Source organism: Sycon ciliatum, chromosome 6 (genome assembly GCF_964019385.1).
Source record: "Sycon ciliatum chromosome 6, ocSycCili1.1, whole genome shotgun sequence".
NCBI lineage: Eukaryota > Metazoa > Porifera > Calcarea > Leucosolenida > Sycettidae > Sycon > Sycon ciliatum.
The window spans coordinates 20,224,409-20,368,587 of NC_088648.1; the positions used below are offsets into that span (position 1 = coordinate 20,224,409).

A 144,179-nucleotide genomic window follows, 5' to 3' on the forward strand; every position below is an offset into this window, starting at 1 on the left:
CGGCCATCCTGTAAACAAAAGAAACCCTCTGCTAACTTCTCACTGGCCGTCGGCCCAGGCACCTCTCCAACCCCTCCTGGACTCCAATCTTAAAATCTGTACGGTTATCTATCACTGAGGCCGTCCAAGGCCAGGAGCTACAACGTTAGTTAGGTGGTGGAAGTGAACACGCGGCTATGCCGGCACTGGTGCGTATCGCCATCGGCGTGTGTCAGTGTAGAATGTACAGTACAGTACAGTACTGTGTCTGTTGGTGATCATCGAATGCCGCATAACGCACCCCAGGTTTCACGTTCAGTGTACTGGCATGTACACAATCATTATACACAATGTACAGGCATGTTTTTTGTTGTTTTTTTGTTTTTGTTTTTTAATTAATACAAAAACACGCACCATTTGATGGCACAAAGCAGCAAGGCAGCGATGAGACATAATTATGGAATGGCAGGAGTGGTGGAGAGGCAGGATCAGCTTCATCGACCATAGGATATCCTACACTACTGTACGTTGTGGATGAAAATGTTGGACTAACTAATTGAAATAACTTTCGTCGTATTGTTCATGACGGCTCTTCAGGTGTGCATTAAGGGGGCACATCACCCAAAAATTCGCTGAAAAATCGAATTTGTAAATTCATATTGAGTGCTACGTCAGTTGAAAGAGCATGAATAGCTGCAAATTCTCTGAAAACTGTGTCCCTATCTGACCAGCCGTTCAAGAGTTATGGCCGAAAATGCGCCCTTGCAAGGAAAGATTTTTTTGTTGCATGCTGTCATTTGTTGGCGGCACTGTATTTGAATGTGAGCAGACCGTGCGCAACTTGTCGTATTATGGAAACACGCGAAAGTGTGCAGAATTTTGCCCCAAGTCCAAAAAAGTCCAAAAAATCACGTTAAAAAAACACGTATTGGGCTGCAAGGCGGCGGGCGAAGCCCGCCGCCGTGCAGCAGGACTTTTGCCAGCACCCTCGTGACGTTGCAGATATGTGGCTTGATTATTGTAGTTGACGTTGATTTAGTGACTTTGGCAAGTTTGAGTCGTGTCAAGAAGTCAGGTAGGATTCAGTACTAGGCAGTAGTGAAACGTGAGTGGCAGTCTTTGCCGGTTTCTGAGGGCATCCTGGATTTGGTGTGCAGCGCTGTGGAAATGGCTTGCTGTGGAGGTCCCAGCACTGGATGTTGTATCAAAGGTACGACCTCGTAGCACGTGCTAAACCTAAAAAAATTCAAAAATTGACTTGGGTCTGTGGGAGTCCGTGAAAGAACGCCCACTCGTTCCGTTGTGACAGATTCCAGGGCCACGTTGAGGGGCCCTACCCCACCACCCATGGCTGCTTCTGGAGTTGTTTTAGGTTTGGGTCCCGCGCACGGACAGAATGGGCACGAAAATGTGAAAAAAAATGTAAATGCATTTGTTTGGCTCCTGGGTGGCTCGCACACCGTAGCACTATGCCGGAAATTTGAGTTTTTCTGGCCTGGAAAGCCTGTCAGTGAGGCGCAAGAACTTGTAAATCATGTCCTGAGGGCCAGCATAGTGGCAGGAGTGTGTGGTCAAAATTTCACTCAAATCCACTGAGAAACACCAAAGTTACGGTCAATTGAATGCAATATGAAATTTTTGGGTGATGTGCCCCCTTAAGAACTCAGATGTTGCACCAAGGAAAAATTGTAACATAAAAAAGATGTGGGCACAATTTATGCGATCGAGTCCATCAACTAGATCAGATTTTGAACAGTCAAACGTGTACAATCTAGCACAAAACTGACAAGGAGTACTGAGACATTAAGTAAAAACGTACATTATCGTGTTCGTTCCCGAAGGGAACTCACGACGGCCGCTAACACCCGTTAAACCCTGATGAGACATTCCACGGCATAAAAGTCAGCTTGTCTGTTGCAGAAACGTCATTGCCTCCCAGGCTGCATTTGAATTCAAAGAACTGTCCAAAACGCTCTGCCTTTCCTGCATTGGATATGCACACGTGCCCAGACTGGTCAAGAAGAGTGGGGATGGCGGTATTGCGGCAACTGCCTCCTGCCTGCTTGATTGTGGACCACCAGCCCCGGTCAGATAGGTTGCCCGCAGACAGCTTGTTGCGCTGAGTGGTGAAATGCACATGCTTTGCTCCTTATTCAAATACTTCTCGCATATATTCAGGAATATAGTGGACTTTCGTATAAAAAATAGGGCTTTCAAATGCAAGATCATAACGTGAAGCAAATTGGAAGAATGTGTACAGTCATGTACCGGTATGTATGCGAAGTGTATCGTGGATATGCATGCTGGGCGATAGTGCTTGTTAGAATCCCATGTTTTGTCTTGAACGAAATTGGAGAAATGCAAAATACATAACGTCGCTATGCTTCTTTGCCTAGGTCATCAAGGTTACAGTGTCCCATTATCGCACTATCGTTCAAATGTGTTTGGATGTGCTGCTAATGGGCCGGGAATGTAAGGATCGGGTAGATTGCAGTGTTTCAACCCTAGAACAGCCAACGGTGTCATTGGACACCGCGCGAGTCAAACTTTTGGAATTACCGAAATATGGCTATTCAGAATATGCTCAAATCTTGTGACTATTCCTAGTTTTGCTTCCTCTTTCGTCCGCCATAAACCTTTGATTTGTAATTGATGAGGTACCATAATGGCGAGTACGTATACCTAGAACGGCCAGCCAGTGTCATTTGACACCTGCTCTAAAAAAACATTATTGCAGCTAGATGGAAAAATATGAACACATATCGAAACAATGATGCTCATAGTCAGTCTATGTTTGTACTTCTTACTGTGTGTCATTCATCGTGACGGTCGAGCAATCCGATTATGCCAAAGCACATATTCCCAAAAATCAGTTCCTCATGTGCCAAGTGCCAATGACACATTGCTTGTTATTGTAACTCTGTAATTATACGAAATTCCTTTGCAAGAAATTGAGGTTTTGCCAGTGATAGAGCACATCCTTCGCAATTGCCGTTACGAGTACATTGCACTTTAGACTAATGCCGCCGAAGTTGTTGTTGTTGTTGTTGTTGTTGTTGTTGTTGTTGTTGTTGTTGTTGTTGTTGTTGTTGTTTTCTTTATTTGAATTCGCTAAAACCAAACGGACAGAACTGTCCAGTAACAAGGGAGCGAATGATGCGCGTCATAATCACTATGCATCAGAACATCTCGGGGCAAAATGATACAGACTAGAAGGAGGGTTGGCACAACACTAGTACATAGAGGGGAATGCGAGAACAAAGGCGCGGCAGAAGTCAAAGCAAGAAAGCAATCAACGCCAGAGATGTTTTTGTGCACCAAAACCAGAGAGAGAGAGAGAGAGAGAGAGAGAGAGAGAGAGAGAGAGAGAGAGAGAGAGAGAGAGAGAGAGAGAGAGAGAGAGAGAGAGAGAGAGAGAGAGAGAGAGAGAGAGAGAGAGAGAGAGAGAGAGAGAGAGAGAGAGAGAGAGAGAGAGAGAGAGAGAGAGAGAGAGAGAGAGAGAGAGAGAGAGAGAGAGAGAGAGAGAGAGAGAGAGACAGAGAGAGAGAGAGAGAGAGAGAGAGAGAGAGAGAGAGAGAGAGAGAGAGAGAGAGAGAGAGAGAGAGAGAGAGAGAGAGAGAGAGAGAGAGAGAGAGAGAGAGAGAGAGAGAGGGAGAGAGAGAGAGAGAGAAAGAGAGAAGAGAGAGAGAGAGAGAGAGTTACACTTATAAAGTGTAACAAATGAGGGCTGAGACCTCTTGAACAGGGTTTTACGCCTGAAAACATGCGCACGAATAATAGCAACCAGGTTGTCACAGAAACAGGGAGAGAGACAGGCAGGCAGGCAGGCCAACAGACAGGCGTATAATGCAAATATGGCGATAGTGATCTTCTTAGATCTGAAACCGGGTTCGCGATAACGTTACTTCAAAATATTTAATAACGAAAACAATTGGTGGACTGGATGTTAGACTTTGTGACTCGTCAGACTTTCCGGTTTTACTATGATATTATCGGTCTCTTCAACAACTGAGAATTGACCAAGTTACGATAGTTTGAAAGTATTTGAAAAGTGTAGAATTTATCGATTACCGGTGATCGATAAAAGTATGTGCCTTCCGTAAAAAAAAGGGTTTGCTCCCCACGCCGGAGTTCGCGCTATTCCGCCGACTCCGATTCGGTAAAAAGATTTTTTTGAAAAGTCGGGTTTTGAGCCAATAATAAATGTAGAAAGGAAAAAGGGCATATGGAAACGAGTTAAGAGTAACTCTCCACCACTGTACTCAAAGCTTCCCCCTTCTGTACTTATCTTTGATATTTCTGAGCCACCCAAGTTGGGTGGTGTGCTGCTTTGCCGCTTCGAATTGTAGTTAGACCGCTGTGTCAAGTATCCTACTGGTCTCGTCATCTACCAGTAACAATCGGCATTCTTTGTTCCGTTGGGACTGTAGCTTGTGCTCATTTTCGTTGCGCTTACCTTCCCCTCTTTGGTCTCTCCATAGCCTTGAACCTTCCGAGTTGGAAGGCTGTCGGTTAGCGCTACGGAGATGTGTTGAAGGTAGGTGTCAGGACGTCGAATGTCAGTTTTGTGCCTAGTTGTTGCACTTTCTGACTGTACAATTGTAGCATCTAGCTACAATGGTGGAGAGCTACTCTTAACTCGTTTCCATGTGCCCTTTTTCCTTACTATATTTGAAAAGTGTAGCATTTATCGTTCACCGTTGATTGATAAAAGTATGTGTCGTCGGTAAAGGTAGTTGGCCGCAGCCAGATGTGAACCGGATAACGAGTGAGGTATGGAAGCAAGGACTGAGAACAGAGTGTTTCAGATAGAACAGGTGTGCCAGCGGATAGCAGAAGTAGGCCATAATGCAGAAACACTTGGGAGCGTCTGATCTTTTTCTGCACAGACGCAGTAGTGAGGGAAAAAACCCGGGTGCACATCCCGAATGGCGATTAGGCATCATGTAGGCATGGCAAACACATCACGGCAAGAAGTGATGAAAAGCAAAAATAAGATGCACAGAAATGAAGGGTCGGAGGGCGGTGACACTGATGAGACTAAACTGGAAGAAGTCAGGAAAAGAAACGACAATAAAGAGCACACCAGATGCCATATTTGCAACTGAAAATGTTTCGCGAGAAATCATTTCTCGCCTATATCGCTGCGCTCGACCGGCGAGAAATACAACTTCTTGCAGGTTTGCCGAGTGGGAGGTGCGACGTGCTCCTAGTGTGCTCCGGATGGCAGTCGTGAGTCACTCAAGTGTCAAGTTCCGCAAGAAGCGTGTGTTCCTCGTTGAAACAATCAACTTCATGCTGGTTTGAGATGTCTGTGTACAGATGCGCATACAGATGGGTGGCCAGGTAACTATCGTTACACTTTCTGCAGGTTACCATGCCAAAATTACAAAAACGTAAAACGTTTTGGTCGTTAGACCTTCTGGTTTTACAGTATGTAAGAAGGAGAGGAAACTTTCAGCTGTCGTCTCAAACAATCACCGAAGCGAAAGGATGCACGGTCAGTGAGTTACGACGCTAACGTTCGTCACGGTCAATTGGCGCTCAGGGCCCCGATGCATGACTGAACGGCGGGGATGTTCCCTGAACTCGTCCGCCGTTGGCAAGAATACACTCAATGAAATTCGAACAGAGGTTCTCGCGAGCGCCTACAACAAAATTCAGCTTCATATGAGCAAGGAACGTGAAATGGCGGATGGAGATCGATCTAGAGCTCGAGCCCCGCGCTCAAACGCCTTCGCCGGCTTGCAACGCTGGTCAAGCGCATCTCGTGGATTCGAGTTTGGGTTCATCATTTTCCTCTCGACAGGGGTTTTCCAGGATGCCACAGATGATGACAATTGTCCCAGGCACACTAAAGTTAAGTTTAATTCAAGGTAAAGAATTTTGGGAGTACAATTCTCCACATATACTGAGTTCGGTCCATAACGGGATTTACAACAGAGGAGTATGAGGAAGAGCGAAATGACAGGGGTGACAGTGTGGAAGCTCTGAGCAGATGGCGTCCGCAGGCGTGCCTACACAGAGAGTAGCAGATGTGAGAAGAGAGGTCCCACCGCCTATAGAGTTGCCGTGGTTGCAAAAGGCTACCTCCAACAAAAAGAAACTACGGACCAAATATCCCATCGTTTGGAGACTCGCCGACGTCATGAAAAGATGCGTGGGCAGCGAGAGACCGCTGAACAGGCATCCAGTAGGCAGGGGAAAAGGCGTGACCATTAGCCCTTTCCCAAAGGTGCTCGCCCTTTTTCGCCCTTTTTGACCCTTTTTGGAAAAGCCCGTTTCTTTCGCCCTTTATTGCGTTTTTTGGTGAATATCGCCATTTTTGAGCTTTTTTAGGGGGAAAGTGCTAAAATCTGTTTGCTCATGCATGCGATTACAGTTTCCGAGTGCTCGATGGGCCTTGGCACGCCGCTTTGTTGGTGAAGCTTGTACACAATGCTGTAAAAAAGTGGGGTTTTTGAACATTACTTCCTGTTTTGCCTTTCGTGGATCCATGCATGTACATGTACATGTAAATGGAAGAGTGCATATTCATTTCTCAGTTTCGGTTCTTATCTGAACATGTATCATGGCTATGCATCTCTGAAAAAAGAGCACTTTTTGCCTGTTTTCACTGAAAAAGCGCACTTTTTCAGCATATTTTGAGGGACGCGAAAAGCACTAAGTGCGAATTAAAAGAGCACCTTTGGGAAAGGGCTAGTGACCATGCCCGAACTTTTTTGGTATGCGGTGACTGCTGTCCGTAGTCATAGGGCCGTCATCTTTGCAATCTATGCCGCTATGCAAAATATGTTACTTTATCGGCTACATCATTGCATTGCAAACACGTCTCCATCAGTTCGAAAAACATTTATGATGAGCTAAGCAAAAAGGCATAGCGTAGGGCCAAGAGCTTTAAATCTCTCTCGTTCTATCGTAGTGTCGTCGGTATTTGCTTTGCTACAGATGGTCGTTTGGCGTGCCGATGTGGGAGATGGAGACCTGTGGCAAGTTGCAATGGCTATCATAAGTTTCCAGTGACACTGTCTTGTCGTGGGAAAGTGGATTTTGGTCACGCATTCTAGTGTTCCTGTTCCAATACCACAGTGGATTGCTAGGAAAGCCTACGATTGCTGTGCAGATTGGTTTCTAAATTTGCCGTGCTTTGCAGGTGACATCCCGTATCATCAGACACGGCAGACATTGCTTTCCTTCCATAGTTAATCGCAAGAGGACATCGTATAGAGCGTCCCACTGACTGTTCATAAAGTATGTAAGCTTCTTCTTTCAAGCCTCTTGATCATGATTAGGAGTAGCCATGATACCTCATACCACTGCAATAGCCTTTTACAAAGGTGTACCACTAGCAAAGGATATGCCTCTTTTTAGATTAATGGTAAGATTCAGAATCACTTTGAGCTCACAACTTGTCTTGGGAATAGCGGTCATGGTCAGTCCATTCTGGGCACACTAACACATTAAAATGGAGCTTCACCCAAACATCAAAACCTCATTGTCCGTAGAGTTTGAGGCGCTGAGTCGAATAATGAAGGTCCCAGACTAAGCCGGCGGAGGTACGATTGCTGACCACGTTGCAAGTGCAGTTTGCGCCTGGATGCTTTATATCAGCCAGTGATAAAAGGAACTCCAAGGCATACGCTCCGACCGGCACGCGAACAACGCAAAGCTTACGGCGTTGAGGCTTGACTAAAATGTCTGCAGCAAGATGTAATGTGGATACATCATAAGCGCCAAGTCCTCTTTTGTGTAATTGAACATTTGCACTGGTTTCGAGGGAATTGTGCGTTGTTCCCTACGTGGCCGCTTGCCCTATTCCTGTCGACTAGAATTCTCACTTTACAGACTCCTGTCTGCCATCCAGAGCACACGAGAAGTCCATCGAACCTTCCACTCGGCAAACCTGCAAGAAAGCACCACTCCCTGCTCAATACACAGTGTTTCGAGGAATTCACCCCTTATCAGTTGGGATTGAGTAGGCTGAGGAATATTGTGCCTGAGACGCACCACCGTTATCGTGTTCTTCAGATACAACCATCACCAGGGATACAAACTTACCGAGAAGCTCCGTTTCCAGCGTGACAAACACCTCGTGAGCACCAGATAGCAGCGTGAGTCAGTTTCGTTAATAGAGGTGCTGAACAAACGCTAAGGACAGTTGGGCATTCACAAAGGTAGTGCACCACCTATTATTAGAGTGATTTCTAGGTACAAACACCGCCAGAGATACTAACCTACAGAGACAATCCGTTTCCAGCGCGACAAATCCTTCGTGAAAACCATATAGCAGCGTGAGTCAGTGGCGAAGTCGAACCATCCTCTTCTTCACATTGTTGTCCCCGGCGCGGGCTTGCGAACTACATGTAGATGGTTTGGAGGCAACAACACGGCAATGTCAGTTTGCTGCTCAAATCACACCTGGATTACATACAGTTTGCTGTCCCATGCCAGCAATCTGCCCCTTTCCAACATTCGCAGTACTCCGGGATCTCACAGACCAGTATTTGCTGCTGCTAAGGCATAGCGTAGGGCCATGAGCTTTAAAACTCTCTCGTTCTATCGTAGTGTCGTTGGTATTTGCTTTGCTACAGATGGTCGTTTGGCGTGCTGATGTGGGAGATGGAGACCTGTGGCAAGTCGCAATGGCTATCATAAGTTTCCAGTGACACTGCCTTGTCGTGGGAAAGTGGATTTTGGTCACGCATTTTAGTGTTCCTAGTCCAATACCACAGTGGATTGCTAGGAAAGCCTACGATTGCTGTGCAGATTGGTTTCTAAATTTGCCGTGATTTGCAGGCGACATCCCGTGTCATCAGACACGGCAGACATTGCTTTCCTTCCACAATTGACATCGTATAGAGCGTATAGAGTATTGGCTTCCGACATTATTGATAAATATGGTGGTAAAGACACACCTGGCAATATGGCGGTAAACACACGCCTGCCCACACACGCTCTCTAAGCTGCAAAGTTCTAGCACAGAGCTCTCCTTCTCACCACCACCACCATCAGTTCGCGCCTGGCGCCTAGTCGATGCATGGTTAGCGGTATCCGACATAGCAGGCTGGTACATCAAGTAGCGCAAGGCACATAGAAGATGACAAAGCAACGACATAGCTCGATTGCGACGTACGTTTTGCCATATTTCCAGGTGTGTCTTTACCGCCATATTTATCAACCATAAGTACAGTTGCAGTGGTGTCTTCAACTTCAGGCTTCCGACATTGGACGGTGAAATAAAATAAAATAAAACAAATCCAGCCACAAGTCCACAGCGGTCACATTTCGGTGCATTGGACCCTTGAAGTGGTGCAATTGCTGCTGAACGCACACTTGCTGATGTACAGTACATGTATTGTAATCTGAACTGATCGCCGGTGTCGCATTTATACACCAGGTCGCATTTTACCTATCACACCTGCAACCTCTTTTACTGGCCAAAGATTTGCGGAAATCATCATCCAAACGCACACTATGGGACCAGTTCATCACCCAAAGTGTGTAGGGAACGAGAGAGCTTGGAAGCTCAGGGCCCTACGCTATGCTTTTTTGCCTTGATGACCTAGACAAAAAAAGATCATAGGGATGTTATAATTTTTTTTAAATCCTCTTTTTTTAAGACATAACCTGGGATTCGAACCCGCACTATCGCGCGCCCTGCATGCATCCCCCGATACACTTCGCATACATACTAATTCTTCCAAGTTGTTTCACAATGTGATCTGATGGCAAAAAAGCATAGGATGTTATACATTTTTCAATTCTCCTATTTTTTAAGGCATATCCTGGGATTCCAACCCGCACTATCGCCCTACATGCATTCCCCCATACACTTCGCATTCATACCCATTCTTCCAAGTTGTTTCACATTGTGATCTTGCATTTGAAAGCCCTATTTGAATATGCATTGTGGCTAGCCGTCTTTGATGGCACGGTACGGTAGGGGATAGGTACGGGACAGGTACGATCGAGGGTAATACGACACCGTCTAGCTGCCCGCAATATTCAAATAGGGCTTTCAAACGCAAGATAATAACGTGAAGCAACTTGGAAGAATGGGTATGAATGCGAAGTGTATGGGGGAATGCATGTAGGGCGATAGTGCGGGTTTGAATCCCAGGATATGCCTGAAAACAAATAGGAGAATTGAAAAATTTATAACATCCTATGCTTTTTTGCCGTCAGATACGGATAGCGCCAGGCGTGACACAAACAAACAAACAAACACACAAACAAACAAATACCAAACGAGAGAGCTTGAAAGCTCAGGGCCCTGCGCTATGCTTTGTTGCCTAGCTCATCGTGTATGTTGTCAGAACTGATGGAAATGCTTTTTCCTTTGATTGGCTGCATCATTGTATTGCAAAAACGTTTCAATGAGATACTGAAGTAACGTCTTCTGCATAGCTATGGAACCGGCGCTGACTCTGCCGATCACGGGCGTTCTGGAGTCGACGGGATGTCTGTCCTGACGTTTCCTGGGACCGGCGCTGACTCTGCCGATCACGGGCGTTCTTCTTCTTCTTATTATTATACTGACGGCAACTAACATCCATTCTGATTGCATTTACTCGTCTCCCTACAGCAGGGAGTCGTTTACATAATATGACAACCCTGCTATACATCTACATGACTGTATATACGTTATAACTATTATGCTATCGGCCTACATGCGATTCCCGGGCTGGTCGACAGGCGGCCCAGCCAGCCTGCTAGTGGGATCTCGGCCTCGCACACAAACCCACACAAAATGTTACTGCACTGAATGCATTCCCCCGATACACTTCGCATATATACTAGTACTCATTCTCTTAATGGTACCGTACTCTTGATGGTACGGGACAGGTACGGGATAGCGCCAGGCATGTCAATGGCACAAACAAACAAAAATATTGTGGCCAGCTGTCTTTGCTGGTACGGTACAGTACGGGATAGATACGGGATAGCGCCAGGCGTGACACAAACAAACAAACAAACAAACAAACAAACAAACACCAAATTAAAGCTGTGTGGACCCTGGCTAGCGCCAGACGTTACTGAAGTAACGTCTTCTGCATAGCTACGGGAATAATTCAAGTCTATCACTCGGGAGCACATGGAAGATATTATTTATTAAAGTAAAGGGCGGCAAGAGAAAAATCAGAAAAATCAGTGTACATGTAATACCAATGAACCGCCAAAACCTGCAGCGAAAGTGTAGGTACTCACCAGCTCATTATGTTTCAGAATTTTCCTTTCCAGAAAAATTGCAAGAAGCAGCGCTCCTCGACTAACCAGTTCGCATTCATTGCTTGAGCGACAATGTTTAGAACTTTATTATTACTCAATCTGCGGACAGCATGCTGTTTCGTTCTTTATGAACTCATCAGCGCATCACAGAGAAAATGAGGCCGAACCTGATAGCAATGAAAATAAATTTTCCAAAGCCAGATTTAAACCAGGCCCGAACATACCTTTGCCAGAGTGCTCAAACTGACAAGTCAGTGAGCTCTGCGTAATGTAAACAGCAAAGGCACTGACCCACATGAGAGTGCTCAACCACTACAACAGCAGGAGCGAAATACTCAATCTGCGGACAGCATGCTGTTTCGTTCTTTGTGAACTCAACTGTGAACTTGTGAACTTTATTATTATTATTATGTGCTTGTTCGGGTAGACATCAGCATGGCCTGCAGCTGCATTGATGGGTACGAAAATATTTTGCAAACCAACCAAAAGTGTTACCATAAGCCACGTCGAATAGATACAAAAGTCCTGAACAGGTACAGAAAAAAGAAGACATTATATCTAATATATTATGCGAAATGAAGACAAACTGGTGTGCCGATACCTCGCGGGCAGAGATGCCCGCCCAACCGCTTCCGTCAGCAGCAAGGGCACGGAAAGCCTCTAGATCGGCTTTGCTTGACAAGGAAAGTCCTATCCGCTTGGCATCATCTCGTGGTAGCGTATGTCTTGGTCGTCCGATCCAGCCCGCTGGGCGAGGCTCTGTGAAGTACGCTCCCATGGCCAGTGATGGTGGGGAGTCAGTCGGGAGCCGGAGGATGTGCTCCAAGAGCCTCCAGCTAGCTCTGAAGATGATCATACCTAGAGGAACCGCACCGGTACTCTCATAGAGTCTCTCGTTCCTTATCTGATTCGGAAACACAATGCCGATTAACGCCCTACGCTATTTTAGGTGGAAGGCCTCAATACGTCTCAGCTGCTGTTTCGTTGGTGCTCTTTTTGCACAATCGTAGCAGAGCACAGGTTTAGAACTCATTAACGATATTTGGTTTGGATGAGGCCTCAGTGCCCTGACGTTGAGTTCAACTTCGACAATGAACCTGTCGTTTTCTCATGCACCACCTGATATGCGTCGTTTTCTTTGACGCCACGGAATGGAAACTCGTTCATAATTCGCTCATCACATGAGGACTCCAAGACGCTTTTCGGCATAAAGGGCACTCGTTTGGCCAGCAGGACGACATTCCATGCAATGTTAGGATGGCAGACTGCGAAGGTTCGTGCTTCGTTAGCAATGTTCTCATTGCGGTCTTCGTGCATGGCGAACAGCTTGCCTTGAAACGACCCTCCACCCATGACGAATAGCCACTCACTGGAGACTAACAGTTCTGTATCGACAACAGCTCGCAAGCCAGGATTGGCCATTACCTGTTTGTCGTACGTAGACGAGTAGTCATCCACTACGTCATCGAGCAAACGAATCACTTTGAAAACCTTTTTCAGGTCTTTCAGTAGAATAGCGCGCAAGACTTCCATACTGGACCCTAGTCCCTTCTTCACCGACCCCGATTTGTTATCGAACGCCACGAGAACAGTGGAAGAGGCAGGCTTGACTTGTTGCAACATGACGGAAAGGCGTTCGAAGCAGGGCAAGCACAACTCGATGAATGCCGGGCCGCCGCGGGGCAGATGACCCGGATGATGGGGTAGAAGATTTCGGAACAAATGCTCAGTACGAACGTGTATGACCGTGTAGGTGTTCGCCAAGCCGGATGCATGAATAAGGCGCTGCGATATTTGCACCAGTTTTCTCGCAGGCGTGAATGATGCTGCTGCTAAGTAGGGGACGCTTGCCGGTGCAATGGGACGGATTCCATAGCGATCCCCACCTACCCACGTTGGAATCAGGAGACACTCGCTGGTTTCCAGACCTGCCAGATGAGATACGAGATCACTTATTGTCCACACACCCTCCAAATACTTTGGAACTGCAGCGCAAATAATCCGCTGGAATGGGCCCAATCGCTTCAACGATGTTTTGAGGCATCCTTCCAGCCACCCACAATTTGTATCGATTGCATCCTCAATTCGTGTGGCCAGACGAAGCCGCCCAATCATCGCCGTCTCCTTGTCCAGTAAGGTGCGATTGGTCTTGCAGACAGCCTCCTGAGCTATGTAATTTGAAACCATGTTCAGAACAGTCCACCGGCCGACGCATTTCTTCTCGGCCTGGGCCTCCTTAACAAACAGGTCAACTCCGGTAGGCTTCAGCACCGCACCGGGAGACTTTAGATCAAAGTATGCCGAGAGGCGTTCCATCTTCACGTCGGCCTTGTAGTAAGTGGGGCGAATATGGCATAGACCAGCCATGGAAACAAGGTAGCCACCGAAGACACTCGGAAGGACAACACTCCGATGCAAACCATGGCTGAGGTTGAGCAGATCAGCAAGCTGGAGAGTTCCTCTGGTCAGCTGCTCGCCGCTGAAACAACCCACGGCCAACACGGGCGCTACTACCTTACTGGATCTACTCCACTCCAGGACTCTGGAGGTAACACCAGGCGACGCTGCATTGTTTGTGGCGGTCCTGTACGTATGGTCGTGGTCAATTCCTTCCGTGGCCTTTTTGCCAGGTACATTGCTAGCTAGGCTGTGTTGTGGGCGGTAGAGCTGCCAACGAAAGATCGCATTAGTTTGCGACTGTGAGGTATACAGAATGACACTCACGGAAATGGCCAGCGACAGGAGCACTACGGGGCGCAGGAGAAGGAACAGCTGAGGACCCCTCCATGCCCGCATCATCTTCAGGCTCAAAGTGAGTTTTCGGCCTTCCTGTAAACAAAAGATCCCTCTGCTGACTTCGCACTGGAATTTGATGGCCCACAAACAATATACCTTGTAAGCTGTAGTGGATGTGCACCACAACACGCCGATCCCATTCTCTCTGATTTTAGCCGCACAATGCATTCATGAGGTGCCCAGTTTGGCTTGATTATGGCGTTCAGCATCTCCCGCAGTCTCCGATACGCGTCCTCCGTGCCCGTGGCCTGTGTCTCGCACATCGCATGAAGGCCGCCGGCCGTGAGAAAGAAGCCAACTGCTGAAATAAAAAAAAATGAGCCAGGGACTATAGAAACCGCCCTACGACGTTTGATATCAAAATCAAGTTATGACGTTTCAAAGTCACGTGACTCAAACGCGAAGCGAAGCGCAGAACTCGTCACTTTTGTTTTGACAAGACTCAAGAGTTGTCCTCTTCAGGCTCTTGTTTATTGCTCGGTGAAGACAGTAGGATTCCGAACGATTGTCGAGTAACTCAAGAGGCTCCACTGACTGTGATTAATTATGGCTACAACATCTAGTAGACGACACAGCTCGATTCTGTGCGGAGTCCCTGATGCGAAGGCGCTTGAATCGGACGACGAGAATTTTTACGGATTCAGCGCTGGCACCCGCGAGTCGTCCGCGAGCGATTCCGACACCGATGCTGACAGCGACGGCGATGATATGCCACCGAAGAAGAAGACTGTTGTGTCGAAAAGTTGAACGCCAAGCCCCGACATCTCGGAAATTTCAAACGCGGAGAGTGACACCGACTACTCGGAATCGGATGACGAACCAGATGCCCCCGCACTTGAGCCACCGACGACGGAGCAGGTGAAGCAAGGTCTCACCACCACCACCATCAGTTCGCGCCTGGCGCCTAGTCGATGTATGGTTGGCGGTATCCGACATAGCAGGCTGGTACATCAAGTAGCGCAAGGCACATAGAAGATGACACAGCAACGACATAGCTCGATTGCGACGTACGTTTTGCCATATTGCCAGGTGTGTCTTTACCGCCATATTTATCAACCATAAGTACAGCTGCAGTGGTGTCTTCAACTTCAGGCCTCCGACCTTGGACGGTGAAATAAAGTAAAATAAAATAAATCCAGCCACAAGTACACAGCGGTCACATTTAGGCTTGAAGTGGTGCTGAACGCACACTTGCTGAAGTGTACATGTATTGGAATCGGAACTGATCTACATTGACGGATTTACACTCCAGGTCGCATCTTATCTACTTGGTCCACCCAGTTGATTGATTGATTGATTGATTTTATTTTACTTCGCAAGTTCAAACGGGTTCCTGGCCCAGTTATATGAAAGCGAAGGATAGAATTTGCCAAAATCCTAATGAGCAACAGCATAGGCAATATTATCATAGAAGTGGAGTACTATGCGAGCGAGAATACTGAGACGAAAGAAACATGTCAAACCTGACGAAACACAACCTATTTCAGGCATACATAAGGAAGGCAGGCTAGCTTAAAATCTTGCAATCTGGATACAGTTAAAATAATTAATTGGCGCTTATCTTCTCACTTGGTTTTTTGGTGTTCTGCCTGTGCCACACGGCATGGAACCACCGATTCACCATCCGAACATGACCATTGACCATTGCAACCGACGACATTGCAGCACAAACCATCACAGAAGTTGCGATCGGTTCGTTTGAGTCTTTTTGACGGAGCTGCCGCCGACGAACACTTCCGTCAGCGCAAGAAAACACTGCAACCTCCGCTCGAGTCCGTAAAATAGGTCAGGATGTTCGCTTTTCAGAGCGATGGAGAATAGAGTTTCTGTCTACTTCCAGCTGTCTGATGGCAAGGATTGTTTACCCCGGGGAGGTATAGAAAAGCTGAAAAAGCGCTTCGCGAGCTTGAATTTCAGTGCTTGCCCAGTACAGCGCCTAGTGAAGGGCTATCACCAGCAAATCGCTGACGAAGAAACTGCAGCTCATGTCGATGTCTCCAGTAAGTGAGACCAATCCGGCGGACACACTTTGAAGCTCACAGAGGACAGGGCAAAGGAGTTAATCAAAGGAAACACCAAGTCCTGAGAGAAACACTGGTGCAAAGGACTTTCAGGAAACTAGCCGAAAAGCCTGGTGCACGGCGTTGTAGGTGCAGTACGCACAGGTGCTACATCAAGCGGAAGCTATCACTGCGCTGCATGTACAAGCACCAGCGGCTCGCGTGGGTACGGGTGCTGATCAGCAAGTACGACAAGCGCAAGAGGCGATTTGAAAAAAGGACACTGATATGGCGTTGCCTTTTTGTCTCAAACAAAGTCGCATTATTGCGACGAACGGGGATAACACTTACAGTCAACATGCGAGCAGTCTCACCAAGCTTCTGATGGGAAGGTGACAGGCACGCACTGCCTTTGAGCGTGATTCGAGACGAGGAGAAGTGGAACAAGCTATGAAACGACCCGTGCAGCAGCTGTCAGGATCGTACGTTTTGAGCTCTTCCTCCAGTGACGATAGTGGCGAGGAGGATGTGTAACTTGCTTGAATTTTCGACTGAGTTGCTTACTGACATGTAAATAATCATGTATATAGTGCTTTGTGATCGTGGCTTGCTTCAAATACTCGTATTTCTTTCCTGAGACAAGTGTGAAGATAAGCGCCAATTTTAACTGGGCGGACCAAGTATGAAAACTCCAGCCTCTTTTTCTAGCCAAAGGTTTGCGGAAATCATCATACAAACGCACAATATACGGGCCAGTACATCACCCAAAGTGTGTAGAGAATAATTCAAGTCTATCACTCGGGAACACTTGGAAGATATTATTTACTAAAGTAAAGGCGGCAAGAGAAAAATCAGTGTAATACCAATGAAAAATCAGTGTAATACCAATGAAAAATCAGTGTAATACCAATGAAAAATCAGTGTAATACCAATGAAAAATCAGTGTAATACCAATGAACCGCCAAAACCTGCAGCGAAAGTGTAGGTACTCACCAGCTCATTATGTTTCAGAATTTTCCTTTCCAGACAAATTGCAAGAAGCAGCGCTCCTCGACTAACCAGTTCGCATTCATTGCTTGAGCGACAATGTTTAGGACTTTATTTTTACTCAATCTGCGGACAGCATGCTGTTTCGTTCTTTGTGAACTCATCAGCGCATCACAGAGAAAATGAGGCCGAACCTGATAGCAATGAAAATAAAATTTCCAAAGCCAGATTTAAACCAGGCCCGAACATACCTTTGCCAGAGTGCTCAAACTGACAAGTCAGTGAGCTCTGCGTAATGTAAACAGCAAAGGCACTAACCCACATGAGAGTGCTCAACTACTACAAGAGCAGGAGCGAAGTACTCAATCTGCGGACAGCATGCTGTTTCGTTCTTCGTGAACTCAACTATGAACTTGTGAACTTTATTATTATTATACTCCCCGCGTGCTAGTTTGTACGTGAAGTGTGTGGGTTACAGTGAGGGCTGCGTCCCACCCGCCTGTGTGGATTCACAGGAAGTGAGAGTTACGAAGTCTGAGGAAAATGTTGAACGGCCTCTGCTGGGATGACGACTACACCATAGCTCAGTGGTTAGAGCATCGCTGGCTACAAGCGAGGGTCCCTGGTTCGAGTCCTGGTGGTGACAGTCAGTTTTTTCTTCAGACTTTTCCCGTTTGTCTCTTTCCCTCAAACCAGTTAATATTATTATTATTATTATTTAAAGAACTCTTGCTCTCCTCTCCTCCATGCGCTCTCACAGCCGACTCACTGCTACCCTCAGTAGCCAGTACACACACCAACCAAGGAAGGGTTGCAGGTAGATACTGAAATTCCTCCTGACAGCTGTTTCGCCTTCATAAGGCTCATCAGAGAAGGTGATATTGAATAGGATGATATCAGGTGGAGATGGTCAGATTTATACTACAAAACATGGGCGCAAGATTACAGGCAAAGTGTGAGAATGAAAAGTTACAATTCTCCAGCAACACAGTGCCAGGGGTTCCAAGAAAATGGCAGGTGAGTATCCAATCACAAGCTGCTAACCTCTCCAGCAACACAGTGCCAGGGGTTCCAAGAAAATGGCAGGTGAGAAATCCATTCACAAGCTGCTAACATTAATTTTTCTAACGGCTAGGTGATAGTTTAAGAATTTTGGCGAGCCACCAAACAAAGTGAAAGAAAGTAGAGTACTAAGCGTGCAGTGCAGCAAAAGTTACAAAGAGTGCACACACGCATGAATGGACTGTAGTTACATGTAGATCTACTTTTCACTTGGGCAGTTCTCCAGCCAACCGCGCAGGCATGCAGAGACGCACCACGTCGACTGTCCCCGCAGAGTCCCCTCCGGCGTTCTCACGAGCAACAGATCGCCGCTGGCCGTCACACCTTGCTGCGCACCGTACGTGTCCGGACCGACCGCTACCTCGCGCTGTCCCCATTTGCGCCTCAGTTGCTCGCTGCCGTTGAACGTCGAGACAACCCGGCCGATATTGGCGGAATAGTACCGTTCACCATTTGAAATAATGATAATAATCCTTATTACGATGTGCTTGTTCGGGTGGACATCAGCATGGCCTGCAGCTGCATTGATGGACACGAAAATACTTTGCAAACCAACCAAAAGTGTTACCATAAACCACTTCGAATAGATACAAAAGTCCTGAACAGGTATAGAAAAAAGAAGTAATTACATAATTATAATAATATTATGCGAAATAAAGACAAACTTGTGTGCCGATATCACGCGGGCACAGATGCCCACCCAACCGCTTCGGTCAGCAGCAAGGGCACGGAATGCCTCTAGATCGACTTTGCTTGACAAGGAAAGTCCTATCCGCTTGGCATCATCTCGTGGTAGCGTATGTCTTGGTCGTCCACTCCAGCCCGCTGGGCGAGGCTCTGCGAAGTACGCTCCCGTGTCCAGTGATGGTGGGGAGTCAGCCGGGAGCCGGAGGATGTGCTCCAAGAGCCTCCAGCTAGCTCTGAAGATGATCATACCTAGAGGAACCGCACCGGTACTCTCATAGAGTCTCTCGTTTCTGATCCGATTCGGGAACACAATGCCGATTAGCGCCCTACGCTGTTTTCGGTGGAAGGCCTCAATACGGCTCAGCTTCTGTTTCCTTGGTGCTCTTGTTGCACAATCGTAGCAGAGCACAGGTTTAGAACTCATAAACGATATTTGTTTCGGATGAGGCCTCAGTGCCCTGACGTTGAGTTCAACTTGAACAATGAACCTGTCCTTTTCTCATGCAACACCTGATACGTGTCCTTTTCTTTGACGCCGCGGAATGGAAACTCGTTCATAATTCGCTCATCATATGAGGTCTCCAAGATGCTTTTCGGCATAAAAGGCACTCGTTTGGCCAGCAGGACAACATTCCATGCAATGCTAGGATGACAGACGGCGAAGGTTCGTGCCTCGGTTGCAATGTTCTCATTGCGTTCTTCGTGCATGGCGAACAGCTTGCCTTGAAACGACCCTCCACCCATGACGAATAGCCACTCACTGGAGACCATCAGTTCTGTATCGACAACCGCTCGCAAGCCAGGATTAAGCATTACCTGTTTGTCGTACGTGGATGAGTAGTCATCCACTATGTCATCGAGCAAACGGATCACTTTGAAAACCTTTTTCAAGTCTTTAAGTAGGATATCGCGCAAGAAATCAATACTGGACCGTAGTCGCTTCCTTACCGACCCCGAATTGTTGTCGAACCCCAGCAGAACAGTGGACGAGGCAGGCTTGACTTGTTGCAGCATGACGGACAGGCGTTCGAAGCAGGGCAGACAGAACTCGGTAAATGCCGGGCCGCCGTGGTGGCGATGACCCGGATGAAGGCGTAGAAAACGTCGTAACAAATGCTCAGTACGAACGTGTATGACCGTGTAGGTGTTCGCCAAGCCGGATGCACGAATCACGCGCTGGGATATTTGCACCAGATTTCTCGCAGGTCCGAATGATGTTGCTGCTAGGTAAGGCACGCTTGCCGGTGCAATGGGACGGATTCCATAGCGCTCCCCACCTACCCACGTTGGCATCAGGAGACACTCGTCGCTGCTTTCCAGACCTGCCAGATGAGATACGAGATCACTTATTGTCCACACACCCTCCAAGTGCTTGGGAACTGCAGCGCAAATAACGCGCCGGAATGGGCCCAACCGCTTCAACGATTTTTTGAGACATCCTTCCAGCCACTCACAACTTGTATCGATTGCATCCTCAATCCGTGTCGCCAGGCGAAGCCGTCCAATCATTGCCGTCTCCTTGTCCATCAAGCTGTGATTGGTCTTGCAGACAGCCTCCTGAGCTATGTAATTTGAGACCAAGTTGAGAACTGTCCATCGGCCGACGCAGTTCTTCTCTGCCTGGGCCTTCTTAACAAACAGGTCAACTCCGGTAGGCTTCATTACGTCACTGGGTGACTTTAGATCAAAGTATGCCGACAGGCGTTCTATCTTCACGTCGGCTTTATAGTAAGTGGGACGAATATGGCACAGACCAGCCATGGACACAAGGTAGCCACCAAAGACACTTGGGAGGACAACACTCCGGCGCAAACCCTGGCTCAGGTTGAGCAGATCAGCAAGCTGGAGAGCTCCTCTGGTCAGCTGCTCGCCACTGAAACAACCCACAGCCAGCACGGGCGCTACTATATTACTGAATCTACTCCACTTTAGAGCTCTGGAGGCAACACCAGGCGACGCTGCAGTACTTATGGCGGACCTGTAGGTATGGTTGTTGCCAGTTCTTTCCATGGCGTTTTGGCCAGGTACATCGCTGGCTAGGCTGTGAGGACGAAAGATCGCATTAGTTTGCGACTGTGCGGCAAACAGAATGACACCCACGACGTAAAGGGCCAGCGAAAGGAGCACTATGGGGCGCAGGAGAAGGAACAGCTGAGGACCCCTCCATGCCCGCATCATCTTCAGGCTCAAAGTGAGTTTTCGGCCTTCCTGTAGACAAAAGATCCCTCTGCTGACTTCGCACTGGAATTTGATGGCCCACAAACAATATACCTTGTAAGCTGTAGTGGATGTGCACCACAACACGCCGATCCCATTCTCTCTGATTCTAGTCGCACAATTCATTCATGAGGTGTCCAGTTTGGCTTGATATGGCGTTCAGCATCTCCCGCAGTCTCCAATGCGCCTCCTCCGTGGCCTGTGTCTCGCATTATCGCATGATGGCTTCCCGAAGACCCGTGAGAAAGAAGTCAACTGCTAAAATATGTTAGTTACTCTACAGGGCTGCTGACAGGCTTGATTCGAGTAGGCTGGCAGACAGCATTTCGTCATGTTGTCCGCTGCTGACAGGATACCGGCAGTTCGCAGGTAACCGCAGTGCTGCTCAATGATTAATCTGATCGCTTAATCTGATCCAGTTTGCGCCCTGCGCCAGGTCACATGCCTGTGTTCGCAGGTCTAGCTAGGGCTGCACAGCGCCACACGTAGAATTGAGTGGCTGGATGGGATTTCATTGAGCAGTAATGTGGCTCGCAGAATACTAGTAAACAGATAGTAGAACGACATACCATCCATCAACGACTCAAATAATGTATCAACACAGAGCCAATTCGTAAAAAGCCTTACTCGCCGGAATTGAGTTCAAAAGTCGAACATCACACCGAAAGTCTGTTTTAAATGCATTTGACGCCATGCTGAATGGCCTTGTCATCGACAATGGCCAATATCGATCCATACATGGATCCTATTGGTCTGTGATTTTGTCTTTCTGTGCCTGTAACTTTGTGCAGATATGGTGTTTACGGATGCTCCTTTCCCTCAGACATACCTTTCTGTGAGACATCGCCCCGTAAATTGCCGATCAATGTCTCGTCGTTCGTGAGCTCTCTTTCTGGTGAACTGCTTGTCGTCAATTCATTGCAGACCGTACGTCTAAAAGGTAGACTGTTATGCAACCGACAACAACCAGCAGACTATCGGTCGTTCAGCTCGTACTACTGGTCAAATTCCTGCATCATTCACATAGTAGTGATAATACTTCAAGTATTTTGAAGCCATCAGCAAGTCTCACCTGGCACGTACTATACCCAGGAAGCAGACACTCCCGGTCCAAATTAAAGTAGCTTTATAATAAATTTAATGTTATGAAAGGCTGAGCAGCAGCTAGCTTCACAACGCTGAATATGTTACTGCCTACACTTCTCACAGAGTAGATCGCCGATCGTCGCATGACGTCTGGGCTCCAAAAGCCAATCTGCGAGTAAGCCATTCCTTGTGACAAACATGCACAGTCGTGCAATTCGGCAAGAACATTATCTGATTCTGTGCACCATGCTTTTCTGTACACCCAGCAACCCAATCCAAGACTGTCTGTCTAGTATCTCCGTTATCGTTTACTTGTACTTAGTTGTAGTTGGGTGGCGAAAGCTCTCTAGGTAATGCCATCTGTGCGTGCCGGTGCTGCATGAGTTTTTCCATGATATCAGCATACACGTACAATGTTTCTTAGTGATCTCGCCGCATCATCAGTTCATCACATCACATCATCGTAGGCAACTAACTACTCGTAGATTCTGTAGATAGCTGCGAACCGAGACCTCCCTGGTTCGAGCCTCACACGGGTGTGATTCTGACTACAAACTCCCTCCACCACGCAGTTCACCAGATTCAAGTGTGGCCCATCGTCAATGGAGCTGTACGCCCTGCACCAGGGCGAGAGACCGATGCACACCTCGCTATGGCACGTTCCGCATGTCTTACCGCATAGGGAACTCACCGCTACATTAGCGCTCTCATCGCAGAAACTATAATTATCTCTACTTTTCCACAATATCCTTTAAAAACAATTATTCACAGTGGGTCCAATGTTAGTAGGCATTATGCCCTGTTTTGATTTCCATTATAAATAAAGTATGCAACAGCAACAATCCTACTACGGCTCGGGAAATGCCTGCTGATACCGAAATCTAGTTCACAGTGGACCATCACGTACACAGTCAAGTCAAGGAATGATGTAAACTACAACGAAAGGGCTTCTCACCGAAATTTGCACTATCGTCTATGTATGCATGTCCATTGAATAGTATTTAGACGGCGTGGTTTGCCGAATTGGTTTCAGCAAGAGAGCACATCGCTGTGCTGGGACGTTGCATAGGGGGCTCAACTGATAATGCAATCGCAAACCTCCATTGTCGATCAAGATGGTGCCATCCGGCAATCTGTCATCCCTAGAGATAGAGTTAGCAAGGGCAAGCATTGCACAGACTGTCTTTAGACGTTTAGTAACTGTTGGAAAGTCACGGCCTTCTGTAAATGTTCATACAGCTTCTGTTTACTGGTCTATGTACAGTGCGAAGGAACAGCTGAGGAGTCTTCGATGTCCGCATCATCTTTAGGGTCAGAGTTAGTTCAAAGGTGTGGTAATCGGCCTACCTGTAAACAAAAGATCCATTTCCTGACTTCGCATTTTCCGTCGGCCCGGGCACCTCTCCATACCCCCCCCCCCCCCATCACTCCTATCTTAAAATCGCATTGGGTATCTTAAAATCCTTATGGCTATCTACCAGGCCGTTCAAGGCCAGGAGCTACAACAACGTCAGTCGTTAGTTAGGTGGAGGAAGCGAACACGCGGCTATGCCACTGGCGCGTATCACCATCGGCATGTGTCAGTGTAGGACGATTGTACAGTACAGCGTGTCAGTGCAATGTACCTGATGTACGGTCTTTGACTGTGTCTGCGTCGAAAGAGGTGCGCAATCGCACAGTCACATACATGTACATGTCAGGGCAACAAGCTAGGACCTTCTGCGTGTGATTCTCCGGCCCTCTTACTTATTTTTGTAGCCCCCCAGTGGCCTTGAACCGCCTGGTAGATAGCGGCCGCCACTGGTCTTCGCACTACATGTACATCATTTTATTCTTGTAGGTGCTATAGTTAGCTATGTAGGTGAGGCGAAGTGTGCTCCGACGACCAATGGCCACGGGAACAAGACACGCATCGCGCACCATGGGGTAAGAAGACAGATTGTGTAAGAGAGAAATAGAGAGAGAGTGAGTGAATGCCAGATTAGGTCAGAAAGCTGTACTGAAGGGCAAGCAACGTTGCTCGAAGTGGGGGTAGGACACTGGATAAGCGAGAACGGGGGCCCAACCGACAAGAACGAAAAAGGAAAAAGAAACAGGAACAAACACATTGTGCACTGAGGTGATTCGTCAGCAACATGTAGCACAAGTAGTAAAGGTGTATTGTCGGTATGATGGGTCCCCAAGTAAATAAAAATAATATCAACAATCAAGAGGAACAGGGCTATGGCCTGTGGAGAATCCGTAAATTTGAAGTAAAAGTACAATTATAGACATACATGATTCTTTAGGATCCCTCAACGAATACATGTTGTTTGTTTGTATTCTTTAGTTAGAGTGGAAAGTCCAAAACAGGCCTTAGCCTAATAACAATGGTCCCACTAGTGAGGGAATGCTGTATATCTGTACATGTAGTACATGAGCTACCACTCTCTAGGTTCAGTTAGGAGACGTGAAGACAAGATGAGCGTTACGGGGATGCACATTACAGGACCATGAAAATAAGCCATGGAAGGACGTCGCCCGCATCCAGTCCTGGCGCGTCAGGTGCTGACATGGACGCGATGTGAAGTTCTGCATTCCCTTCGTTGCAGGAAGCTCCCGGAGGAATTGACCGGGAATGTTCTTCCACGCCACAATGAGGTTGTAGGGGAACGACCTCAGCAGATAGTTCGGTGCTGCCCGAGCGAGTGGCCATTGCAACTGTAAAAGGTGGCGGGAAGAGGGCTATCAGTTGGGGCGAGCCCTCAATGTAGTGCTACGGTTACAACAGATAGCCGCACAGCCAAGAGAGAACAGGTCCAGTGATGCCTACCCGCTCTGCCTTGTTGAGGAAGCCGACGTGGAAGACGCGGTCAAATGCACGGGCAATATCAAAAAAAATATTATTGCTACAACCAAGACAGAGCCTCCCTCTGCTAAAACCTGAACTCATCCGCTCCGGGTGTTGTAAATCAGAAATTCAGCTGTATCCCAGTCACGTCTAAAATCGAACCTTCCTGTCAGGCAGCAGTGGTTTCGCTCCAGGAAGTTGGTGACTTTATGGTTGACAATACTCTCCATGAATTTGGTTCACGTCATGATACTGTTAATGGGAGGCTATCGGCAACCTGGGATGTCCTATTACGCTGGAACCTGGGATGTCCTATCACGCTGGAAGCCACCCTCCCCAATACTGCAACCCAAATATCTGCCCAACTATCTCCAAATGGTTTTAGTGAGGTGGCGGAAGTGCACTAGTTGTATATGTCAATCGTGCCTGTTGTCGCCCGGCTGTGGTCATTCCTGATATCATCGGAGAAAACAGAGTGTAGGAATTTTTTTTTAAATTTCATTGATTCATACTTAGTTTCACATGACTATTCACTAAACTAAAATAATAGTCATGCGCACAGGCAGGCACAGTGGGTGGGTCTAAGACCATGATTGAGAAACGAGAGGTACCAGGTTCAAATCCTGCTTGGAAGCGGAAGGATTTTTTCCAACCGTGCTGCGACCCACAGTTAATTGGGAACACGTGGCCTGGCATGAGTAATACATGGATGTGGCAAATGGGATCGAGGCCTTTGGCCTCTGGTTGGTGGATCTGATCTATCTTCCCCCACCGTTTAGGAGCCGCATCTGACGCCTGATCATGGGGTGGTGACGTCCCACGGAAGCGGAAAGGTGGTTCTTTACCAGTGAGTTGTACGACTCCTTGATTTTGACCTGCCCGGTACCTGAACCCCGTCGAATTTATCTATTCTATTTATTTATTCACTAAACCGCCATCCCTCAAGACCATCCACGATTTTAGAGGCAAATTCGCACCACTATCGTCGCCAAAGCCATTGGCTTTCGGCGACTGTTACTTCTAGGAACAGTTATGAGGATGCTTGCTCCCCTTCTAGCATTCATTTGCTCCTGCTCTCCCCCACCCCCATCCCTGACCAACCATACATGTACATCTTCTGCACTCCCAACCTCTTCCCCGCACATCCTCACCTTCTAGAAATGTCCGCTCTCCATTCTGTCTTCTCGCTTCTCACACTGCCCTCCCCTCCATTCTGTCTTCATCATCTCTTCATCATGTCTTCATCATCTCACCATACTCACATGTTGTGGACGAGAAGGCATCTAAAGACGAAGTCAGGACTAGTTTGTGTTTGGATTCTTGACACTACACACGGCACAGAGCACCAAGCATATTCGTTGTACCTAATAGTTTCATGCGCATAGGCAATCATCAGACAAAAAGTATTCTTTCTAGACCAAAGAGTGGTATATTTGATAACATTTAATAACGATAGAAATTTTTACGATACTTCTCCAGACGTTTCGTTGTTCTGAACAACATCGTCAGAGAATAAAGAATTCTTTATCCACTGACGATGTTGTTCAGAACAACGAAACGTCTGGAGAAGTATCGTAAACATTTCTATCGTTATTATATGTTATCAAATATACCACTCTTTGATCTAGAAAGAATACTTTTTGATATTACAATGAGAGTGAATAATCAACGGCTTGTCCACCAACTCTTTAATCATCAGACAACTGATTCTTGACACTATGTATTACTGTGGCGTATTCGCTTTGGCTAGAGAGTGCATCGCTGTGCTGCGACATTGCCAAACTATCTCAACTGATGATGCTCACAAAATAATAGCCTCCATTGTTGAACAAGAGGGTACCGCCCCACCGCGGGGTCCTCCGATGAGCTGTCATTCAATGGACGTGGAGTTGGCAAGGGCAGTAATTGTACAGCCTACATTTTACAGGACCTCTCTCGTGTAATGTAAATCTTAATTTTAATTTTAATCGCAGTGAAGAGACCGTTTTTGAAGTTGAGAAGTGAAGTTTCCTAAATGTCTTTGTATTTGGAAAATCACGACTTTCTGCAGGTGTTCGTATAGCTTCTACTTTTTTTCTTCTGTTTTTTACTAGAGCCACGTAAACCCGTCATGTGTGAGCCATGAATAAGGGGAGTGGTGGCGTGGTCTGGGACTACTAGTAGTCTAGGTATTATGTGGTTCACAATAACTGGAGGCAGTCGGCAAGCCCCTGGTACATTGTACATTGTATGTACAGACAGCTCCCTACTCTCACTAACACCCCAATCTAGCCTGTTTGGTTATCAACCAAGGCCACTGCAAGCTATACCTGTGCACGTGGTAAGCTGGCATAAGTGAACTCTCTCGGCAATGCCCCTGGTGCGTGTCGGTGTGTGCCAGCACAGTACAATACTGTGTCAGCTGTCGATGATGCATGCAGCACCCCAGTTTTCATGTTCATTGGTATGTATGTACACTGTACTAGTATTCTTCTTCTGCTCAAGTACCGTAACGTGGTACAGTGATGTACATCCCTGTTGAAAGCAGAGCTTAGGCAAAATCTTTTAGTAGTCGATACTCGTGGTAAGCTAAAGTCGATACATACTCAAAATAAGATTGGCTCTTTCAGCTACCCAAGTCTGTATCCCTGTGAACTACATGTAGCTCGACCTAATATTGCGTGATGGCTAGGTCGCGCTGTTGCCATCGTTGTTTGGACTCTAAACCTCAATCTATCTCCGCACGCCTCCTATCACTGGCAACTGCAGCAGTTTCTCGGTGAGCAGTTGGAACCTCACCTAGAAGTATCGGGTACTCAATCTGCGGCTAGCCAGCAAAGCTAACTATCAGCAGATTGAGTATAATGTGACTTCCATTATACGTATGTGACTGATGGCATCCACCATTTTAGCAGTTTTGCTCACTGTTGTCCCAGAAGAATTACACCATAATTTTATAACATTCAACGCTTCAGTATCAGCATCCAGTTGAGACTTGAGCGTGAGAGGTGCCAGAGTGCGAATGCAGGCATACTCTGTCTGGAAAGGGTTAGATGGGGCCCTAAGACTAAGTAGTTGTGCTCTTTTTCACAGTACTTAGTCTTTGCCTGCTAACTGATTGGTCGTGGGTTCCAGTCGCACACATCTGACTGCAAATTTCTGGCCATGAAACTCACCTGATCAAAGTTTGGGTCACCGTCACCCAGTAGAGGCGAGGCGAGAGAGCTGCAATTCGTTGACGAGAGGCTGGCTGGCTCAAATCCATTTATGCCCCCCCCCCCCCTCTGTTTCACCCCCAAGGCGATATTCAGGGGACAAAAAAGATGATCAGTAGCCACCTAGGAAATGAGTTTTCCTAGGTGGCTGCTGATCGTCTTCATCCAGGACGTTGAGGCCAAACACATCGAGCTGTGGATCGCATATTTAAGGTGACCTGCAAAAGGCACCGCCCGAAGGAGCAATGTAGAAAAGGAGATCGCCGCCAAATTGAATGTACATGTATTTGGTGAAGAGGTCGGGGAGGCGGATACCATGACACGGGCGCCATCGTGCGTTCTAAAATTGACACTATGCGAACCAAATCCAAAGCCCTCCACAAGACGTGCACGAAAAAAAACAGCTACCGGCATGTGTGTTTAGTGTAAGCGAGCCTGACGAAGACGAAACATATGACCTGGAATCGGCCTACACAGTGTGCGCGAATCCCTTCTTCTTCAAATCCAGTTTAAAAACCTGTAGGTGTGAATGCAGCTTCACTTTATAAGCTGCCTTTTGCCTTCAAGGCAAAGCCACTTTCGACGTGCTGTGGAAGGGGCCTAAAATTCTACTCAGCGCCTGTGCTGCTGACGGCGAGGGAAGTGTTCATCACTCTACGCTCACATCCATTTCGCATGATGGAACATATCGAGGTAAGCTGTCACATCCGTTATTCTATTCCTGATCTCAGGTGTAGGTTTCGCGCTTTTCGTCTCAAGTGCTTTAGTGAGTATGGTGTTATGTTTTGATTTCTCTGTCTAAGCATGAACGCCATAACAGTTACTTTGTTCACGACACTCCACTTTGGAATGATTCATCAAATTAATGAAGTCGCAATGGACTTTTCCTTGTCCACCTCGTTGCTGATCATTTCAGGATTACTTCTACCCGTGTTGGCAGGCGGAGAGCATAGAGTCATGTAAGAAGCCTTGTGTTAGTTTGCCCTCGCATGCATTTTGCTACAGCTTTGGCTTCAAGTCACTGCTACTACTGAGCTGAGTTGACCGTCTTTTTTTACCTTCCCATGCAGCTGTCCGTGTGCATCTCGGAAGACCTGCCACGCCATACCGAAACTGCTACGTAATGAAAATGCTACCATGTACACGGTAGAGTACGGATCATGCCAGCCACTCTTGAACACCACTGTCCTGAAGAAGGAGAGAACTGAGTGTACGGTACAGTTTGGCGAAACATGACGCTGTAAAGCTCTTGATCTACTGAATATGTATGCCTGCTGATGACCTCTCTCTCCCCTATCTCACTTCAATACTTGAAGTACAAAAGCAAGACCTTCACGAAGTTTGCTGTTCCCAAACCCTCATATCATCTTTCCTCCTTTATTACTACATGTAGGGCTAGGCATTCTGAATTATTATTATTGTTTGAAAGAGAATATGACCCATACGTTACTAGTTATGACTAACAGCCCACCAAGGTAACGAGATAGTATACAGTCAGATAGTGTGACAACAAGGCACAAAACTGGCAAGGGTATTGAGACATTCGTGGCGCATCCTTCCCTTCATTGGAACGTTCCGCACCTGAGCCTTCCAAGTTGGAAGGTTGTTGGTTCGTGCTTCGTAGATGTGTTGGAGCTAGGTTTCAGGTCGTCGAATGTCTCAATATCCTTGTCAGTTATCTGTACATATTACTCTTGGATAAAAATCCCAGTTTTTATTATTATTGTTACTTACATTTGAACTTAAACTGCTGCATATGGCGCTAGACTAGTCATTGCATTGTATATGCTGAAGTAGATCACTCGGACAGTCCGAATACAGACGATCTACCTAAAGGGCTGGCAACAGTGGGAAGGAGGAAATACTAATTTTCAAGTTATCTCTCTCTATCTCTCTCTCTGTGTCCCTATCTATCTCTCCCTGCACCTCTCTCTCTCTTTCTCTCTCTCTCTCTCTGTCTCTCCATGCACCTCTCTCTCTGTCTGTCTCCCTCTCTCTCTTTCTCTCTCTCTCTCTCTCTCTCCCTCTCTCTCTTTCTCTCTCTCTCTTTCTCTCTCTCTCTCTCTCTCTCTCTCTCTCTCTCTCTCTCTCTCTCTCTCTCTCTCTCTCTCTCTCTCTCTCTCTCTCTTTGTAGATCTGGACACCTTGCAGGCCTCTAATGGCACAGACCATCATGCGGCAGGCTGCTCTGGTGAACACTCCATTCCGAGCGGTCTACCTAGGACGGATTTCATCTTGATTGTTCAGGAGTACATGTCATATGAGCCCATTCGAAGTCTTCTCAGCAACGTTATGCATCAGACCACGCGTTTACTGCGAATATCCGGTATTAATCCATCCCATTTCGATATCTCGTGTTCCGTGTGGGGATTTATGGAATCCTTTGGATTCCTACCACTTCCTGATCCAATTTCCCCGCTCCTAGCCACCGGAAAATATGTTGAAGTTCTGTTTCAAAATGAGGAGATGAGCGCTGGACGCGGGAGCTCGTTCCTGTCAAGAGCTCTCACCAACATCAACACAGCCAAAACCAAGAGCAAGCGATACACGTACGAGTCTCTAGATGACGCGTACGATCGACTGCTTGGGTTCGAGGGCGTTATTGATATGGTTGTGGACAGAGCGCGCGCACAACCGGGTGGAAAGTGCGTCATCCTGCTGATCTTTCCCTTGCGAGTCGACATTCGTGTAACGGATCATGACATCCAGGTGCTTCGCGCCTGGAACTGCACTGTCCATGCCATCGCTCCTCTTACTCTGGAAACGGGTGTTATGCATCTGCTGGCGCTAACAAAAGATACCTTTCTCGATGTGAGCCTAGAAGACGCACCGCCGGCTCGTTCCAACTGGAAGCCCATGGGAGAAGGTGAAAAAGCGAGCCTACGGTCTATAACAACGACGGAATTTGTACGCCTAGCGTTCTCCACTGGCGGCGTGATCTTCAACAGGGAAAGAATGTTCCCAGTGCTCGGCGAGCCAGTGCCTGGGTATTCGTACGAGTCCTCTTCCCGTGCTCAACACGTGGTGGCTGAGAATATGGCAAGGCTTCTGATAGGTGGCACACCTGATGCTTGGCTGTCCAGAACGTGCGAATGTGATGACGTCAGGCCCGATCCTGCCATGTTGAACCCTCACTCAGCGGACACACGCGATGATCTACGGTGGATGTTTTCGAGGTCCATATTATCGCCTCTTCGTGATTATGGATGCTTCGGGCACTGCAAAGGTGAGGCCAGTTCCAATATTGACTGTTTAATGCAGGATTGTCCAATTTACATGCACATGGAAGATCTACATCAAGAGGTATATCAAGCGAATGGCCGAGGGCCCTCTTGAGTGGTGTGAGTTGCCAGTATGATGTAAGCCGGATATTGATGGATCGATGAAGGATAGATTTGCCATCACTGTGGATAAGAGTCATACTGTAGCTCAGTTGATTAGAGCATCGCTCGCGAATAGCAACGTCCCTGGTTCGACTCCCGGTGGATTGACTGATGATTTTTTCTTTCTTTCGTATCTGGCTTGCAAGTGTTGAGTTTCGGAGAGAACAGATCAGTACGAGGCATGTACCCTCTAATTTCCGAACAAAAGTTTGTCATCTTTTTTTCGAGATTCGATCTAAATCACCATAATCATTCCGGGCATTTCTATTTTGATCCTGTCGCATTAGAACCGGCAATGGTCGCTGAAGATGTCGATATATATGCTCCCTCCGATCCACGATATCGCGCTTGCATCCCATCACAGCTGAGAGCGGCACCAGATAATAGTAAGGGAATTGCTTGCTTACAGCCTCACGCCTTTTGTTGTTTTCCTTTGCCGGATCCTCAGCTACGTATGTCCATCTTTAAGTACTAGAACGGATTTATGGACAACAATACGTTCACCGACACGAGTTTCTTTCCTGTTGTTTGTGCACCTCATGTTTCTAAGGTATGATGGAGAGTGAACTTAGTTTCTCACACGGAAAGTTGGGTGTGGTCCTCGAAAGAGTGCTCAATGCACCGGGGTGCAGAGCTTCATACAAAAAGAATAGAATGGGATACGGATCTTGGGTTGGCTGTGACTCAGAGTTTCACGCCTGTGGCGATCATCAGACAGCACTGTCTGACGATCGCCACAGGCGTGAAACTCTGAGTCACAGCCAACCCAAGCTCCATATCCCATTCTATTCTTTTTGTAACTTAGTTTCTCGCATCTTTATTCGGCAAACTAGCATCAACTTGTGGATTGTTCCTTTTACTGTTTCTGTCTATGGGTGTGGCGGTGCGTGTGGAGCGAGAATTTTTGATCTTCTAGATGTAATTGAATTCCTGCTTGAAGGGCGAGTTTGTTGATATAATCAGTGTATTAATCACGGCCTACCGAGTTGCTGCAATGGATCTAGAAGGGGAAAGCCCCTTTCGAACTGGACTAGTTCCCAAGCAAGCTCTTCCGTTTTCGACTCATTGTGAAATCTCTTCCATGCAGTGAATTGTTTTCTTCCATTTTTGGGACTAATAGCAAAAGTTCTCTTTCGTGCTATTATCCTCTACAGCCATTACAACCATGTCCACAGCTGGTCCTGACACCACGCTCATGCCTTGCCAGGAACAGGAACTCAACTCTTCCACGACAAACTTAAGCTACACTCTACCTGCGAAGCAGGCTGACATCATCATCATCACGGAGGAAAGCGCCGCCCTGGCAGGCCTGCATCTGAAAACCAAAGGCTTTCTGCAGACCCTGGATCACAAGCTGAGAAAAGGCGGCTTCGGATCTGGAGAAGATGCTCCGTATACTATGCGCAACCTCTACGGCCTGGTTGGTTTCGGCTCGAATGAAGGTGTTTCTGGGAGATTCGTTCTATCCGACTGTTCACCGGCCTATTTGTTCAGCATTGATTGTATTTCCAGCGCCATACGACAGTTACTCTACCCAGAAGTAGACAATAGCACCGTCCTATGGGACATATATGCTCCCCTGGCGTTTGCTATTGCTAACACTCCTTGGCGGCTGCATGCAGTGCGCCATATCATTCTGATCGTGAACAGCATGGATTGGCTCTGGCTTGAGGCGCACGTTAGTGCTCTGGATGAGCTACTCAGCTGCTACGACATATAGTCCGCAGGCCAGGGTGCAAAATTCGTATTTTTCGCTCCGAGCAGAAGGGTACCAAGGTTTGACTATACGAAATGATAGAGTGGTGCTAGGGCTTTCTTATCATGTATCTCTTGTCCCGGGATTCTTGTCCTAAGTTGACCAAATCAAAGGAATACTATTATTTTGATGTTGCCATGGTAACGGAAGTCGAAATTCAAATTTTACCACCTTTCCTATGCTGTAAGCAGTTCCAGTTTTTTGCATTGCCAAAGAAAGACCAAGAACCACCGGTATCCAAGGTTTGATGATAATCGTGCAACTAGAACCCATGCTGGGGTCGCCCGCAGTACGACAATTGTGTGCATACAAAAGGTCAATACCATTGCACTGTAAGTACAGTAGTTGGGTAGAAGGGGGGTGCTCAGCCCCTCGATTAGGGATGCAGAATGGGGTGGAAGGGGAGGCTCCCCCCTCGTGATATACCTGGACATTTTACAGTCTTTATCACTTCTTGTGGGCCTTGTTTCACAATACAATTCAGAATGCCCTTTGGTATACAATAGCATTACAATCACTGATAAGATTATGTCCAATACATGGATAGTCTTTCGAAATGAGCTGTAGCCAAATCACATTGGGGATCGTATGTACATCAGAAGCAAAGAACAGAGTACTCATCACAAGTATTATAATGTACATGAAATACACATGTAGGTGGGCTTCTCCATGTGACTGGGCCATCATCTGAAACAAACTTCGGCTGTTATCAAATCAAAATGAAGGCGTAGAAAATATAAAAAAGACAAAAAGAAGAGTATGCCATCACATGGGCATTGGACAATGTACAATGTGGGAGGGCTATCCGCCAATCGCTGCCAACTCAGTAATGGACTTGAGCGGGGAACTGAAGATGCACAGTATATGCTGCTATGCACAGTAGATTCTGCTAAGCGGCCAACAAAATATGGACGCCGAGAGATGCACATAAATCTGACGTAACAAAGATGTTGGCTTTGCATTATTACCAACCACATACTCATACTACATTGTTATACACTATACACTATACACTACGTTGTTTCAGAAGCCAGCAAAAACACTCAGCACATACACGTGTATGCAACAAGTAGAGGTGCCTGACTTTTAACCGCATCGGTCCACTAGTTTTGAGCACATACTGGGTAAACCGACGTGATCCGCACTTGCCATTCATTCAATTACCTGCATTGACAGACCATAGAATCATAGAACTCACTGACTCACAGTACGACCTTACTATGTAGTCACCCATGAATCAGAATAGGGAAGCATGTCACAACGTGAACACAGTTCTGTATACCCAATGTTTAGAGTTGAACAGTTACATGTAACATAAAACGAAAGTGCATTATCCGTGTGTCCATAAATGGGTGACTCACTGCTGCTCAGTGTCAGACGGAAGATCTCCCTCATCGATGGCCTGTACTTCGTCATGTCCAGGAGCAGATTCCACCGGGCAGTTCTTGCATGGAACTGAAGCATGATGGTGACAGCTACAAGCATCTGTACACACGAGCATGTGACGCCTGCAGGAGCAATTGCCTCCTCCACAGCCAGTCTTACAGCCACAGCTGAGAAACTCGAGGACAGAGTGGGGAGCGGGTGGTATACTAAGCCAGTCCACAGCTAGATCACCGTTCTGGTCAAGACACCAACCTGTAATGGGGAGAACAAACAGATGGAGGAATGCAAATTATTTACTCCATATATCAGAAAAGCTTCTTACACTACAACAGTCAATTACTTCATGCATGATTGTGTTGATAACACAGCTGATTCACTCTATTGTATAAGTAGCAACATCAACGAACATGTCTTGTTCAGAGAATATCCATCATTTTCATACTGCAGTCCTCCTCTACAACTGCATTATATGCTACAGTCAGCTCACTCACCTTGGCCATTATCTTGTGGTGCTGGTATCGCAGGCTGGGCCACAATGCACTGGCGCCAAATGGCAGCTTGGTAGTTAGCTCTCGCGGCATGCTTCAGGAAGGCATCTTTGCATGGTGGAAGCTGGTTTGACTGCAAGGTCTTTGTGCAGAACAGCTCATACCTTGCATCGTTGACGCTGCTACAACCAGAGACTTTGTAATAGGAGCACACAAATGTCTCAAGGTTGAGGAGCACATCAGCTGTCAGTGGTTCGAAGCCTTTCCCCAGGGAGGTGAATGCTTGCCGAGATGTAGACCCAACAGGACCGGTGCTTTGCAGAATCTTCAATGCAGCCTTCTTCCCGCGGTATGCAAAAGCACTTGTGCTATCACACCCAGTGAAGGCGTGGAAGCCTGGCAGTGCTTGGCAGAGTTCTGGGCCAAGCTCGTCGCTGACAGTTGCCATGTCGATGCATCGAACCTTGTTCCCAGTCCCAGTGAGGAAGTACAATCTTCCAGAGATGCAATGGCGGGCGAAGGCAGCCAGAACTGCTACATCAGTGTCCGGGGACTTGACCGTGACGGTGGGATAGCCTGCGGAACCAGCATGAGATGCATGCAACAAGAGACGGGTATCCGCTTCCTCGTGGCTGCACTCCAAGTCAGGTACAGGGACGACACTTGTAGCACCTGCCTGACGTTTGATCATCACACAAGAGCTACCGCTGGTAACGACAAGTTCCCTCTGCTCAGGCACCTTCTCAACCATGGCAGGACGCTGCCACTGTACGGCGAGGAATGCAATCAATTCCTCTTTGTTGTCACCCACTGCCAGGAACTTGGCAAACTGCCTGGGAAGCCGTTGATCAGCGCCAGTGATATGCTGCCGTAGAGTCCCACTAGCGGCCCGTGATGAACGTTCCAGATTCTTGATCGACATATCCCGGTACGTATCAACAACAAAGTCCACTCGAGCATACCGTGCAAAGAACTTACACAGGCGATCTAGGATGCACTCAGCATATTCGGCAAACGTGGATGGCAAGCTGGAAGTCTTCATTGACCTCAACAGTGCCATGGCGTCGACTATTAGTGCACCATCGTGTGGGTGTGTACTGTCGTCGACAATCGCCTTGTCCGTGAGCAACGGCAGCAGGGCAGACTTGCTGGTCTTCACCAGAGATCCTGACGTTGTTGCTAAAGCCCAGGGCAGGGGGCCAAGTGGGTATGACAGGACATGACGCATATCCATCTGCCTGGTCTGAGCAATCAGGGCAATCCTGGAGAATGTTGACCGATCACTCCGGAGAATTTCGGCTTGACCACTTCCAGGAGTCTTCTTCTTCTGCTTCTTCAGAGTGAAGGTCTTCAGCTGCAGCTTCTTCATTGGATCGTGGAATTGTTTCTCGGATGCTCCAGACAACAGTCTCTCGCTAAGAAAAGCCGTGAAGGCCTTGTGTCCACGAGATTCGGCATGGAGCAGATCCTGGGCTACATCATGGGGTGCCTCAATGCCAGATGCGAACTGTGTCAAAGGCAGCGGTTCCTCGCCGTCAGATGCGAATGGGTTGAGAAATTTGCTGACAGTCTCGACCACACTCACGACATCGTTTTCATCACGAGCCATTCTTCCCGTCTGGCACTCTTTGTGCAGGGTATCTCGCTCCTCGGTACCACTGTCCATACCACAGTGCTCCGAACAGACATCTGCCACAGCGGCTCGGTCATGTGCAGTCAACACCCATCTCTGCACGGTTGCTGGATGGCGGCTGAACCCAATAATGCCTCCCACGGTCTTTGTGGCCCGGTTTATCGACTGTTCAATGGCCTGGTCAGATGGGACCTGAGCAAATGGGTTGTCGGAGCGCTGGACGGAGAAACCTCCTTCTTGCAGGAACCGATCCGCTTCGGGATGTGTTGTTGGCAACTGGGTCATTTGCAGCCAATAATAGGACATGTAGCGGGCATAGTTTTGCCTGTCGTACGCAAAGCACCAAGGGAGCATTTTCAAAACGCACTGCAGATGGAGCTTCCAATCTGCCATTCGACTTGCACGCAAGAACCGGAGCAGAAGGCTCACCATGGCAATGTAGGAAGACCAGAAGTTGAACATTTCTGATGAAGCGGCCTGCTTCCGGCAGTACTCCGTATACTGCTTGTGCAACTCCACAGCCTCCGGTGATGCCGTGATGCACGCCGAGTTGTCATCGGTGACACAAGACTGTAGCTCCTTGAATGAAGACGTTAGTGAAGATCGGAGGGCTGCTAGGTTGATGATCGTGGGATCCGCATCTTGCACGAACTGTTGCCACCGCATCCGATGCAAAGCCTCTGCAACAACCTTGTGCAAACGCACAGCTCGGTTGTATTGAGTCCCGTCTAACGCAGACGAGGCAGAAGATGGTCCAGCTATCCCGGACTCAACGAACAGATCAAGGAGACCTGCATCACGGAAACGCTTCCCGATGATGGCGAGGAACGTGCAGGCTGCGTGAAACGCTCCCAATCTCAGCACCACGGGTGAGAACTCGTCAGGCCGGTGGTTAATAATGTCCAATGCCTTTGCGTAAATGGCTTGGTCCACTACAATGATGCTAAATGGGAGGCCAGCATTGGCACATCGACCGAGGCACTTTCTGAGGATGGCGTAGACTGTTGACATGTCAGTTGGTGACGAGTTGACCACAGGGCAGTAACCTATGGCAGACCGTGGTGGGATGCATTGGCGTTGAAGCAGGGCATTAAATGCCGACCACGCTGGAACTGTCTGGTCTTGATCAGTGCGGGACAAAATGACGTTGCCGATGTCACCGTCCTTTGAAGCCCGTGCAAGCTGCCAGATGAAGTCATCCATGGCCACCGCGTCAGAACAGTGAGGCAGTGAGGTGTCCAGCGTCTCCACGTCAACTGCCTCACGGCGCTCTGGGTTGACTTTTGTCGGGCACACTAATTCGGGAAGAACCTCAGGTTCGAGGGCCAGCGTACGCTTGCGTTTTCGTGCTGGCTCAGCAGGAGAAACATCACTGTCAGGGCGGCTTACAGATGAAGCACGGGGCTGGACAACAACGGTGTTGGTGCAGTGTGTGGTCCCTTTCCCGTCCAGAGTCTCCTCGTTTAAGTCGTTATTATCTGCTACATGGTAGAATGGCCTGTGGGGGTCAATGCCACCCGGTAACGCATCCACTATGTGCCCGTCTCGCACTCGCCGCTCTGCCATAGCAGTCTCCCTTTCCAAAACCTGGGAGTAGGCAATGGTGTGCCCAAACCGGTTAAGCATTTTCAGCAGCTTCTCGCTCCGGTAGAGGTGATGTAGGGTCAGTCCCAGAACAACATGTTTGGGGCACGGCAGTCCTGATGTAATATACAGCAAATCCTGGCCAATGGAGGAGACGTGACGTTGCAGCTGCTCATCCAAATCAACTTTGTCCTGACCGATGTCATCATGATGCTGGTCAGTCACTACCCAAGCCAGAAAGTTGTGGAGTAGGCTGGGTAAGCATGCGTTTGCTTCAGCAACTGTTGGGATTTCCCCGCTTGACTCTTGGGCCTTTGTCTCCTGGCACGCAGTCCGTAAAAGACGTGCCGCGTGATATACAATACGCAGGCGATCTTGTGCTACAACACCTTCACCTCCTGAAGTGTTAGCTGCATTGTCCTCCTCCACCCAAATATCATCATCAACCCCATCCGAATCCCTCGCCTCTTCCACCTCGGCATACAAACTGGCTATTATCTCACTGGCATGGGCATTAGCGAAAACTAGCTCAGCCCTGTTCCGGGACGGACGGCGCACAAAAGTGACAGATTCACCAAACCGTTCTGTGATAGCAGCTTTGGTTCTGTCATTCCTAGCAGTTCCATGTACTGTCGCGTTGTAGTCTGCCGTAAGACGTGAAATGCTAACAGCAGTGCGTTCCACAAACAGCAACTGGTGTACTAGGTGGTAAAAGTCTTCGATGTTTCCCTCTTGTCTTGGTGTTGACAGGTCATGCTCAGCGCTACCTGCAGACGAGCTAGTGACTAGGGTCGATGTAGCTGGGGTCGATGTAGCTGGTGTGCTGTCACGGATTCGTGCAAGGGATGACTCTCTTGTAAAATCGTTGTAACACTGTTTGTGATAGTATGCCTCTCTTGCAATGAGGCTACTGACTGCTGAAATGGCAATCGAAATGCCCTCGTCCTTCCGTATGGCAGCAGCTTTTCTCAGCCTTTCCTCAGCTTCGAGTGTCAAAATCTGCGAAGTACTCTGCTTTTTGTTGGTACCTGGTATTCTTTTCTGGATGGATCCACAAAATATGCAATTCTTCCTTCCTGGCTCGATACGAGGAACTTCAACGGACTGGCGAGTACTGCGCTTGTTTAGGGACTCTGAAGAAGCAGGCGAGGACGCCATGAGCTGGACGACAAAGGCCTAACACAACGCGCAATCATTGCTTGACATAAGGAAAGGAAGAACAGGAAATGGCTGTACGTGCAATAAGAAATTTGACAATGTGTTCGCCGTCACCTGATCACTCAGTTCAAAATTTCCAAATTCTGCGTGGCGTGCATCACTTGATCCGTTTTGAGCAGTTTCCGTGCATGCTCAGAATCCCCGTACACGACAGCTGTGCATATTTGACAGCTGTCGAACCCCCTCAATTCCACGCGAAAGGACAAGTCCCCTGACACCAAACCTACATCATTGTGCTCGTAAAGGAACACTCTATCACGTAGAGTCAACAAACCTTGGTACCCCATCAGCGGGAACGAAATTTTTTTTGGAGCATTTTTTTCCGCTTTGGCCTGCGGACTAATAGTCTTGCACGTGTTCTTGCCAAGCCCATTCCCAGCCTCGTCTGTGATGGGAGCTGACTATCATAATCTTAACTACGTCTTTGGTCATAACTTGAGTGTGATTTCATCTGAGGCACTCGACATCAAACCAGGATTGCTTGCTAGCTCCGCATACAGTTCTAAAGGCTCGGCATGGGCAGTCCGCAGCTTCATGCACGACTACACTCGATTTACCGACTACGCCACATCAGTGTTTTTCCACCTTGCAGAGGAGACCTATCAACGTCTCATTGTTTGCCAGTGTGTGGTTCCACATGGTTTGAACATCACAGCGAAGTGTGTGAAATGCGATCAAGCTACATGCTTGGATGCGGTGAACGAGCAAGAAAGATTAGAAGTAAGTACCCCTTTTCGCCTTCTTTTTTCCCTTTGTTTTATTGATACCTGACCGTAAGCTTGTATAACTCCGAGACCTCTGATCACATGAGCATCTCCTACCCCAGCATCATCACATCGCACCAAATTTTCTTCGTTGTTTGATCGTTACACATATGCTGTCTGCTCTTTGGAAAAGAAAAGGCTTCGGACAATTATCGTTCCTGTATCTGTTCCACTGCCTTTTAGCAGCTGGATGTGGACCTAAATTCTAAGCTTCAAACCCACTTGAAATTGGAATGAAATCTGGGTTTCAGACTTGTTTTTACGTATACATGTCCTGCTAGCAACAGAGGGGAAAGGAATGATTATTCAGAAGATCTGTCTTGGTGGCTTTTCCCAACGGCCCAGTAAATGTTTTGCCTGGATTATTATTAGAACTAATTATCATAAATCATGGCTGGACAACCATTGTTATTTTTTGTTTTATGCTGGATTCCAGCTGGACATCAATCAGAATGCATCTAGAATGGCAGAGGAGCAGTACTTGGAAACTACAGGTATGGCTGTATACATTAAAAAATGCATAATTAGTGAGAGGAAAGGAACAGTATGGATACGAGTTCAGAGTAATTGTCCACCTCTGTATCTAGATGCTATACATGTACACAGTCAGAAAATGCAACAACTAGGCACAACACCGACAGAGTTCGGATACATTGTTGGGTGGTGTGCTGCTTTGCTGCTACGAACTGTAGTTAGACAGCTTTGTCAAATATCTTACCGGTCTCCACATTGTTCAATATCAATCAACATTCTTTGTTCCCGTGAGACTTTAGCTTGTACTCATTTTGTAGCGCTTACCTCCTTCCCCCCCCCCCCCCCCTCTCTTCGCGATCATATTATTGGGCAACGATCCCGCTTGACTTTGTGAAGTAAAATAAAGAATGCAATAGAAATACCTTCCCCTCTTGGGTCTCGCCTTAACCCTAGACCCTTCCGAGTTGGAAGGCTGCTGGTTAGCGCTTCGGAGATGTGTTCGAGCTACATGTAGGTGTCAGGTCGTCAAATGTCGAGTGAGGTTAAAGTTCTCCCAATCTTTAAAATATTAATCACGTTGTTGAGAGGCACTGTTTAACCGAGAGCATAGGACTGGAACAAGATGCCCAGGTCTTTGACAAGACAACTACTTTATATCAGGTGGAACGAGAAAAACGATATTTTTTCTCTTTAAGTTGTATGCAAGGCATATGAACGTTGTACTGAAATTTTGCCGCGCCATTCAAACTTTGCATGCTAAAAATGTTACCCACTAAATCATCCGTTCTACATTATGTTTTGTACATTTATGGTATAATTTTCCTTTTTTAAAGCACACACCTACTGCACTCACTCGTGAAAACAGGGCACTTGGACCTTTGGCATTCCTTTCTGATTCCCGTCCAGGTTGTTCTGATCTGCAAGACGAAAGGAAACGTCTGCCTGGTACCTGCACTATTGGCTCGGCCAGTGTTCTGTTACTCGTCAACATTGAAGACGGCAATAAGCCAGCCTTGCACTGGCTTCCCGAGTTTGCAGCTGCGCTTGATGATCACCTTATCCGGAATGGCGTTGGTCAGGCCGGTACATTAGCCTGGTCCAGAAGAAATCTCTACACTGTGGTCGGTTTTCACAACGAAGGATACTCTACTGTGACGGCTGAATCTGCTGGAGGGCAGTTGGCGGTGCCTGCTGAGTATGTGGCTGAGGCCGTAGGTTCACTGCCACTTTCAGGACAAAACATTACTCTAATTGACAGGGTTTCTTCCCTGTCCGGCAAGTTAAGGGATACCGGGTTTTCCGTGATTGTCGCCATTTGGCATCAAGAAGTACCAAAGATCGTTGCTCAAATCATGGCCCAACAACTCACAGCACCATGCGCGAGCCCTTCTCTTCATGTACTGTTCCCTATAGTCACTGAAGCGAAAACCAAATATGTACTGTACGAGGGGCCAAACTTTTACTACCAGGCTTTCCCCGACGATCTTTCTGCTTTTGCCCACCTTGCCTTACAAGTTGATCTATCAGTGAAAGATTCGTCGCAAGTGTTCAATGGGAGCATCTGGTCATCGGCAGATGCTCTATGTGTCGAGCAGAACATCGCTTGGCTTACCGAGAATCTTGCAAAGGCCATTGCCGAATCCAGTGTGGCATTTACAAGGGCCCGTTTGCTTTACCACGAGTGCATCTATCGTGATGGTCTACCTACCTGTCAAGACGTCCTGGTGGATGTTGACGTTCATACATGGGTATGTTGCGCCTCTGTGTTGTGATGTAACGCAGTCCACACTGGTTCCTCACATGTCCAATTTCCATGGGTGTCAGCAAGACCACATAACCCCAAGAGTGTGCAGCTCCGCTATGGGTCCAGTCCCGACAGAAATTTCAAGTCAACTCCATCAATATGTGTGTCGCACACGTAAGAACGTAACATCAGACGTATCCTAGACCTGCTGTGGACAGATCCTCATTTGATACTGTACAGGCAAGCATCAGGAAACACGTGTGTAGCGTTAAAACACCCACTAAAACGTCGTACATCACGCATTTGATGAGCATTGCATCTCAAACATGATATCAACTTTAGATTCTGTCTGGGCACCAGGGTATGTGTGAGCTACACACTCTTGGGGGTTACCTGCTCCTGATGTTAGGTTGCTATACATGAAGTATGTGCTGGGAAACTATTGAGCAAATTGGATGTCAAGGCCAAGTAGAATTGCTGAGCATTTGTGCTGAGCTTCCATCTAATAATAATAATAATAATAATAATAGAACAGTTCGCGTACAAGGCAGCAAATGCTAACCTTACCGCTTCTGTCTCTTTTGAGCTCTGCTACAAGTGATGGTTGTGAAAAAAGGAAAAGGAAAAACCCCTGAGGGAAATGAAAGTGCACAACCGGATAGAGGAGTGTATGGAGATGGGTGTATGTAAGTACGCGCATGCATGTGCTAGTGTGCGTGCGGGGAAGTGTGCGTGCGCGTGTGGAAAACGCTTCCATCTACACGTAGTATATAACCGCACGGTTTGTCAAACTGGCAGGAAAGTACTCATTTCACAGAAGGCCGATCGTGTTCACATAAGAAAGAGAGGTAGGGGTTGGAACAAGTCGTAACGCAAATGTCCATGCTCAGGTGATCAGCAAACAACCGATGTTAAACACCTGAGACTAATCGGCATGTTTCTGATGGAATATAGGTAGGTAGGTACCGTATTTTACCGGTTGTAAGTCGACCCCCTATCTGGAGGTCTCAATTCCGCGTTTTAAAGTTTTCACCCAAAGAAGCACTACTAACCACCTGCTGCTAATAACACATCAACAAATCATGTAAACATTCCTCATTGGAGGATATAACGTCCCAATCCTTGAAAAAGGCCAATAAACTGGCAAAAATGTGTAAATATGGTGCACTCGTGCATGCAGTGCAGGTCATTTTTTGTAAGATACTGATAGTTCCCGGTTATAAGTCGAATCCCGGTTGTAAGTCGACCCCCACCCTTTCTCCTTCTATTTTAAGCCGTAAAGGGTCGACTTACAACCGGAAAAATACGGTACATTTTTATTTGAATTCGCAGAACCAATATGAGTCTTTCACTGCTGTGAAACATGTAATTTTCGGTGTAACTTTAATTTCGGTGCTTTCAGTAGAGAAACCAGGCACCTAAATTTAAATTACACCTAAAAGACACTGGAGTATGCACTGTATGCGAAGGGAACGCTGGTCACCTAGTTCTACATTACACCTGAAACCTGGCAGGTCCCTGGCACCGAAATTTCAATGCGCCTAAAATTTCATGTTTTACATTATTCACGTTGCCATGCCCATTGGCAATATCAAGCGGGGGAGATCTAGCCAGCTTTGCCAAGACCAGGAGTATGTGTATTCGTATGACAAACAAGAGACAACTGGGAATATCGTGCATGATTCTTAAAGTTAGTATCAAATGGATAATTGTTGATGATGCCCTGACAGCACAATATTGACTGCATTTTGACCCAACCACACCCGGCAGCCCACGGAAAGGTGGTTCTTGACCAGGGAGATGTACGACTCCTTGTTCTTGACCCGCCCGGTACGCGAACCTGTCGAATTGTTTTTACACCCTGCAGCGACAATGCTCACTGTGTGTCACTGCCATGCGCGCCAATGTGTTTTGTCCCGTCCACTGCAGTGTGTAAAGCCTGATGTTGATGATATGTCAGAACAGATGGCGAATGCCACGTCAAATGCGACGCCTAATGCCACGTCTGATGGCACATCAAATACCACGTCAAATGCCACGCCTGATGCAATGCATGGTGCAATGCCTGTTGCTACACCGGGTGTCATTGCGGGCACAGCGAGAGAAGATAACGCCACTAGCCCAGGTGAATAGCAATGAGTATTTTAGAACATTTTACACTGGATAGTACTATATTTTCACCAATTGTGGACCATGCTCAAAGACTGGCAGTAGCTCCAAGACCAGAAAAGAAGCATGTGTGTGTGTATGTGTGCGTGTGCGTGCGTGCGTGTGTGTGTATGTGTGCGTGTGTGTGTTTATGTATGTTTACAAGTATATAAATGGCATTAGAAAACCTTGTATTGTAGACACTTACTTAATTTTAGTTTGACAGCATATCACAAGGTGGTGGAACACCGTATAATATTATGTACATGTGTGTGTGTGCTGCGGGCTACTTTGCTTTTTTCCTACAGGTGGCATGTCACAGGTTATGAAAGCCGTGCTGATCTTGCTTGGGTGTTCGGTCCTATTGGCCTTCTTCATAGGCCTGTTTATATGGCATAGGCGAGCTCACCGTGATTCAGCCACAGTAAGGTCACGGCTGAACATCGGGGATTAGAACTGCTAGTATGCAGTTTCAAGTTGGAATGCTGTTGGAGTGCGCATCCAAGATGTGCTAGAGCTGTTTGCTAGTTAGTTGTAGAACGTCAGTACCGTCGGTCAGTGTCGTGCAATGTTATCGCATGAGCATGATTGTTTAGCAACCGGTGGTGTTCGTGGACAATATACCGTAACTTGTAGTTCCTTGGTCCTTTTTCTTTCCTCGAAGATTGTTTTGTATATTTCAAACGGATGATGATTTTTTATAGGATACACATACATGTCGGACAAGTAACTTAGTTGCGTAATGTGTGCGGCCTTCCTTTTATTAATTTTATGAAAATTATTGTGCCCTCGAAAGATTGTTTGTAAACTTCAAATGGGGATGTTCATCTATCCTGGCCACCGAAAATAACACAGTCATGACGATGAACTATACAATCGTCCAACTGAATTATTCTGAATGGTTATGGTTGATTGGGATTACATATGTACATGTATGTGCCATACAAAATTTAATATCTGCAGGGTGTGCCGTTGTCGAAAGCTATGGCCGAACACACACGGGCTCCCAAAATTCAGGATATCATGCACCATGCCACGTCAATGCTGACTGCGCCAACAAGTTCCGATGTCAAGGTAAGCAGTAGGCTAAGTGGGTCTTAATTCCGTGACGCTTTCAATTAAGTTGAAATACTAAAACGACGCTTCTGTGAATATACAATGTTTTTGGTCCTTGAATTCCGCAATACCATGTACTGTATTTGTTTGAATAGAGTAAGTAGTCTATATAGTATAAATAATTGTTCTTGCATATGAATAAGGAATGGGTTTGCTCCCCGCACTGGAGCTTGCGCTATTCCGCCTACTTGACGTGACACATGACTGGCTCATGACTGCCATCCAGAGGACACGAAAAGTCCATCAAACCTTCAACGAAACCCATTCCTAACAAATCATCGCCGAAGTCGCAACCACTATTTCGTAGTGGTATATGAAAAATAAAATATGATGCTATGGATTTCTCTAAGCTATCCTAGTAGTTGGCTGTACTACGGTGGTCTGGTAGAGTTTTAAAAACCCTCACTGCTTCTCGTTCCACTGAACCCCTCGATCTCTGAGCACCAAAAAGGAGAACACTAGCACTGCAGTAGCACAGGACAGATGGTTCCCAGAGCAGCATATTGTTCACATCACATTGGCATGAACCCGCGGGCGGAATACAAGATCATGCAAAGCAAGCAAGTCGTAAACAGTTCATGTCTTCATGAACAATAATGAATAATAATATTATTTGAAACTCGGATGTTGAGCCATAAATAAATGTAGAAAGGAAAAAGACCTTATGGATACGAGTTAAGAGTAACTCTCCATCACTGTAACATGATACTTTATACAGTCAGAAAGTGCAATAACTAGGCACAAAACTGACAGAGTGCTGAGACATTCGACGTTCTGACAACTAGCTTCAACACATCTCCGTAGCGCTAACCAACAGCCTTCCAACTTGGAAGGTTCAAGGTTATGGATAGACCAAAGAGGGGAAGTTCAAATTGCACACCTGATGAGCCGTCACGAACCATACGGCGAAACGTACGTCGTGTGAAACAACTTGTTTTGTAGTCAACTGGTCCATCACAGTGTCATGCATGAGGAGTACTGTAGGAGTTTGGCTTTCGGCTTGTACAATTCGTTTTCGCAAAGCTTCCCATTTCTTTACTTTATCTGTGATATTTATGACCCACCCAAGTTGGGTGGTGTGCTGCTTTGCTGCTTCGAATTGTAGTTAGACCGCTTTGTCAAATATCGTACGTCATCGTCCAGTAACAATCGACATTCTTTGTTCCGTTGGGACTGTAGCTTTTGGTCGTTTTCGTTGCGCTTGCCTTCCCCTCTTTGGTCTAGCCATAACCTTGAACCTTCCAAGTTTGAAGGCTGTTGGTTAGCGCTACGGAGATGTGTTGAAGCTAGTTGTCGGGACGTCGAATGTCTCAGTACTCTGTCAGTTTTGTGCCTAGTTATTGCACTTTTCTGACTGTATAAAGTACCATGTTACAGTGATGGAGAGTTACTCTTAACTCGTATCCATAATGTCTTTTTCCTTTCTCCAATAATATTATTGTAGAGGCTTTCCGGGCAATGTTTTTGATTTGTTCTTCACAATTTGAACTGCTTTATGTAGGTTCTGCCAGTTTCGTTGCTCCGTTTTGTTAGTCCAATCGGCAAGGGTCAGTTCGGAGAAGTGTTTCTTGGCCAGATGATGGTGGTAGAGAAAGAGCAAGACAGACAGCAGACGGTAGCAATCAAGACACTCAGATGTATGTACACCCTGTAAACATGGGTTGTTAGAGGATCAACGTGTGTTCTTGTGGCTTGTGAAGGGCGCAGTATGCATGTTTGTAAGGGATGAGGTGGATGTGTGTCAGGGGAAGGATTTACGCATGTGTGTGTGTGTTGGGGGGGGGGGGTGCATGTACATTGCATGTGAGGGGTGGTGTATGTGGGTGAGGCAAAGGGACTCAACACAACTGATCACACAGCATGAGGGGGAGGGGGTGTTCCCTCAACTACACTGAGACATACAACGTACATGTACATGCACTGCTCTAGTTGGTTCGGCCAGTGTGATTTTTTTAAACAATGCAACACAATATTGTGGAAAGGTCACAACACTAAGAGACAAGATCACTGCTCTAGTTACACCAACAACAAAAACAGAAACGACATTGGGGGTTGGGGGTGGGAGTTCACACGTGTGAGTTGGAAGCATGTGCGTGATGGCGCTTTGCAGCTTTTCTCCTCCTTGACAGGTTAAGTTAGGGTGGCAGACTACCCAAAAATTCGCTGAAAAATCGAATTTGTAAATTCATATTGAGTGCTACGTCAGTTGAAAGAGCATGAATAGCTGCAAATTCTCGGAAAATTGTGTCCCGATCTGACCAGGCGTTCAAGAGTTGTGGCCGAAAATGTGCCCTTGCAAGGAAAGATTTTTTTGTTGCACGCTGTCATTTGTTGGCAGCACTGTATTTGAATGTGAGCAGACCGTGCGCAACTTGTCGTATCATGGAAACACGTGAAAATGTGCAGAATTTTGCTCCAAGTCCAAAAAATCAGGTTTTTGAGCCACGTATTGGGCTGCACGGCGGAGCAGGACTTTTGCCAACACCCTCGTGACGTTGCAGATATGTGGCTTGATTATTGTAGTTGACGTTGATTTAGTGACTTTGGCAAGTTTGAGTCGTGTCAAGAAGTCAGGTAGGATTCAGTACTAGGCAGTAGTGAAACGTGAGTGGTAGTCTTTGCCGGTTTCTGAGGGTATCCTGGATTTGGTGTGCAGCGCTGTGGAAATGGCTTGCTGTGGAGGTCCCAGCACTGGATGTTGTATCAAAGGTACGACCTCGTAGCACGTGCTAAACCTAAAAAAATTCAAAAATTGACTTGGGTCTGTGGGAGTGTGTGAGAGAACGCCCACTCGTTCCGTTGTGACAGATTCCAGGGCCTCGTTGAGGGGCCCTACCACATCACCCATGGCTGCTTCTGGACTTGTTCTAGGTTTGAGTCCCGCGCACGAACAGAATGAGCACGAAAATGTGAAAAAATTGTAAATGCCTCTGTTTGGCTCCTGGGTGGCTCGCACACCGTGGCACTATGCCGGAAATTTGAGTTTTTCCGGCCTCCAGGAAAGCCTGTCAGTGAAGCGCAAGAACTTGTAAATCATGTCCTGAGGGCCAACATAGTGGCAGGAGTGTGTGGTGAAAATTTCACTCAAATCCATTGAGAAACACCAAAGTTACGGTCAATTGAATGCCATATGAAATTTATGGGTAGGCTGCACCCTTTAGTGCCTGTGTGTGTGTGTTCTCTTTCTGGTTTAGCAAGTATTGCTGACGACACGGCCAACACTGCACTGATTGAAGAGTATCTACTGCAGTGCAGCATTGGCAAACATTCCAACGTTGTCGACATTATCACGGGAGGGCTTTACAATGGTATGGGCGCAGAAATCTCAGATAGCTTTCAAATTTATTGTATTTCTCCATTATAAAAAATCTCGTAATTCAGCCCAATAAAGTCAGTTCGGCTCATACTCCGATGGTCAAATGAACAGTGATATACATGTACATGTACAGCAAAACCTGTAACTAAAGACCACCGTGACTAGCGACCAGCCTGGTACTACAGTAAAACCTGTAACTAAAGACCACCGTGACTAGCGACCAGCCTGGTACTACAGACCACTTCGCCAAGCAACTAAAGACCGCCTTCTCTGGCACCAAGGGGTGGTCGTTAGTCGCAGGTTTTACTGTATAACGTTAGGCTAGATGTCTGCGCAATGTAGTGGTGTATTTCATGACCAAATATCTGGTGTGCGCAGTTGGACTCAGGTGGAGAGCCAAGCATAAAATTATAAGAAGAAAGAAGGACCAAGGTGCCACAAGTTACGCTAGAATTGTACTTTTGAGATACCGAATTCAAATAAATCAATACCAATAGAATGTCCACTAACACCGCCCGTTACTGTACAATCAGCTCGTGCGGTAACGTTACACGTCACTGATCAACCGTATTCTAGCGTATCTTTGTTGCTCCTTGGTCCTCTTTTCGTCTTAACAAAAATATGGGTGCATATATTACCGGTATACTCCACTGCGGATTATGCTCTGTAAAATACGGTTACAGTGTGATCATAATTTCCGATTCAAAAGTTTAACCATTCGTTAGATATCTCCTCCCATACCTTTTCTGGCTGGCCTGCATGCATGTAGTTGTAATTGTACACGTCGTATTCGTAGTATTCGTACTCACCTTCCGTTCCGTTGGCCTGGGTAGCTACTTGCGCGCCCATATTGCCATAGCTACCCAGGCCCTTCATAGTCTCTTGTGGTCTCAGTCTCTCTCTCTCTCTCTCTAGTAATAAGGTAGTTGTTGTAGTTCGTCTTTGCCTCCGTCTCATCGTCATAAATGTTTCCCCCTACTCGCTCCCGTTGTCCGTTGCGTTGTGTCTGGAGAACTGAGTGAAAGCTATACTGAACACATTGAATAGAAAGCAACAGTCATCGAATTCTGAACACCGACCGTGCGGTGCTGCTTATGCTCCTTGGGTGGTTACCATAGTCCAGGACCTTCCTGCATATGATTACTAGCTAACAAAGGCAGACGAGAGCAGAGACAACCCGTTCGGTCTTTGTTGTAACGCTGCGTTTCATGCACATAGCAAACTTGGACCAGATGATGAACAGGTTATCAGTTGTCTGAGGATTGCCTTAGATTTGCTATGTGCATGAAACGCAGCGTTACAACAATGACCGGTTGTCTCTGTTCTCTTCTGCTTTTGTGGTAATGCTCCATCCTTGTGGCACTCTAGGTAATCTAGGAACTCTGGCTATTGTGATTTCTAGCTAACGGACTTTATTCATACAAACGGACTTTATTCATACAAATGGTGGAATACTGAGTGTGTGCAATTATGTTTCTATTGTGCATGCACAGGTCGTGCATGCCTCGTGATGGAGTATATGCCTGAAGGTGATCTACATTCGTACCTGGTGAAACTCAGAAAACGCGTGCCAGAAGCTCGGAGCGTCAATAGCTTTCTCGTGCCCACGGATCGATTGGACATCTGTCGACAGGTGGCAGTGGGGATGGAATTCCTCTCTTCGAAACAGGTCAGTTATGAACACGTTCTATCAAAAATCCTTGCATAATGCATTTGCCTCTTGATAATAGTAACGAAGATTCCTGATGAGTGTTGCACGAAAACTTGTTTGAATCCATATTTTTCTCTACACCATTTCTTCACATTTTCATCGTTTAATTGCACATTGTCTCCACAGTTTTACATTGCATGAATAAAGTGTACACAAATGTCGATTCAGCTTGTATTATTGATTGCGGTTATCAGATAATAGTCATGTTTCACGAACCCTACGGCACACTATACAAGCCATTGCACATCTGACGTACAACACGGCTACAACAGCTAACTTGTTACATGCACGTTTTGGCTATAAAGTACAGATGTTACGACCCCTTTGGTGTACATTACACTGATCTTTCACTGTATTTTTGCGGAAGCCTGTGGAGAAGAGACATATTCTCTTCATGACGGGATACCTTTGCAAGGCTAGTTGTCCCGTGTATTGATACGCCGCCATTGCAAAGGTTCTGCAAAACAAAAATTTGAACAAAGTTTCTGGACGAGCCTTGCGAAATATTTGTACGATTTTTCGCATGAACTTTGTGTTCTGCACATTTTCGTGGGTTAATTGCACACCTCATACCATGACTCGATCTCACGAAACTTCCCACGAAAGTTCATTTCGCGTTCCCCACAAGTTTCACGTCCAAAGTTGCGAAAGTTCGACCAAAGTTTCTCACTTCATGACGTAGAGCGAAAGTTTGCACACATTTTCGTTTTGCAGAAACTCTCTTTTACCGTCTTTTCAGTCCGCGTTTTGCTCACTGTTTCAAGCAGAGGTATAGATTGTTTCTGGTAATATCCTTGCTAGGCATCCGTATTAGAGCAATACGGATGCCTAATATTTGGTGGACCACATGCGATTTGTTTTCCTTCTATCTCGCTCACCGTAAGGCGCTGCTGGTGTGCCGCAGTATTTACCGGGTGTTAGCGGGCGTCGAGTTCCCTCAGGAACGGACCGACACCATTATCAATTTTACTTTGCTGTGTCTTCGCAGCACATTAACCTGGCCCTGTGTGTTCTGAATCCAGATTGTTCATCGTGATCTGGCGGCAAGGAATGTTTTGGTACGTGAGCACGATTCCGGACTGAAGGGGCGAAGGCTGGAGCTCAAGATCAGTGACCTGGGTCTGTCTCGGCGTGCCGCACAAGGCGGAAAATACACAGCGCAAACGACCGTGAGCCACATGATGTCTTGCAGTCCATTTTTACCTGTGCTGAGTGTGATCAAATATCCTACTCAGTGCCTATTAAATTTTATCAATATTATTGTTTATCACTCTTCTATATCGACCTCCACTAATTCTCGTGATCCTTGACTGGTCCTATATTACCCATATCGCCGCAATATCGACCGCTTATATCGACCGCTTTTATCGACCACTTAGGCATTGTAATCTTTCGACTTTGGAGGGACTTAGAATTTTTCTCTCCACTTCAAAAAGAAAAATTGAAAGGAAGAAGACAAAGGAAGAGAACAAGCAGGATTTGAACTCACAACAGTATGAATCTCAAGCAACCCCTTATACCACCCAGCCACTGTGCTGCAGATGATGAACTCTGTTGTTCTTACAGCCTTGTACCCAAAATAAGCAACATCCTATGTACACTATAGTACAAATGCTATACTAAAAAGGTTAAAATAGCTCCTAAAGGTTCAAATTTTGCGGTTATGGGAAAGGAGTCGTGATAAATAGGATATTGACCTCGAATTCGGTCTATATGGGAAAATGTAGACCTCGTATCCTATACCTATGCCGTTTAGATATTGCCAGCCGTTTTCCCTTTTTTCACTGCCCGTCGAACCATCACCAAGTAGCCTTGAAGTACATGTGCATGGGTGTTGAGCTATGTTCAAGCTCTTTCTAAGGAAACCTCGTCCAGTAAATTCGACGGTTAGTACTAGTTGACTGGGCGAACTAGTCATGCATGGAGTTTCAGCTCATTTCACTGAGAACACAAAGTCTATATCATACCTGCAGCGCATGGCTTGTGACAAGGTGTGCGTCAGGATTAGTTTGGGAAACATTGATGTCTAGATTTCTGCTGTGGTCGTCTTCCACTTACTTTGGTATTCTTCAGAGAATGCTGCCAATGAAGTGGATGGCAATAGAGAGCATCAACGATGGCTGCTTTTCGTCGAAAAGTGATGTGTGAGTTTGCAATGTACAAATGTGTTGATAACATAACAAGGACGTCACCTGTTTCTTTTAAAATGCCAACCTTTCAAAATCAACAGATTCATTAGGGCAACGACAAACTGGAGAGATATGCTGGTTACATCGGGCATTTGATTGTATTGTAGTGTCTTCGGTATTTGCTTTGCTGCAGATGGTCGTTTGGTGTGCTCATGTGGGAGGTAGAGACCTGTGGTAAGTCGCAACGGCTATAATACGTTTCCAGTGGCACTGCTTTGTCATGGGAAGTACAATATGGTCACACGTTCTACAGGTTTCTGTTATACATGTTGTTGATTGACAGCTTGTAACAAGGTGGAGGACATCGTGTTCGGAAAAAGTTTTTCTCTGCAAAATCCACATATCTCCAGACACTGGGGTGAATATTGGAGTGTGGTGGTGGGGCGCATTAAGCTCCGCCGACCAGAGGTCTCGGCTTCATAGCTCCATGGACGTAACCTGGTTCCTGTCATGTACCACCGTTGATTGCTGGCAATGCCTACGATTGGTTTGCAGGTTGGTTTCTACCTGTGTCCTGGTTTTGCAGGTGATATCCCTTATCATCAGACACCGAATGCTCTCCTTCCGCAGTTGATCACAAGAGGACATCGTCTAGAGCGTCCCACTGACTGTCCAGAAAATATGTAAGCTGCTTCTTACAGGTGTCATCCTAATTGGGAGGAGCGGTGATACGGTATACCACCACTGCCATAACCCTATATTATTTTGCGTCACTGGGAAGTGGTTGGCCGCATTTAGAATGATGGAGAGTGTCAAATTCTCTGTGAACTCACACTTTCCCCGGAGAATTGTTGTCAGGCTTCGTCCAATCTGAGCATACAAGTACATGAACTCGTTTTTACATTTTAGTTTGAACGGTTTCCAAGGGTGCTCCTAAGAAGTATCTCCACTTAAGGGTGATGATTGTTGGGGTCCCAAATATACCAGAATCCATTTGGGAAGTTTCAAAGATCACAACAGGAGGATGGGTACTGGCAAGATAATACTGATTCAACTCCTGAAAATGTCTCGCATTCACCTGTATGCATCTACGCTGATCTTGCTCAATTCATAGCTACTCGCTGATGATGAAATGCTGGAGCACAGACCCTGAGCAGAGACCGAAGTTTTCACATATCAAGTACAGCCTGGGACGGGATCTAGAGACTTCACTGGTGAGCATTTGGATTGGATTGGTTTATTTTAAAATATCGAAGAACAAGCAGGCAGTGTTGCCTTATTACATAAAATCGACTGGAGGCACACAAAGGAAAAAAGCAGAACATTTTGAACAGTCTCTGCTGGGATGACGGCTACACCTTAGCTCGGTGGTTAGGGTATCGCTGGCCTCCGGTGAAGGTCCCTCGTTCGAACCTTGGTGGTGACAGTCAAAACATTCTCTTCAGACCTTTCCCCTTTGTGTCTTTCCCTCAAACCAGTGAAAAAGGAAAAGATTACACGAAAAAGAAAGAAAGAAAAGAGCATGACCAGAGGTCATTGCTGTTTGGTTTTCCTGCTGCACGTACTCATGTTACCTTTGCTCTCGCTTGCCGCCTTTTGATTTGTGCTGGTGATTCATAGTAATTAATAAAGTCTTCTCTATGGACAGGTCAGCGGTCGGTGAGACTTGGGTTTCATCCAGCTGGTTAAATTCTGTCGTAGTTACCTGTCGAGCTCGCCTTCCTCTGGAAACTTCATAGGAGCTCAGTACTTTACACCCACAGACTTACACTAGGGCATCGTGTTCAGCTGTTCCCACTGTGAACTAAATCGCTTACAATACAAGTTATTCTGCTGTGGACTTCGCCAAGATATGGGCCAAAGGACATTTATTCCGGTTGCTGGCATTGCCATAGAAATAGAGTTCATTCCGCTTTGATAATGTGTAGCCATCGGCTGGTCTTTCACGGCATTTGTACTTGAATGAATCTTCCATCTGTCTTATTATCTTGGCAACTAGAGAATTTTTTCCTAATGTCACCGTTCGCATGCTGGGAATTTTTTTAACTGCAGGTTACTCAATCTGCGGACAGAACTGTTTCGTCTTTTTGTGGACTCATCAGAGGAAATGAGGCCGAACCTGATAGCAATGAAAATATACTTGAATTTCCAAAGCCAGATTCAGCTTAAACCAGGCCCGAACGTACCTTGCAGAGTGCTCAAACTGACAAGTCAGTTAACTTTGCAGGTTATGGCATTGTTCAGATTATTATATTTTTAACACGGGCTAGTCTTCCCAAGAGAAAAAATTGTTAGACAGCGGGTGATGGATCTCTTCTTCCGTGTTATACCATACTATGCCCAGGATTATATGCAGGTGGAAGACATCAAGCCTGAAGAACACAGCAGCACGGCACTGCGGAGAACAGCCCTGCCCTTCAGTCCTCACCATCAAGCTGCGCTGCATACACCAAGAGATGCTGCTCAGATCTCCGTGACAACTGAGGTAATGTACATGTAGATGTCGAATTCTGAAATGCTCATGGAGAGAGGCAGTAAAACCTGTAACTAAAGACCACCTTGACTAGCGACCAGCCTGGTACTACAGTAAAACCTGTAACTAAAGACCACCGTGACTAGCGACCAGCCTGGTACTACAGTAAAACCTGTAACTAAAGACCACCGTGACTAGCGACCAGCCTGCTACTACAGACCACCGTGATTAGCGACCAGCCTGGTACTACAAACCACTTCGCCAGGCAACTACGGTCTCACATTATGGTTGTGTGGTGCAAACCTCTCAGTGAGGACCACCTGCCACTAAAGACCGCTTTCTCTGGCCCCAGGGGGAGGTCGTTAGTTACAGGTTTCACTGTAGATTGAATGGTGAGAGGAAGGGGGGGGGGGGGTCAGCGGTGTGTGCTTTTCCCGCTTCTCAACCCTCAGTCCTGCAATCCTTCGGTCAATTCAGTGGATTGAAAAGTGATAGAATTCATGTAACACATGTTCATCAAAACGTTGTTCTTGCTCCCTATTCATCTAGGCATACGACGTACCTCAGTCAGCTGGAGTGAATTCAGTGTTTTTTGGTCGCGATTCGCCTGCAAGACTGTCTCAAGGAAGCCTTGAATTGACCTGCTCACCTCGTCGAACCACTGCAGATTTGGCATCAGAGCGCTATGTTCTGCGGGCGGTGAGTCATTCAGAACATCCAAGTTCACCGCCGGCTAAGTCAGCCCAAAGCAATTTAGGCGATGACTTACAAAGGCAGAAGAGACCAGATACAACTGGCTAGGTCACGGTTGTAACGCTGAGTTTCAATGGCTTACGTTGCCATGTTTTGATGTAAATATCGAGCCTGCATTCTTGACCAGCCAAGCCAATCACATCAACCACCGTTTAAATAATATAATCAATATAAATATATAATCTCATGGCGTATAATTTCACACAAAAAAGAGAACAAAATGAAATGATTATCTTCTATGTCATAGGGGCGTTAGTTAGCACTATCGATCCATGCTCAAGCTCAGCATTCTGCAATTGAAAGCCAAGGTGCTCACTTTTCTTTTTTTGTGCTAACTTCTTCACGTCTGATGGTTCAAGATCTGCTATAATTGGTCGAGTCTAGCACATAACCTGTGTTTCACATGTTTGCTCGAGTGTACTAGATACATGTAAGTGTGTCACGCCGCAGGCTGGTGCTGCATAACACGATGCCTGCACTCGTATTCGACCCACTTCTGTGTCTTGCTTTTTAAAAGTTTTGAGCACCATGGATGGACTGCAATTTTTATAGCGTAAACCTTTTCAGAAGTCATCAAAATTTACATGAATCCCTTTGCAGCATTAGAGTCATCTTTCACTGTAAAACACTGTTTTGATGCCGGACCGAGATTTGTGAACAGCACTCCGGGATTCCCGTTAATTCTGGTTGCAACATCAGTTATTCTGTATAAGATCTAGTATTCAATGCATTATGATACATTTCCCAATGTTTTCTCTGATGTCCAAAATTGTCTTTGTCAGGCCTCTGCTCTTTGCGAAGAGTCCAAAGACTTCAAAATATCAGCTGATCATAGCGTAATAAATGCTCCCACGCGGCATGTTCAATGCTGGTGACTGCGGCGGGTTTTCCTCTGGCGTATTAGCATGTTCATATACAGAAAACCTATTGATTGGATAACGACTTCGGGTATAACCACACCTCTCAACAATGACACAATCTTCAGAACTATATCGACGATAGGCAGCTTGCTTATCAATGTATTGAAGCCAAACGACTAGGCATTGGCGGATAATGCTCGAAAAGGTGGCAGATTCTGCTCGAAAAGCAGTGAAATTGGCAGAACAATACAAACCTTATGGCGGGCAATTCCTCGAATTCTGCTCCATTTCTTTATCCACATACCAAACATGCATGAAACTTACCAGAAAAAGTACCGAATTCTGCCAATTTTTCTGCCGGCATTATCCGCATATGCCTACAAACGACAATTCCCAATCACTGGTAGTAGATTACAGGTAAGCATGGTGACAAGACACAGAGGTGGAAATGTTTGCGTTGCTGCCCTGCGCGGCCCTGCACAGGACTTCTTCTTCTTTTATTAATAGGTTTTCTGGAAGTTTCCACCGGCACCAAAATCACTTTTTTTACACCTGTGCTGCCTCGTCGAGGGCCTAGAGGAACCTTTCGTCTGATGGTCTCTGTAAGCTCGCATCCGATCTGTCGAGACCCTGTAACCGTGTATTTTAACTTGTTCCGCTGAACGCTGTAGAATGGTATCCGGTGACTTGTGTTGGTTGTTACCTATCTTCAGTCACATGCTTTGAATAGACTAACGTCCAGCTAATCTACATGTAATTAATCTTCTATGGTTGATGAAACTTATCATCTCATGAGGACGGTCATGGCATGTAATTGGTTATTTGATGTTTTGCACCGCAAATGAGTGATCTACAGGTAGTTCAGATGATCGTCTTGCTATTCACAAGTCAAAATATTTGTCGCTTTCTTCATCTCGATACTGTCCATCCCTCGCGAGTTCGATCCTACAACTTACGGCAACCGGACAGCATAATAGTCAAACCTCTCTAGGACGAACACCAAGGGACCGGTGGTATTTGTTTGCAATAACGGGAGTTCTTCTTATCCATATTTTATACCCAGTGAATACACAGTGTTTAATCCAATAAAGTTATGAACACTAGTTCTTCTAAAGCGAAAGTTTGTCTTATCAGTGTTCTTATTAACGAGGTTTTACTGTGTGTGCTTGAAGTATGTACATGTACGTGAGTAGTGTGATAAGGGACCAGTAATGACGTTTGTTGCCTACGCTACCACTGTAGAATTGTGTGTTGCTCCCCGCGTGGGAGATTGCGCTACTCCTGCCGACTTGACTTCTCACTTGACTGACTCACGACTGCCATCCAGAGCGCACGAGAAGTCAATCGAACCTTCCACTCGGCAAACCTGCAAAAAAGCACCACTCCGTGCTCAATACACATGGTTTCGGGGAATTCACCCCTCATCAGTGGAGAGTCAGTCAAGTGAGAATTCAAATCGGCAGGAATGGCGCAAGCTCCCCCGTAGCGAGCAACACACAATTCCCCAATTATCGCCGAAATCGCACCGACCTCTTCTTCACTACTACTATTATACCGGTAGTATAATTTCAAAGTGTCCTCTTTTGGCCTTTCCATCTAGCTGTCTGCTTTGACGTTTCATTGGACTTGCGCTTCAGGAGTTTCCTTTCCCCGTGAAAGATCCCTTTATGGTCGGCAGGGCTAGGCATGTCCCATGCACTCCACCGTCTTCCTTGGAGTTGGTAGCTGCTTGCTGTGCGCTTAAAGGCCATCGCCTTTCTCATGGCCATCCAAAAAGCTGTCACTTTTGCGACTGAGCGTGCAGTCAGCATAGTACATTTCCAGCCAGTGCACTGCGAATGCGATTGTGCCTTGCATGCACAGCTTATTCATGTATTTGAAGTCAATTTTTGTCTGATGCCTTGCCATTTTTCCATCAAACTGCGAGTAACAACAATAAAAAGTTTGCGGCCATTGTAAACTTGTGCATGTCATTCTTGTTTAAACACATGTGTTCGTAACTTTTCAAAAGGTTCAAAGAAGTTGAGAAGAGGAAGCATGGCGGGTCTGTAGGTGTTCAGCATGAAAGAAATCCTTTCAATAGACAATCAATGCACCAGAATGTAGGGTGTCAACAGAACTGTTACTTTAAAAAAAGTACATCATCTTCAACTGTCAGCAACATGCACGGTATCAAACAATCATTCTCACTTCCTTGCTCAGATATCATTCTGGCTGGATTTCAAAGACGGCCGGCGATGGCATCCGGTACTCTTCTCGAACGTCCTCACAAGACCCTTGGTGTGAATGAACTGGAGGCTGCATTACGTACCTTGCCGACTCGACATCGTCAACCAAGACCGGCAGTGCAGCAGCTTCCTCAGGAGACATTGTGCGCAGGGCTATGGACAATGCGGCAGATTCCTGCGATGAGGAGAAGCTCCGAGCTCTGCCCATACCTGGTGTTGCGCTGTTCCCATGGAGACCGTTCCGGCTCAGGCAACTCCCCCACATGACGGGGATGAAGCCAGCAGCGCTGTGCCTGTGGCCATGCGAGAAGCCGTCAGCATTGAGCGAAATACTCAAGCCCAAGGCACTCTGGGGTGTCACAAGGTTGTGACCTGAGCAACTCAGACCTGTCTCAGGGGCCTCGATCTGGTAGCACACACATAATACATGTACGTGCGTGCGCATGCACACACCCACACACAGACACACATACACACATGTACACACACACAAGCACACATACACACACACACGCACACATCGCAACAATGCAGTAAATAGCGAGGGATGAACACACATCACTAAGAGAGGATTTGAAGACTACCGAGTGGATTTATAATCATATCCTTCTGGACGCATCATGTCTTAAAGGGGAAGTCCGGTGAAAACTTTAAATTTCAGGGTGGGTAGACTTTCGGGCGCTGAGTCGAATGGTGTTGGTCCCATGTGTCTCCGACAAAGCGTTCTCGAGATATTTCCGTTTGAAGAACTGAGTTTCGGGGCTGCGCCATGACGTCATGCGGCCGCGCCACACCCTCCGCAACGTCATAGCGTCCAGCTAGGTCAAAAGGAGTGCGTGAAAGCAAGAGTGCCAGTGCTTTTTCAAAATGATTTAGCGACCGATATTAGGTGGTGCAAGCGACCCCGAAGACGTAACTCCTTGTGATAGTGATGATGCAGCCATAGCTGGCTGACCTTCATGAGTTCGGTCTGGGGCTGAGAATCTCGGTATTCAGCTGGAGAAACGGCCGCGCGGGCCGGTCAAGAGTGAGCGCTGCTGAGTTTCCGACTGATAAAGAAGCAGCAGCTATTGCAGACGAGGCTGATATAATTATCAGATCGCTGGAGAGCAGAGTCGCCAAAATGGAGAAGAGTGATGCGAGTGCTCAAATGTTGTTAAATACCGATTCGCTTAGACTCCAGTAGCCTGCCACATGGTGATGTTTTGGTGTGAACTTGGTATATTTCGGACTCCTCAATTGGAGAACAGTGCAGGCTCTTTGTAATTTGTAATTTTTATTGTTTTTAAAAGGATTCCTTAAAGGCTTTCGCCTATCGAGGGGGTTTCCAAACTTTCCATAACACCAAATCTGTAAAAGAAGTGATGAGCAATAGGAGCGGAAAACTAAAATTTTCGTTCTCAAAGCACAACCACCGGCACCGGCAAGGAGAAACGCACTTTCTCTGACTACATGACTGTACAATACGACAGATACGAGTGTAGTACATGACAAATCCGTGTGTTGACTAGATTTCTGAGTCTTGTAGCTACCCCAGCACGGCAGTGCAGTGCGGGAGTAGTTCCGTGTGTGATGAGTTTGTTGACTGCACTACAGCTAGCATGCACGCGCAGAGCATTGCTAGATAGAGGCTAGGCGTAGAGGCATGCTGACGGAAAAAGTCCAACTCGGAAATGGCTAAAATACGGTATAACCTCGAGGTTTACCGAGCTGAAAATCACAGGGTACGTAGTGTTTGTAACACTGAATCGAATGGTCTTGGCCGAAGAAGCTGCGACAAACGGTTCTCCAATCGAACGCGCTCCGAATATGGCCATTTTGTACACAACTAGATGGTGTGGCTACCTGGCTGCACGCTGTGACGTCATCACCTGGATCTGTTTGATGCGCGCTCAAATTCGCACATGTTCGATTGGGCGTATCTGACGAAGCGTAGGCCGCAGCATCCTCGGACAAAGACCATTCGACTCAGCGACCCGAACTCTACGGACTGTGAAATTTAAATTGTTCACCGGACTTCCCCTTTAATGTGAACTGAATGAGAGGACCACAAATTAGCAATTACAGTACCTTTTAAAAAATGGGTTCCACATTCCTTTTTCACATCGCCAGGACTTATCTGCCACACTCACCTCTAGATGTTCAGTGGACTGTCGTATCCTCTCAAGAAGTGTCTCCAGTGCGGACGGCCGACGACCTGCGTCGGGCAACGACGCCGGAGTAATGCACATGTTGACGCCGCCTTCCTCCACTTGAATATAGTTCTACAAAAGCACAGGCATTGAAACAAGCACTTTGGACCATGAAAAACAATTCACGCCTCAGTTTTCGCATCTGTAGGAACTCCACCACTCTGAAGGATCAAGGCGCATTTCGAGCATTGACCGAATATAATCCAAACATCTCGCTAATGCATGGTATCAGGTTTCAGAAATTTGTAAATAACAACTCGGATGCTGAGCCAATAGCAATAAGGTTACCTCGTTACCTTTTTTTTGTATTGTATTGTATTTTATTATTTTACTTGGGCATTCCCAACAGACCCTAAGGTCTTCTTACAGGGTGCCCAAGATGAATGAAACTTACCTTGGTGGACTGTTAGTCACAACTCATAACTTATTGGTTCTTTCTCTGTACAGGACTGGAGGAAGAAGTTTTTGATCGGTCCGGCCATACCTTAGCCTTCCATATTTGGTGTATGATATGGCGGGTACCCACATAACCGCCTCAGCAATAAACACACGCTGGTTGCCAAAAGGTTGGTCCGGTCATGGCCTGACCAACCGGACCGGTTCGGCCGGGACTGCTTTACTTGAATAAAGGAATTTGGAAGTTGCGACTTCGGTGGTATTAGTGATGAAGTTGGTTGCTCCAACGAGGAACACACCCTTCCTGCTGAGCTGCTCCTCGTGCGCGCTGGATGGCAGTCGTGAGTTACTCAAGTGTCAAGTTCGGCAGGGAGCATGCGTACCTCGTTGGAACAACCAACTTCAACCAATAAATCTATATTAGCAAAAATAACAATTAACCCACATGCATGCACGCATACACACAACAAAACTTAAAACAAACAAAACATCATTATGCACATTTATCCAGACACGCTCTCACATACACACGCACGCATGTGTGTGCCAAACGTACAAAACGTGGACACATGTACACCAAGCAGACAGAACACAAGGAAGTGGGGTTTGCCGTAGGGTTTTTTTTTTCTTTCGATTTTGTCTGATAAATATTTACGAGGCTTTGCATCGAGCGACACCGTGGATAACATTGAGCCAAGAATTATGCAATAAACCAGAAGAGATATCTCTTCACAAGTAGGCAAATAAATGGGTAGGTGCCCGGCAACAGCAATCGGGCGAGTCACAGCAATGTACGTATTGCAACTTCAATGATACACATACACGGTTGACCACCCATGCCTCAAATCGGCGGGTCAACCACATGGTGGCCTGGCAACTTCAAACGGGAACACACCGATACAACAGACACAGTTGACCAACCATGCCTCAAACCGGCGGGTCAACCACATGGTGGCCCGGCAACTTCAAACGGGAACACACCGATACAACAGACACAGTTGACCGCCCATGCCTCAAACCGGCGGGTCAACCACACAACAACATACAGGTGTCACAACACTGAGACAGTACAGCACAACACTGAGAGGCAAATGCATTTGACCCTCCCAAAAACCAGTGTTCACGACCAAGCATTTCTCACGGCATCGCTCATTAGCATAACTTCCTACAAGTAACCATGGCAAACCCCTAAGTGATACCCACAGAGCCACCCGGCACAAGGACTGCACAACAAGCGGACGGCACAACACTGTACAACACTACAAATGTACCTCAGTTCTGTTCTCAACACCACATGGGCGTGGGCTGTTCCAGTCTTTGCTGCTAGCCATTGCACAGAGGGTATACCGGCTGCACGCCTGACATAGTGATCGGATGCTGCACTTCGCCAGCAGCCTGCATGGCATATGGCTGCTTCACAGACACTTGTACTCCGGTGAGCCATGAGTGTGGCCCTGCCAATGCGCCCAGAATGGGAGCTCACTCGGTTGCAGTTGAGGATCTTAGTCGAGCAAACTCGGGAGAAGTAGCCGCCGTCGACGAACACAAACACTGGCCGTGAGCTGCCGGCAGTAGCGGTCAGGGACCGGAACTCGGCCATAGCCGAAACTGGGTACATCAGATTATGTGTGCGCAAATACCGGGCTTAAAGGTCTGAGTCGCTCATGAGATCATTGCTGGCAGCAATCAGAGCGGCGAGTTCAGCGAAGGAGTTGGCACCAGGCATTGGTTGGCTGTGGAAGCCAGTTCTCGGAAGCGAATAATCACAATGGGTTCATGCTGCATCTCAGCGGCCCATTGCCCCAAAATGATTGTTCTTGATAGAAACCGCAGAAGCCAACATCAGATGCATCCGTGAATAGCTCAAGGTCAGGGGACTTTGAACACTCGACATCGTAGAAGAAGGGTTGGCGATTCCAGTTTGCGGCAAAGGAGCGCGACCATTCGATGTCCAAGTGAGCTTCTGTGTCGATGTTGACTACTGACTGAAGAGACTGAGAGAGTTGTCCAGCTAAGGTACAGGAGTTGACGGATGAAGGTCCTGCCAGGAGGAACCACCTTTGCGGCAAGGACAAGGTTCCGATCAGCGACAGCAGTTCCCGCGTTGTGTAGCTAGTGCGCGTGGACTATTCACTCAAAGCCGCTAGAAAGGCAAATAACTTCTTGTCAGGTAGCCGCATCACCTGGTCCTTGCTGTCGACTACTATGCCAAGTACCGTCACCACTGTTGCTGGGCCGACCACCTTGCTGAGGTTGTCGAAGACCTGCGGAACCGTTGCTTTCAGTTGAACTCATTCCATTGACCATCAAGCTCACGAACATAAGCACCTTGTTTAGTGCAGCGTATTGGTTCTTGTGCTGGCCTGCACAGCTATCAGGAATAGTTTTACCCAGAATGACTGGGTTGATGATTTCTCCCTGAGATAGGGTCATGCCACATGCACAGCAGATGTGGTGCATAACGAACGCACAGTGGGCATAGAATCTTCATATCCACATCAAAGGCCACAAGCGTTTGACAACCACACCTGATAGGTAGATGATCAACGATCGTCCCTGCACTCAACGTCGCTCCAGCAGTAGTAGCATGTTGCAAACCACCATCGTACGTTGTCCATGTAAATGCCTCTGCTATTTCACGGTCTACTTCTTTGGCTAGATTTTTCGACAGGTAATCACAGCCATTTCTGAATTGGCGTCAACGGCACTTGCCCTGTCGAGGCCTAAATAACTGGTCCTCTGCTTCGAGTAGTTCTTGCTTGGCATCATGAGCTCCAGGAAATTCACTACCGCGACCATGAGCTACTCTATCTGCCCACGCAACAAATTAATATTTCAACCAAGCGCGATCGATCGCTGTTTGAAGTTGTGAATTTTCAAGCGCTTCCAGCTCACACGAGTCAGCGCTTGTCTACGCAGACTAGCACAACTGATACTCTTGTACAGCTTGGCGGAGAGACAAAGGAGAAAACGGAGAAAACACAACCTTGAGTCATTTTGGCTAACTGGATGACAGAAATTGTTGACAAGGAAGTTGCTTTGCTGACACGATCGTACGAGGCAGGGCAAAGCGGCCACGCAAGATTTATTTTTTCATCCACCATTTTCGGAAAAAATATTTTTTATTCATGTGCCGCGTGACGAACCCGTGACAAAACACGTGCATGCGTGGGCTTTGCTGCTCAAAGCCGTCATATAGCTCTGCTATGATACTCAATCTGTGGACAGAACTGTTTCGTCCTTCGTGGACTCATCAGCGCAGCACAGAGAAATTGAGGCCGAGCCTGACAGCAAAGAAAACTAAATTTTCCAAAGCCAGATTTAAACCATGCCCGAATGTATCTGGCCAGAGTGCTGAAACTGATAAGTCAGTGAGCTCTGCATGACGCAAACAGCAAAGGCACTGCCCCACATAAGAGTGCTTAACTGCCACAAGAGCAGGAGCAAAATACTCAATCTGCGGACAGAACTGTTTCGTCCTTTTACAGATCTGCTATGATAAGAATGACATTTAAAGCAATCAAAATTTCCAAACTAACCAAATGCGACTCTAGTTCCTGAGAGAGCTCCTGGATTAGTGCAGAGAAGTCTGGTCGGCTGTTGGGATCTAAATCCCAGCACTGCATCATCAGAGAATATCTATGCAAGAATACAGAACAGACCACGACGAAGCAATAATGGTATCAGGGATTACAAAATTTTGCTACTTGAGGGTTGCCCAAACAACATTATAGCGTTCAACATTATTGAAGCACTACAACGTGTTCTGAAGCCTACTGCCCACCCAAAAGGTAACCTTCCTATGCATCCAATGGGGTATTCCACTATCCACCCAAAGGGGTATCCCACTATCCATCCAAACGGTTACATTACCATCCACCCAAAAGGTTACCCATGTGTCCACGCAAATGGTTAAAAAGAGCACAATATTTGCTTCTTGCGAACTTTGTAGGGGAACTTACATCCTGTCTGGACATCCAGTGGGTCTCTCCAGCCGATACCCCTTCAACAAGATATCGGCCAGTAGAGCATTAGGTTTTCCATCATAGGGCAAGTCACCTGAAATGATAACGAAACCACCAGCACAGTTTCAATCAATCCTTCAATCATAAAAATCAGCAAAAACACGTTCTGTCCTTTTCCAATCCAACAAGAAGAGAATGAGGGTATGATTTGCATAAAACTAGAGATGTGTTGCTGGTCAACTTGCAAAATAATATCATTATAGTTATTCTATTCGATTCCCAATGTGCACAACATCACTCCTATCTACTGACCCCGACCCCGGCAATAAGACCGCCTGTCATCATTAATGTACTGATGAGAGAGTGGAGAGACAAACAGGGAAAGAATGTGTTTGCAGGTGTGCGTGTGTTCTTATCATTCTGTTCATGTGAGGAGGGGTAACATACTATTTTTGAAAGGAAAGCAGAGTGAGAGCAAAACGGTTACCGGTACTGTAATTTCACAAATTACGGTGTACTTTTATTTTCGGTACTTTCGGTGCGTCTGCTTCATACCTAAAATTTCAATACACCGAACAAACACTAACACACATAATCTAATAGGGAAATGCTTCTCTGTACATAAAATTTCTGTTCACCTAACCTGGCCTTTTGCTCTCATGCCAAAAATATTGAGCACCTTCAATTTCTGAAATTAGAGTACACAAAACCGCTCTACTCACCGCAAGTCTCAACCTCCCACATGAGCACACCGAAAGACCAGCTGGAGAGGAGAAAAACAACAACAACAACAACAACAACAACAACAACAACAACAACAACAACAACAACAACAACAACAACAACAACAACAACAACAACAACAACAACAACAACAACAACAACAACAACAACAACAACAACAACAACAACAACAACAACAACAACAACAACAACAACAACAACAACAACAACAACAACAACAACAACAACAACAACAACAACAACAACAACAACAACAACAACAACAACAACAACAACAACAACAACAACAACAACAACAACAACAACAACAACAACAACAACAACAACAACAACAACAACAACAACAACAACAACAACAACAACAACAACAACAACAACAACAACAACAACAACAACAACAACAACAACAACAACAACAACAACAACAACAACAACAACAACAACAACAACAACAACAACAACAACAACAACAACAACAACAACAACAACAACAACAACAACAACAACAACAACAACATCAACAGCAGGACTGGAAGACGTTTTCACTCGATAATTATGCGTGGGTGTGAGCAGTCGTCAAAGGTTCCCTTGAGAACGGAGACAGGTATCACGGGCAAACAAACATTTTCTCTGGTATGCTATGTTGTTACAGGGGTGTATCTGGTCCCCCTTTCAGAGGGGTGCACGGCCCCATATGTGTACTTCAAAGTAGGATGGCTGGCGCGTGTCAGTCATAGTCATTGTGTGCATGATGAACATAGGTCGATTTTTAGGGGGGGGGGGGTGCATTTCACTAAGCAGCACTGTATGCTTTGCACATAGGCAGATAGTTACGTCAGGACAAGATTCATGGCAATTGAGTTTGATTCCGTACACATTGGCTGCTTATCGTGTTCATGTTTTGTCCATTTCGTTTTGCTTGTTCTGGGGAACATAGCCCCGGCAGTCGTGTTGAGGCAGTAATAACAAAATTCACGGTTCGCGTGAGACTCGGTTAGAGGCCAAATTTTCCGCATCCGTGGGAACGTTACCATCCTTCAAGGATCAAGGCGCAGATGCAGTTATTAAAGCGGAGAGCGGCGATAAAAAATTATTAAAAAATCCTTACACATCACTCTGTGATGAGAAGGATCCCGTTGTGATGCTCTCCACGGCTGTCCACTTGATTGGTAGCATCCTCTTCAGCAACAAACAGGCAACAATGCAACAAATTACGACAATGAGTAGAAATAAGAGCACATCAATTTAACAGATCTTATGGGAGACCAAAATGGAGATGAGGGGCGAGTGAGGGGCCGTTGATCATAACGATTTCCATCGTTTACAAATCATAGTCAGAAAGTGAAAAATCCTGAAGGGAACTGCATGATTTCCCAAGAAAACAACAGGGGATTAGTGCCCACCAAGCAGACATTTCATTATCAAAGAGAAGTTGATGTCGCAAGACAGGATTTAGAAGGTGAATTGGCTCTGCGTATCGTACTCCATGGTTTTTAGCGATACCAGATTTTATAAGAAGACGTGACAGTCACCAGGACTGTGCAGGAAACATTTAGCTAAACAGTGGACACAGCAATTTCATGCTTATTGTCTCAATGTCTATTGTACGCTATGTGTAACACATTAAATTCCCCCATCGATCCAGCAACACAAGTCTTACAACTATCCCCTGTGCTGTGTCTCACTTCAGAGCATTCACGCCTTACCGATGTCTGTGCTTCGTACTTTCCGTTGTGAATGGCGGCGCGCGACAACCCGAGATCGCTGATCTTCGCCTCCAGCTTTCCACGCAGCTTGTGATGTTCTCTGACAAGAACGTTGCGTGCGGCAAGATCTCGGTGAACAATCTAGCACGTAGAGAACACGGAGCACAGGAAACTAAAGTATAGCCTTTTCATTTCCAACTTGATCATAGCACAATTGAGATTTAGATGGAGCAACACTGGACAGAACAAATAAGTTATACTCTCAATAGGAAAGGTTTTTGCTCCCCACATCGGAGCTCGCACGTTTTCGCCGACTTGACTTGACACTTGACTGACTCACAACTGCCATCCATGCTGTCAATATCACAGCAAATTCTCACCTGTTTGGATGCCAGAAACTCCATTCCCAGCGCGATCTGCCTGCAGATGTCCAGCCGCTCATTGGGCATCAGGTGCGGGTCGGTGATGGGAGTCAAGGCCGTGTTCTTCTTGATATCCAAGAGAAACGAATGCAGGTCACCACCAGACATATACTCCATGACTATACAAGCATTACCTGTATGACAGGGAAAAGAAACAAGCGTGAGCGCACACACAAGTTCATCATGGTAAGCAGACCGTGCAAACTGACCATGCAATCATCATTAACTGAGGCTGGATTCACCCGCAGCACGTGTTCAACTCTATGTCTGGTACTTTCAATGCGTCAGATGTTCTTGTGCAAGGCAAAACATGGGAGCTTGAGAATATTAGCAAAGTTAGAAACTGTCCGCAATCCAATTCTTTGAAACTCGGGTATTGAGCCAATAATAAAAGTAGAAAGGAAAAGAACATATGGAAACGAGTTAAGAGTAACTCTCCACCACTGTAACTAGATACTATATACAGTCAGAAAGTGCAACAACTAGGCACAAAACTGACAGAGTACTGAGACATTTGACGTCCTGACACCTAGCTTCAACACATCTCCGTAGCGCTAACCGGCAGCCTTCCAACTTGGAAGGTTCAAGGTTATGGAAAGACCAAAGAGGGGAATGCAAGCGCAACGAAAACGAGCACAAGCTAACAAAGAATGTCGATTGTCACTGGACGATGACGAGACCAGTAGGCGATTTGACAAAGCGGTCTAACTACAATTCGAAGCAGCAAAGCAGCACACCACCCAACTTGCGTGGGTCAAAAATATCAAAGATACGTTAAGAAGGGGGAAGCATTGCGAGAACGAATTGTACAAGCCGAAATCTAAACTCCTACAGTGCTCCTCATGCATGACATTGTGATGGACTAGTTGACTACAAAACAAGTCGTTTCACACGACGTACGTTTCGCCGTATGGTTCGTGACGGCTCATCAGGTGTGCAAGTTGAAACTCGGGTATTGAGCCAATAATAAAAGTAGAAAGGAAAAGGACATATGGAAACGAGTTAAGAGTAACTCTCCACCACTGTAACTAGATACTATATACAGTCAGAAAGTGCAACAACTAGGCACAAAACTGACAGAGTACTGAGACATTCGACGTCCTGACACCTAGCTTCAACACATCTCCGTAGCGCTAACCGACAGCCTTCCAACTTGGAAGGTTCAAGGTTGTGGAAAGACCAAAGAGGGGAAGGCAAGCGCAACGAAAACGAGCACAAGCTACAGTACAACGGAACAAAGAATGTCGATTGTCACTGGACGATGACGAGACCAGTAGGCGATTTGACAAAGCGGTCTAACTACAATTCGAAGCAGCAAAGCAGCACACCACGAAACTTGGGTGGGTCAAAAATATCAAAGATAAGTTAAGAAGGGGGAAGCTTTGCGAGAACGAATTGTACAAGCCGAAATCTAAACTCCTACAGTACTCCTCATGCATGACATTGTGATGGACTAGTTGACTACAAAACAAGTTGTTTCACACGACGTACGTTTCGCCTTTGTTGCTTTGTTCCGTTGGGACTGTAGCTTGTGCTCGTTTTCGTTGCGCTTGCCTTCCCCTCTTTGGTCTTTCCATAACTTTGAACCTTCCAAGTTGGAAGGCTGTCGGTTAGCGCTACGGAGATGTGTTGAAGCTAGGTGTCAGGACGTCGAATGTCTCAGTACTCTGTCAGTTTTGTGCCTAGTTGTTGCACTTTCTGACTGTATATAGTATCTAGTTACAGTGGTGGAGAGTTACTCTTAACTCGTTTCCATATGTCCTTTTCCTTTCTACTTTTAATCCAATTCTTCCTTGTCCTTGTTCCATGTAGTTTCCACACTTTGTTATACATGTGGGGTTCATATATCAGCCGACAGTACAATCTACAGCCAGTACAGACAGCACGCAGTTGAAAAATGTGCGATACAGAATGACAACACGTTTTGACTTTGGCTTTGCCCGTCAAGTGCAGTACATGCAGAGAGCAATGGCAAGGTGGGTGCTAGATGGCACCAGTATGGCTACCCTGTAGCACTCAACTTCCCATTGTTCTCTATTGTCCTGATGATGGTTATTTTATGGCCGAAAAGTTGAATTCAAATTTTTGTATGATGAAAAAGGAGGACAACATGTTACGAGTTATGACTAACTGTCCACCAACGTAACCAGATCTTATACAGTCAGCTCGTAACATTTTGTCCTCCTTTTTTCACCATAATTTAATTGGCTCACCATCCAAGTCAAATGTTTTCGGAAATAAATTTGTGAAAAGCAGTTATTGAGTGTGAGCCAATGTTCCTCACAAGCCACTTTTGTCCTTTTTATGTTCTCCCATTGTCCCTTTCCCCGGGGGGCAGTGTTATTGAAGTAAAAAATATATACTACAAAAATGTACGGGTACTACTAGTGCAGTCAGACCTCACTTATGCGGTCCTCTTTTATCCGGATCTCTCGCCATCCGGAAGAAATTAGTTGGTTACCGATTTACAGCATATGGCATGCATACATACAGTATGTGTGTTCGATTATCCGGTTCCCTCGCCTATCCGGATATTTTTGTGGAAAACGGATGTGTGCGGTTATGCGAGGTCTGACTGCAGTGTAGTCACGTTCATTCACAATGTGATGTAGCACCGCGTATCCATGGCGACCTACCATTATACAGGCCGCCTGTGATGATGCTGACGACATTCGGGTGATCCCCTATGCTCTTCTGCAAGATGAGCTCCTCAATGAGTGAGTTGTGAGTAGCCTCATCAGAGTAGAGCACTGCAAACAAAATATTCACTGTTCGCATGAGACTCGGCTAGAGGGTGAATTTTCTGCATTCGTAGGAACGCCACCACCCTTCAAAGATCAAGGCTCAGACGCACACAAAATTATTTTGAATTTTTCACCATTCAAACTGAATGGGGCATACAAGATGTTTACCAATGGTTCAAAGGTTGAGAAGCACAACTGGAGTTCCAGCAAGAGTTTCCTTATTTATTTTGTCCCTCACACTAAACTGACAAAATACTAGAAGCACAGTACAACTGCAATTATGGATTTCTGAGCATGAAAAGTACACAAAAAAGTAGTCGAATGACACCAAACTGCCTACATGCATTTCAAGCACAGTACGCTGTATCACTGGTTGATTCATGGCCAGCATTCGGAGTCTAAGCCGCAGGAGCCATTTTTGATTGTTTTAGGCTTTTCAACGTGCGGGTAACACTCCAGAAAATACCGTATCTATTTTGAGCAGTTTATGTTCCTCACAGCTCAAAACCAATTGTCACCCTTTTATTTATTTTTTATTCCAAGCAATTTATGGCTGGGGTAGCGAATGACCACTTCGCGAGGTGATTCTTACCATTGAGTGTCTTGATTGCTGCAATCTGCTCGATTTCCCGGTTCTTCTCATCACGACATGAAATCCAGCCAAGGTAGACTTCTCCAAACTGTCCCTTGCCAATGATCTTGCCTAGTTTCAGCAGAGACACTGGCAATACCTGCGAGAGGGATTACCAGAACACAAACACACACACAAACACACACACACACACACACACACAAACACACACACACACACAAACACACACACACACACACACAAACACACACACACACCAATAAATATTCTGGCAAAGGCGTGGGTGGGATTGATGGGACAAGAAGACACTTGAAAGTACACTGTATTGTTGTCCTAAAAGGAAGAAAATAGACTTGCAGTGCCCGCATTTTTGCTCAGACATGCCGATTATGAAGAACTGGGAGGGGGGGGGGGGGGAGTCAGCCTCCTATCCAAGACCATTCTCATTTTCATGTACATGTATTACAGTCTATGCAGAGTTGAGTGCAGTGTAAACGTTGGCATGCTGCGCTTGGTGAAGTTCTAGGCTGGTCGTTCTTCGGCGCTCTGTTCTTCGGCGCACACCAGCACTGTTCAAGAAAGAATATAACAGGGTGCAAGGTTTGCAAGCAACCAATGACCGAATGTCGAATTGCATACAGCAGTGTACAAGTGTGCAGTATGAAGCATCACATCGAGGACTGCACTCTGGCAAGGAGGCACACGCTGTGAAGGACCTGGCACCTGGCTAACTAGGCAATCCCAGGCCACATTCAAGACGCGTGTGAGCTCACAACTGAGGTCTGTCCCCGCGGTTTTCATCTCAGACGACAGACTGCATCTAAACACAACCGGCCGGTCTTTGCACGCCATGGCCAGATTGCAGACAGCAGATAGATACCTCGTTTATCAGGGCGGTCTGGTGCCAGGCACTGCCCGTAACTTTGAAATGTCCATAACTCCGAATCACATACATTTTCATGGGGACAGGCCATAGATATGGCATCTGACGTCACTGTTTCCACAAAAAGAGTGACAAACGAGTAGTAATATTTCCACTGAAATCTGCCCACCGGGTACCAGGTAGACTGACGTGCCCGTAACGTTGTGGTCCGGATAACCGACGTATGAGTATATGTAGAATAATGATGAGCTAACTTACGTTATGCAGAGCTCACTGACTTGTCAGTCTGAGCACTCTGGCAATGTACGTTCGGGCCTGGTTTAAATCTGGCCTTGGAAATTTTATTTTTCATTGCTACCAGGTTCAGCCTTATTTTCTCATTGCTGCGCTGACGAGTCTACAAAGGACGAAACAGTTCTTTCCGCAGATTGAGTAACTTAGTATGTAGAAATTCTGAAATCTCTACAAAGAGCCGCTTTTCTGTGCTCTGTGTGGCCGGCAACCGTTGACAGTTTTGACTAACAAACTCCTTTAATTGGACTCGGGTTTGGAGCCAAGGGATTAATCGATAAGAAGAAAAGAGGACCAAAGCAATAACATTGCACGACACTGACCAACGATTGCTAGTTAGGTGTGGAGCGTCAGTACCGTTGGTCAGTGTATTGTTACCGCATGAGCTGATTGTAAAGTCACAGGTGGTGTTAGTGGATATTTTGGCATCACTTGTAGCTCTTTTGGTCCTCCTTTCTTCTTATAAACTCTTTTAGCCTCTACAAATGCCAGCCATAGAGGCCAGCTTCCACTAACGCAGTATTGAGTAAAGTGTTAAATGTTTCTTTCCCGTGGTCAGCGTCAATACTTCTTACCGTGACAGACGTATTCACAGGCGCAGCCAACATTGCGGTAGCATGATTTGTCACGTCCTTTATGCTAGGCAACACCTCGCCACTGATTCCACCCTCAAGAGCGCACGATACCTGACATGAAACAGCGAAGGGAACACCCAGGAAAGGCAGGAGACGCACGTGACTGCAAAGAATTTCGGCACAAATTTAAAGCCAATATCCATGGCCTTGTGCGGACCAGATTTTCAATGCCAGGAAAGAGACCGATTTGTGCTGATGAGTCTTTTCAGCAGACAACGTTTTACTGTCAAACTGACTTCGACAAGTTGCTGTTGTGTGCTGTTCTGTTCACATGTACAAATTGTTGCAACTGCAAATCATGACGTCGTATAGACAAAATATCCATATTCACTCGATCAGAATCCGTGGCATCCACACTTAGACAAGATGCCCACACGTATTTCAGCTTATTCTTGCCACTGCTTACTGGATTCCTTGATTGCTTTCGCTTCCGGTATGCCTTGTGAATGATGAGTGATCCGATGATCAAGACTAGAAGGCAGACTGAGCCAGCTATTGCTGGTATGATCACGAATAGCTGAGAATCATCTGCGTGAGGAAAATGGCAAGAATCGTACATACAGTGGAATTCACCCTGATACATTCTAATATAAGACGCACACTTTGCCAGTACTGTAATTCATGGTTGATAAATATGGTGGTAAAGACACACCTGGCAATATGGCGGTAAACACACGCCTGCCCACACACGCTCTCTAGGCTGCAAAGTTCTGGCATAGAGCTCTCCTTCTCACCACCACCACCATCAGTTCGCGCCTGGCGCCTGGTCGATGCATGGCTGGCGGTATCCGGCATAGCAGGCTGGTACATCAAGTAGCGCATGGCACATAGATGATGACACAGCAACGACATAGCTCGATTGCGACGTACGTTTCGTCCCCGCTGGACTCATCAGGCAATCTTCTTCTTGGATGTCTTCATACGGAGCTTGACTCGGGAGAATGAAGTTGAAGACACCACTGCAGCTGTACTTATGGTTGATAAATATGGTGGTAAAGACACACCTGGCAATATGGCGGTAAACACACGCCTGCCCACACACGCTCTCTAGGCTGCAAAGTTCTGGCATAGAGCTCTCCTTCTCACCACCACCACCATCAGTTCGCGCCTGGCGCCTGGTCGATGCATGGCTGGCGGTATCCGGCATAGCATATTGCCAGGTGTGTCTTTACCACCATATTTATCAACCATAAGTACAGCTGCAGTGGTGTCTTCAACTTCATTCTCCCGAGTCAAGCTCCGTATGAAGACATCCAAGAAGAAGATTGCCTGATGAGTCCAGCGGGGACGAAACGTACGTCGCAATCGAGCTATGTCGTTGCTGTGTCATCATCTATGTGCCATGCGCTACTTGATGTACCAGCCTGCTATGCCGGATACCGCCAGCCATGCATCGACCAGGCGCCAGGCGCGAACTGATGGTGGTGGTGGTGAGAAGGAGAGCTCTATGCCAGAACTTTGCAGCCTAGAGAGCGTGTGTGGGCAGGCGTGTGTTTACCGCCATATTGCCAGGTGTGTCTTTACCACCATATTTATCAACCATAAGTACAGCTGCAGTGGTGTCTTCAACTTCATTCTACTGTAATTCATCAAATAATAAAAAATATTCGGCGCATACATATTTTCGAATATTCCCGGGCCAATTTGTTTTCAAGGTTCAAGGTGTCAGTATAGTCAGACACCCACTCCCCGACGAGCAAATTGTACTTCAAATGGCTAACCGTATCACACTAAAATATCTAGCGACGCCCCTGCTTATTAATGATCAGATACCTGAAGGTCCTTCCACAGGTGATGGCGTTCTGCTTGGCGTCGCACCAGATGTCTGAAAATCGGAAGACGACGCTTGGGTTTCGGTCGTGGCGCTTGTGGTAATTATAACGGATTCTGCCGCCTGGGTGACCGGGGGCTTGGTCGTCATAGCTGCTTGTGCTTCTGCTTCAGTTGTTGATGTTGTCGGAAATGTCGACGGTGATGTTGTTGGTTCGGGTTTCCATAAGCACTGGACAAAGTGAATCAGGATTGGGGAAAAAAATACAAAACCCGTTCAGTAAACAAATCATCACGGAACGAGATCACGGAACAGCAAACAGCCTTCTGTCACGCCAGTACAGGCCTGATGTACTTCAAAGTAGCTAATACCACAGTGCTGGCCAAAGGAATCCAACCCCATGAATAAAATAGCGTCGCCGGGCGCTACGCAGCCCTAGCCCTGCACGTACTGGTCCGTACACTCGAACGCAGCACTACCGTTCATTCATGAGGCTGGTTTTCTCTGGCCAGCACTGTACAATGCAATGACAAACTAAACTGTACTTATCTGCTGCGGGCTCATCAGAACCCGAATAGTTTGGCATTGATGGAGGATCAGTTTACTAGCACATACGTCTTGTTAGCAGCAAAGTGACTACCGTACTGGCAATATATGTTGCCGCAGGGAGGCTATGAAGCGTTACATTGGCACATGTTTGCCGCACGCAGGGCGTTACATGCAAAGTCGCACAGGAGCCGTTACACAGGTTTCTATATTGCCGCAGTCCTTTTTTTGCTATTGCCGCATCACTTTTTTGCTATTGCTGCATCATTTTTTTGCTATTGCCGCATCATTTTTTGCAAACTGCAATGAAAAGATCGCCGCACCCCGCCGGACGCGCGTTACGAACTCAACGAAAATTGTCGCACTAGCCTGGTCGTGCGTTACGCCGCACCCCCCCCCCCCCCTGCGTTACGCGTTACGCGGCAACATATATTGCCAGTACGGTATATCGTCAGTCTGGTGATAAATTATTAGTTGTTTTTTGATTTTTTTTGGGGGGGGGGGTGAGGGAGGGAGACCTGATGCTCTCCTATGGGGACCTGAGTTGTGTCAAATACGACACACATGAGGCGACTTTCACTGCTCACGTATCCAAGTTGCACTGCTCAAATAGTGTACAAATTAATATCCAAAGTTGCACTGCTCACATAGTGTACAAATATCCAAAGTTGCACTGCTCACACAGTGTACAAATATCCAAAGTGTCACTGCTCACACCGTGCTCAAACCTGTAGTACCTAGACTTTCAATGCTCACACTGTGCTGAATACCTAGACTTTCCCTGCTCACATAGTGCTCACATACCAAGACGTTGACTGCCCATACAAGTGCTCAACTACATGGGGCAGAGATTTTCTAAGACAGAAGCCAGAACAATTCATTGCAAGTTGCATCAAATGCCTTTGACTTTCATGCAAAATACGTCGCATAGAGAAGCCACTCTTATCATCAGTACCTGCTCATGAGGTCCAAAGTAATCTCTGCAGACGATGATTCCGTCGTCGAGCGCACACTGGTGACCAGAAGCCTGCTTCTTGCCGGCACTCTGCGTTTGTTGCGCAATGCCTTTGGCAATGGCACTCGTCATATGGGCCACTTTCCGGGAGCTGGCTGCCAAATCACTGATAGTCCATCGGTGAGCCCAGAACCACGATGGTACATCCCAGTATCTGCTTTCGGACGATGTCGAGACCGTTGCGCCGGGTACAACTTTATTGCGCATGCATGAGTTAAAGCCGGCCTCACTCGGATCAACACCGTATATCTGTGTGCCTTGGCTGCTTTCATGCTGTGTGATGTCAAATGGCAGAAGAAAGTGGTAGGAAACTGAACGGCATATAAACGTGTCGGGTATGATGTACGCCAAGATGCAGCCAGCAGGTTTATTAGTATTTGCTGATAGAAACACGACAGTGTCGTATCGACCGGAGCGCAGTGCTTTAATCTTCTCGGACAGGTGTATCAGGGCCGAGACGCCATTGCCCTCGTGAAGCGACGGAAATGGTAGCGAGCCGACAGCTTCCGCAACACGTTCTATGGGCACGGCCGTTGCCGATCCGGCCGTAGAGTGAACACTCGACGAGACCAGTCCGGAGGCATCAAATCCAAACACGCTGTAAAGGTTTCTCCTTGCGCTCGGTGAGGACGGAGCCTGGCCCACACCGCTGGCGACGAACCTCTCTTCCAGCTCGACAGCAAATCCAGGCAACATTTGTAGCAAACGGTAATTCTCTTCACCCAAATCCACAAGAAACAGTATATTGGCAGTGGCGAGTGCACAAGAACCGTTCAATGTTTGAGCCGAGTAGTCACGGCAGCCTGAGATGATGCACAAAATATACCAAAGCATTCCATATGAGCAAATGTTGAAAAAAATCAGTTAGACTGAACGGGACGTTAACACTTACCCCCCCCCCCCCACACACACACACACACTCACACATACACGTACACACGTACTTGTACTCGTTGCTCACTGCCAGAATTGGTCACGTGAGTCTCCCCGGGAGAGGGGAGAACGACTCAAAAGGAATCTTGGAAAGATGACTCAATTGGCTATTGAACCGCCCAACGGCCGACACCCCCTGAAATCCCCGAAACTCTGGGTGAACTTGAAAATGATCCCACTTATGGGCTCACCACACCTCAGTAAGTGAGTGAGGACTAGGAGCAGAAAAAGGATTGACGGCATCAGGGTATCCGTTCTGGAATCCAACTTCAGCTAGCCCTGCCCCCAGTGAAGGTAATACTCGCTGCTAGTGTGGGTGGCTAAAACAGAGTGGATCTGATCTAAGCGTCACTAGCACCATTGATTGCACAAGAGTTAATCTAGCGTACAAACGTACACACACACACACACACACACACATGCACACACACGCACACACACACACACACACACACACACACACACACACACACACATACACACACACTCACACACACACTCACACACACACTACACACTACACACTACACGCTACACACACAAACACACACACACACAGACACATACACAAGCGCTAGGTTATCCAGCCTGTCTGTGGCTATTGAGGTCTCTTTTCATGGCACATTTGCTTCGGAAAGTCTATTTGTGGCTGACCTCTTGTGAAAACCAATCCTGGAAGTCAATAAATATTCGGCGCATATTTAAAAAATTAAATTAAATTTCACGGTTCGCGTGAGACTCAGTTTTCCGAATCCGCCATGGGAACGCCACTACCCTCTAGGATCGAAGGCGCAGGCCTGAACGGTGGGAGCATATTATTTATTAGGGAGGTTTCGCTCTACGTTATTACGTATGAAAATCCGTATTTCGTACACGCCAGGGAGCGAGGGCAACTTTCATACGTAAATCTCTCTACGGATTCGCGTAGGAAACCTCTTTCTTACGTTGGGTCCTCCGTAGGACTTTTTGAAATATTTTTTCCGCATTTCCGCATTTGTCCATGGCAACGTTCAAGCCGCGCGAAACACAAGGTACACATACCGTACACCACGCGCAAAATAAAATGGAAAACGCGGTTTCGGTTCATGGTGCATGCGGTGGGCTCATGCAGCCAACGTGTCTCCAAAGCAACAACGCATGTGTACGCGTGGAGACGCTTTCCACCGCACATCAGAAAGCGAAACGACAACTTACTTGCTCGTCTTCTCAAGAACTCTCATTCCCAACAACGAAGACACTGCACTGGCGCACGCAAAGCTACGTGGCACACAGCGCTCCAAAGAAGAAATGCGTAGATCACGTGCATGCATATGAGAAAAACAATGATGTCACGCTGCCATGACGATACACAAGCTGTACTGTACTGGCACGCAGTGGACAAAAAATCAAGAAAAGTCAGAAAATAATACGGAGGATTAGCAAGACGAAATTCGCGTTCCCGTTCGCTCTCCAAGGAAAGTCGAACTCAGTGACGGAATTCGCGTTATGAGAAGGATTAGCAAACAGAATTCGCACATGCATGATGTTGACACGACGTACATTGTCTACAGACAGTACAGCGTGGTAAATTTATGACTGCCCTGACACGAATCCGCGATTCGTGTTCCGACTACTTTTCCGAACGAAAAATGCGAAAGTTCGCAATGCAGTTCGCAAACTGAAAAATGTTTGCGAACGCGAACGCGAATTTCGTCTTGCTAATCCTCCGTAATACAAACAGTGAAATTCGAAAGTAGAAGTCAAAGGAAGTTCAAAGAACAAGGAAAACGAAGATCTGTGCTGATAGGAACTCAAAGCAATTTCAACCATGTCCTGTCAGAGAGTGTTAGCACCCACAGGGTGAAGGCAAGCCTTGTCAGAGCAGAACCTACACTAGGACGGACTAGAGCTGCAGAACGGACTTTCTGAAGGAATGCAAAGATAAGTAACAATTCAAATTCGAGATAATCAACTTAGAAACAACACCAGCTGTTTTGTAACCTCTGTAAACTGCTTGTAACAATCAGTGATGTACTAGTAACTAACTCCTAGTAAACGCTTTGACTGTGCTCTCGGAAGAACGAAGGATTAACAAAATATAGAATAAACACAGTAGATAAATAATAGTGACACTCGTAAATTCTACAATATCTGGAGTCTTCTGCACAGTACATGAAGAACACACAGATCGCACAGGGAATACACAAGAGAACAGAGCGCACACAGATCGCACAAAGATCGCACAGAAAACACACAGAACGCACACCACTGCATACTGTCTTCTGAACAGCATGTTTAGCAGTCGTGGAGAAATCACGTAGAGCGAAACCCAACAGCTCTGATTTTCACGTATGAAAATTCCGTGCAGTTCCTGCGTTATTTTCATACGTGATTGCGTAGAGCGAAACCTCCCTATTATCGGCTTTTATCGGCTATTTTCGGCCTTGTCATGTTTGGATGAAAATTCGTTGCAGCTGAAATTTTGTTGTGCAAGGTTTTGTGTGATAGTGTATACAGGCGGCAGCAGGACAGGCCGAAACTTTGATGCTGTAAAAATGGGTTTTAGCCCTGGGAGGCCGAAATTTGAATGGGCCAAAAATTTGGAGACTTAAAGTAGCCTTTATCGAGATATGGAGAGACTGAAATTACATGGATCATCACTGCAGCTACTGCAAATCAATTATATTTCGTATTCGTTTAATTGCGGAAATTTTGTATATTAAAACGCTTACTAAAAATGTGTCACATTCACTGTACCGTACTGTATGCATACACATAGTAGCCCCAGATCGATGGCATTTACGAACGTTTGATGACTATACACTTTCCATTTCTCAGTTTATGAATATTATTCGATTGCAAAAATATAATTGATTGTAAGTTACAGCAGTGCCCGGAACTCGTACCAGTTTCATTGAGATACGACTCAGCCTCTTCCGCTTCTTCTTCACTCCGCTTGGCCACCTAAACACACCAAAATCCATCAGAGCAGTCGGAAAAAGTGTGAGATGAACAAAAACGATTGAAAAGGTTGTGACAGTTTCTGAATGCAGAGAATGTGAACCGTTTATGCTAAACAGTACATGTTATTAACTTAAAATAAAAGATTGGTAAAATGATGTAGGGTGACAAAGTGAAAACGTGGACTGAACATAGAACTGAACTGTATAAACTAAGGAGAAGGTGTGAGCGTAGCAACGGTATACTTCAAACTGTGTGCAAGAGGCAGTCTGCCAAACCTGCGTGCGTGTGTTTACGTGAGAGCGTTCAGCCCATTATGTACGCTGAATGACACGAGTGCTTCTAAAAGTGAGCTTGATAAGTTCATTTGAGGAGGTGTGAATGTGCATTTGAGAAACCTCAAGCTTCTTCATGAACTCACTGCATACTGGAGACGCCCAAAACCATTATACTGCCTAGAGTGATTTGCGACATGAGACCACCGAAGGAAATGTACTATCAGTACAACAAGGCGTATAGGAACAATCATAATCACAGGTTAAAGCTTTTTCATAGTAAAGAAAAAAGGACCAAGAAACTACGTGTTACGCTATAATGTCCACTAGCACCGGGTAGTTGTAGAACGCCAGTACCGTGGGTCAGTGCGCTGCAATGTTATTTGCATGAGCTGATTGTTTAGTAACTGGTGGTGTTAGTGGACATTATAGCGTAACTTGTAGTTTCTTGGTCCTTTTTTTCTTTACTATAAATTTAGACTTGGCTCTCCATCTGAGTCCTTTCTTGCACACCTGAAAAGCTTTTTTGTTGGTCTTTACACTATCCACAACTGCTCTTACCATTCTCGCGTTTTCCTCTTCCTGAACTTCTTTGCACTTTGTCTCGTTGCACGGGAAGCAATGGAAGATCAAATGATAAGGATTGGACGGGTAGACTTCATCAGGCACGCTGCAAGTGCACGGCAGAACCCGATGGTATCTTTCCTCCGCAAGCTGAGCGAGAACTATGGGCATGTACGCTAGGAATCCCGGGTAGTCGTTGGTAAACTGTTCGATACTCCAGGCCGAACCTTTCGAGCCCAGGGCCAGCACACCGATATTGGTGAAAGTGCCGCTCAGGCCACCGCGGACGTCCACCGGATCCTTTCCGATCATCGTTAGATTGCTCGCAAACGTATATTTGAACAGGCGGTGATCCGTCCCAAACGTTTCCTGACCCAGGCTGGTAAATCGGTTGTAAATGACCGAGTGCAAAGCGATTTCGTAGCACTTAAGCATCATCTCGACGTCGGACGGTTCCAAGATCCGAGAGCATTCCCATTTGCGATCCATAACGAGCAGAATGTTTCGCACAGCATTCCGTCGCCATGGAGTGTTAGCGATGGCGAATGACAGGGTGGCAAGCGTGTCTAACCGTGGATTATAGCCTCTCTGGCTCTCGGTACGGTGTATCAACTGGCGTGCTGCACTCGCTACGCACTCGGCGGGGTACAGATATGCCGCCGAACACGAGGAGAGCAGAAACCGTCCATGAACGCCCTCGCTGGAACCCATGCCGACAATAGTGTAGAGATTCCGCGACTGATCCGCACCGAAGCCACGCTGCCGTAGGCTCCTCTCAATCTCCATCACCAGTCCGGCTATCTTGCGGTGCACGTTTCGCAGCGACGGTGCCTCCTCCACAATGATCACTACTACGTCGGCGACGCGCCGAGGTTGGTTGTAGGTTATGGTGGAAGGGTCAACGAGTGGACAATCCCATCCCAGCACGAACGGAGCTGAAGAAACACAGACACAGAAGTAGAATATCCTTCCACAAGTAGCCGCACTAAATAGACTCAACCATTGAACTTGGCTGACACCAAAAAGACTAGAATAGAAGAACTCTCACAAAGTCGATGTAATGCTACAACAGAACATCGGGTGCATGCACTGCGAACGACATTATGAATACTGTAAGACCAGAGAGTATAACGTCAACGATCTCCGGATTTTTGTGGGCTAGCGAGGTGAAATTCTAACAAATTCTGTCCGCCAAAACCGGCAAATAACTGTACATGTACGTATCGTTTTCTACATATTAAACGAAAAATCGTTAGAAGTAAAGGTTGGTTAACATTACGAGTCCTGCAGTAGACTAGGGTACACGGGAACATATTTACTTAAAAGATATCATTCATGCATGATAATCGCAATCAATAAAATTTAACTGAACCGACATTTGTGTACTTTGTTCACGCAATGTAAAAACGGAGGAGTCGATGTGCAATAAAATGATGAAAATATGAAGAAATGGTGTAGAAATAATCTACGTGGAGATAAAAGTTTAATAATAGCTATGAAAAGTATGAATGCCGCAGACATCACCACGCAACATGACAATTTGTTCAAGGTTTGGTTTTGTGTGTTTCCAAAATCGATTTTCACGCTCCGATCATCAGTGGAAATACGGAACTAAAGAGATCAAGGAAAAAACAAAGGTTAAAAATCCAAAGAAGTGTGACACATGACGGGTAACTTGTGGTAAGTAGTAATGGTGTAGAGAAAAAAATATGGATTCAAACAAGTTTTCGTACAACACTCATCAGGAATCGTCGTTGTACTAAAGGACACTGAAATAAAATTGAACTATTATAGAAAATCTAAGTTAGAGAAATAACATTGCATAAAATACACAAAATTAATTTCGGTTCGGCTAATTTTATTGATTGCGGTTATCAAATTATTGTCTCCTCGCCATTTAGTCATGCATGAACATGATTTTTCTCACAGCTCTACCTATGTTGTACCTTCTTAGTAGCTGTTGTGGTCTATACAACATGTTCGTTATTGACAATTTGACAGTTCTTTTAGGATACTGCGTGGCAAAAACGCGTCTGAAAGTCAACCGTCGGCCAATTTACGGCCAAAAGCACGGTGATCACCGTTTTCTGATTTGGCTGAGCTCACGACGGGTAATATTACAGCATCTGCTACAGAACCGGGTCACCTGGGTCAGCGACCTGGTTGGGGTACTAGGACCCGTTTGGAAAAAGAACACCGTGTCAAGTGTGACGCGGTTGGGACTCAACCAGGGAGTTTTAACATAATTATTATCACGAGTCCCTGCTGTACAGTAGCTGCACTTGAACATACCTGACCCTGACCCGGTTGCAAGAGTTGTACCAGGTACACGTGTACCCGTTAGTTCAAATTCCTAGAGCAGACACTGCACTAGCACGAAATGGTAGCACTAGTAGCGACTTCGGCGATGATTGACGTTTAGTAAAGTGTTTGCCCCCATGCAGGAGCTCTCTCTATTCCGCCGACTTAACTTTTTTTTTTACAGAATGCACCTCCTACTGATAAACCATAACAAAGAGAGACGAGGAAGAAGACAAAAGAAAATAATGATCTAGACAACAAAGGAGAAAGACAGATAATTGTACTAGTTCCCGTAGCTATGCAGAAGACGTTACTTCAGTAACGTCTGGCGTTAGCCAGGGTCCACACAGCTTTAATTTGGTGTTTGTTTCTTTGTGTGTGTCACGCCTGGCGTTATCCCGTATCTGTCCCGTACCGTACTGTACCATCAAAGACAGCTGGCCAGAAACAGCTGGCCACAATATTATTATTATTATTATTATTCTTCTTCTTCTGCAACGGTATCAAAACAAAGATGCTAGAAATAGAGACAATTGAAAGGACGATAAATATCTGATTGTTGCTCAACCGAAACAGTAGAAAGGTGCCAGAAGTAAAATAAATAAAATAAATACTAGAGGCCTGTATGGGAGCTAAGCTTCAAATAGTTTGTGTCCAATCCATTTGCTGATTACTAGTATAAAGTCTTGGCAAGGACTTAGAGCAGTCCTTCCAATTGCAGGAACTGAACGACCTGTGATGGCTCGGTCAGGATGGCTTCTCGTACAGCTGCAAACGCAGCTAAATTCGAGAGATCTCTGCTAGTCTTCCGGGACGGCCATTTGAGCAGTAGGTGGTCAGCGTTCTCAGCAGTCCCTACACACGACTCGCAGTCTAGTGAGGGTCGTGCCGAGATTCGATGGAGGTACTCGTTAAGTAGACTGCTGTGTCTTAAGCGTAGACGTTGTTTTGCGCCCAGTGTTGTCTGGCCCAAGCTTCTTGATCTTAAGGAGTGGTCTCGGTTAGGCAGTGGCATTGCCGATGAATGACTTGGCTGCTTGAACAGGCAGGTCGATGTTACCTTGATCACCATCGCACCCCAGCTTGGCAAGATGATCTGCCCTGTCGTTGCCCTTGATGCCACAATGACTGCTGACCCACACCACGTGAGTAGATCTGGCCTGTTCCGCAACATCGGACAATGCGGAGTAGAATGAGCTCATATGGTATGGAGCACTGATGTGACCTCACACTTGTATATGCAAATGCAAGATCATAACGTGAAGCAACTTGGAAGAATGAGTATGAATGCGAAGTGTATAGGGTAATTATACATGTAGGGCGATTGTGCGGGTTCGAATCCCAGGATATGCCTTGAAAAAAAAAGGAGAATTGAAAAATTTATAACATCCCTCTGCTTTTTTTGCCTAGGTCATCAAGGGGGTAGACGTTGTTGTATTACCCTCGACCGTACCTGTCCCGTACCGTACCGTACCATCAAAGACGGCTGGCCACAAACAGTTGGCCACAATATTCAAATAGGGCTTTCATATGCAAGATCATAACATGAAGCAACTTGGAAGAATTAGTATGTACGCGAAGTGTATCGGGGAATGCATGCAGGGCGATAGTGTGGGTTCGAATCCCAGGTTATGTCTTGAAAAAAATAGGAGAAATGAAAAATGTATAACATCCCTATGCTTTTTTTGCCTAGGTCATCAAGGCAAAAAAGCATAGCGTAGGGCCCTGAGCTTCCAAGCTCTCTCGTTGGGGCTCTCAGGGAGCCTGTTCCGGGGAGGCGGGACTAGCAACGCCGACCTAGGGTGTCGGCCTTAGCGCTATCCAGCGCACCATGACAAATTTTCGTTGCGTTCGTAACGCGCGTCCGGCGGGGTGCGGCGATCTTTTCATTGCAGTTTGCACTGCAAAGGCTGAAAACTGTGAAAGCACGTGTACCGCGTGGCAAAAAAAGGACTGTGGCAATATAGAAACCTGTGTAACGGCTCCTGTGCGACTTTGCATGTAACGCCCTGCGTGCGGTAAACATGTGCCAATGTAACGCTTCATGGCCTCACTGCGACCATATATATTGCCAGTACGGTAGAATTATAAGTATTGAAATCCAGTACCCTCAACAAGTACACATGTGGCACAAGAAGTACAGTTTGCTCTCAGTACAGTGGTGTTCGGCAGTACTTACGACCATTCCTCAACACTCGATAACTACCCGATGATTCACGATGGCAGGAAGAATAGAATATGAACTTATAGTTACTATTGCGGATTGTTACGGCACCGTCCGATGGCTGGCCTGTAAAGTGTACGCAAAAAAAACACAGAAAAAACAAAGAATTTGCAGGCGGAATCACCGTCGAACATGCTAGGGCACGTACACACACACACACACACACACACACACACACACACACACACACACACACACACACACACACACACACTCACATACATACATGTACATACACAATCTGAGTTTACATGTACATAAATACATACAAACATACAGACATACATGTACAAAGACCTTCACACCTTCACACACACACACACACACATACACACACACACACACACACACACACACACACACAACCACCCATGCACAGAACGGCAGCTTGACCATTGTGCTGCCACGATCAATAATAATATAGGCCGCGATCAGCTAAAACATATCTTTGGGATTTTGTACAAAAGTTGAGAAAAGACGGAATGAAAAAATGTTTGATCGAGTGCGTTCACACTGCGCTCCATTCATGAACAGGTGGCAATCATCTTCTGAACACTCGTTTGGAGGTCTAGTTCAAGTAGCTGGCGAGCGAAGACTGACTATGTTCGTATCTAGTGACACTAGTGCAGCTCGCAGAGCCAGACGATCGCTGTGCATGGCGCAGGTTGGTCAGGTGTCAGCAAGTCCGTGGCAGCGGGTCTGTAGAGCGACTCTGATTATTTTTGGGATCTCAGTGATGTTGATGATGACAGCAAAGCTGAATCGTCCCCGTCGTGCCCAGTAGCAAAAAGGCACAAGTTGCAGTTAGTTGTGGGTGACTACATTAGGCGACATACTGCCTTACGACGGTACATGCAGTTCAGCTCTCATGAGTTGTCTGGCGCAGTCTCGGAAGCGCAGGTGACAATTAAAAGGTGTCACCGTCAGAATCGACAGAGTGCAACGTCGCCCAGAGCACCGTGGTGCTTTCCAGGAAGAACTAAGTCTTAGTCCATGACTTGGAACTGATGTCGTTGGCATGCTGAAGTTTGTGTCATCATCTTTGTTCCTTTGTATTGTGCTCCTCCGTGAAAGCCACTAAGTAGGTGCGAAAACTGTGATCTTCTATTTCAAAGTATACGATTTGAAAGAGGTGTTTTGGGGCACTTTTAGACTACTTTAGTGCACTCTACCACCTTCAAGAGGTCAAGTAAGGTCCCAAAAACTGTTTTCTGGAGGAAAACGAAATTTGAAAAATTTCACTGGAAAACACGTTTTAGCTGGTTGTGGCCCATATCACATCCATGTCTGTTGAATGGCACCAGGATAATGAATTAGAAGCTATGTGTAAGTGTTTAATTAAACCACTACCAGAAAGGTATCATGTACAAGGGACATTTTTTGCTTGCAAAAAGCATTTCTACTTGCCTTCGCAAAATTCAGAACATCCTCTATCCTGGATCGGGAGGATGTGCCACCTTGCAAACGGGGAAGGTGGCTTCCATGGATGGCTTGGCGGATGATCCGTGAGCAGGACGGGATCTAGGCGCTGATCACTACACCGACATTGGCTCTCCAGAAGTTCGTTTGGTGTTTCACCTATGATCAGGCGGGCTAGGGTTTCGGCGATGACGAACCAGATGCGTGATGGGTGCTCTTTACCGCTGCTCGGTGATAGGAGTTCGGTTTCGGGGAGCTGCGACCTGAATATCATGCCCCCTGTGTCGAACACCGCTTTGCCCAAGTCACCGGTCGCGTTCAGTATCGACTGTCTCAGCGACTCGTCCATGCTTTTCCAGTAGGGAGTGGCCGGTGGTGCATCCGGGTCAACGGAGAGATAGCGCTCCCTGCCGTAGCCCACGCCCCAGTGTCCAGGCTCCAGATCGGTGTACTCGTACAGTGGCATAATGGCATGCAGGGTGCAGTTCCACGCCTGAAGGAGCTCCTTGTGGTAGTTCGGATTGGGCCGGAACTCACCCTTGGCGGGAAAGATGAAGTAACCGCTACTGGGCACCACTGCTAGGATGATGCACTTGCGCTGCGGGCTGAGCTCGCGCTCTCGGCCAAGAATCAAATCGGTTACTGTGGTGAAATCGACGTCCACCTGATGTGTCATAATACCGCTGTCCTGACTCCTGTCGATCGCGGCGACTGCCTGGCCCAGATACGATTCGTCGGCGCTTTCCACCTTGTCCAGGAGAGCTTGTTGCATAACTCCATTAGCGTCGCCCGACACAAGTATAGGATCTTCTGCATGCGGCAGCAGCTGACTGTGGTCTTCAGAGATGCCCCATGCTGAGTACGCCAAGCCGAAGCTGTCAGAGTCCACCCCTGCTATTTCCAGTAGGCGATGCACGTGGAACTGCACGCTGCTGAGCAGGCTTTGCATGGCATCTCTTGCCGTGGGCTCGGCGACTACCACTGACACGGATGTGCTGGTTGGCCAGGACAAGCAGGATCCTGCCTGGATCGCAGGCTGGCTGCCGTCTCCTGTAAACATGGACTTGGGCCAAGCTGCTTTGCTAACACAATTGGCTGTTCGGTTGTAATCTGCAAACACAAGCACACTGAGAAGATCACCATAATGCAGCATTTGCAGAGTACTGTAATTTCACAAATTTTCTGTGTACTTTTATTTTCGGTACTTTCGGTGCGTCTGTTACTCTGTTTCATACCTAAATTTTCAATACACCAAACAAACGCTAACACACGTAATCCAATAGGAAGCTGCTTCTCTGTACCTAAAATTTCTGTTCGACTGACCTGGCGTTTTGCCCTCATACCGAAAATACTGAGCACCTAAAATTTCTGAAATATGAGTATTCCTAACCTAAAAACAATCTGGTACAACAATAAAAATCATACAAAGCATCTGAAAGCAATGATGGTCGCGTGATGTGACAATGAACACTTGTACCAATGCAGTTTAAAAATCTATCCAAGTATATCACATAGATCCTTATTGTATTGCAGAGGTCAAACAAATCAGATTAGAATTGTGTACCTTGGTGGAATTTGTACAGGTGATGCCAATTGCGGTTTGTTGCTGGTAGCGACTGTTACTTTTAAAGTACGAGGTGGAAGTCAAACAGGGCATTAGTGTCTCCTTCCAAACTTATGCCCGTAGGGAAGCTGCAGAACCGAGCCACTGTTGACAAACATCAGAGACGTTCAAGTACTGTGATTTCACAAATATTCAGTGTGCTTTTATTTTCAGTACTTTCGGTGCTTCCGTTTCCTGCCTACAATGTCAATACACCGAACAAACACTAACGCATATAATCCAAAAGCGAACTGCTTCTCTGTACCTACAAATTTCTGTTCACCTAACATGGCCTTTTTGCAATTTTGAGCACCTTAACTCTCTGCAATTACAGTACCCGTGGTTCCATAATCTGGACTGCTCTACCTGCACATTCTCATACAGTGCATGTGCTTACACAGCTCGCGCTCCTCTTGCAGCAGGCTCTCGGATAGCCTCTCGAGACAAAGACTGGAGTTAATTTCGTCCCCGTGCAAATTGAATGTTTGCCGCTTGCAAGCCAAAGTCTCTGAACAGGGGCAACTGCACACACATGTTAAAAAAAGGAGGACAAAATGTTACCAGTTATGACTAACTGTCCACCAACATAACCAGAGCATATACAGCCAGCGAGTGCGACAATATGGCACAAAAATGACAAGGAGTACTGACACATTCGGCGACCTGACAACTGAAAACTAGCTCCAACACTTCTCCAAGGCGCAAACCAACAACCTTCCAACTTGGAATGTCTCAGTACTCCTTGTCAGTTTTGTGCCATTTTGTTGCTCGAAGTCCGGACACTTTTACAGTGTGTGTTTGCCGAGCTGAAACTCATACTAGCAATGATCACTTGCCAGAATCCTGCTCGTGGATGGAAGGTATCTTTTTCAAGTTTGTTTTGAGGCCAGGCTCGATTGAACTAGGCCATCTTTCGATCCGATCTGTTTCTCTGGAGTTCGCTGATTTTTCATATCAAATTTTGGTGTCGCAGAGGGTGCTCTAAGTCCGTACAGTTCAGAGGTGACTCGAAAAACACACATACTGTATGTGAATCCTGTACGGCAACCGAGCCTGTCGCGTTGGGGGATCTCGGCGGTGAGTCTCGCCTCGCCTGCATACATGGACATTGCAACATCATAATAATAAACAACATACATGTACTTTCCATTGGCATCAGTATTCCGCGTAAGATTTTCGTCGCCTGTGTGGTGTGTTTCTCCACCAATGAGCGAGTACTATGATTATTTATCGCTGTTCTCACACTTTACCATTTTAGCAGCTTGCATATGCCATTGATATATGTGGAAAGCGCGCACTTGCGCCATTTCTGGTGTATAAGAATGATCATTCCTCCATTATCATCATTATCATCCTCTACTGATGAGCTCCGACAGGGAGCGAAACAGCTGTCTAGAGGCGTGGAGCAATATTATCTCTCAAAGGAAGTGTCCTTGCTGTGTCTGTATGGTTCGGCCGAAGAGCGCGTTGTTGTGATGAGTTGGGAATGCAATGAATTGAGAATATGGCCGAAAGCTCTGTCGCAATGTTTAAAAATACAATAACAGAACCTGAAATTATGGGTGTACGGACTTAGGATACCATATCCGGACTTCAAACACTTGGTCCACTACAATAGTAGTAGTCTCTCAGAAACAATACCTGCACTCGCCAATCTATTTTGTATTGTATTGATTTATTTTTTATTCGGTATCTCAACAGTACATTGTACAAGTTGGGAAGATCCGAATGACATAGATACATTAACGTAAAAGTGGAGTATGTGCTACAGCTGATCATATCTCAACAGGTCCCTTCACAAACAACACCACTCTTTTTAGTTGTAAATACTCCTTTCTACATTCACGCATTTCACTGTTTTGTAAAACTGTCAAAACCTTTTGATGATATAGCATACCAAAATCGATTCTGTGAGTACCAGAATGAATTACTTGTCGGCGGACAATCTGCTCAGCAAAAACCAGCATCAAACCCTTTAATTCTACATCCACTTCAAATCCCTCCAAAAGAAGTGACTTACATTCGCTTTGCTTGACCGCGCTTTCCTGTCCCACCAGAGTCGCTGCTACGATGTGTAGGTAAATGGGGAGGTTGCTTAGGTAGCGTTTCCGAAAATAGGTTGGGAGGTAGGTCTAGAGTTGCAGTGGCAAATGTCTTGGCCAGCGTGACAATTACGCTGAGAAGGAAGTGATGGTGACCACTCGCCATTGTGGTATCGCGTGGAGCCGAGGAAGGTCAAGGTCACCTGGCGACGAAGTCGATGGTGAAACACACAACCACCTGTCTCCTGGTTCAAGCCCGCTCGGTCAATCACCGTACTTTCTCGCCTGAGTCTGAGGAGACACACGATTTAGACGTGCCTCGCTATACTAGCTTTGGAACCGCCTACGACCGAGCGTGTGCTACATGCTCGGTAGTCAACTTTACTTGCCCAGGAGACGAGTTTGCCTCCAGCTAAAATGTTACTCATGTGCACGGGACCTTTGTCGTATCTGGAACACTCAACTGAGCGGTGGAGCGCCAGTATCAGTTCTATCACTACTTAGTCTTTGATAAACTACATGTAGATACTGTAGGACCTGAAGAAAGGCTCCTTTCGCGCTGAGCAAATTTTGGGATAGAGTTGTGCACCACACTGCCCAGAGCTCCTGTCGAAACTATGTTTTATCACGATCAGCTCACAGTAAATTCAGTCCAATCGGCAAGTGCCCTTCCTTCATCAAGTGGCTCGTGTCATCCTAGAGCTTTCAAGGTCCGTATGATAACGTTCTGGTTGCGCACCAAGCCAAGGATCGATCCACAGTGTGGAAGTGTGCTCGAGACTACATCGACCGTTTAAGTTCCACATTTCACAATTCCTCTAACTGGATCACACGGTTCGTCGGAAATCTCCAGTGGCAGTGGGCTTGCCTTTGGTAGCTCCCATCACGACCACTCAGCTGGGCTTTCGAGTCCGCGACTATCAGAACAGGAGGTAGATCTATGGAGCATCAGAAGGTCGAATTTTTGGCTCGATAACGCGCGTGGATCTAGCATAATCTACTGTAGATGGCTTTACTTTTTTCTCTCGAGATGGTTGAGTCCTGCGCGCGCCAGCGCGATACGAAGAGAGAAGTGTGTGCACCGTGCTCGCCATCAGAAATGCAATCAAACCAGTCTTGTTCATGTTCCGTCGATATGCGCTTACAATCGTTGTATTGGTGCATGTCAGAATAATGATGAAAACATAGATCTACTCTTGTTCGATCAGCCTAATCACCATGGTCACAGCCTTTCGACGTTTCGTGTGTCCCCGGGCTAAGGCCTCACACTATCTACTCAGTCTTGCTTCAACGTTACTCACTGGACGTTGCGCTGGTATAGCCGATGTAGTGATGATCCTACTCACAGAGGTTCGAGGTTGTGTCCTCGACTCCTCGCCGAGTCCTCGGACGTACGTATGCTTGCAGAGCCTCTTCAATAAACTTTAATACTAGTACTATACTAGTCTTAGGCTCTTTGTCACCTAAGATTCTTTAGTAGTAGTGCAGATCCGCAGCGGTCCTGTAAGAGAGCCTCCTTCAAGAAGTAGTTATGAATGAATTGGGTCGTTCAATTTACATTCCTCTGCGCTGCGTTCTGGCGTGTGAGCATACAATCATGTACATGTACATGCATGTGCCTACACTACAGTCCATTTCAAAATTATAGACGCGTACCTAGGCAAAAACCGTTATGCCAGCATCTATACCACATAAAATCTGTGATCACTTTGTGCATATTTTTTTCCAAATTGGGCGTCTGTTATCCAATCGTTTAGAAACTATATGTTGGACTTGGAGTTTGTGAGCTTTTATGAAACCTCATAAAAGCTCACAAACTCCAAGTCCAACAGCTCCATTGTACAGACCCCGACCACTACATCAGTACATGTATGTGATATTATTTTTATCTGAAGAGATTGACACGGTTGTGGGCTGGCTACATGCCTGCACATGAAGTCCATCGAACCTTCGACTCGGCAAACCTGCAAGAAATCACCACTCCCTGCTCACAGTGTTTCGGGGAATTCACCCCTCATCAGTTTAGTTGAATTAATAGTAGCACTTGGACTTCTTGTGTGCTCTGGAAGGCAGTCTAGTCGCGAGTCAGTCAAGTGATCGGATACTTCACCTACATGATTGTACATTTGTGTGACAGTTCAACTACTCTACATGACTACTACTACTACTAGTACTAGTCCTTTCTTGAGTTGCCCATGAAATGGACATCCCCTAATTCCACAACTGCTCAAAAATACACTCCTTCTGGCAATACGGGCCTTGGGCTGAAACCAGTTACTAGTACATGTACAATGTCATGTAGTACAATGCACGATACGGGCTTGGATCATTCACCACGGTCACTGCGCGGACTGTGTACAATACAGTGTAGGCCCGGCAGACAGGACTGTATAAAAATTTGTTCGTACTTGTACTTGTCTTGTAGATCTTACGACGTGATCTTCAGCGCGCACAGTCTGCATGGTCCGGGTTACCATGGTTACGACTAGATTTCCGGCGCGTCCGCGGCAAGACCGCAATCATCTACACGACTGTAGTGGGTAGGCATATGCGGATAATGCCGGCAGAAAAATTGGCAGAATTCGGTACGTTTTCTGGTAAGTTTCATGCATGTTTGGTATGTGGATAAAGAAATGCAGCAGAATTCGAGGAATTGCCCGCCAACGTTTGCATGGTTCTGCCAATTTCACTGCTTTTCGAGCAGAACCCGCAAATGCCTAGTAGTGAGGTCACCGAGGTACTGCCACAATCATGTACATCTACAGAGCGGCATAGTCCGTGGTAGGTCTACCATGGTCTACGATCGACAAACCTTATGTGGCTAGCTATCATGGCGATGCATCACGATCTTCCGATCACAAGACCTTCTTCCTTCTTGTACTTGTAGATTCATCCGTCAGCTGCACGAGTTGGCCGTCCTGTTCGAGACGTGCACGCACGAAGGAGCCTTAATAGCCGCGGAGAATTATTTTGGACAGGTGGTTGGGTCAGAGAAATGAAACAGCGCAAGCCCGTGGTTCGGTTGGTCTACAATACGTTTATTTATTTATTTATTTTATTTTTACTGAATACCACAGAGCCATGAGATGCTGCACAGCGGGGGCGGTGGCATATTGGATGGAAGTGGGGGCGGGGCAAAAGTAACTCCTCCAACCAAAGGTCTCGGAATCATCGTTACTCCTGTGCGCCGATACATAGGAGAAAAGTAACATGTGCATCCAAGAGGGAAGCACCGGCTTTGCAAACGATAATGGGGAGAATTTGAGATTGAGACAGGACAAAACAATGGTAAACGCAGTGCACCGTAGGAAGATGGAGAGAACTGATAATCGGATATTAAGGCTGAGCGAAGGGGATCAAAGAGGGGTAGAAGGGAGCTGGAGTGCGGTCAGTATAATTACTAATTAGGCTGGTGTGGTGGCTGCGATGGAGAGATCATAGCCTGTCTGTGGCCCACTCCAACTTGTTGCGCCGCAAGTGGTCGTTGACATTTTACTTGAACGTGTGCATACCTCTGCGAGAAGGGGGAGACTGCAGAAGGGTAGGTGGGAGCTGATTCCACGTTGCGATGAGGGAGTGGGGAAATGAGCGGAGCGTGTTGTTTCGTGACTGAGGAGGAAGGATACTGGTGAGTTGTGATGGATGAAGTGCTGCAGATCCGGTTGTCTCACGAGTAGACATGCGGCATTACGGTGCGGCTGCTGATGGTGGCAGAATGGCTTTCACCATTTCCGGACCCTCCACAAAGTGCAGCTTGTACAGAAAGCAGAGCCCTGCTACGGTACGGCGAATGTCGAGGCTCGGGAGGTATGATCCATCTCCAATTATGTGCAGGGCACGGTGCTGGATGGCAGTGAGGCGGGTCAAGGCGGTGGGGGCTGCGCTCATCCACACCAGCATGCCATACTCTAACACAGGGCGGACAAAACCACGGTACACGATTGCGCAGTGCTTTGGGTCTAGCACAGCCGATGCCTTACGGAGGAAGCCGAGCCCGCTGGGCTCCGCGTCTTGCAAGCTGTCGGATATGGCTGCGGAATGCCAGCTGCCTGTCGAAGGTGACGCCAAGAAGCTTGAGCTCCTCTACTTCTGGCACGTGCTTGACGGGTTGGCACGGTGCGTGCATTGCTGGCTCAGGCTGAGACCGCTGACTTGGCAACTTCCCAAGATCCAAGACCATATTCGCCGACGATGGAGCAAGACGGCCAAGAAATGCATGTCGCCACCAGTCGCAAGCAGTTCGTCCGAATCAGTGCTTGCTTGCGGGAGCAGAAAAATCTCTGCCACCATGAAGGTTCTAGCAGCTCTCCTGGTCGTCGTCGCTGTGGGCGAGGTACGTTGGTAGTTGCCAAAGAACTCCCATTTTACTCATGAATGATCTCCGCTGGGTCCGGAAAATTTATTGCCAACTTGACTTCTCACTTGACTGACTCACGACTGCCATCCAGAGCACACGAGAAGTCCATCGAACCTTCCACTCGGCAAACCTGCAAGAAAGCACCACTCCCTGCTCAATACACAGTGTTTCGGGGAATTCACCCTTCATCAGTGGAGAGTCAGTCAAGTGAGAATTCAAATCGGCAGGAATGGCGCAAGCTCCCACGTAGCGAGCAACACACAATTCCCCAAATATCGCCGAAATCGCACACACAACCTCTTCCTCACTACTACTACTACCACACTATTACAGTATAATTTCAAAGTGTCCTCTTTTGGCCTTTCCATCTAGCTGTCTACTTTGACGGTTCATTGGGCTTGCGCTTCAGGAGTTTCCTTTTAGTCTTCGGGGTGCTGAGTCGAATGGTCTTGGTCCGAGAAAGCTGAGACGCCCCCTTCCTACTTGAATCCCAATCGAACTCGCGCACTTCCACCGAAACTGGGTGACTGCGCCCTACTACTGTACTAGCTAGGGATTTGTATGCAAAATGTCACTAAAAGCGCCATTTCGTTCTTATTAAAGCACGGGTGACCGCGATTGGCCCATATGTTGTAGTCTTTTGGACGCTGAATCGACTGGTTTTGGTCCGAAAAGGCTGTGATGCAGCGTTCCTCCTTTATTCCCAATCGAACATGGTTGAACAAGCGGTCACGTGCTCCTGGGTGCCCAAATCACCTGGTCACCACGCCAGCAGGCGACAACTTTCACAGCAAGGTTCAACTCGAGTTCAACTCGAGTGACAGGACTGCACCCAAAAATTTCAAACAGGCTAGTAAGTTGTACCCTGCAGGCACGATGACCAGGTGAGTGGCGAGTCTGGCGTACCCAGGAGCACGTGACGGCTTGTTCAACCATGTTCGATTGGGAATAAAGGAGGAACGCTGCATCGCAGCCTTTTAGGACCAAAACCAATCGACTCAGCGTCCAAAAGACTACAACATATGGGCCAATCGCGGTCATCCATGCTTTTATAAGAACGAAATGGCGCTTTTAGTGACATTTTGCATACAAATCCCTAGCTAGTACAGTAGTAGGGCGCAGTCACCCAGTTTCGGTGGAAGTGCGCGAGTTCGATTGGGATTCAAGTAGGAAGGGAGCGTCTCAGCTTCCTCGGACCACGACCATTCGACTCAGCACCCCGAAGACTACAACTGGTGAATTTTTTTAATTTTTGCCTTTACTTCCCCTTTAAAAGGCCATCGCTTTTCTCTTGGCCATCCAAAAAGCTGTCACTTTGGCGACTGAGCGTGCAGTCAGCAGAGGACATTTCCAGCCAATGCACTGAGAATGCGATTGTGCCTCGCATGCATAGCTTGTTCGTGTAGTCAATTTTTGTCTGATGACTGGCCATTCTGCCATGAAACGTCGAGTAACAACAATACAAAATTTGCCGCCACTGTCAACTTGTGCATGGCATTCTTGTTTATATACATTTGTTCGAAACTTTTCATAAGGTTAAAAGAAGTTGAAAAGAGGAAGCATGGCGGGACTGTAGGTGTTCAGCATGAAAGAAATCCTTTCAATAGACAATCAATGCACCAGTTCATGTATCTAGAGTGTCAACCGAACTGTTGCTTCAAAAAAAAATACATCATCTTCAACTGGTAGCAACACCCAAGCGCTTTGCCTGTGCAGACGCCGAGACCACCAAGGTCGGCTGAGTAGAATGGCCCCGCCACCACTTTCCGCGTTCATTCGGGAGAATAGTGGACTTAGTAAAACACACACACACACACATGGCATCAATCAAAAAGAAACTAATTGCTTGACACATAGATTGTGGGCAGCTGAACACACTAATCAAAGTTCTTCCAATGGCTCGGGTTAACTCGGGGACTAGGGTCTTGGTCACGGACAAGCAGCAGTCTCACTTCCTCGCTCAGATATCATTCTGGCTGGATTTCAAAGACGGCCGGCGATGGCATACGGTAATCTTCTCTAACATCCTCGCGAGACCCGTGGTGTGAATGAACTGGAGGCTGCATTACGTACCTTGCCGACTCGACATCGTCAACCAAGACCGGCAGTGCAGCAGGTTCCTTAGGAGACATTGTGCGCAGGGCTATGGACAATGCGGCAGATTCCTGCGATGAGGAGAAGCTCCGAGCTCTGCCCATACCTGGTGTTGCGCTGTTCCCAAGGAGACCGTTCCGGCTCAGGCAACTCCCCGACACGTCGGGGATGAAGCCAGCAGCGCTGTGCCTGTGGCCATGCGAGAAGCCGTCAGCAGTGAGCGAAATACTCAAGCCCAAGGCACTCTGGGGTGTCACAAGGTTGTGACCTGAGCAACTCAGACCTGTCTCAGGGGCCTCGATCTGGTAGCACACACACATATACATGTAAGTGCGTGCGCATGCACACACCCACACACAGACACACATACACACACATGTACACACACACAAACACACATACACACACACACACACACACACACACACAATGCAGTACATAGCGAGGGATGAATAAACATCACTAAGAGAGGATTTGAAGACCACCGAGTAGATATATCCGTGGGTAATCACATCCTTCTGGACGCATCATGTCTTAAAGGGGAAGTCCGGTGAAAAATTTAAATTTCAGGGTTGGTAGACTTTCGGGCGCTGAGTCGAACGGTGTTGGTCCCACGTGTCTCCGACAAAGCGTTCTCAAGATATTTCCGTTTGAAAAACTGAGTTTCGGGGACTGCGCCATGACGTCATGCGGCCGCGCGACACCCTCCACAACGTTATAGCGTGCAGCTAGGTCAAAAGGAGTGCGTGAAAGCAATAGTGTCAGTGATATTTCAAAATGATTTAGCGACCGATATTAGGTGGTGCAAGCGACCCCGAAGACGTTACTCCTTGTGAGTGTGAGGATGCAGCCATGGCTGACCTTCATGAGTTCGGGCTGGGGCTGAGAACCTCGGTATTCAGCTGAAGAAATGGCCGCGTGGGCCGGTCAAGAGTGACTGCTGCTGAGTTTCCGACTGATGAAGAAGCAGCAGCTATTGCAGACGAGGCTGATACAATTATCAGATAGCTGGAGAGCAAGTCGCCAAAATGGAGAAGAGTGATGCGAGTGCTCTAAATGTTGTTCCATACCGATTCGCTTAGACTCCAGTAGCCTGCCACATGGTGATGTTTTGGTGCGAACTTGGTATATTTCGGACTACTCAATTGGAGAACAGTGCAGGCTCTTTGAACCACGGGCACGACTCTTCGCTCGCAACTCTACGGAATCTGAAAGTTCTAGGTCCGCGAGCTATTCGCTGTTTTGTCACTTGTCACGGTTGTGCACTCATCGCTGTATCGTAACATCATGAGGCGGGAGCGGAAAACTAAAATTTTCGTTCTCAAAGCACAACCACCGGCACCGGCAAGGAGAAACGCACTTTCTCTGACTACATGACTGTACAATACGACTAGTTTTCTGAGTCTTGTAGCTACCCCAGCACGGCAGTGCAGTGCGGGAGTAGTTCCGTGTGTGATGAATTTGTTGACTGCACTACAGCTAGCATGCACGCGCAGAGCATTGCTAGATAGAGGCTAGGCGTAGAGGCATGCCGACGGAAAAAGTCCAACTCGGAAATGGCTAAAATATGGTATAACCTCGAGGTTTACCGAGCTGAAAATCACAGGGTACGTAGTGTTTGTAACACTGAATCGAATGGTCTTGGTCCGAAGAAGCTGCGACAAACGGTTCCCCAATCGAACGCGCTCCGAATATGGCCATTTTGTACACAACTAGATGGTGTGGCTACCTGGCTGCACTCTGTGACGTCATCACCTGGATCTGTGTGATGCGCGCTCAAATTCGCACATGTTCGATTGGGCGTATCTGACGAACCGTAGGCCCCAGCCTCCTCGGACAAAGACCATTCAACTCAGCGACCCGAACTCTACGGACTGTGAAATTTAAATATTTCACCGGACTTCCCCTTTAATGTGAACTGAATGAGAGGAACACAATTATTAGCAATTACAGTACTTTAATGGGTTCCACATTCCTTTTTCACATCGACAGGACTTATCTGCCACACTCACCTCTAGATGTTCAGTGGACTGTCGTATCCTCTCCAGAAGTGTCTCCAGTGCGGACGGCCGACGATCTGTGTCGGGCAACGACGCCGGAGTAATGCACATGTTGACGCCGCCTTCCTCCACTTGAATATAGTTCTACAAGAGCACAGGCATTGAAACAAGCACTTTGGACCATGAAAAACAATTCACGCCTCAGTTTTCGCATCAGTAGGAACGCCACCACTCTGTAGGATCAAGGCGCATTCGGAGCATTGAACGAATTAAATCCAAACATCTCGCTAATGCATGGTATCAGGTTTCAGAAGTTAGTTAATTACAACTCGGATGCTGAGCCAATAGCAATAAGGCACCTCTTTACCTTGGTGAACTGTTAGTCACAACTCGTAACTAATTGGTTCTTACTCTTTACTTGAATAAATGAATTTAGAAGTCGCGACTTCGGTGGTATTAGTGGTGAAGTTGGTTGCTCCAACGAGGAACACACGCTTCCTGCTGATCTGCTCCTCGTGTGCTTCGGATGGTAGTCGTGAGTCAGTCAAGTGTCAAGTTTGGCAGGAAGCGTGTGTTCCTAGTTGGAGCAACCACCTTCATTAAATAAATCAATGTTAACAAATAACAAAATAGAATCGGATGGAGAGCCAAGGATAAATTTATAGAAAAGAAGAAGGACCAAGGAACTACAAGTTATGTTGTAATGTCCACTAACACCACCAGTTACAAAACAATCAGTGGCATGCAATGTTATCGCATCAGCTGATTGTTTAGTAACTGGTGGTGTTAGTGGACATTGTAGCATAACTTGTATTTCCTAGGTCCTTCTTCTTTTCTATAAATAACAACATAGCTCTGTTATGATACGAATGACGTTTGAAGCAATCAAAAAGTTACAAACTAACCAAATGCGACTCCAATTCCTGAGAGAGCTCCTGGATAAGTGCAGAGAAGTCTGGTCGGCTGTTGGGGTCTAAATCCCAGCACTGCATCATCAGAGAATATCTATGCAAGAATACAGAACAGACCACGACGAAGCAGTAATGTTATCAGTGATTGGCGATTTTGCTACTTGAGGGTTGCCCAAACATCATCATAGCGTTCAACATTATTGAAGCGCTACAATATGTTCTGAAGCCTACTGCCCACCCAATAGGTAACCTTACTATCCACCCAAAGGGGTATCCCACTATCCACCCAAAGGGGTATCCCCCTATCCACCTAAAGGGGTATCGCACTATCCACCCAAAGGGGTATCCCACTATCCACCCAAAGGGGTATCCCACTATCCACCCAAAGGGTATCCCCCTATCCACCCAAAGGGGTATCCCACTATCCACCCAAAGGGGTATCCCACTATCCACCCAAAGGGTATCCCCCTATCCACCCAAAGGGGCATCCCACTATCCACCCAAAAGGGTATCCCCTATCCACCCAAAGGGGTATCCCACTATCCACCCAAAGGGGTATCCCACTATCCACCCAAAGGGGTATCCCACTATCCACCCAAAGGGGTATCCCACTATCCACCCAAAGGGGTATCCCACTATCCACCCAAAGGGGTATCCCACTATCCACCCAAAGGGGTATCCCACTATCCACCCAAAGGGGTATCCCACTATCCACCCAAAGGGGTATCCCACTATCCACCCAAAGGGGTATCCACTCACGGGAACTTACATCCTTTCTGGACATCCAGTCGGCCTCTCCAGCCGATACCCCTTCAACAAGATATCGGCCAGCAGAGCATTAGGTTTTCCATCATAGGGCAAGTCACCTGAAATGACAAAGAAACCACCAGCACAGTTTCAATCAATTCTTCAATTAGAAAAATCAGCGAAAGCACATTGTGTCCTTTTCCAATCCACCAGGAGAGATAGAGGGTATGATCTAACGCATTAAACTAGAGATACGTTGCTGGTCAACTTGCTAAATATGTCATTATGGTTCTGCTATCGGATTCTCAATGTGGATCAGCATCACAGCATCACTCCTACACCTACTGACCCCGACCCCGTCAATTAGACCGCCTGTCATCATCAATGGCATAATGAGAGAGTGGAGAGACAAACAGGGAAAGAATGTGCATGCGCGTGTGCGCGCGTGTTCTTATCTGTTCATGTGAGGAGGGGTAACATGCTACAGTCAGTATCGCCTATAGCGTTGGTGTTTGATTTTGAGCATTTTATCACTATAAGCGATATTATTACTATGACCGATACTGCATGCATGTGCAACGTATGCGAGTGGGGTGTCAAACGACTCAGCGCGCCATGCACAAACGCACTACATACAATGTACAATGTCATGTAGCTGGCTGTAGTTCCTGACACACAAAATCAGCATTTCCTCATGATGAAGGCATATTTTGGCACGTCAGGCGAAATTACTGGTCAGTCGGCGACACGCATTATTCACAAAAATTTGCGTTTCACCTGCTGGGAGAGTATGCGTGTATACATGTACTCGAGTCTCATCCTGAGCACGTTTTTCTTCTTCTTTTTTCAGCTCCAGTATAGCTGTATTTTTCATTGCAAAGCCGTCCTCGATTGTTGTGTTCGTTGTTCAAACGAAGTGGACATTCAATCATGAAGGCAGAGGACATAGGAACCTGATTGGAGTTTCTCGTGGCATAGGACGGCCACACAGAGACACTTTGGGATTTTCTGAATATAAAATACCGTACGCACGATGCTGAGATCAATTTGTGCGATATCACATTGTTTGTGATCTACCACATCGAGCAGAACGGGATCCAAACACAAGCTTACCGACGGTTAGGCTGCCTACCTGACTGGACTAATGATCCCTGGCTTCACCAGACGCCAGAAGTCGGATACCATGTCCTTTGCCGCGACGTCCATCTCCAAAAAGAACTCCATCTTCGTCGTGAAAAGGCTTGAAATACTCAATATTCAACCAAGATTCGCGGTCTCACCCTTTCTCAGATCGAATCATTTTTTTGTTGTAGCAGTGGCAGGGCAGATCCCCGCCACTACTTCAACAGGCGATGGCTCCAAAGCATGCCTGGAACAAGCCATATCGAGGTTGCAAGCCACCCCTCTCAGCAAAAAATTCGAAGAAATTCGAAATTTCAATGGTGGAAGATATACTATGAAGAGAATTTCAAAAATTGTGTTTCGCGGAGCGATCGCTCAACCAACGTCATTCAAACTTTGCAGGATGGTTCAGACGTACATGCTAGGCATGGAACCACAGAAGATGATATCATGGCTGACACACAGAGTCACACACACAGCAGATTCGTGTGCACAGATACTAAATTAGTGGACGTCGTCATCTTCTTCCCGCTGATCTCGAATGTACTATGACGTGCTATTTCGCCTGACGACTTGTACGAGCAAAACTCACCAAAAAACACTCACTGGACAAGTTCTTCACGAAGAAGTAATACCCTGTTCTCCTCTGACATCGCTTGATCTTACATCAATCACTATAACCGATGCAAAAATAATGGTAATAAAGGTCTTTTGAAATATGAATTTGATCACTATAAGCGATATTACTATAGACGATTATTTCTATACACGATAACTGTGTATACTTAGCTATGGCAAATGAAAATGAATTTGAGAAATTGATCACTATATCCGGTATATTTCTATAGCCGCCAACCTTATAGGCGATACGGACTGTATCTTGAAAGGAAGGCAGAGCCAGAGCAAAACGAATGCACTAATATGGCTCTACTCACCGCAAGTCTCCACCTCCCACATTAGCACACCGAATGACCAGCTGGAGAGCAAAAATACAGCACGGCAGGAAGATACTTTTAGTCAATAATTGTGTGTGTGTGCGCGTGCGCGTGCGTGCGTGTGTGTGTACATGAAGGGAACCAATGGTTCACAGTTGTGGGATGCTTGCTTTGCAGTACAGGCATTTCTTGAGGTGAGTCACTGCTTGAATAGCAGCAGGCTCTGTTGTCAAGTAGGACAAAGGTTCCCTTGGGACTAGTTTCACTGATGGGGCTCTATTCAAGAGAGGGCACTATTTTTTCAATGCTGGTACATTCGCATCATCCAGCATAAAACAAAACAAAACAGAGCTGTAAACTATCGCAGCTCAACAGAAAATGGCAACAAGAACTGCGATCTTGATCCTGAAACCACCAGTGCAATAACATGGACAAGAACATTAGCAAAAGAACATCATACTTGCACATGCGCTCGGGGGGGGGGGGGGGCACTATTCAAGAGAGGGCTTTATTTGTTCACTGGCTCTTAGGGACTGGGGCACTATTTGAGATAGGGCACTATTCAAGATAGGGCTTTCGAGTGCGGCATGCGTGTTTGATTATCCGGCTCCCTTGCCTACCCGAATATTTTTGTGGAAAACGTATGTGTGCGGATAAGCGAGGTCTGACTGCACTGTAAAACGGGACAATTCCGGTGGAGACATATCGGCGGTTACTTCGGTACAGGTGATTTTTAGCTAAAATATAATGCAACCTAAAATTCAACAGTGTCATGCCACACTGTGTGCGTAATGCATTTTTGGATCTGGAAAACTGATTTAACAGAGTTTTCGCGCTACCGAAACGCTGACTTTGTGAAAAGCTGAAAATACTACACCAGCGAAAATTCACGTTTTACAGTAGTTTTGAAGTTAGCTTGATTCCTTACACATCACTCTGTGATGAGAAGGAGCCCGTTGTGATGCTCTCCACGGCTGTCCACTTGATCGGCAGCATCCTCTTCAGCCACAAACAGGTAACAATGCAACACATTACGACAATGAGTAGAGAACACACATTTATGGATCGTATTTCCTGGAGTGGAGATGAGGGGCTATTGAGAGGCCGTTGATCATAACGATTTCCATCGTTTACAAATCATAGTCAGAAAGTGAAAAATCCTGAAGGGAACTGCATGATTTCCCTAGAAAACAACAGGGGATTAGTGCCCACCAAGCAGACATTTCATTATCAAAGAGAAGTTGATGTTGCAAGACAGGATTTTAGAAGGTGAATTTGCTCTGCGTATCGTACTCCGTGGTTGTTAGCGATATCAGATCTTATCAGAAGACGTGACAGTCCCCAGGACTGCCTGGAAGTTTGTGCAGGAAACATTTAGCAAAACAGTGGACACAGCAATTTCATGCGTATTGTCTCAATGTCTATTGTACGCTATGTGTAACATATTAAATTCCCCCATCGATCCACGAACACAAGTCTTACACCTGTCCCCTGTGCTGTATCTCACTTCAGAGTATTCACGACTTACCGATGTCTGTGCTTCGTACTTCCCGTTGTGAATGGCGGCGCGCGACAACCCGAGATCGCTGATCTTAGCCTCCAGCTTTCCACGCAGCTTGTGATGTTCTCTGACAAGAACGTTGCGTGCGGCAAGATCTCGGTGAACAATCTAGCACACAGAGAACACGGAGCACAGGAAACTAAAGTATAGCCTTTTCATTTCCAACTTGATAATAGCACAATTGAGATTTGGATGGAGCAACACTGGACTGAACAAATAAGTTATACTCTCAATAGGAAAGGTGTTTGCTCCCCACACTGGAGCTCGCACGTTTCCGCCGACTTTACGCGACACTTGACTGACTCACAACTGCCATCCATATGCTGTCAATATCACTTCAAATCCTCACCTGTTTTGATGCCAGAAACTCCATTCCCAGCGCGATCTGCCTGCAGATGTCCAGTCGCTCATTGGGCATCAGGTGCGGGTCGGTGATGGGAGTCAGGGCCGTGTTCTTCTTGATATCCAAGAGAAACGAATGCAGATCACCTCCGGACATATACTCCATGACTATACAAGCATTACCTGTATGACAGGGAAAATAAACAAGCGTGAACGCACACACAAGTTCATCATGGTAAGCAGACCGTGCAAACTGACCATGCAATCATCATTGACTGAGGCTGTATTCACCCGCCGCACGTGTTCAACTCTATGTCTGGTACTTTCAATGCGTCAGGTGTTCTTGTGCAAGGCAAAACATGAGAGCTTGAGAATATTTATAGCAAAGTTAGACCCCACACCCGCCATGACGTGCTTTGCACTTCTCTACGCGCGCTGTCACTATGTACCGCGCTTTGCTTGCTTGCCTCCTTCTTTTATACTGCTGTTCTTTCCATGTCCACTTCATTCCTGATGATGGTCATAAAGACCGAAACGTTGTAACGATACCAATGGATTTGTGTGAAATGCAGTGCTCTCTTGAGTGTAGGCAGGTTGCCTGCAAACAATTCAAAGTTAGAAACTTTCCGCAATCTAAATTCTTCCTTGTCCTTGTTCCATATAGTTTCCACACTTTGTTATACATGTCGGGTTCATATATCAGCCGGCAGTACAATCTACAGCCAGTAAAGACAGCATGCAGTTGAAAAATGTGCGATACAGAATGACCACACGGTTTGACTTTGGCTTTACCCGTCAAGTGCGCTACATGTAGAAAGCAATGAGAAGGTGGGTGCTAGATGGAACCAATATGGCTACCCTGTAGCACCCAACTTCCCATTGTTCTCTCTTGTCCTGATGATGGTTATTTATGACCGAAAAGTTGAATTCATATTATTTCATATGGATACGAGTTAAGTTTTTTTTCGTAGTTTTTTTTCTCTTCCACATTTATTTATGGCTCAACATCCGAGTTTCATATTATTTCGGAAATAAATTTATGAAAAGCAGTGATGAGTGTGAGCCAATGTTGCTCACAAGCCAATTTTGTCCTTTTTATGTTCTCCAATTGTCCCTTTCCTCGGGGGGGGGGCAGTGTTATCATGTGTGAAGTAAAATAATTATATACTACAAAAATGTACGGGCACTACTAGTTCAGTCAGACCTCGCTTATCCGGTCCTCTTTTATCCGGATCCCTCGGCATCCGGAAGAAATTCGTTGGTTACCGATTTACAGCATATGGCATGCATACGTCCAGTTTGTGTGTTTGATTATCCGGTTCCCTCGCCTATCCGGATAGTTTGGTCTGACTGTAGTCACGTTCATTCACAATGTGATGTAGCACTGTGTATCCATGACGACCTACCATTATACAGGCCGCCTGTGATGATGCTGACGACATTCGGGTGATCCCCTATGCTCTTCTGCAAGATGAGCTCCTCAATGAGTGAGTTGTGAGTAGCCTCATCAGAGCAGAGCACTACAAACACACGTGAACATTTAAAAAATAAATTCACTGTTCGCGTGAGACTCGGCTAGAGGCCGAGTTTTCCGCATCCGTAGGAACTTCACCACCCTTCAAGGATCAAGGCTCAGATGCACACAGATACCATATAGAAAACAACAAAGAGATCAAGGCACAAGAGCATAGTGAGATTAAAATCCGGACCATATTAATTTGCTTGATCCACTTCATCTAGGGCTTTCAGTACACTCGTTGCATTTCCTACAGTCAAGTTGAGAAGCACGACTGAAGTTCCCCGCAAAGGTTTATTTATTTGTCCCTCGCACTGAACTGACAACATTGTAGAAGCATAGCACAACTGCAATTATGGATTTTTGGGCATGAAAAGTACATGAAAAGTGGTCGAATGACACCATACTGCATACATGCATTTCATGCATAGTACGCTCTATCACTGGTTGATTCACGGCCGGCATTCGGAGTCCAAGACACAGGAGCCATTCTTGATTGTTTTAGGATTTTCAGCATGCGGCTAACACCCCAAAAAACGTGGTATCTATTTTGAGCAGTTCATGTTCCTCACAGGGCAAAACCAACTTTCACCTTACCATTCAGTGTCTTGATTGCTGCAATTTGCTCGATTTCCCGGTTCTGCTCATCACGACATGAAATCCAGCCAAGGTAGACTTCTCCAAACTGTCCCTTGCCAATGATCTTGCCTAGTTTCAGCAACGATACTGGCAATACCTACGCGAGGAATTTACCAGAACACAAACACACCAACAAGGATTCTGGCATTGGCATGGGTGGGATTGACAGGGCAAGAAGATATTTGAAAGTACACTGTATGTTGTCCTGACAAGAAGAAAATAGACTTGCGGGGCCGGCATGTTTGGCCAGACATGCTGTTATTGCTGGACTTCAGCACTGTGGAACACGAAGAACAGGGGGGGGGGGAGAGGGGGATGGGGGGGGGGGAGAGAGGGGGAGAGGGGGGGGGGGTCAGCCTCCTATCCAAGACCTTTCTTATTTCCATGTCCATGTGTTGCAGTCTATGCAGAGTTAAGTGCAGTGTATACGTTGGCATGCTGTGCTAGGTGAAATTCTAGGCTGGTCGTTCTTTGGCGCTCCGTTCTTCAGCGACCGACAGTACTATACAAAGAAGAATATAACTGGGTGAAAGGTTTGCAAGCAACCAATGTCGAATTGCATACAGCAGTGTACAATTGTGCAGTATAAAGCATCACATCGAAGACTGCACTCTGGCAAAGTAGGCACATGCTGTGAAGGACCTGGCACCTGGCTAACTAGGCAATCCCAGGCCACATTCAAGATGTGTGTGTGTGTGTGCGTGCGTGCGTGTGCGTGTTTGTGTGTGTGTGTGTGTGTGTGTGTGTGTTTGTGTGTGTGTGTGCATAACTGAGGTCTGTCCCCGGTTTCACTTCAGATGACAGATTGCATCTTAACTTCACCGGCCGGTCTTTTCACGCCATGGCCAGATTGCAGACAGCAGATAGTAGAGAGATTCTGCTATACGTGAAACGTAGAGAAATCACGTAGAGAGCAGGTGTCTGGGTTAGAGTCTACGGCTTCGCGTGTTTCGGCTCCAGATTTCTACGCGGAGATGAGGTTCTCTACATTGTGGCACACGCAGAGAAAATGCGTACGGATTTGCTGGGTATCGATCAACTGCATGCAGAAAACTGCCAAATATGGAAGGGGAAATTCCCAGTACACATTCCACGTGACTTCTCTAGGTGAAACGTAGAGCAGAACAGGATTTCTTTCTTTACGAAAGTTCCCGTGATTCTTTGCGTCGCGTTCCCAAAACGTAGAGAAGAACCTCCCTAGTGAACTACACCCACACCTCATTTTGTCCGGGCGGTCAGGGGCCGGGCACTGCCCGTAACTTTGCAATTTCCGTAACTCCGAATCACATACTTTTTTGATGGGTACAGGCCATAGATATGGTGGCATCTGACGTCACTATTTCCACAAAAAAGTGACAAAAGAGTAGTAATATTTCCACTGAAATCTGCCCACCGGGTGCGGGGTAGACTGAAGTGCCCGTAACTTCGGGGTCCGGATAACCGAGGTGTGAGTGTATGTAGAATAATGCCCCGGTAACTAACGTTATGCAGAGCTCACTGACTTGTCAGTTTGAACACTCTAGCAAGGTACGTTAGGGCCTGGTTTAAATCTTGGAAAATTAATTTTTCATTGCTACCAGGTTTGGCCTCATTTCCTCTGTGCTGCGCTGACGACTCTACAAAGGACGAAACAGTTCTGTCCGCAGATTGATTGAGTAACTTGGTAAGTAGAAAGTCTGAAATCTCTACAAAGAGCAGCTTTTCTGTGCTCTGTGTGGCTGGCAACCTTTGACAGTTTTGACTAGAAAACTCCTTTAATTAGCCTCGCATAGAGAGCCAAGGATTAATTTATAAGGAGAAAAGAGGACCAAAGCGATAACATTGCACGACACTGACCAACGATTGCCAGTTAGGTGTAGAACGTCAGTACCGTTGGTCAGTGTAATGTTACCGCATGAGCTGATTGTAAAGTAACTGGTGGTGTTAGTGGATATTATGGCATAACATGTAGCTCTTTTGGTCTTCTTTTATTCTTATAAACTCTTTTAACCTCTACAAATGCCACCCATAGAGGCCAGCTTCCACTAACGCAGTATTAAGTAAAGTGTCTAAATGTTTCTTTCCCGTGGTCAGCGTCAATACTTCTTACCGTGACAGACGTATTCACAGGCGCAGCCAACATTGCGGTAGCATGATTTGTCACGTCCTTTATGCTGGGCAGCACCTCGGCACTGATTCCACCCTCAAGAGCGCACGATACCTGACATGAAACAGCGAAGAAAACATACAGGAAAGGCAGGAGGTGCACGTGACTGCAAAGAATTTCGGCACAAATTAAAAGCCAATATCCATGGCCCTGTGCGGACCAGATTTACAATGCCAGGGAAGAGAACGATCTGTGCTGATGAGTCTTTTCACCTGACAAAGTGTTACTGTCAAACTGACTCCGAAAAGGTGCTGTTGTGTGCTGTTCTGGTTACATGTACAAATTGTTGCAACTGCAAATCATGACGTCGTGTAGACAAAATATCCATATTCACACGATCAGAATCAGTGGCATCCACACTCAGACAAGATGCCCACGCGTATTTCAGATTATTCTTGCCACTGCTTACTGGATTCCTTGATTGCTTTCGCTTCCGGTATGCCTTGTGAATGATGAGTGATCCGATGATCAAGACAAGAAGGCAGACTGAGCCAGCTATTGCTGGTATGATCACGAGTAGCTGAGAACCATCTGGGTGAGGAAAATGGCAAGAATCGTACATACAGTGGAATTCACCCTAGTACATTATAATATAAGACGCACACCTTGCCAGTACTGTAATTCATCAAAATACTTAATAATAAAACATATTCGGCGCGTGCATATTCAAGGTGACAGTATATACAGGCACCCCCTCCCCGACGAGCAAGTTGTACTTCAGGTGGCTAACCGTATCACACAAAATACCTGCCGACGCCCCTGCTTATTAATGATCAGATACCTGAAGGTCCTTCCACAGGTGATGGCGTTCTGCTTGGCGTCGCACGAGATGTCTGAAAATCGGAAGTCGACGCTTGGGTTTCGGTCGTGGCGCTTGTGGTAATTATAACCGATTCTGGCGCCTGGGTGACCGGGGGCTTGGTCGTCCTAGCTGCTTGTGCTTCTGCTTCCGTTGTTGATGTTGTCGGAAATGTCGACGGCGATGTTGTTGGGTCGGGTTTCCATAAGCACTGGACAAAGTGAATCAGGATTGGGGAAAAAAATACAGAACACGTTCAATAAACAAAATTATTGTCCACGAGATCACGGGACAGCAAACAGCCTTCCGTCCCACCAGTACAGGTCTGATGTACTTCAAATTAGCTAATACCATAGTGCTGGCCAATGAAATCCAACCTCATGAATAAAATAGCACCGGGCGAAACGCAGCTCCAGCCCTGCACGTACTGGTCCGTGCACTCTATACCGGCACTACTTCATTCATGAGGCTGGATTTCTCTGGCCAACACTGAACAATACATTGACAAACTGTACTTATCTGCTGCGGGTTCATCAGAACTCGAATAGTTTGGCATGAATGGAGGATCAGTTTACTAGCATACGTCTTGTTACCAGCAAAGTGACGATATCTTCAGTCTAGTGATATATTCGTTTTGTTGTTGTTGTTGTTTTTTTTGGGGGGGGGGGTGGAGGGAGACCTAATGCTCTCCTATCAGGACCTGAGTTGTGTCAAATACGACACACAGGAGGCAATTTTCACTGCGCACACAGTGCTCAAATATCCAAAAGTTTCACTGCTCACACAGTGCTCAAATATCCAAAATTTTCACTGCTCACACAGTGTACAGATATCCAAAGTTTCACTGCTCACATAGTGTACAAATATCCAAAGTTTCACTGCTCACACCGTGCTCAGTACTGCAGTACCTAGACTTTCAATGCTCACACTGTGCTCAATACCTAGACGTTCACTGCTCACGTAGTGCTCAAATACCAAGACGTTGACTGCCCACACAAGTGTTCAAGTACAAGTACACGGGGCAGAGATTTCTAAGACAGAAGTCAGAACGATTCATTGCAAGTTGTATCAAATGCCTGTGACTTTCATGCCAAATACGTCGCATATGGAAGCCACTCTAACATCAGTACCTCCTCATCAGGTCCGAAGTAATCTCTGCAGACGATGATTCCGTCGTCGAGCGCACACTGGTGACCAGAAGCCTGCTTCTCGCCAGCACTCTGCGTTTGTTGCGCAATGCCTTTGGCAATGGCACTCGTCATACGGGTCACTTTCCGGGAGCTGGCTGCCAAATCACTGATAGTCCATCGGTGAGCCCCAAACCATGATGATGGATCCCAGTATCTGCTTTCGGACGATGTCGAGACCGTTGCGCCGGGTACAACTTTATTACCTATGCATGCGTTGAGGCCTGCACCACTCGGATCAACACCGTACATTTGTGTATCTTGGCTGCTTTCAGGCTGTGTGATGTCAAATGGCAAAAGAAAGTGATAGGAAACTGAACGGCATATATACGGGTGGGGTAGGACGTACTCCAAGATGCAGCCAGCAGGTTTCTTAGTATTTGCTGATAAAAACACAACAGTGTCGTATCGACCAGTGCGCAATGATTTAATCTTCTCAGGAAGGTCCGTCAGGGCCGTGATCCCGTTGCCCTCATGACGCGACGGAAACGGTAGCGAGCCGACAGCTTCCGCAACGCGTTCTACGGGCACGGCCGTTGCCGATCCGGCCGTAGAGTGAACACTCGACGAGACCAGTCCGGACGCATCGAATCCAAACACGCTGTAAAGGTTTCTTCTTGCGCTCGGTGAGGACTGAGCCTGGCCCACACCTCTGGCGACGAACCTCTCTTCCAGCTCGGCAGCAAATCCAGGCAACAATTGTAGCAAACGATAATTCTCTTCACCCAAATCCACTAGAAACAGTATATTGGCGGTGGCCAGTGCACAAGATCCGTTCAATGTTTGAGCCGAGTAGTCACTGCAGCCTGAAATGATGCACAAAATGGAACACAGCATTCCATATCAGCAAATGTTCAAAAACATAAAATAGACTGAACAGGACGTTAACACATACCCCCTACCCCCCCCCCCCCCACCTCAGACCTGCCCATCGCTGAAGCGATGATAGCGAACAGCTATGTTAGACATAGCAACTCGTGCTGGGATTACACCATTCAACAGCTTGCAAGGTGGATGAATTGAATTTATCATCAGCCCTCCCCCCCCCCCCCCCACACACACAGACACAGACACACATAAACATACACATACACATACACACACACACACACACATACACACACACACATACACACGCAGACACGTACACAAACACACACACACACACACACACACAAACACACACGCACACACTACACACACTACACACACACACACACACACACAAGCGTTAGGTGAGCCAGCCTGTCTGTGGCTATTGGGGTCTCTTTTCATGGCACATTTGCATCGGACAGTCTATTTTGTGGCTGACCTGATGTGAAAACCAATACTGGAAGACAACAAGCATACTCGGCGCATAGCTATTATCGGCCATTTTCGGCCTGGTCATGTTTGGATGAAAATTTGTTGCAGCCGAAATTTTGTTGTGCAAGTTTCAGTGTGACAGTGTATACAGGCGGCAGCAGTACAGGCCGAAAATTTGATGCTATAAAAATGGGTTTTAGCCCTGGGAGGCCGAAATTTGAATGGGCTGAAAATCTGTAGACTTACAGTAGCCTTTATGGACAAATCCGTTGATCCCCGAGCTGCAGAGAGTGCTCAATGTCAGAGACAGAGCTTAGCATCCCAACCAACCTGAACGTCCTCCACTGAGTCTGCTATGATTGTAGCCTTTATCTAGTTTTGGAGACACTGAAATTACATGGATCATCACTGAGGCTACTGTAAGCCAATTAACTTTCGTAGTCATTTAATTTCGTAAATTTCGCAAGCCTCCGGCCACTCACGAAATTAGAACGCTAACTAAAATGTGTCACACTCACTGCACAGTACTGTCTGTATGTATGCACATATTAGTAGCCCCAGATCGATGGCATTTACGAAAGTTTTCATTTCTCAGTTTGCGAATATTATTCGCTTGCAAAAATATAATTGATTTTCAGCAGTTCCCGGAACTCGTACCAGTTTCATTGAGATACGACTCAGCCTCTTCCGCCTCTTCCTCACGCAGCTTGGCCACCTAAAAAACACCAAGATCCATCAGAGCAGTCGGAACAAGTGTGAGATGAACAAAAATGATTGAAAAGGTTGTGACAGTTTCTGAATGCAGAGAATGTGAACCGTTTATGCTAAACAGTACATGTTACAATTGAAGTAACTTTAAAAAAAATACAAGATTGGTAAAATGATGTAAGATGACAAAGTGAAAACGTGGACTGAACATAGAACTGAGCTGTCACATTGTAAACTAAGGGGAAAGTGTGAGTGTAGTGATGGTATCTTTCAAACTTTGTGCAAGAGGGAGTCTGACAACCCTGTTTGTATGTGTTTACGTGAGAGCTTTCCACCCCCCATGTACGCTGAATGACACGAGTGCTTCTAAAAGTTGGCGTAATGAGAGAGCTTGAAAGCTCACGGCCCTCGCTATGCTTTTTTGCTTAGGTCATCATGCATGTTATTCGACCGGATAGAAACGTTTTTGCAATACAATGATCAGAAGAAAAATCCACCCGCCCTCCCCAATATTTCTGAAAAACGTTGCGATTCAATTCGAACCGCACTATCGCCCTGCATGCATTCCCCCGATGCACTTCACATACATACACATTCTTCCAAGTTGCTTCACGTTACGATCTTGAAGTTGAAACCCCTATTCGAAAAATGTGGCCAGCTGTCTTTTACAATGATAAAGACATATATACCCGGCCTCCCTCCCCATTTTTTTCCGAAGAAAAAAAGGATGATCATGAAGTATATTCTTTAGCTTGGCCCAAGATGGGATTTCTAACCCGCACTGTCGCCCTGCATGCATTCCCCCCATGCACTTTGCATACATACACATTCATCCAAATTGCTTTACGTTACGATCTTGAAGTTGAATGCCCTATTTGAATCAGGTGGCCAGCTGTCTTTGATGGTACGGTACGGGACATGTACGGGATAGCGCCAGGCGCCAGGCATGCCCGGCGACACAACAAACAGATACCGAAGTAAAGCTGTGTGGACGCTGGGTAGCGCCAGACGTTACTCAAGTAACGTCTTTCGCATAGCTACGGGAATAAGCTCATTTGAGGAGGTGTGAATGTACATTTGAGAAACTTCAAGCTTGTTCATGAACTCACTGCATACTGGAGACGCTCAAAACCATTACACTGCCTACTAGTTACACCATAATGTCGACTAACACCAGTTAGTTGCAGAACGTCCATACCATCGGTCAGTATCGTGCAATGTTATCGCATGAGCTGATTGTTTAGTAACTGGTGGTGTTAGTGGACATTATAGCGTAAATTGTAGTTTCTTGGTCCATTTTTTTCTTTACTATAAATTTTGCCTTCGCTCTACATCCGAGTCCTTTTTTGCACACCTGAAAAGCTTTTTTGATGGTCTTTACACTGTTCACAACTGCTCTTACAATTCTCGCGTTTTCCTCTTCCTGAACTTCTTTGCACTTCGTCTTGTTGCACGGGAAGCAATGGTGGATGCCATGATATGGATTGGACGGGTAGACTTCATCAGGCACGCTGCAAGTGCACGGCAGAATCTGAAGATACCTTTCCTCCGCAAGCTGAGCGAGAACTACGGGCATGTAAGCTAGGAATCCCGGGTAGTCGTTGGTAAACTGTTCGATACTCCAGGCCGAACCGTTGGAGTTCAGGGCCAGCGTACCGATATTGTCGTAAGTGGCGCTCAGGCCACCGCGAATGTCCACCGGATCCTTTCCGATTCTCGTTAGATTGCTCGCAAACGTATATTTGAACCGGTGGTGATCCGTGCCAAACGTTTCCTCACCCAGGCTGGTAAATCGGTTGTAGATGACCGAGTGCAAAGCAATTTTGTAGCACTCAAGCATCATCTCGATGTCAGGCGGTCCCAAGATCCGAGAGTATTCCCAGTTGCGATCCATAACGAGCAGAATGTTACGCACAGCATTCCTTCGCCATGGAGTGTTAGCGATGGCGAATGACAGGGCGGCAAGTGTGTCTAACCGTGGAATATAGCCTCTCTGGTTCTCGGTACGGTGTATCAACTGGCGCGTTGCACTCGCTACGCACTCGGCGGGGTACAGATATGCCGCCGAACACGAGGAGAGCAGAAACCGTCCATGAACGCCCTCGCTGGAGCCCATGCCGACAATAGTGTAGAGATTCCGCGACTGATCCGCACCGAAGCCACGCTGCCGTAGGCTCTTGTCAATCTCCATTACCAGTCCGGCCATCTTGCGGTGCGCGTTTCGCAGTGACGGTGCCTCCTCCACAATGATCACTACGTCGGCGACGCGCCGAGGCTGGTTGTAGGTTATGGTGGAAGGGTCAATGAGTGGACAATCCCATTCCAGCACGAATGGAGCTGAAAAAACACAGACACAGAAGTAAAATATCCTTCCACAAATAGGCGCAATAAAGAGACTCATCCACTGAACTCGTCTTACACCAAAAAGACTCCAAAGCGAGAAAGGTTTTTGACGAGAATAGAAGAACTCTCACAAAGCCGATGTAATGCTACAACAGGACATCAGGTGCATGCACTGCGAACGCCATTACGAATACTGTTAGACCAGAGAATATAACTAGGCGTCAATTAACGATCTCCACATTTTTGTTGGTTGGCGAGGTGAAATTCTAACGAATTCTGTCCGCCAAAACCGGCAAATGACTGTACATGTACATATCGTTTTCTACATAACGAAAATCGTTAGAAGTAAAGGTTCGTTAGCATTATGGGTCTTCCAATAGACTAGGGTACACGGGCACATATTTACTTAAAAGATATCATTCATGCATGATAATCGCAATCAATAAATTAGCTGAACCGACATTTGTGTACTTTGTTCATGCAATGTAAAAATGGAGGAGACGATGTGCAATAAAACGATGAAAATATGAAGAAATGGTGTAGAGAAAAATATGGATTCAAACAAGTTTTCTTACAACACTCATCAGGAATCGTCGTAGTACTAAAGGACACTGACACAAAATTGAACTATTATAGAAAATCTAAGTTAGAGAAATAACATTGCATAAAATACACAAATGTCGGATCAGCTAATTTTATTGATTGCGGTTATCAAATTATTGTCTCCTCGCCGTTTATTCATGCACGAACATGATTTTTCTCACAGCACTACCTATGTTGTACCTTCTTAGTAGCTATTGTGGTCTATACAACATGTTCGTTATTGACAATTTGACAGTCCTTTTAGGATACTGCGTGGCAAAAACGTATCTGAAGGTCAACCGTCGACCAATTTACGGCCAAAAGCAAGGTGATCACCGTTTTCTGATTTGGCTGAGCTCACGACAGGTAATAGTACAGCATCTGCTACAGAGCCGGGTCACCCGGGTAAGCGACCCGCTTGGGGTACTAGGACCCGTTTGGAAAAAGAACACCGGGTCATATGTGACCCGGGTGGGACTCAACCAGGGAGCTTTAACACATTTTCACCAGTCCCTGATGTACAGTAGCTGCACTTGAACATACCCGACCCTGACCCGGTCGCAAGAGTTGTGCCAGGTACACGTGTACCCGGTAAGATCGAATTCCTAGAGCGGACACTGCACTGGTACGAAATAATGGTAGCGACTTCGGCGATGATTCACGGTTAGGAAAGGGTTTGCCCCCATGCAGGAGCTCTCTCTATTCCGCCGACTTGACTTGAGACTTGACTTACTCACAACTGACATCCAGAGCACGCAAGAAGTCCGTCAAACCTCCCACTCGGCAAATATGCCAGAAAGCACCACTCCCTGCTCAATACACTGTGTTTCGGGGTGCAGTAGTGCCATTATTATTATTATTATAATTAAAAGTATTGAAATCCAGTACCCTCAACAAGTACACATGTGGCACAAGAAGTACAGTGTGCTCTCAGCACAGTGATGTCCGGCAGTACTTACGACTATTTCTCACCACTTGAGAACTACCCGGTGATGCACGACGGCAGGAAGAGTAGAATACGGATTTATAGTTGTTATCGCGGATTGGTAGGGCACTGTCCGATGGTTGGCCTGTAGCATGTGCGCGAAACACAAGGGGGGGGGGGGGAGCGTTTGCAGCGGCAATCACGGTCGAACATGCTAGGACACGTACAGACACACACACGTACACACACACGTACACATATACACACACACCTTCAAACACACTCACACACACACACAACCACCCATTCAGGGGACGGCAGCTTGACCATTGTGCTGCCACGATCAATATATCGCATCCATATGTCTGTTGAATAGGGCGTCGAAGTGCCTACGTCACGCTGCCTGAAAACTCGTAGTGACACATAGTTACAAGGCCAAGTGGTGACAAACAAAAGTCGCGTCACCTGCACTTGTCGTGTTTCCAACGGTCACAGCATCACTTTGACTGGGGCGCGCTGGTGCAAGATAGCGACTTCAAATTTTTTTACTTCAAGAAGTTTCTCCTTCGCTCTCAAGCCATCATGCAGTGTTTTCCTGCTGAGTGTTCACCAGCATCTGAGAGATAGGAGTTCTGATTTTCGCTTGTCGCTGGACAAGGAAACGAGCCCCAAGTTGGTTGGTCTCAGAACTAAAAAAATCAGCGATCGCTGTGATGGCCTACAACAGAGACACCCATCGTTGCTTCTTGGCCGGCGACTGCATGTAAAGCCGAACGACAGTACAGGCACAGCAGTCGCCAAGAAAAAATCAGCTACAGCTTCTCCTTCGCTTCTCTACAAGGCGAAAACTTCAAACTCGGCGACAAGTAGCAGTTTATTTGAAAAGTCTCACTCGCGCGCTCCTCAGTCAAAATGATGCTGTAGCTGTATTCACTGCATGCTGCTGTCACTCGAAACACGACAAGTGCAGGTGACGTGACTTTTGTTTGTCACCACTTTGCCAAGTAACTACGCGTTGTCAAGAAGCTGTGACGTCGGACTTCGACGGCCTATGGAACCAGAATAATAAATAAGAAACTATATGTAGGTATTTAAACCAGTACCAGAAAAATATCACGTACAAGGGATATTTTGCTTGTCGAAAGCATTTTCTACTTGCCTTCACAAAATTCAGAACATCCCCTATCCTGGATCGGGAGGACGTGCCACCTTGCAAACGGGGAAGGTGGCTTCCATGGATGGCTTGGCGGATGATCCGTGAGCAGGATGGGATCTTGACGCTGATCGCTGCACCGACATTGGCTCTCCAGAAGTTCGTTCGGTGTTTCACCTATGATCAGGCGGGCAAGGGTTTCGGCGATGACGAACCAGATGCGCGATGGGTGCTCTTTACCGCTGCTCGGTGATAGGCGTTCGGTTTCGGGGAGCTGCGACCTGAATATCATGCCCCCTGTGTCGAACACCGCTTTGCCCAAGTCGCCGGTCGCGTTTAGTATCGACTGTGTAAGCGACTCGTCCATGCTTTTCCAGTAGGGAGTGGCCGGTGGTGCATCCGGGTCAACAGAGATATAGCGCTCCCTGCCGTAGCCCACGCCCCAGTGTCCAGGCTCCAGATCGGTGTACTCGTACAGTGGCATAATGGCATGCAGGGTGCAGTTCCACGCCTGAAGGAGCTCCTTGTGGTAGTTCGGATTGGGCCAGAACTCACCCTTGGCGGGAAAGATGAAGTAACCGCTACTGGGCACCACTGCTAGGATGATGCACTTGCGCTGCGGGCTGAGCTCGCGCTCCCGGCCGAGAATCAAATCCGTTACCGTGGTGAAATCGACGTCCACCGGATTTGTCAGAATATCGCTGTACTGACTCCTGTCAATCGCGGCGACTGCCTGGCCAAGATACGATTCGTCGGCGCTTTCCACCTTGTCCAGGAGGGCTTGTTGCATGACTCCCTTAGTGTCGCCCGACACAAAGATAGGATCTGCTGCATGCGGCAGTAGCTGAGTGTGGTCTTCAGAGATTCCCCATGCTGAGTACGCCAAGCCGAAGCTGTCAGAGTCCACCCCTGCTATTTCCAGCAGGCGATGCACGTGGAACTGCACGCTGCTGAGCAGGCTTTGCATGGCATCTCTTGCTGTGGGCTCGGCGACTACCACTGACACGGATGTGCTGGTTGGCCAGGACAAGCAGGATCCAGCCTGGATCGCAGACTGGCTGCCGTCTCCTGTAAACATGGACTTGGGCCAAGCTGCTTTGCTAACGCAATTTTCTGTTTGGTTGTAATCTGCCAACACGATCACACAGAGAAGATCACCAGAATCCAGCATTTGCAGTGTACTGTAATTTCACAAATGTTCTGTGTACTTTTATTTTCGGTACTTTCGGTGTGTCTGTTTCATACCTAAAATTTCCATACACCGAACAAACGCTAACACATGTAATCCAATAGGAAGCTGCTTCTCTGTGCCTAAATGTTCTGTTCAACTGACCTGGCGTTTTGCCCTCATACCGATAATATTGAGCACCTAAAATTTCTGAAATCAGCGTATTACTAAGCTATAGCCAGGTTGGTACAACAAAAATCATACAAAGCTTCTGAAAGCAATGATGGTCGCGTGATGTGACAATGAACACTCTTGTACCAATGCAGTTTAAAAATCTATCCAAGTATGTCTTATGCATCCTTATTGTATTGTAGAGGTCACACAAATCAGTACAGAATTGTGTTCCTTGGTGGAATTTGTACAGGTAATGCCAAATAGGGGCTGATGCTGTTAGTGACTGTTTCGAGGTGGAAGTCAAACAAGGCATTAGTGTCTCCTTCCAAACTTATGCCGGTAGGAAAGCTGCAGAACCAAGCCACTGCTGACAAACATCAGAGAAGTTCAAGTACTGCAATTTCACAGATATTCTGCGTGCTTTTGTTTTCAGTACTTTCGGTGCTTCCGTTTCCTGCCTAAACTGCCAATGCAATTGTTGAATACGAGAAAGGACGACTGACGACACATTATCCAGACATTACAACGGGAACAGGTAGGTTGGTGGAACGACATTTATTAGAGACGGGACAAGAGACCAAGACGAACGAAACGACTACATTGTGATTATTGAAGAGTGAGAAAAGAGAGCAAGTCTGAACAGCAAGATAAAGGGCCTGGGTAGCTATGGCAATTATGGGCGCGCAAGTAGCTACCCAGGCCAACGGAACAAAAGGAGACAAAAGGTGAGTACGCAAGTGCATGCAGGCCAGCTAGAAAAGGTACGGGAGGAGGTACCTAACACAATAGACAAACACTAACGCACATAATCCAAAAGGGAACTGATTCTCTGTACCTGAAAATTTCTGTTCACCTAACATGGCCTTTTTGCAATCTGGAGCATCTAAACTCTCTGCAATTACAGTAATATGGACTGCTCTAACCCCACACTCTCGTGCAGTGCATGTGCTTACACGCCTCGCGCTCCTCTTGCAGCAGGCTCTCGGATAGCTTCTCGAGACAACGACTGAAGTTAATTTCGTCCCCGGGCAAATTGAATGTTTGCCGCTTGCAAGCCAAAGTCTCTGAACAAGGGCAACTGGATACACATGTTAAAAAATGAGAAGGACAAAATGTTGGAAAAAGAAAGAAAAAAAAGGACAAAATGTTGCCAGTTATGACTGACTGCCCACCAACGTAACCAGATCATGCACAGCGAAGAGCGACAATATGGCACAAAAGTGACAAGAAGTACTGACACATTTGGCTACCTGACAACTGAAAACTAGCTCCAACACTTCTCCAAGGCGCAAACCAACAACCTTCCGACTTGGAATGCCTCAGTACTCCTTGTCCGTTTTGTGCCATTTTGTCGCACTCGCTGACTGCATATGATCTGGTCACTTTGATGGACAGTAGTCATAACTCGTAACATTTTGTTCTTCTCCTTTTTTTATCATAATTAAATTGGCTCACCATTCGAGTTCAGCACACCCATGTACATGAACAATAAAAGAAGAACGGCAAAGAGACTCCCTCCATTTAGCCTAAGGCTTGTGGAGAATTCATAAATACAAATACAAATACAAAGAGATACTGTGCAGCCCATTTCTTCACTGCCGTAGTTGAGGGCACAAAGAGGATAGGGAGTAAAAAATTCGGCAAGGTTCTACGCATTGGATCAGGTATACCATGACAACAGGTCTGGAGAAGCAGATCCCAGGCGCAGATCCGGTGAAATTAGAGTGGGTTTTCGTGAGTGAATTCGGCCGAATCGGGCTTTCAAAAGCCATTGCTACTATCCTACGGAAATGGGCTGCAGTTACGAGAGTCGAAAGTTGGATTTATAGTGTATCACCAGGGTGATATTTAAAAATTTCGAATCATGGGCTTGCGCACTGAGCAATCCTCAGTTCCTCACGTACCCCCCACCCCCTCCACACACACGCACACACCTACATTTTCTCTTTCGGGTAATTGGTCAGAAACAATATCTAGACTCACCAATCTCATCAGGTTCCTTCACAAACAACGTCACTCTTTTCAATAGTAATTATTTACTCCTTTCTGCATTCATGCATTTCACTATTAATTTTTGTAAACTTGTTACTTTTCGATGATACAGAAATTACATACGAAAATCGATTCTGTGAGTACCAGAATGAATTACTTGTCAGTGGACAAACTGGTCGGCAAAAATCAGCGTTAAACCAACTAATTACAATGCATCTCAACCTCAAAACCCTCCAAAAGAAACCACTTACATTCGCTTTGCATGACCGCGCGTTGCTTGACCGCGCTTTGCTGTCCCAACAGAGCCGCTACTGCGATGCGTAGGTAAATGAGGCGGTCCCGTAGGTAGCGTTTCCGTAGATAAGTTGGGAGGTAGGTCTGTAGTTGCAGTGGCAGATGTCTTGGCCAGCGTGACAATTACGCTGAGCAGGAAAACATGGTGACTACTCGCCATTGTGGTATCGCGTGGAGCCGAGGAAGGCCAAGGTCACCTGGCCACGAACTCGATGGTGAACCACACAACCACCTGTCTCCTGGTTCAAGCCCGCTCGGTCAATCCCCGTACTTTCTCGCCTGAGCCTGAGGAGGCACACGATTTTGCCGCCCCTCGCTAGCCTTGGAACCGGCTACTAGTACTACTAGCGAGCGTGTGCTACATGCTCGGAAGTCAAGCTTACTTGCCCAGGAGACGAGTTTGCTTCCAGCTAAAATGTTACTCTTGTGCACGCGCACGGGACCTTGGTCGTATCTGGAAGAGCGATAGAGCGTCAGTATCAGTGCTATCACTACTTTGATAAACTAGTACCTGACGAGAGGCTCCTTTCGCGCTGAGCAATTAAATTATTTTTGGGATAGAGTTGTGAAGCACAGTGCCCAGAGCTCCTGTCGAGACCATGTTTTATCACGATCATCTCACAGTAAATTCAGTCCAATCGACAAGTGCCCTTCCTTCATCAAGTGGCTCGTGTCATCCTAGAGCTTTCAAGGTCCGGATGATAAAGTTCTGGTTGCGAACCAAGCCAAGGATCGATCCACAGTGTGGAAGTGTGCTCGAGACTACATCGACCGTTCCACATTAATTTTCATATCACCCTCGAACTGGATCACACGGTCCGTCGGAAATCTCCAGTGGCAGTGGGCTTGCCTATGGCTTTGGTAGCTCCAATCACGACCGCCCAGCTGGGCTTTCGAGTCCGCGAATATCAGGACTAAACAGGAGAGATAGTGGATCTATGGTCCATCAGAAGGTCGAATTTTCGGTTCGATAACGCGCGTGGATCTAGCATATCTAGCTGGCTTTACTTTTTTTCTCGAGATGGCTGAGTCCTGCGTCAGCGCGATACGAAGAGAGAAGTGTGTGCTCAGTGCAGTGCTCACCATCAGAAATGCAATCAAACCAGTTAGTCTTGTTCTTGTTCATGTTCCGTCGATATGCGCTTACAATCGTTGGTGCACGATCAAAACATAGATCTCTTGTTCGATCAGCCTAATCACCATGATCACAGCCTTTCGACGTTTCGTGTTTCGCGGGGCGGGCGTAAAGGCGATCTCACACTATCCACTTTCATTCAACGCGACTCCCTGGGCCTTGCGCTGATGTAGTGATGATCCTACTCACAGAGGTTCGAGGTTGTGTCCTCGGACGTACATGTATGCTTGCAGAGCCTCTTCACTATAAACTCTAGTCTTAGGCTCTTTATAGTGCAAATCCGCAGCGGTACAATGCAGTGAGAACCTCCTTCAAGAAGTAGTTATGAATGAATTGGGTCGTTCAACATTCCTCTCCGCTGCGTTCTGGCGTGTGAGCATACAATCATGTACATGTACGTGCATGTACCTTTTGATTACAAAATACAAGTACTAGTGCATGCATAGTTATCCTGTGTGACAAGGGCCTACTACATAATCATTGTAGGATGTTTTCAAACCTCATAAAACTAAAAGCTCACAAACTCCAAGTCCAACAGCTCCACTGTACAAACCCCGACCACTAGTGCACTGTGATATCTTATCTAAAGTCGTAAAGACACGGTTGTGGGCTGGCTACATGCCTGCACATGAAGTCCATCGAACCTTCGACTCAGCAAACCTGCAAGAAATCACCACCCCCTGCTCAATACACAGTGTTTCGGGGAATTCACCCCTCATCAGTTGAACGAACTAAAGACGGAGTTTACGTTACTTGGACTTCTCGTGTGCTCTGCATGGCAGTCGCGAGTCAGTCAAGTGATCGGATATTTCACCTTAGGGGTCGTCCGTAATTTTCGAAAAATTAAAAAATCCGTCCTCGTGCAAAATTGTCTCTGACCCACCCACCCACCCCCCAATTTTTCCCATTAATTTTTTGATTTTTACCGATGCCCAGCTCGAAAATAAGAACTCCTGACCCCACGTTTTCTGACTGCACCTGTGTTAGTACTACAGCATAGCTAAGTACAGTGAGTAGTAGGTCTACCGACGTCACGGCCATGCATGCACCGTCCTACAACTAGATGAAAAGTCATGTATCATAGTAGATACTGGTGTTTGCGACAATCGATCCTACACTACAAAAAAATTGTACGTCTACAGCACAGTATACACAGTCAGCTATAATTACTGTACTTGCATCAGTGCAACAAGTGTATGAAACTGAGTCACTGGCGAAAAAAAAAAAAAAAAAAAAAAAAGTACGAAAAATCAAAAAATTAAATTCCGCCAGCACTCTTGACCACCCACCCCCTTTTTGCCTGAGGACGGATTTTTTAATTTTTCGAAAAATACGGACGACCCCTTACATAATTATACTAGTGACCTTCATGACTGTACAGATTCCCCCAGAATGACAATCATTGTGTGACAGTTCAACTACTGCGCACGTACCAGGGACGGATACAGGGGGGGGGGGGTTCAGGGGGTTCGGACGAACCCCCTAAAATAATTTCGACCATGGCATGGGTCCAGTCGATTTTTCTGTGATCTCCACGTGCGCAGGTCACTTCACCGTGTAACGCGAAGTGTAGCGTAGATATGCAGCGTAGCCAGTACTGGCAGTAGACTTCACTGCAAGTAGTCACGTACAGGCAGTGCAGGTACTAGGTCACTGCATGCATGCAGTGATCGGGACTGTTGTACGCGTACCGTTCGAATCGAAGGGTCTGTACGCGTATCATGTGACTTGAAACGATCGACAGTTCAAGTGGTGGAGCAAAAGGAGGAAAAACTGCCACTTTTCCTCCTTCCTCGTCGTTTTTTTTTCGCGCTGGCTGGACTGTAGGTTTCCTCCGTCGCAGTACGAAGATTTGTGTTTGTCGTGTAGTTTGCCATGTCGCGACGTCTGCCAAAGAGGCGAGCGGCCGATCAGTTGCCATTGAGCTTGGCTTCGTTCCGCCATGTACGGCGCGAATGTGACGACACGGAGTCCCAGCCGGAGGACAGTCAGAGAACTAATTACTTCGCCTTCCGTCAGTTCGGAAAATGCTGCAGTCACGGCCTTAGTTTCTGCCTGTGCTGCACCTTTGTACTTTGTAAGGCTCTAAACGCATTACCCTTGCCTTATTGCCAATATTGGCCAAGCAATGCAAGGGCTACCGTGACGATTTTGCAACTCCCGGTGTAGTGAACGAACCGAAAACAGTTTGAAGCGAATTAGACCAATCCCGAAAAGATTGTCTGGGTTCGAAAGGGGGCATGTCAACTGAGAGTACACTGTACAACACATACATGGCACTACCTGATCAGCACGCGGCACAGGACGTGTTTGATAGTTCGCGTGTGAATGCGAGGGTAAGTACACGATTTTCTCGTTAGTTGCATGCAAGAGAGACGATGCGACAGAAAGCGAAGCCCTTTGTAGTTTTCTCTCTCGCACTGGTAATGGTCTGCTGTTGGAGTTGAAATGCTAAGACAATCCTTGTTTCGCTCTTCTGTGTAGTGTGAAGAGGTCAACGAACATGTAGAGCTCACTTTGATGAAGTAGGCAAGGCTGTGAGCGCTGTGGCTCAAAGCGATAGGCCCTAAATCTTACGAGATATTTCGAGTGCTACTGTTTGTTGCGAACGCTTCGTCTTCGATGAGTCCTGCCTCTTTCCTGGCAGCTGCCCTCCTATAGGACGAACCACGAAGTGACTGTACTCATCTGCAGCCGATCAATGTTATATTGCACAAGAAGATATCGTTTTCGCCAAGCCAGTGCCCCGCCAAAGACCATCGCCGTGTCACACCGTCGGAACGAGTTCATGATGAGAAACATCATTCGCGCGAGCGTGATGAAGAACTATTTCGAAAGACTTTACCCCCGGGACGACAACTATGTGCACGTCCTGCAAGGGGAGAATGTCACCAGCGACATCAACGAAGACGACGGCAGTATTTCGGAAACCTGGAGTCAGCGGAGGTCGTCAAGCTCCTCCGCGACCCGGTACATGTACAGTATAGGTGATATGTCGACACGAGCGTGCGGAAACACAGCATACACTGTAGTAATGTTGCGAGAGTTTGCGGAAGGAGTCCAAGTCGGGAAATCCATCAGCTCCAAAAGCTACCTGTGGGTGGGCGATGAGACTCCAGCTTCAGACTACAACAGTCAGGACTTGTAAATAGTTGAACTTTGTGAAGCAGCAGATCGAGAAGTTCGCTGAAACCGTAGCTGTTGCAGTATGTCGGCGCTATGTAGCTTGCATTTTTTACGGAGAGTCGATCGCCACGCGAATGTTTCTCTCCTCACCGAGAGCTATCTGGCCTCCAAACTCCGTCAGGGTCTGCCTAAGGTACCGAAGGTCCTTTGACTAGCTGCTGGCAGGACTCCATCAAATCCTTTAGCTTCAGCTCGGCGAGCAAAAGTCTCTCTCTCCTCCGCCATGAGCTGACACACACAAACTGAATACAAAACGATGCACTTCACACGTGCTGGCTTGCACGCGTGCCCCCTTTCACGAACCCAGACAATCTTTTCGGGATTGGTCTATTCTGTGCATTCGAAAAAATTTGAACCCCCCCCCTGAAAAATTCCTGGATCCGCCCCTGCGTACTAGTCGGTAGTAGTCCTTTCTTGAGTTGCCAGTGAAATGGGCATCCCCTAATTCCCCACCTGCTCAAACATACACTCCTTGAAGTCCTTCTTCTTTCACCTTACATAATAATACTAGTAGTGACCTACAGATTCCCCCAGAATGACAATCATTGTGTGACAGTTCAACCGGAACCGGAACGGACAGTGGAGTCGGGTGCTTACGTGGTTGGCCACGCTTTGGTCGGGAGGACCTAGCCGCCTGTGACAATAGTGAGAGCGGCACGTGTTGTTTGATACGTTCGGACAGATGGTTTATTACCTGTGCAAATTGTTCCTAGGTTTGTGCAATTTTTCTTACTATGCTTGTATCCTTGCTGTTCCACTCCAAGTGTATAAATCCTATTGTAGTTTCATCATTCTCTTTAGTCACGAATTCCATTGATAATTGTGACAAGAAAACGTTCTGGAATACATGATTCGTCCCCATGGTTGTGATATGAGTGCGCATTTAGTTATATTCATTGCATTAATTAATAAAAAAATTGTTCGCAGTATGCACTTGTAAGTTGTAGTTGTACAGTGGTCCCTCTCTAATCCGGCACTTGTTTATCCAGTGCCCTTGCAAACCAGCACACTTTCTGGCAAGACGGATTTTTCAGTTCATTTTCTACGCTTTAATCCGGCAATTGAATTCCGCCTCCAGCAGCGATTTTTGCAACAAATCACTCAAACTGTACATAATTCGATTTTCTAATCCAGCAGTTGTACATCGCAGACTGTCAGGGACCATTGTAACATACACAACACATGCAACATACACTTGGGAATATCCCATGCCAGTACATAGGATATTCCTAAGTGTAATGTACATGTATGTTATAGACATGCATTCCACAAAGTACTTGGTTTGACACAGAAAATCCCTACGTTTTGACGTACGACACAAACATGTCTGATAACAGTCATGTAGGCGGGGTTGGAGGGCAGGATTTGATAATCCAGCACCCTTGTTTATCCAGCAGAAAATGCCGCTGCAAAAAGGTGCCGGATTAGAGAGGGACGACTGTACTTCAGAGCGCACAGTCTGCATGGTCCGGGTTACCATGGTTACGACCAGATTTCCGGAGCGTGTGGTGTGCGCGGCAAGACGGCAACCATCTACACATGTGTGTACATGATGTATAATACGTAGACCAGGTAGACCAGATCAGAGAGAGGCTCTACCACTACTACTTACTAGTACTACTACAAATAGTACAATCATGTACAGGTACATGTCACGTGTCTACAGAGCGGCATAGTCCGTGGTAGGTCTACCATGGTCTACCAGTCCCTGGTCCATGGTCTACGATCGACCGGCAAACCTTATGTGGCCAGCTATCATGGCGATGCATCACGATCTGATCACAAGACCTTCTTCTTGTAGCTTCATCCGTCATGACGTCAGCTGCACGAGTTGGCCGTCCTGTTCGAGACGTGCACGAACGAAGGAGCTCGCTGCAAGCCAGTGAACTGTGAAGCCACAGAGAATTATTTTTGACAGGTGGTTGAGTCAGAAAATGAAACAGCGCTAGCGCGCGTGGTTCGGTTGGTCTTCAACACGTGCTTGACGGGTTGGCACGGTGCGTGCATTGCTGGCTCAGGCTGAGACCGCTGACTTGGCACCTTCCCGAGATCCAAGACCAGATTCGCCGACGACGGAGCAAGACGGCCAAGAAATGCGTGTCGCCACCAGTCGCCAGCAGTTCGTCAGAATCAGTGCTTGTTTGCGGGAGCAGAAAAAATCTCTGCCACCATGAAGGTTCTAGCAGCTCTCCTGGTTGTCGTCGCTGTGTGTGAGGTACGTTGGTGGCTTGCGAAAGAACTCCAATTTACTCATGAATGATCTCCACTGGGTCCGGAAAATGTATTATGATTATCGATTCCGCAGTGTTGCCTGCCTGAGGACCCTGGCGATACCGAACCACTGTGGTTTCAGGCACTTGATCGTATTCTTCTCATTTGCACCGGTGACTTGCTGTATAACTAACCTTGGCCGGATCACTAGTGCCGTGAGTGATATCTGTGTTTCAAACTCTCTACCGTGTTCCGCACAGGCACGACACCATCACTCGCACCATGAGCGTGAGTTCAACAAGACCCAGTGCGTCGGAAAGTGCGTCGAAGGACGTAAGTAGCGGACACTGCTGCATGCTTGCATGGCCGAGTGACTTGTCACTTTGAGTTTCCGAGGCTATCCAAGCACCGACCGTACTGGTATAAATCGATCTCAGCACGGCTGTCAACGTAACGTTGCGAATACAGAAAATTCATTCGCACCCTCTTTGAGATGAGTTTCAAACGTTCAAGAAAACCTCCCCCAGTGCAACATTTGCAGCCACACGCATGGGTCCACTTCTATGAGGAATGCCCAACACTACCACCTAGAGTTTGGGTTTGAGAAAATGTATAATTATGGCTTCCAAGGACTTGGGCTCCTGGTCTCATCTGAATTCAAATGATTAGGGTCTAGACCATAGCTAGTTTCACATGCACTGGGCGCTGTTGAGATAAGTAAGTTGGTATCTTGCACCGCAATTTGAAGCAGGCAGTCGTGGCCATGGTGTGGTGGTCACGATGGTGCCTCCGTCTGCTGATGTCTGCTGATGTCTCCCGGCTTACATATGAGTATTCGTAATGTGCTCTGTTCTCATGTTTACAGCTGAGGCGTTCCACATGCCAGAGGTGATGAAGCTGAAGGAGAAGGCCTATGCGGAGTGCCATGCCGAGGGCAAGTGCCCCCTGAACAAGCCGTCAATCCGTCAACGATCACCGTGTGTAGACGGCAAGAGTGCTGGCGAGTATGATTGCTCCAACATTGACATGATGTCGTATGTTTCCCTTCGTGACATGGGCAGCAATGTGAGTAGCTCCTTTGCCTGCTATACTAGCGTAGCTGTACTAGAGAGAGCGTGTTCACCTCGAATGGCCATAGACACAGGCAATTGGCTTTCCTTTTTGATGGCAAGGGATGTGAAATTGTCTGTGTGATATTGACAGATCCATGTAATAAAAGCGAAAGAACCCTGAATACTCGCAAGATGTTTGCAAGCACATAAGCGTTTGAAGGTGCTACGTCACCGCGTTGCAGAAGCTATTGCAATGCTTACCTTTCCGTCAGTTTGGATATAGTGTTTGCGTGTTCAACGGATGCCAATATATCCGCCGGTTTCGACTGACTGGGCCTTCCCAAACAGGAACCTGCACCTGGTGCTTTTAAGTACTGGCTCCTGTTTTAAAATGTCAGACTTCATTGGAGTCTGGTTCATTGCGTAGTATTCACTGAGTTCTGTCATCATCACATCTGCCCTATCAGAGATACTAACGAAGCAGAGATTATGTGTTGACTATGGTAATAAACGAAAAAAAACTCACTTTTTGTTATATTTGAATAGGCGACCTGGAGATAATAACCGTAAAATAGCTATGAACAAAATTAAATCCGGGCTCTTGTCAAACAACAAAGTAGCAAAAGGTTTCGTTCCAGAACGTTTTTCTTGTCACATCCGTCATGCAATGGAATCTCGTGACTCATAATCCTTTCACTTGTGTGCATATATGTAGGACTCAGTATAGAGTCCATGCACTATATGATGTCCAGCACCCTATATAGAGTCCATTGGTCCAAAATCCACTATACAGAGTCCAGGAGTCCACTCAGTTTTGATCAGCTTCATCCTGCCGCGCAATCCCCTATAAGGAGTACACTTTTTCTACAAGTCCCCTATTCACAGTCCAGGAGTCCAGTTTATCCAGTCACGCCGTCCTGTGTGTTGTGCCCGAAAGAGAACAAACACATTTTCAGTTTTGCTTGCCTCGTGGCAGCGCATTCCTTTCTTCACTTCAGCCATGGCTGCCAGTTCTGCTGTGCAGTTGCTGACAGTAATCTGTCTCGAGGTAACCAAGGAGGATAAGGAGAAGTTCAAAATCAAATCTGGAAAGCGTCTTGTGGTTCTCTGAAGACGTTTCATCAGTGCGCGGGATGAAAGCAGAAATTGCAGAACGAGAAAAAGTTCAGCACAGTTCAAATCTGACGAGTCGGGTACACTGACACTCTCTTTCGTTCGACGCCACAAGGATCCCCTGTTTGGCTGGCCATTGCTGCCAGTAAGACGTTTGAACGGTTTCATCAGAGCGAGGGATGAAAGCAGAAAGCGGAGAAAGAGAAAGGTTCAGCACAGTTCCAATCTGACGAGTCAGATACACTGACATTCTCTTTCGTTTGACGCCACAAGGATACCCCTGTTTGACTGGACAAGAGCTGCCTGTACCACCGTGTCAAAAGGCTGTCCAACTACATGGCAGGACGATGACTGAGGTAAGGAAGCTTTTACTTGTTTCGATTGGTCTGCTGTTCTGTCGTTATGCTTGAATTTGTTTCCATTTTCAAGGAGCGTATCGTGTTTGTTTCATGTTGCTTGAATGAATGCCCTAAAAGTAATCAACCACTTCGTAATAGTCCTCAAGGACTGCAAGGACTTTGCATCAATCGTATACGATCGTCTAGCTATCATCAATTATTATAATTATTTCATGAGAAATGTATTTTTATCCCTGTGAAAATTATGTGAAACTCCACGACACTCTTCCTCTACAAATTATAGTATGATGTCAAATACAATGGGATCCACAAACGCAGTGCCAGTGTACTAGTAGTAGTAGGAGGATTGCTTGTATGCCAATGACAAGAAAAAGCTTCTCAAGCTAATACTCGTATTCCCTGAAGTAACCGTTTTGATGTCACGAACATGACATTGTGTCAGTGAAACTGCCTCGTGACAACAAATCATTGCATTTCCATCTTGGGGAAGACTGACTGACGGCAACGCGGTACAGATTGTTCAAATCATCTCATTTCAATTTACTTCGAAGTAGTTGCAGTGAAACACTGTGTACACTACATGTATGGTGGTGTGTCCGTGCGTCTTGAGTGTGCACAAACGATCTTATTCCTCGTATTACTAATAGATTATTGTCCCCACCGTCACCTGTTCACAGGTCTTTGAGTGGATTGATTTTCATTGAGCATCACATTCGTTGAGAACTTGGTAGTTGTGTGCTCCCATGCATCATTACGTTAATAGGCGTATCCTTGTGCTATCTATTTGTTGCAGGTGTGCTGATCTTCAGAAGCTTGCGGAACTGAGTGCTGCTGAACATTTGCATGGCCATGAGCAATGGTGAAGCTTGCTATTGCACTCTCAGCATGTGCTAGTATTATGCTGACCACTGCACTATGTTACTCTCTTACACTACTACATGTATGTAAACGTGCGTGTACCCGTCCCCGTATGCATTCGTTTCGTATAATTATTTGTTATCCCTCTTGACTTTACGTGTAAATGGGTGGACGTTTGCATGGCTGTTGGAGTTGCGTGTGTATTGTGTCTCTACTCTTTTCTTGGCGTTGTATAAGTTTGTGTGTGTGTGTGTGTGTGTGTGTGTGTGTGTGTGTGTGTGCGCGCGCGCGCGCGCAATAGTTTGAAAACAAATAATTAATCCTGGGCTCTCCATTATTCTCTTTCGATTCTTGTTTTTTTCTAGGTATTTTCTTGGCGTTGTGTGGGTGTGTGCATGTGTGTGTGTGCGTGCACAATAATTTGGCAACACTGCATGATTGAGATATTGTAATTTGCAGCGTCTGCGAAGAGACCACTTGATTTGAGGATGGTGTTTGTAGGGTTTTTCATGTAGTGAAGTGGCTGCAGTGGCGCCTCAATACATATTTTTTATCTTGAGAAGTGAATGATGTAAAGGATTAAAGGGAGAGGCCGTTTTCTGGTTAATATTCACTGCTTACAGCAGATCCTATGTCTAATTTCGAACTCGATAGGGGATGCCTAATTGGCTGGACTTTATACAGGGAGTGTTGTCCACATAAAGACTCTTTAATCTTTATAGTTGATTTCAAAATTTGGACTCCGTACAGTTGATTTTGGACCAATGGACTCTATATAGGGGTGAAGCCAATTGGCTGGACTCTATACAGGGAGTGATGTCCATCTAAACTGAGCTCACAGTTGATTCCAATTTTGGACTCTGTACAGTGGATTTTGGACCAATGGACTCTATATAGGGGTTGGACATCATATAGGGGCTGGACGCTCTACTGAGTCCAACATATACATTCTGGCTGTAGGGTGACGGTAACGATATCTGGGGATGGACTGATGAGCCCGAACCCGGTCTTCGCTTCGAGTATGCCATTGTCGGTGAGTGTGGTGATGAATTGTAGTAGCTGGTTTTACAGATCAGTATGTCGATGCGTAATGGACACCAGGATGCAAACTAGTGCATGTAGGCTCAAGATAAATGTGTGTTATCATTATCAGACTCACTTTGCATTTGCCTATTGCACAAGTTGATGATCAGTACATGTCCTTAAGATTCCTCACAGGTTGACGGTACTAGAGTATCCTTGAACAACGCTGTTCGTCCTTGTCCTCTGATTAACTCATGCAGTAAAACTTTGAGCAGCTGGCCAAAGGCCCTAATTGTCTTTTTTTATTTTTCAACTTTTGCTAAAAGCTCTATCCTGCATTACGTAACTACTGTTTCAAGACAAGTGCAGCTTGGCTTTTCACCTGTACCGCCTTCGTAAAGTGAACTTAGTTACTGAATGCTTGCTTTGCTAAAAAGGTATGGCCGATGGCACTGCTTTCGTCGACGTCACCGAAGCCGAATCACCTGTCGTTCTCGGCATGCTGCCAACGCACACGTTCAGCAGCTCGTGGCGTGACATCAAGGTCTACAAGAACCACGCTTTCATCGTGAGCGAGGCCACCAGCCATGGAATGCAGGTAAGCCAGTGCAGTGCTTGACTTGGCAACAGGATATGCGATGGCGCGTGATACAACAGTGCTGCTCAGTGAAATCCAGTCGCGTCCCTCAAGCACGCGCCGGGCGTTGCGCACCGCGAGACCTGCGAACGCTGGGCTGCAACAATGGTGCAAGGCGCAAACTTGAGTGACGAGACTGGATTGCATTGTATAGAAAAAGCTACTGTTATTATTTTTCCGCTATGGAGAGAATCAGTACACAGTGATAGCTATACACAAGCAAGCAGACACTGGTCTTTTTTATACAGCTTTCTTGGTGGACGTAGTTTCAAGGTGATAATTTAAATCAGGATTGCCAATGGCTGCAGAGAATCTTATTGATTGGAAGAGGAAATGCACAGAAATCTTGCCAAAATTCCTTACAAGTCTGCGTTATGCTCATACTTGGTGGGTATACCTTCATGAGAAAGACGAGAAAGCTGCATGTGGGTCCGTGGCACTCCGTGATAACGTTAGGGATGACGGTGACTTTGTGCGTGTGATCTGGCATATTTTAGGTATTCAACCTGCTGCGTCTGCGCGACCGACCGCCACCAGGAACCGTTCCTCGTTTGACCGCCGATGCCCACTACGGAATGGTGAGTCAGCTTTAACGTCATTTCATCATAAAGGTTTTGCATGTCCATGCAGTTCTTAACCCCCCCCCCCCCCCTTGTCGTAGCCACTAAGTTCTCTTAGTCGAACCGCCCATGTATTGATACGTCTATTAAAGTCTGAGGAAGGTGGGACACCTGTGTCACTCAAGTGGCAAGTTGCGTTGTTTGTTTGTTTGTTTGTTTGTGACGGAAACCGGGTGTTCTGTTCAGTTTGGCAGCAAATTATCTCTGCGTTTCACCATGCTATTGCACTGGTTGCTGTGTGTGTGTCTGTTCTCAGGTCGGCAACACTCACAACATTGTTATCAACGAGGAGACTGGCTATGCTTATCTCGTCGGTAGTACTCGCAGCGGCAGCGGCTATCGCGTGTGCTCCGGTGGTCTGCACATCGTGGACATCCGTGAGCCTCTGACCCCGGTGTTCTCTACCTGCTATGGCGGTGATGGTACGTAACTACTACAACATACTGCTTCAAGTACCCCAAACAGTACTTTCTGTTGAACTCGGATGGTGAGCCAATTCCATGATGGTAAAAAAAGGACAAGGGCAAAATGTTACGAGTTATGACTAACTGTCCATGAACGTAATCGATCATAATTATACAGTCAGCGAGTGCGACAAAGTGGCACAAAACTGACAGAAATTGGTGGGCAGTTAGTCATAACTCGTAACATGTTGTCCTTCTCCTTTTTTACCATAGTAGTCTTTCTGTCTACGGTTAAAATAACGCTGATCTCCCACACTTTGAGTCACTTCCCAGCTGGTTTATCGCAGGGGGCGGGAATCAGGCCCAGGCTCTCAAGTGCAGTCTGATGTATAACAATGCAGAGGATCAGACATACCACGCTTGACTTTGCATAGTTCCATCCAGAGGGCATACCTGCGCTAGCACGCTCTGTGCACAGAGGTGCGCGCAAAAGTTTAACACCGGACTGTGACGCATATTTTCAAAACTACTGCGCAGTTAGACGAGTGACTGGGGAGGGAGGTGGGGGGGGGGGAGGTGGGGGGAGGGGGGGGGGGGGGTGGGGGTGGAGAGAGACGAACAACACTGCTTTACAGTACGCGTACTACTGTTACTGTAGGTATTTCTTAGTTTGATTGATGTACACGCCAACTGGTTCATGTACACAAATCTGCCCAGAAGCCAAGGTATTGTGCGTCAGGTATCAGGTGGTGGAATGTCAGTATAACATCAGTCAGTTTTGTGCTGATTCATGCACATTTTGACTCACCATTATCCTGCTTAAAATCGATAGTGTTGGGCTAAACGGGTAACTTGTAAAGTTATGGTCCTTTTTACTCCTTGGCTCTCCACCCGAGTTTAATTTGTAAATTTTGTTTCCTGTTTTTATCGTTATCCCCACAGGTTATACTCACGATGCCCAGTGCGTCATCTACCATGGACCGGATGTGCGTTACCATGACCACGAGATCTGCTTTGCCTACAACGAGAACACACTGACTGTCGTCGACGTCACCAACAAGAACAGCATTGTCATGCTGTCGCGTACGCCGTACCAGGATGTCTCCTATTCCCACCAGGTATGTAGTGCTCGAGTCCTGAATCTCAAGTGTTGCCATGGCACCAGCGTCAATGGATAATAAACATGAAAGGGGAAAAATACCCTAAAATCAAAATTTCACCAGTTGTAGTCTTTGGGGTCCTGAGTCGAATGGTCTTGGTCCGAGGAAGCTGAGACGCTCCCTTCCTCCTTTGTTCTCAATCAACACCAGTTTAGAGGGGGGGGGGGGTGCACGTGCCCCCCCCCCCATGCCCATGCGGGGTACGCCCCTGCCTGTGTTTTCCGGACCCCGTGCCGATCGGAATCCCCGCATTCTTCGGTCACGTGCTCATGGTCCAAAACGTTGTGGATGGAACGTGCATCCCTGGATGATGCCGAGGGTGTCCGGTGTAATCAGGAGAATTTCCGCTGCACTTAGGGTGTCCGGTTAGGGCAGGTGTGTGTTACTGTACATTATTTCAGTGAAATCTGATGTCTGATACGCCGTCTTTTTTCGCAAGCCCTTCACACGTGGAGAGTTGCGTACCCCATGCATGGAGGCCAGGTGGAGAGAACGTTGTTATGCTGAAGAATGGCATGCATTGACATTGCTCCATGCCATCAATGGTAGACCGTGTTTTTGAACTTATCTGTGTGCGGATACATCGTTTCTTATTGCTTCGTAATCAATGTCTGGTGCTAAGAGTGTTTACCGTGTGCTTGCAGGGTTGGTTGACGGAGGATCACGCCTACGCCATCTTGAACGACGAACTCGACGAGATGTACACGTCTGAGAAGCGCACCCGCAGTCTGCTCTGGGACGTCAAGAACCTGGAAGCACCCGTTCACTACAGCTCGTTCCTGTCCACGGAGAGATCCGTCGATCACAACCTCTACATTGTGTAAGTGATCACGATTGGTGTTTTATTTCTAAAATCCAAAAACGAGTTTCCTCCTAGTAAAAAGGTAGGAGAGAGATAAGAGAAGAGAGGGAAGTAGCATGCACATACATGTACGCAACATCCGGTTGAGTGTGTATAGAGCTATTGCATAAGTATCACAAGACCACACCGGGCATCCACGTTCGGTTCAACTCTTGTCGATCACTGCCTCAATAGGTTACCTGTTTTCGGTCATGTTGGCTCCAACTCCAATCATTCTCTGCATCTAGGGATCACATGATATCCATCGTGTTTCTTCCACTGCCCACATGCCATGTACTGTAGAGGCAGAAAATTTCGTCGGTCAATAATTTCGTCCAACTCCAAAGAAAGGGATTTCGTCCGATTGAAAATTTAGTCCATGGACTATAACAATGATTTGAAACCCTGGACAAATTGACATCTGTCCGGCACTTAATTTAGTCCCAAAGCTCCTTGGACGAAAAAGACGAAATTAAATTCCAGACGAATATTTCTGCTTGTACAGTACTCTTTACACCCGTGTGTACTCACGTGACAAATATGTGAAACTGTTCCAATAGTGTCCTGTCAGCGAGACGCAACACCACCCGGAGTATAAGCCGAACCCCTTGTTTTTGCCACGAAGCACAGACATCCACCCTGGTTATTACCGTTAATTTGATCATCGGAGTATAAGCCGCACCTCCAAACCCCCCCCCCCCCTTTCGTTGGGTGAATTTGAGTGTTCAAAGTGCGGCTTAAAGTCCGGGAAATATTTCGTATGATCAGTCTACAATGCCGTGTGGGAAGTGATATCATATATTATGCTGCTGACATCAGCATCACATAGGCCACGAACCGTATTACTGGTACAGGTCTGCCCTCGCTAGTTTGACATCGGTTACAAGATAAACCTCGTTAGTAGACAATGATACAAATCCCATGACGCCTGAAACAGAGAGTAGATATAATACTTGTAAGATTTTGAAACTCGTTGCATTTTGAAACCCCCGGGGTTGTCCACAATGGTATGGCGAAGGCGAGGACTTACTCTGTTTATGCCGGGTTGTGTGTTTCTCCTGTCAACGCGCCAGGGGAAATCTGGCCTATGAGGCTAACTACTGCGCCGGCCTTCGCATCCTGGACGTCGCCGCCATCGAGGGTGGTGCCGAGCAAGTGCAGGAGGTGGCTTACTTCGACGTCGCGCCCGACTGGAACACGGTGAGTGACTGTGTGTGCTTCATCTCATTTACCCAGCTAGCGCGCCTGCACAATGAGCAGAGCTGAGTTCGCACCAGAGGTATCACCCGAGGTGTGGAGACATTTGGAATATTGAATCCAGTTTGCTTTTTGTATTGTGATAATAAGTGCTCGTATGTGTGGGTACTAATTATTTGGCAAAACGTTTTGAAACACTGGCTGTCCAAACGTGAGGCTGCAAGTTAATTTCCAAGTCAGAGCAATGGCATTTCCCAGCCCCAGGAGATTTGATCGATATGGGCACATTGCTGCCTTACACCTGACTTGCTCCAGAGGCAAAGGTGATGGTTGACAGGAGCTGAGAGCTGACCACCGCTTTCATTGTGCATAGATCACTGAAACAAGGCGGGGTCGGAAATGATATCCCCCTCCCCCACCTCCCCCAAGGTTCATAGCCCCTCCACCACGTGTGGCTAGAGATCCAACTGAAATCTTGAAATCTTGTCAATGTAGTTTTACTTGTGGTGTTTGTACCGAGTGAGCAACTCACTGCATGCACAATCAAGAGTAATGTACTGTCGTGGACATGGAAATCCAGTCGATTGACCGGGGCCAGCGCCCTCTCAGCTCAGCGCGTACAGAACGTAACGCCGTTGCACGCAGTGCACATGTAGAGGTCTACAATGTAAATTGTTGATCCGATGCGACCAGCAGCGCATGCATGTGTGTACCGCTTACCTAGCTAAGGCTGCATGGCCAGCGCCCTGGGGCCGCTAGACATGCAACCGGAAATCCAGGTCCACGACAGTATAATCCATTGCGTTTACATTTTGTTTGTTTTCATCGCTCCGTTGCAGGTCTCCTTCCACGGCTCGTGGAGCAGCTACCCATACTTTGCCAGCGGCAACGTCATTGTCAACAGCATCGAGCGGGGCCTGTTTGTCCTGCGCCCCAACCACGAGACCATCAAGAAGCTGCAGGCGGACGCCAAGCTGAAGCGGGAGGCGATTGCCAACTAGGCGCGCGTGCGCGTGTCACCTCATGATGTGGACTACACATGCTTTAATACAAACCTGTGTTCACTGTTACCCTTGTTTGTTGTCATCCTGATCTCGTGCCACTTGCTATACCAGAACCACTTCTATTTTCTCTGCCACTGGCTTGAGGGAAAGATGCAATGGGAAAATTCTTTTCTTATCTCTATACTTGTAAAATTATTACTGATTCCCGGGATTCCCGGGCTATGGTCTCATTTATCATGGTTGTGCTGTGCTTGTGCCCCTACTGCTTCGATCTACATGTACATGTTAATGTGCACTATCAGTTATTTCTCAACCCGGCGCCCTGTCGTGGTCTGTGCATGTATCGGTTCAGTTACGTACTGAGGAACAAATGTTATAACTATGGAGGTTACGCTGTGATGACGTCATCTGCTGAGATGCGTTGTGTGGATCGCGGACGTCACGCACTAGCTCAAGCGAAACTGCCGCCTCATGTCGCATATATACATGTACATGTATACAGTCTAGCTCCCGCAAGCGAATCCGTCGACTCGCGCTGTATCGTTTGCGCCCATATTGGCCATAACTTGTACTATTTAGTGAGTCGGCTCACTCCGCTGACTCACTGCCATGACGTCATGTGCATATCCTTTATACAGGTGGAATCCTGATAATTCGAACCTCCAAATGCCAGGAAAAAACTAATTATCCGGACATTCTAATTATCCAAACATGAACCCACAACACAATAATGTACATGTATGTCAACATGCTCCCATGGTCACGCAGAGTTGCGCTATGGACCTTAGACACAGATTTCTCGGAGACTGAACTGGCCAGCACAGGCTGCTCATGCAAACTGAACTGACCAGTACAGTGTACAGCCCATAGGCTATAGGCCCAGTGTTCGGAGGTCTGTGACTCGAGTACGGTATGCCCAGCGATGCATTGTCTCCGGATTTCATTGAGCTGCAAAGGGTTTGCACGACTCGCACGTGTCCAGGCCGACTGGATTTTGGTAATTATTGTATTGAAATGTATTCCGTTTGGTTTTGACAATTAATTATTTGCATCACAATTATTTGCATCACAATAATTATAATTATCTTATTTGTGGTTTTCCCGAATAAACCTTTGAATACTGAGGCGCAGGGGGGCGGGGGCTATGCATGCAACTATTGCTAGTTAGGAGGTCGACATACTACCATGCCTGTCCATGGGCATGGGCCTGGCATGAGGCATGACTACTCCCCTTGCAAAAAGCCCCATCACGTGCCGGTTCTGGCAGGTCCCCTTGGCTAGGCCTACTAGGGTCACACCATCCCAATGACCATGATGACTGTCATGTATTGTTGTTCACTGGCGCGGCATCACCAGCGCCGCTGAGCTGCACACTGCACTGATCAATCAGGTAACTGGTTGACGTGATTCGCACGATTCCGAGATTGCATGAAAATAGGCCATCAAGCAAGAAGTTTTTACGCTAGGCTTTTCGCTAGAACTAAAAGCGCTGGTACTACAATCATCATACATGACATTGTACAATCATGTACTACGCTTGCTGTGCATTGCAACTACCGGTACTGTACTTGTCTGTTGTTCTCAGAGTCACAGTCGCTACATCAAATTTTGTAGTCACTGAGTGGGTGTGCACCGAGAGGGTTGCTGGCTGACACGGTCTCGAGAATCTCTGCTGAACATGAAGCCATTGAAGGTCATTCTCGCTATCCTGATCTGCGCCGCTGTGTGCCAGGTACGGTGCATTACGTACACAGGGAAGTCTCGCTTCTCCTCCTGGATATCGGAATACTTACTTTTATCATTCAGCACGTGCAAGCAGCCAAGCTGCAGAGATTGTTGGGCATACCTACCTTGATTGCAACACAAATTATTGTGAATGTGATGTGTTTTGTATCCTGTTCATGTAGGCGAGGCCGCAGCATGACCATCGCCATCATGCTGAGTTCAACAAGTCTGCATCTTGTATCGGAAAATGCACCGAAGGACGTACGTAGATCTCCCACGCATAGTAGTGCCGCTTGGCATGACAATATTCAATAATCTAATGCCCCGAATCGCCTCACATTCACAATGACTGTGACATGTGCAACGCGTAGGTCTACAGGACATGATCCAAGCACAATCGCTGTGACGAATCACTCCAGGGGAGCGCGTTTCAACTGCATTAGGCCCATTTAGGGTCATCCGAAAAGTCCCTGAAACAAACAATGTTCATTTTTTGGGGAGGACTAGATGGGGGATCGAGGGGAGGGGGGGGGGGGGATGCGAGGCAAAATTGCAAGGCCACCTAAACTTTGCATGTACATGTACACGCATGTGATTTGCGTCGTCCAGCATAATGGGCGGCGTTTGTTTTGGTTTTATTTTGGGTACTCTCGATGTATAATTATGTTCCATACCTAAAATTTGAATACACCGAACAAACACTAACACGCGTAATCCAATAGGAACTGCTTCTCTGTACCGAAAGTATCTGTTCACCTAACCTGACCTTTTGCCCTATAGGGCTTGAAAGTGCTACGTCACAGCATAGCATCAATTTCAAAAATTCAAAAACGGGATCCACTTGGATCCAGTTTTTGTATGGATCCAAGCACATTTCAAGCTGTCTTACCCACAGCATGGTGATGTAGCCAGTGAAACTGACTGATTTGGTTCGCCTATCGCTCCTGTCATTCATGCGGTGACGCACTGGCGCTATGCATTGACAGTTGGCAGCGGTCCCTGGACTCTGGCAACGTGGTTGCTGTAGCATTCCTCGACCTCAGCAAAGCCTTTGACTGTGTCCTGCATGGCGAGCTCCTTCTGGAGCTGCAGCGCTGTGGAGTAGGAGGCACTGTTCTACAATGGTTCTCCAGCTATCTGTCCAGCCGACCACAGCAAGTGAAATGCCTCCGTCAACCACCTGGAACCCCGTACACGGCCAATCGCGGTGTCCCTCAGGGCTCGGTCCTGGGACCGGCACTGTTCACGGTGTACACCAGGCGCCTACCAGCCTGCCTACAGTCATCCCTCTGCCTCCTGTATGCAGATGACACCAACATCTACGCTGCCGACCCGTCCCCTTCCACTGCCACACAGACCTTGGAACATGATCTGACCCGTGTGAGCAGCTTTCTGGAGGCCCATGGACTACAGCTGAACCCATCCAAGACGCAATTCCTGCTGCTACGGAAACCCAATGTACATGCAGACTGTGCCCTACAGTTTTGCAACAGCCGTATACAGCAATCGCAGCAAGCCAAGTACCTGGGCATCATCATAGATGAGCATCTGTCGTTTCAACAGCAAGTAAGTAACATTAGAAGTAAAGTTAATGCCAAGGTCAATGCATTTCGCCGTTGTCGCCACCTTCTCAGTGCTAGAGCCAAGCGAACTTTCTATCTTGCATTTGTCCAATCTACCTTGGAGTACGCGAGCAATGCGTACGTGCACTGCCTGCGACAGACCACCTATAACGCTCTTATTAGCATCGCGAATCGGGCGATCCGCACTGTCTTTGGCTTCCCTCCCTCTGCCTCCATCCAACCCATCTTAGTTAGACAGCACCTAACACCGTTAAATATTCGCTATGCTGCCAACCTCTATGTGTTTCTACATAGATGCATAAATGCTCGTGCTAGTCCCCTACTTTGCCGACTTTTCACTCCTCGTGCTGTCTCATCATCCCGCACTGCTAGAATTACCCGTTCTCAGGAATTGCTCGGCCTGGTACTGCCCCATGCCAGATTGTATTTTGGCTATCACTCTGTATCTTATCTTGGAGCTGACCGATGGAACGCCCTCCCTGCCGCGATTCGCACCATATCCCTACCTGCTGCATTTCGCTCCGCTATCTTCACGTGGCTAGGGCACCCTGTAAGAAGACCATAGGTCTGTGGGGACTGCCCTAGTAAAATATGAATAAATAATAATAATAATAATTTGGCTACTGGGGGCGGGGTTACAACTGGTGGCGAAATAAAAGTCACACCTGCATGCGACATGAGTGGGTTGCTATGCACCCACATACTTAGGCAATAGCAAAGTCACACCTTAGTGGATCCAAAAATAGAAATCTGACGTCAACTTACTACTCCCTGGCCGTTTTGACGTCATCACTTTCAAGCCGTATTACCGTAAATATTGAGCACCGAAAAATTTGAAATTTGAGTATATCCAAGTCCGAAATGATTCTAATGAACGATGTTCGTTTCAGGGATGACATAAAGGTTTCCAACGACTCCTTGTCCGGTGACGTAGCAGAGAATTTACCTGCATCTGTTCGTGCAAAACCAAGGGGAAATTTCGGTGGAACCAACTTTTGTGTAGACCAATCCCGATCTGTTCCTACGACATCTTTACTATGCCTAGCAGCAACAATACAGTGCTGTAGTAGTATTCTCGCTCCACGTACACCGACATAACGACATGGACCCAGACAACACAGGCAGGAGCACACAGAGTGAGCATAGTAGGCCGCAGCCAGATGTGAACCGGAATGCAGAAGAAAACTGGGAGCAAAAACAGGGGGACGGACCCCAGGAGGAAAGAATGAGTACATTCACCTAACAGAAATAAGCCAGGACAAGCACCACTTGGGACCGTCAGATTAATTTCTCTGGACCGAGCCAGCCGGGGAAAAACCCCTCGCACCGACGGACGCACGAATGAGGGTAAAAACCGGGTGTATAACCCCAAGTGGCAACAGGGCAGCATAAAAACAGGCACAACGTATCTACAGCCAAGAAAGAAAGGGAAGAAGATGGGCAGACATGAAGGGTGGGAGGGTGGGGACACTGGTGAGACACAAAAAAACTGGCTGAAGGAGTCAGGCAAAAAGAACAGCAACAAAAAGAGAAAACATCAGATTCCATATTCGCAAGAGAAATAATTTTGTTGCGCGAGAAATCATTTCTCGCTCCGCTCGGCCGGCGAGAAATATAACATCTAGGACTACTACTAC

General features: G+C 46.8%; 7 protein-coding genes across 7 annotated transcripts in view; 4 read left to right on the forward strand and 3 right to left on the reverse strand.

Moving 5' to 3' along the window:
* The first annotated feature begins 28,908 nt into the window (after positions 1 to 28,908).
* On the forward strand, positions 28,909 to 33,170 carry LOC135820119 (uncharacterized). The gene is made up of 5 exons (XM_065333428.1): positions 28,909 to 29,026; positions 29,138 to 29,277; positions 30,202 to 31,293; positions 31,738 to 31,836; positions 32,605 to 33,170. The coding sequence occupies exons 1-5, from the start codon at positions 28,917 to 28,919 to the stop codon at positions 33,168 to 33,170; spliced, it is 2,007 nt and encodes a 668-aa protein (XP_065189500.1). The 5' UTR covers positions 28,909 to 28,916.
* Positions 33,171 to 33,778: 608 nt separating this feature from the next.
* On the reverse strand, positions 33,779 to 39,859 carry LOC135819596 (uncharacterized). Its single transcript, XM_065332832.1, has 3 exons — positions 35,084 to 39,859; positions 34,568 to 34,844; positions 33,779 to 34,370 (listed from the first exon to the last, which is right to left on the reverse strand). The coding sequence occupies exons 1-3, from the start codon at positions 39,453 to 39,455 to the stop codon at positions 34,367 to 34,369; spliced, it is 4,653 nt and encodes a 1,550-aa protein (XP_065188904.1). The 5' UTR covers positions 39,456 to 39,859; the 3' UTR covers positions 33,779 to 34,366.
* A 4-nt stretch (positions 39,860 to 39,863) lies between these two features.
* Positions 39,864 to 56,962, forward strand: LOC135819597 (uncharacterized). Its single transcript, XM_065332833.1, has 16 exons — positions 39,864 to 40,235; positions 40,716 to 40,773; positions 41,660 to 42,501; positions 44,427 to 44,622; positions 44,954 to 45,069; positions 45,609 to 45,719; positions 47,263 to 47,398; positions 48,956 to 49,069; positions 50,571 to 50,746; positions 51,811 to 51,957; positions 52,862 to 52,932; positions 53,111 to 53,151; positions 53,504 to 53,600; positions 54,032 to 54,131; positions 55,262 to 55,402; positions 55,940 to 56,962. Exons 1-16 carry the CDS (start codon positions 39,906 to 39,908, stop codon positions 56,189 to 56,191), a joined length of 2,928 nt encoding a protein of 975 aa, XP_065188905.1. The 5' UTR covers positions 39,864 to 39,905; the 3' UTR covers positions 56,192 to 56,962.
* A 1,948-nt stretch (positions 56,963 to 58,910) lies between these two features.
* On the reverse strand, positions 58,911 to 92,362 carry LOC135819599 (uncharacterized). Its single transcript, XM_065332836.1, has 20 exons — positions 91,413 to 92,362; positions 89,790 to 89,914; positions 87,778 to 88,899; positions 86,326 to 86,436; positions 81,843 to 82,780; positions 80,952 to 81,009; positions 77,074 to 77,936; positions 75,575 to 75,803; positions 74,208 to 74,329; positions 73,742 to 73,852; positions 71,993 to 72,131; positions 71,293 to 71,406; positions 68,615 to 68,790; positions 68,235 to 68,375; positions 67,637 to 67,707; positions 66,507 to 66,547; positions 65,782 to 65,878; positions 65,359 to 65,458; positions 61,364 to 61,495; positions 58,911 to 59,637 (listed from the first exon to the last, which is right to left on the reverse strand). The coding sequence occupies exons 1-20, from the start codon at positions 91,598 to 91,600 to the stop codon at positions 59,209 to 59,211; spliced, it is 5,307 nt and encodes a 1,768-aa protein (XP_065188908.1). The 5' UTR covers positions 91,601 to 92,362; the 3' UTR covers positions 58,911 to 59,208.
* Positions 92,363 to 97,370: 5,008 nt separating this feature from the next.
* LOC135819598 (uncharacterized) lies at positions 97,371 to 123,254 on the reverse strand. Its single transcript, XM_065332834.1, has 20 exons — positions 122,392 to 123,254; positions 121,102 to 121,226; positions 118,813 to 119,934; positions 117,688 to 117,798; positions 115,206 to 116,140; positions 113,753 to 113,810; positions 111,734 to 112,596; positions 110,586 to 110,814; positions 110,214 to 110,335; positions 109,748 to 109,858; positions 107,617 to 107,755; positions 106,910 to 107,023; positions 105,511 to 105,686; positions 105,129 to 105,269; positions 104,529 to 104,599; positions 103,601 to 103,641; positions 101,566 to 101,662; positions 100,791 to 100,890; positions 99,898 to 100,029; positions 97,371 to 98,187 (listed from the first exon to the last, which is right to left on the reverse strand). The coding sequence occupies exons 1-20, from the start codon at positions 122,592 to 122,594 to the stop codon at positions 97,759 to 97,761; spliced, it is 5,319 nt and encodes a 1,772-aa protein (XP_065188906.1). The 5' UTR covers positions 122,595 to 123,254; the 3' UTR covers positions 97,371 to 97,758.
* A 5,560-nt stretch (positions 123,255 to 128,814) lies between these two features.
* On the forward strand, positions 128,815 to 139,547 carry LOC135819603 (uncharacterized). The gene is made up of 11 exons (XM_065332839.1): positions 128,815 to 128,970; positions 129,227 to 129,299; positions 129,832 to 130,031; positions 133,309 to 133,381; positions 133,809 to 133,969; positions 134,506 to 134,586; positions 134,885 to 135,050; positions 135,975 to 136,150; positions 136,837 to 137,012; positions 138,107 to 138,233; positions 139,070 to 139,547. Exons 1-11 carry the CDS (start codon positions 128,926 to 128,928, stop codon positions 139,229 to 139,231), a joined length of 1,440 nt encoding a protein of 479 aa, XP_065188911.1. The 5' UTR covers positions 128,815 to 128,925; the 3' UTR covers positions 139,232 to 139,547.
* Positions 139,548 to 140,810: 1,263 nt separating this feature from the next.
* LOC135819602 (uncharacterized) overlaps positions 140,811 to 144,179 on the forward strand; it is a 17,396-nt gene continuing 14,027 nt past the window's right edge. Inside the window, exons 1-2 of the mRNA XM_065332838.1 lie at positions 140,811 to 140,966; positions 141,142 to 141,220. Of these exons, the coding sequence (XP_065188910.1) occupies positions 140,913 to 140,966; positions 141,142 to 141,220 (133 nt within the window). The 5' untranslated portion in view covers positions 140,811 to 140,912. The remainder of the gene's footprint in view (positions 140,967 to 141,141; positions 141,221 to 144,179) is intronic.

Bases quoted from the DNA above. Each gene is read 5' to 3' on its own strand.
- LOC135819603 (XM_065332839.1), top strand. From the start codon at position 128,926: ATGAAGGTTCTAGCAGCTCTCCTGGTTGTCGTCGCTGTGTGTGAG. The intron at 129,300-129,831 runs GTAAGTAGCGGA...TCATGTTTACAG, and splicing joins CGGAAAGTGCGTCGAAGGAC to CTGAGGCGTTCCACATGCCA. The intron at 138,234-139,069 runs GTGAGTGACTGT...GCTCCGTTGCAG, and splicing joins TCGCGCCCGACTGGAACACG to GTCTCCTTCCACGGCTCGTG.
- LOC135819598 (XM_065332834.1), bottom strand. From the start codon at position 122,594: ATGGCGAGTAGTCACCATGTTTTCCTGCTCAGCGTAATTGTCACGCTG. The intron at 105,687-106,909 runs GTAGGTCGTCAT...CCTGTCATACAG, and splicing joins CACAGGCGGCCTGTATAATG to GTAATGCTTGTATAGTCATG. The intron at 100,891-101,565 runs GTAAGTTCCCGT...ATTCTTGCATAG, and splicing joins ACTGGATGTCCAGAAAGGAT to ATATTCTCTGATGATGCAGT.
- LOC135819596 (XM_065332832.1), bottom strand. From the start codon at position 39,455: ATGGCGTCCTCGCCTGCTTCTTCAGAGTCCCTAAACAAGCGCAGTACT. The intron at 34,845-35,083 runs GTGAGTGAGCTG...TCCCCATTACAG, and splicing joins ACCACAAGATAATGGCCAAG to GTTGGTGTCTTGACCAGAAC.
- LOC135819597 (XM_065332833.1), top strand. From the start codon at position 39,906: ATGGGAGCTGACTATCATAATCTTAACTACGTCTTTGGTCATAACTTG. The intron at 52,933-53,110 runs GTGAGTTTGCAA...GCTTTGCTGCAG, and splicing joins TTTTCGTCGAAAAGTGATGT to ATGGTCGTTTGGTGTGCTCA. The intron at 55,403-55,939 runs GTAATGTACATG...CTATTCATCTAG, and splicing joins AGATCTCCGTGACAACTGAG to GCATACGACGTACCTCAGTC.
- LOC135819599 (XM_065332836.1), bottom strand. From the start codon at position 91,600: ATGGCGAGTGGTCACCATCACTTCCTTCTCAGCGTAATTGTCACGCTG. The intron at 89,915-91,412 runs GTAAGTCACTTC...ATGTGTGTGCAG, and splicing joins CGCGGTCAAGCAAAGCGAAT to TTGCCCCTGTTCAGAGACTT. The intron at 65,459-65,781 runs GTAAGTTCCCCT...ATTCTTGCATAG, and splicing joins ACTGGATGTCCAGACAGGAT to ATATTCTCTGATGATGCAGT.
- LOC135820119 (XM_065333428.1), top strand. From the start codon at position 28,917: ATGATTCATCAAATTAATGAAGTCGCAATGGACTTTTCCTTGTCCACC. The intron at 29,027-29,137 runs GTAAGAAGCCTT...CTTCCCATGCAG, and splicing joins GGCGGAGAGCATAGAGTCAT to CTGTCCGTGTGCATCTCGGA. The intron at 31,294-31,737 runs GTGAGGCCAGTT...CTGTCGCATTAG, and splicing joins ATGCTTCGGGCACTGCAAAG to AACCGGCAATGGTCGCTGAA.